Raw genomic sequence first — 144,179 nt, forward strand, 5'->3', positions numbered from 1 at the left:
GATATTGAATTGTTGTTATTGACTTTTTAAATCCACAGTTTTCTTTATGGACCTCTGAGGATTTTCTTCTTTTTCTACCTTAATAAAAAAAGCACCGAGCAGCATCGCTCTCCTCCTTCAAGATTTCTCTGCTACGTCTTTATCCGTGGACATCTGTGCCAGTTAGTATAAAAGACGCAGCTGGATGCAGAGAATATACTATCTTCCACTCTAAAAAGGGAAGGGTCCCACCTGATTAAGAAGGGCAGGGGAAAGACTTTGGCAGGCCAATGGGAGAGGTCAAGGATAGACCAGCCAGTTTCACTCCCCCACCACATCATTTTTGTATGACAGCACCACCCTAAGGTTGAAGTTCACTGAGACTTTTCATGAACAGAGCGCTTAACGTCAAACACAAGATTAAAGCGGGGGTGTCGCATCTTGGCAGGACCAAATGAAAATATCAACTGCTAAGCCCCCCTCTGAAAAGCCAGGGGACAGGTATCTAATATTAGAGAGTAAGCCTAGTTAGCAAAGGCGGCCTGCTGCTTTCCACGTTCTCAGTGGTGGTCAAAAGGCCAGGCTGGCTTTGGAATTGCTTTATTGGTGAAATATATTACAGTAGAGGCCTGCAGAACTACCTTATTAAGAAGGCAGAGAAGAGATGCCCTTGTGACATATAGCAGGAACTGAGGACATTTCCATATTACTGAATAAAATACAATCTTAGATTTGATTTTATTTGCTGCGCACCAAAAGTCAAACCAATAAAGAATTTGCATGTTCAAACATTAACTATGTAATTCATAATTTAGAAATAATACAAAAAAAAGAAAATAGTCCATATTAATGAAAGAAGGTTTGAAACTTCAAAATAAGAGTTTAAAAAAAAGTCAAGCTTACTGTGCGATTTTATTTCACTATCCAAAATACATTTGAAATGAATGATCCTGCAAGAGCTCACAGCATATTTAAGATTTCAGAAAGAAGCCATTTTGTAGTTCACAAATGACTTGTTTTCTTCCCTCGCAGTGTAGCAACAGAAGCTGGTGCTTCAGCTCTTTAAGTGGCTTGGAAGCATAAAAGAGGCTTATCTGCCCCTCTCATTTCTTGAGCCACATAATCAGATGACCTGAAAAGAGCTAAAGAGAAACAAAGACAGTCAACACGTCTGTCTATCTATCTATCTATCTATCTATCTATCTATCTATCTATCTATGGTAAACCTGGTATGGTAAACATATTTCATGATGTCAGAGACTTTAACTCTGAATTTGTGTTGGACTTTGAGCAGACAAATTGTTCTAAAGAAATACAACTGGAGGGAGCAGAATTCGCTGCTCACATTTGAAATAATAAGAGGCAAAGTTCATGACCCGAGTTCAGCAAACTCGGAGTGCAGACATAAATTAATACACAGGAGTCTGACCGCGTAGTAACTTTGTGAGTGTAATATCTGCTGGATTTCACACTGCATTTTTCACATAAAAAAATAAAGTTTTCTTTTTTTGAGAAATTAGCAGTTTGTTGCGTTGTAATTATGTTTAAATAAAGAAAAAAATATTGGAAACAATAAAAAACTAAAATAATTTGAAATAAAAGAAAACAATAACGATAATAATAAAATAATTTTTGAGAAATTTAGAGAAAAGAAATTCCACCTCTTACTCCACTTCTTTTTAGTTTGACATTGCAGGTAAATAAAATGCATAAAGACATTTTTTCCATATGATCCTTGGCAATGGCTAGTTTTTTTCCTGTAACGTAGCACTATTTATAATCAGAAACTCTAGTAAGACATGAAGCTGATCTCGAAGGCTTTTCTATAATCCCTCCCCTGGAAGTGGTCTTTATTGGAAGGCTAGTTTGTGATGGGCTCACCCAGTAGCACAATGTTGCAGTGGGATACAGCATTCAGCTTAAGCCAACTTATCAACTACATTCAAAGCACATCCATTGAGCTATGTGGGGAGACTTTTTGCAGATCTATTAAAAATACTCTTATCTGTATTTAGCATATGCTGTGTATGTCAGTGCTGGCAGCTTTAGACGGATTTACACTCAAAACACCTCAAGCTATTCTTGAGCTGAAACTACTGATAACATTCTGAAACTTCTGCAGACAAGCAGGTTTTACAAATAGATAAATGCATTCAACATACTGTTATTTCCTTTACTTATTGTCATTTTTTTGTTGCACAGTGACTGTTTTTAAACACCAGTTTTGCCCTTTTTTCTCCAGTGTTTTTTCCACCCCTTTTAAAAATTATTTCCACCTGCATATAAATAATAACATGATTTTAATATTTAGCTGAAGGAATTTGTTCGCAGCAGAGAATAAAAAGCCACACTGAAAGATTTGATCCCACCACACTTGTGTTAAATAACATCTCAAAATGCTGCCACAACATGCAAGACAATTTTTGTAAGGTTGCATTTTTTTACTGTTGAAGAGGGAGAATTATAATTCTTTATTACATTTTATTTTATTCTCTTTTATTTTTTCTTTATTTTTTAAATGAAATAAAAAAAAATAGTTTCCTGGGTATAAAACAAACATTCAAACAGGACAGCCGGTATAAAAGGATTGTTGTTGCTAGTTAACAAGAACTTTTGGAATCCAGCAGCAAATAATGTGGAAATAATCCACGCGTGAGGCTTTCAGTGCGTTTCAGTGGGAAGTCCTTCAGAGGAAACGCTGGGGCTGCAGAAAGCCTCACAGTCTTTCTCTCTCTTTCAGCTTTCTCCCTTTGCAACAGACAAGCCCTATTTGTACTGCAGAGTAATTACTATTAGACTGAGGCAAGCTCATATTTACTTTAACTAAAATGTAATTAAGGCAAGATTTGTGAAAATTTTAAAAATACACAAATTGATTTGAGGCTTTCTAGTGTTTTATGAGGCGTTTTAAAAGGAGACTGAATTTCCATGCTGCAAAAAAAATCAAGAGTTTATATATTCACAATATTGGCATGACTTAACTTAACATGTCCTGCTACTTTTCCAGGATATTTGTTGCTGTTCTAAAATTTGTTACGCTTAAAATATTTACTTATCTATATTTTTTCAATTGCAAGCAAACCTTTATTTAACTCTGCTCTCTGGGCCGTAGAGGTTTGGCCTTTGAAGCGATTGAGAAAGAGCACCGTTATTCATGCTGCATTCACTGCCGAGAACTGAGACTCTAAAAACAGCAGTATCCTCTCATACCTGTTGAGAACACTTTCATCCTTAATGGGCTCATTAGCCACATTGTTAATTGAGTGCTATTCAGGGCAACATCAAAGCTAATAATAATTGTTTACTTACTTCCCTTACTTTGCCAAAATGGACCCAACTATGGCATAATGCTGCTCTCTTACAAGGTATATGTCTATAAAGGGAGCTATGTTTCTGAATGAGCTGAAATACAACACTCATCACTGAAAGTCTCACTTCACACTTCACACACTCACAGTTCTGCTTTATTTGAGGATTTGAAGAAGTGCACTGCTGCATGAATGAAAAACTCTCCCTAAAAAACTCAGTGAGAAATAAACTAAAAATTTAAAAATCACATTTTTTAAATATTTGAAACCAGAACACTTTTAAAATAAATATAAAAAAAAAATTAGCTACCTAGTTATAAGTAAATACAAAATAAATATAATAATAATATAATGAGTTATGTTAATGTTTGTAAAAACTAAATAAATACACAAATATACATAATCTAAAAAATACAACACAAATAATTATAATAATAAAAATAATAATAATGCACATGTAAAAACATTTATATTTATATGTAAAGACATATATTTTATCTCCTCAGTTCTTGTCCTGTAAGTTTTCTCCTCCCACACGCTGCTGCCACATTAGTGGATAATGGGATCCGAAAATGGAAGCTAACTCATTGGAATTAAATTTATCAGCATGTGCTCAGAGGTAATAAGCTGTCAGTTATAAAATGAAGATTTGTATTTAGATATATGATAGGAAGAAAAATGAATAGGCAAAATAAATGAAGCTGCTTTACAACTAAATTACTTATTTGGAGCCAACAGACCACGAAGAGAATCATGATGATGACAATGATTATTGCAGATAATATTTTCCCTATGGAGGTGAAGATAGCAAATATGAAATAATTATGTAACGCGGGTCCACAAAGAGTTAACAGGAGGGAATATTTGCAGAAATGTTTTGATAGAAGGGACCAAACCATGAGGCATTATCAAACATTGTAATGTAGAAAATCTAATTAGGACTGAAAGGGGGGTGTTACTCCAAGATGCACTGATCAAAACCAGACAACTGACACATGAGGCAGTAATGTTTCTATACAGAAATATTAAAAAACTCATCTCCTCTAATTTTAAACATAGTGAATTAAGTCCTTGCAGTGCTAATCGTGTAAATTGTGTAATAAAAACTATGTATAAAACTTATAAGTTTTGTTTACAATCATCTGCCATCTGAATCACTCCAGCTTTAAATGCAGTTAACAGCAGAGTGGAGAAGCTGGGTATCCGTTTCAAAACTGAAAATTTCATCATAGCAGGGATTTCTATTTTTAAAAAGGCTGAGCTGATGAAAGCTGGTCTAAGTTACACCCAAGCTTGGGGCTAAGGCAGCTGAATTTCAATTGATTAGGTACCCATGCATGATGAAAGTTTTTAAAAATGACACCACAGTCAAAACATTTCAAAGGAAACAATCCCTGCTGTATGCCAGGATACTGCAAATGTGCCAGAAACCACATGAGAGAATTAGATAAGAGGAAAGTGAATATAACTGGTTAAATCAGAAGCAAATTCAAACACACATTAAATCTAACAACATATGACAGTAACTGTCTTATTAGTGCTTATTTTCTTCTGGTTGCTCCAATAACTAATTTGTAGTTTGTCTATTATGTCATTTTGTTATTTAGAAGTGATTTGATGGCTGTGAATTGTTATTATATTCTTGTTTTTGTGTCTTAATGAGACTTCTTGAACACTCTGGATGAGATTCATGTGTTGTTGATGATTCAAAAATAAAAATGGATATACTTAAAGCTATAGGACTAAAAGTGTTCACTATTTTGACAACTGCAACACCTTTTTTGTGTGTAGCAACGGTGCACAGATGATATAATCGGAAAGCTGTTGTAGGTTTTAATATATATCACTTATCGAGAGAGAAAGAGATGATAGATATGTTCTTTCATCTGAGCAGGTTGGTGTAAACAAGCAAAGAAAGGTGTATTAAAAAATGCTGTGTCTATAGGGCTCATGTCTGACGCCTGTCAAATCATTAAAAAGGAGAGGTACTGTTATCAAATGCTTGGGATCAGCAATAGTGGTGGCACATCACTGAGATGAGGTATGTCTTCCATGGGGGCAACTTGAGGGCCTTTTGTGAATTTATAGAGTACGATAAAATCAGCTTCATATTTCTCTACGAAATCGGCTGATGAAAGCAGCCTGAGAGAGAATTACATGGCAAGAGTTTTGTCACCAGACCCATAGGCTTTATAGGCTGGGAATTGAAAAAGGTAATGAGAAAAGCCATGCTGCCGGTTGGCTGTGTTTAATAAGTCATCATGCCTCTATCTATTGTTAGTCGCACAGACCCCACCAAGATTGTGTTTTCACCATACTTAATACTCTGCAGCCAGCAGGCATTTCAGTGGATATAATATATCCAGCACAGTGGAGCAGGCTAGCAGCTTATAGCACAGACACCATTACACAGAGTCGTGTGATAACAGTGAGCAAAGAACAAAGTCTAAAAAATGAGACTGTTCTCCAGTTGCCTCGCTTCTTGAAGTATATGTGATTGCAATTAAGATAGATGGCTTTACCTAAAAAAAAAAAGGAGCCAATTCTGGGACATGGCAATTATGTGCCGAACTTACAAGTAAAACTGTCCCTCCCTGCACGTTGCACACTGCAAGTATGCGTCTGTGCAAACACACAGCATTCAGGCTGCAGTCGACAGTCAGATAAAGAGTGACGTAAATGCAGCCGTCTTTAGTATACTGAGGATGATACTTGGCAGATGTATTTTTCTTCTTTCTTTAAAAAACTGGTTCATCTCATAATTCATCAAACAAATTCCTGCCATCCCCCCGTGATCACTTTATTCTTCTCACAGATTTTCAGTCTCTGAGTAAACTCGGCGCATAGTAGAAATAAAAAAAATTTTTTTTTAAAAAAAGCAGCCTGAAGGAAAATGAATTTAAATGTGAGTTGATGATGAATGGTTGAACTGATTTTCTGGCAAGAATTAAAGCTTTGCAATGACACTTGACACACATTTGATGAAAGGGAGAGTAAAACTAAAAGAAAGAAAGAAAAAAGAAAATGACTACTTTTTACAGTTTGTGTAATTACTGTATGACACATGTATAATGGGCCATATTCTCCATTTTGACAGCACACTTCAGAGCTATCTTTTGTCTTTATGTCATTGCCTCTGGGCGTGCATGAAAACAACACTATTACTACACTCAAACCTGGCCAGACTGTTTGTTGTACATTTGTACACTTCCATCTACTTACATGAGCAGATCTGTTTTAAAAGACATGCTTGTCACATACTCTGATCAACAAGAGTCAGTCAGAGGGATTTCTGAGCCGTGAGGACTTTTTAACATGGAAATTGGCTTTGAACCCCATCTGCACAGGTCGGCACATCTTTGGGCAAAGCTCTGCTACTGCTGACAGGGAAAATGAACCATCAATTCTTTATAATGTGGCCTGATTATTATCCTACTTACCCCCCACAAATTCAAACTTAGCGTATTTCTGCACCCTTTAAAATCTGTAAACTCACAGAGAGGAATATATATATATATAGAGAGAGAGATATGTAATAAAATGATAGCCAAATAGAAGCAGCACCAACATAGCAATTACAAAGTAAACAAACCACTTTTAGAGCAGTGCATTGTGGTTCAAAACACACTACAACACATCACACAATGTAGAAATATATGAGAAAGCATGCTTTCAGACTGATAGTAAAACTAAGTCTACAAACAAATCTTCATGTTAAAGGAGGACATTTAAATCTTTAAATGAATGAAAGTGACTAACAAATAAGTCAAAAACAAGATAAAACTTTAAGTTGGGTTTGAGGTTCCCTTATTCCCTTATCGAACAATAAATATCTGAATTAACATCAAATTCTGGTACCATGAAATGATTAAAAAATACATCCTACCTCTGTTGAAATGTTGATTTCAGACCCCAAAACAAAAACAAAATAAAGATTTTTTATATTACAGTCTTAACAAGTGGAATGGGACACATGATACAAACCAGAGCAAAGTTTGAATGTGTGAAGTGTGTTCAGCAACTTCGGGAAGGGATCTGTCAACGTCCAATCTGGGATGTCTTTATTTGACACGATTGGTTTTGTTAGGTTTCTTGAGTCAGTCCAGCCCGCTGGTGTCCCTTTCACCCCTAAAAGCAGCTGGGCCCTGACCCTTGCAGCGCGGGCCCTCAAAGCTGAGCTCTTTTCAGCTCAGGCGTATAGGGAACCTCCCTGTTCCCTCCCACCAGCAACATCCCATTCAGCTGCAGAGATAACTTTATTCATCTTGTGCATCATTGTATCCAGTTGAATGCAGAAACTATGCAGACACTTGAGTGAATTGAACTAGCGTGCGTGCATGTGTTAAGCACAGGAAAGAAGGGGAGGTGTTATGTCTTAATTTCTTCGTTTTGACAGAAATGCATGCGTGGCTTCACTTTGAAAAACCACCTCCAGCCTTCTCGTTTCACTATGAGTACTTGCAGTTTAGAAGTATCAAATTTAAGGAAGACGGTGTTGTGATTACATGTTGGAGCTCAAAACATTGCAATCATAGCAGGCATGTTCAGTATATTTTGACAATTAAACCAATGACTGGTGTTAATTTACATGAAAGTGCTAAACAGCTATTTTTTTTATTGTTCTGTAAACTCTCTGCTCTCCCATTTCTGATTTAGTGATGGGCAGCTGGTGGAGACAGTTGAGCTTATTTTCACCTGCCTAACACCAAAACAGCACTAGGACCACCCTGCTCTTCTCTCATCATTCATATTCAAGCCAGGGCCTCTTGACAAGTCTGCTGATCTCACTCAATGTTTTGTGATTTGGACAATACGTTTTCACTGTGTGGGCAAAAATGCTGAGGCCATCACACTTCTTGAGGCCAGACTTGTGAGACTCAACTGAGGCAGAAGTTCTGAATTATTCGTCCTCTGTGAGCGTTTTGCTTGTCAGTGGATCTGCCTGATCTCAGAAAAGTCTAATGCTGCAATCAAATAGAGAATGGGGTTTCTATATGAATGATCAAGGTACTATTTTATATGAAGTTTATACTTAAGTAGGAAAAGTTGTGTGAATGCACATTAAAATCTTTGTCAAACAACCCAACTTCAATGTACGTTGCACCCTGAGCTTTTTCTTTTTAATATGAATGAGTTTGAGATATTTGATCTCATTCTGAAGCTATTTATTTTTGAAGTGTCGAAGAAAAGTTAGCATTCAACAAATAAAAAGTTCAGTATAAAGTCATATTTGGTGTATTAGTAGACCTACTGAAAACAAGACATAGTCCTTTAACTGTTTAATCACACATGTGATTTAATGACATTTTAAAATCAACAAAATAATAGGAAGATAGCATCACAACTGATATAAACGTTAAATACTTCAACTTATCCTTTACCCTTTTAAAATGTGGTTTTCTGCTCCATGAAGCGCAATGATGCTCAAAAATATGATTCTTCATAAAGAGCGAGAATATTTGTGCTGAGGCCATTGGTAAAAATCCTTTTGGGGATTTCGATATCTAAAAGAGAGAGGTTTATACATTAGCGCTGTAGTTGCAAAACACTGTTGATATTCAAATGATTATTGTGCAAAATCTGGGATAAGCTTCTGTGTGAGAGCTCTTCTAAGTGCCTACAACTATTGCTAATTCCCCTCGCCATTGTGGGCTGAACAAAGGCCTTAATCCCATTTCACTTTTGCAGAAGGCTGGGGCTATTTTCCCTCTCATAAACCAACAACACTCCCCCTAGCCAGAGCTGAGAGGTTCTGAGAAAGGGGCCAGTGTGTGTATACTTCAAGGCTTTTTTGTCCAACTTGGCTAGTGCTCTGCATAAACTTTTAAGTGGTCCCAGTAGGCCTCAAACACCTTTTGGCAGAAAAAATAAGCTACCACAAACTGTAAAAAGGAAACCAAACACTCTCTTAACCTGGACAATACAAAAGAAAATATATGAAGTCTTTTATAACTCAGATTGGGTCTGGACTGCAAAGAGTTAACGTGTTTTTTTTCTTTTCTTCATGCGCTAGTAGAGGAACTTTCATTCTTCTGAAAGCAGCTCTCTTTCTCTGCATTGTAAATCCTTTAATACATTATTTATAGCATGGTGGTCCACTATCAAAGCAAGTGAAGTAGGACAGGATTCAGTTCTTGTACTTTGTAGTTTAGCGTTAGCTTGCAGTGGAAAATAAAACCACTTCTCTGACTTTGACATAATATTTTCCTTTGTTATTCAGCCCACTTCATTTCTACCTTTCAAATTTATGGTTTAATTAAAACAAGCAACAGTTTCAGGGATCTGGTCCATTCAAGTATAATTACATCACAGAGTCCTAACTGCAAATGTGAATACCGTCAAGAAATACAATTATTTTTTACTTTTTTAAGAATAATTTTAATGCACTTAAAGATTATTTCATATCTGCTTCAATGATAAGTAGAGATCTAATATGTTATAAACCCAGGGATTATGTTAAGGATGATTATTATATTAAAAAATGGCATATATATATGTTTTAATTTTGTATGAGTACAAGTCCAATAGGAGTTTATATAGAAATGGTACGGCTCCCTGCAACAGACAGCAACGGCACAAGCCCAGTGGTTTAGTGAGTAAGTGATGGCTTTATTCAGCTGCTGTGTCATGCAGTGCATGTGAACCAGCATGTAGACCAGCATGTGGCCTATGTTGGCTCATGTTAGGTGTGTAGTTAGAGGGTCTACTTGCACTTAAAAAGGAGGGGCACTGCAAATACAAATCAGCCAGGAATTTTCTTCAACAGCCAGACAAACCATCCTCCTTTAATCTTAATCAATTAGACACCCATGAATTGCAAACAAATCACAAACCTGTCAGTGTACACAATACAGTGTAAAGAATCTGCAAATTGCATGCAGTGTAGACAAGCTGCACCCCTTCCTACAAAGCTGCTGGGTTGAGTCCTCTAAAAAGCTCCACATCACCCAGATCATATTTGTACCATTGACTTACAGTGTAATAAAGAGGATCTCTATGCTAAGATGCCCACTGGAATCCAGAACTGTTAGCTTAATATCCACTGGGATCCACTGAGGTGAGTGTAGCCTTTCACATACAATACTCAGTCGTTGAAAAGTGATATGTCTTTGCTTGATGTTAATGGTTTGTAACATCCCAAGATAGTAAAATTTATCTCTGGCAAACTTGGCACTAATGATATTTCCCTTGTTCAAGTTGACGGAGACAAAAGCTATAGTTTAAGTATTATTGAATTTTTTCACATGCATACAGGGAGTCATGTATCAAATTCCACCAACTCTTATCTGTACAGAAGACCACCTGAGGCTTTTAGGGGGATGGGGATTACTTGCCTTACCTGTTTTCCAGTAACTGGCTTTAAGCTGAACATGAACGAAACAATGCTTCAAAGTTTTGAAATCAGAAATTCATTTGTTAAATAGAATTGTTATACAAATTATAAACAAAACACAATTTATAGTAGTGATACACAACGTAGAAACCATTGCTAATAATCTCATTAATAATTTGTATACCATTGCATTTATTGGCCTTGAGCGGTAGGGGTGTGATGATGTTAATGAAAAATGGCGATATTTTTTAAAAAAAAGAAGAAAGAAGTAGTGAATCATGTTAATAATACACATGATAATATCATCTAAATAATCCAGCGCCTCTTAATTAGTTTCCATTTCTCTTCGTCAATGGTATCAGTATTACCAGCGTTACAGTTGAATGTAATTGATTAGCCAAGAAAAGAGACAAAACATACAATAAAAACTCATGGAAGATCAATCTGAGTGGAGCGGCGTTTAGTTCAGTTGGTAGAGTAGCCACACGTGGGGCGGTAAATCCAAAAACTTTAAACTTTAATCATTAGTAGTAGATGTTAGATTCATGTTCCGTGCTGCTTAAAATATAAACTCCGAAAACTTTTACAGAGGATTAGGGTTAGAGTCCTGGTGGCTGCATATGGGAAACAATGGAAAGAATGATGGTATTGCTTTAAAAACCCAATGGTGTGATAATAAGAAAAAGGGGTTTGAATTATGTGTTTTTGTTAACTAACATTAACCATATGTTTTTTTTGTTTGCCATGACCATTGTCTTTCAATAACCTAAACCAAGCAGCTTTAGTTGCCTAAACCTAACCAAACCTTATCCATACTGTATTTGTCATGAGCAGATCTTGTAGAAACAATCATTTGACAAACTTTGGCAGTGAACGCTCAAAAATGTTGTCATAGAACGTAATCTGGGTTTTTGAGGAATCGGCCAATATCAGCGGTCTGTCTGGTGAGTGGGTTGTGTAAAAATGATCTTTGCAACCAACATGTTGTGAGTTTCCCCACAGAAAATGTCCTGGCAGTGGAATCTGGCAGTCAAATCATCTACAGGGTGTCCTGATTCAGTTTACTTACATCCATTCAGTTGAATACTGCCTGTTGCTGCAAAATCAAACCAACTCTGCAAACTCATTCATCTGGCTTTGAATGTAGCGATCACAGAACCCTCGGCAGAAGATACTGAAAAAACACTGTGTAAGCATTTGGTCAAATTGTAGCGAAAACCTGCTTTGCTACTTCTGGTGACATAATTATAGTTTTTTTTTTTATCAAGTTTTCTAAGTTTCAAAGTTGTTTTTTTGGCATCTGTCCTAAATGTCAGAAATGATAAAATATAGTCTTTAATGTTTCCTATTCCACATCACAGCTTTCTAGAAAGATGTATTAACTGAAGGTAGAAAAGTTTGTATTATCTGAAGGAAATACCACTTTGGTCAGAACAACTACTTGTTTTTGTCATTTAATTGAATCTGTGATCATTGTTGTACTTCTCTGATACAACCGTAATTACTATGAACTTGTAAACAACTGTTTCTCTTTTGAGTAGTGTGTTTGGACAAAATAACAAATAGCATTTCAGGGGGGAAGTAGTAATAAAAAGCCCTACAATACCAGAGTTACTGATGCTTGTTTATCTATGTAATCATATCATGTCATTCAGGGTTAATGACATATCATTAGTAGACTGAAAGAGACTGATTTGCTTTGTTTTACTATCTTTATTCTCATAAACTTCCACAAAAGTTGTATGAAAATATAAACTGTTAATAATTGTATATGATTATTTTCTCTAATATTATGGCATATTGTGTGGAAATAAATGTTTGTGTGTTTGCTGAAACTCACACAACCAAGCTGTTAGTACTGTACTCTGGAACATTACCTGGTTATCTGCTTGTATGTATTGTATATTTTTGTATGTAGAGGTTATTACCAGTTTTTTGAGACAGTTGTGACACAGAATGACCAACACTGAATTTGGACTGCCGACATCAAGGACACACAACTGTCATATTATGTTAACAGTTTATACATCACCTAATGAATTGTGTAACTACACAATGATAAACTAATGATGACTTGACGTCAAAATATGTAATCTGCTAATATAAAATTAATTTGGAAAATGTGTACATGTTCATGTTTGTGCAAGACTGCTGTGATAGCTAAACTGAAAACTGAAGGATTCACTCCAGAACGTAGTTTGGGTTGAGAATGGCGAATGCTTCATAACAATGACGCTAATAGACCTTTTTACTACAACATCTTCATTTTTTAAATTAAAGAATAACTTAATACCAGGCTGAAAAACTGTTTCACTGCCCTCTCTGGCTGAAAGTTTCAAGTCTTTTGCATCTCTGATGACATTAAATGGTGATGTCACGGTACACTGACACATCATTAGTCTTGCAGGTAACTGTTGATAAAGCAAAGTATTGGACAAATGATAATTTTGACTTAATAATGGCACAAGATCAGGAGATCACCAAAGTCTGGACAGAATTTCATGGTAATCCATCTTTACTGTAGTCTGGACCCAAATAGGAGACTTACAAATTGGCTAACATTGTCATCACTAGAACCGTGCTGCTATGATGGCTGAAACAGTACTGTTTGTGTCCACAAGGCCTCATTTGGACTATTTGCTGGCACGTGATAGCAAATGGTGGTGATTATTTAGGCTACCATATATTTGACAGAACAAACATGCTCGATGTACACCATTATATTGTTTAACAGGAAGAAATTCAGAGGAAACTGCACAAGCAAAATCGTACAAGTTCCTATAAGCTTCTGCAATCCTTTTTGCTGTGTGTTAACTGTACGTGTTAGACTGGTATTTTTTCTATGGTTGTTTGTGGTTTAATAAAAACTTTTTAACCTGACAACCAATCTATATTTTTAGTACACTGCAGCAGACAATAGTTGTATCTATTTTTAAGTGTAGTGCTAATCAGCCTTATCTTTTGTTCTATTGTTCAGTTTGTATAATTGGATGATTTACATATTTACATATTTTAATGTTTGTTTTTTTTAATGCAGTTTTTATTTGTTCTGTTTTTGATGACATAAAAAGTTCTGGAGCAAAATTAATTTCTGATATCAATTATGGATGGTTGCCTTTTAATATTTTTCTGTTAACACAAACTCATGAGTGGGCTAGTTTTGCCCTATTTTGCTTTCTGTAAAGTATTAAACAAACAACACCAATATGTGCCATGATACATTAACATAGCATATTGAAAACTTTATGCAACACTCTCAAACAGCCCACACAACATGGGCTGACACAGTCACTTGTGATTGGTGGAAGTTACTCCTGCTCTAGTTATAAACCCATTAAAATGCTTTTAACTTGTGAAAGCAACAAACACCCACCAATGTGAGGGTAAATATTGGCAGGTTAAATTAATGAAGTATAATTTGGACTGGACAAATGTTCAGTTGGTCGCTCTTTCTTTTGGCTACTAGAATCATATGTGTTTCTGGTACATAGTTATGTATTTGCTAACTATATTATTATGACAAATGGCATCTCGAGTTTAGTCTCACAGCTGTCATCAGCTACATCTGCAGCAGCAGCAACAGCTAGCTACTTTCAGAAAGCCAACTCTGAAAAACCCATTTTCCAAAGGTAATGACTAACTTCTGAAGAAAGTCAAACATCTTACAAGACCCAGATGCTTTTATCCGTACTTGGTGGAGACCAAAACAGAGCAAAGCTAAGAGGAGATCAAATATCGGATATATCTAATCTCTACTGTAAGTAGGCAAACGTTTACTATTGCATACGACAAAACTCTATCCTAGAGAATGATTTGCATTTGTCTGGTCAGCAACACATGTGAGTTCTGCATGGTTCTTTTCAATCTTTCTGTCATATATTTAGGAACTTCTGACCAGGAACTCTGCCTAAACCTCAAGAACATGTTTGTGCATGTCATTAGAAGAAAAACAACCTTTGGCTTTGATGAAGCAAAAGCCTGTGCTCATCATCCATGGACAACAAGAGTTTCTGTTTTGAGAGACAGATGAGTAGAACCTGAATAATGCTTTAGTTCAACATGAGAGAGAGAGTAAGTGAACCATACTTGTCCCTTTTGTGCCTGTTTGCAGTGCACTCTTTGGTGCACTTTCATTTTGACCCCGAAATTCTGTTTGCCATCTGTATTTATTAACTATTAATTAATTTCCATCATCATCAAGGCAATACTGCACATCTAACTGAACTCTACATAACTAGACTATTCATGCAAACAGAAATAAATCTACAGATACAAAAATATGTGCAGATATGATCCTGTGCTGTCATGATCTCTGCAAAATATTACTGAATATTACAGTTTCTTTTGCAGGACTACTAATAATTTCCATTATATAATGTGTTTAGGGATTACAGCAGAAGCCTGAAAAAAATCTTTGCCTTTGCATTGTATAAAAATGCATATATCTCTCAAATAGTACCATACAAAAGAACCACTTAGCCCCAGTAGCTTATTTGTCTTATTAAGGTCTTAACTGGTGTGATAAGTTGTAACATCTAGGTGTTCATTAAATAAAATCTCTTATCAGGTGTTCACTTGTGGAGGAATTAAGTGGTAGTTTGGTAAAGAACATTTTCACCTCAGAGTTTAATTAATATTAAAGAAGTGGCAAAACAATAGCCCCACTGCATTTGAAATCTTAACCCCAGGTGCCCTCATTTGGAGTGCCTAGCATATCTCCATGCTGCACCAGTCTAATCTATGGCATGTCAGCGTGACCAGGTGAAAAGTGGCGTTAATTCTATATTGGAGCTGGGCATGTGTTGAGAGCAGCAGAGACAGGTAGAGCATGCCATGGGAGTCAGCGTGTGACCTGACAGGGATTGGCAGGCAGGGTGTTAATTGGATAGGTGCGCCAGCCCATTTGTGTTGGCCATCCCATCGCAGAAGACATTGTACCAAGTTCTTGACTCCCAAGACAAGCTGCTGTGCTCTTCTTAGACATGCTCTGAATATAGCCAGCGAAATTATTTGTTTCCCAACAGCCACGTGACTTTCCCCAGACACAAAGACAGGGGGATGGGAAAGACAATGCATCATAAGGTAGAGCCTCTCTGTGCTAAAATGGAGGTTATTTGGTCTGGTAACAATTCTGTGACTATCCGCACAATTAATTCTATACGGTATAAACAAGAAAAAATTATATATGAAATTATTTGTAGCAGCTGGACACAAGTTTGTTTATAAGTTAGGACATAAAGTTGTTTTATTAGTCTTGAAAGATGTTTGCGAGGTGCTGATTTGTGATTAGTTGGTTAATAAATGTAATTGCGCTGTCTATAATTAGATTCACTCAAGTCTTACACAGAAGACTGGCTGCTCTGCGATTATGATTGGAAAGTTGTTGACTATTTAATCGACATTATAATGTTTAAAAAAAACAATACTTGCAATACGTGCTTCACTAATGGCACAAGTAATTTTGTTAAATTGCAACTGAGTAAACTGGTTTAGAGTTACTTTCCTTCATATTCACTCTGCTGGGTTTTATTTTGTGATGATTCATGCCTATAAATGAGGGAGGATTTCTGTGACTATTTATGGCAACATATAGCTGAAGAGAGCAAACAAGCAGCTGAGCTGAGCTACAAAAGTTGTGTCAGTGTCAAATGTTTTATAATGACTAGTAATTTTCTTTTGAAGCTGAAGTTGCAGGGCTGGTTACCTGACCTTACTAACTAGCTTGCTGATCTAGCTGTTTGCATTGCACTGTAAAACTACAGGTGAATGCATGATGTCAAGAGATTCCCAAACAACTTTCATAGCTGGTGTAACAATATAATTTTAATTCACAATGGCATATGTTGCTTAGAAGAATCAGATATCAAAATGATCGTTTAAGTCTATTTTCCCATCTAACTGAGTAAAGTGATGAAAACATGAGATGAAAAATGTTTGATCCTCAATTTTGCTTTGCACACTGACTGACTACAAACACTTTCCTCTCTCCGCTGTCTGGTGTGCAAACAGTAGTAAAGGATTGCATTTGTTAACCATGAAAGATACTGACTGATATTTCTACAGTACTATGAAAACAAGTGTATTGAAATTAACAAAAGAAATGTTTGTTAAATTGAATTTAAGCATTTAAATTAGTACATTTTAATATTTTGCAAAGCTAGCATGGCTTTTTATAAACACTGTGCATAGAGTGTCATTAAAAGTAACAACTATCGAGTCTTAGTCAAATGTTAAAGATATTCTTGTCCCCCAAAAGAGTGCTTGTACAACAGTTTTAGAAATGTTGTCATGAATTAACGTGTCAATGAATTGATGAAGCCAGGAAGCACATCAGGCTCTTATGGACGATGTAAAGAATTTTTGGATACCATGTTTAACCTTGACGCATGTTTTTTTTTTACAAATAGCCTAAACACCCGATGACCCAATTGTTAACTTACAAGATATTGAAGAAGTATGACTTAGAGAGGCATTAACTACTGAAAAAGGAGTAAATTATGGCTCTGCAAAATGAAAAATGGGTAAAGAATGTTGTCCATTTTTAATAACAGAAAACTATAACTCTGCATTGCAGTTTTGCTTTGTGAGTACAGATGCACAATTGCACACTGCTATGCAACATGAACCAGTGATGCCTGCTTTTATTTGAATATGAATGCTCTTCTAATACAGCAAAGGGTACACACAACCTTCAATTTAACCTTAGCCATTGTGTTCGATGCAGACTAGCCTTTCTATTGTTAAAGATGCTGCATCTTATTTTTTTAATAAGCAAAAGGATTAAATTAAACCCCATGCAATCCAAATGGAATGGGGATTTTTGGACGCATTCATACAAAATGTGTCTGGAAAAGATAATTCCACTTAATGGAGGCATTTAAAGAAGTTGGCTGATGCCACCGCTGCAACTTGGATTATATCATGCTTTTTTTTTTTTTACTGCTGTCACAATTATCTTAAAAAAAAGGGGGGAAACTTAACATCAACATGGATGTTTACCACAGCTTCTACATTAATGATTAGATTATTTTGAAAGATGCACTACTAAGAGTTTCTACATTGTGAGAGGTATCAAACAAGACACATTAAAACCAGCAGTTATTACTATTGTAACTATTGTTATTATTATCGTTGTTATTTTTTGTTATATTCTTTGTCTTTTAATCTTCTTCCCATTTCCATTTCCTGTCGCCATATAGATTTCCCTCAGCCAGAGTTAGGGGCTGGTCTGAGCTGTCAGATTTGCGGTGTGATATCTCAATTAAGCAAAATAGGAAAATCTATTGTTTATGGGGGTGTGAGAGGGTATTTCCAAGCCGCAGGCTTTAAAATGGGAACAAGAATGTGTTCGGTCAGCCTGAACAGCGCAGGAGGATTTTGGGGAGGACTCCTCCTTTGTGACACATGCAGCATAGACATAATGAATTATATTATAATTACAAAGCACAGTCTGTAGAAGTGGACAATATAGATATTTGGCCAGGGGGTGGAGTGTGCTGCTCCATAGAGACTGGGCCACTCCAGACTGCATTTCTATTCAGATCACTTTAACTTAGACAAATCTCAATATGAATGAATGGGGCTTTGTTCGGAAAATAAAAACATTTGAACAAGGACGCTTCATCTTCTCATACGCTGGGGGCACACAAGAAATTTTACATGTCTGAAAAAGACATTGAGCTGCCATAATTTTACTTTTAACTTTATAAATACATTTTTAGTGAGTACTTGTAGTGAGACATAAAATACAAGCACGTACAAATACTCAACTATTCAATAGATAAATGCTTGTAGGTAGGAATATGTTACACCAGAGAACATTGATTTGTCTGGAGGAGCGTAGTGTGTGTAGTGATGGTGGAGGTATATTGTGGAGAGATTGGGCAAAGCAGAGCGAGCAGAGAAGCAGAGGGGAGTGAAGCTGGCAGTGACTGAGAAGATGAGGATTTGACGGCAAGGTGACAAAGAGTTCAAACAAAATGAGGCTTGTAGATTAGCAGCACTCCCCTCGGTGACAGGTGTCATCTCTTGGGGCAGTCTGTCACTCTGCCTGCTGCCACTCTTTATATAATATGAGGGGAGAGAGAGAGAGAGAGAGAGAGAGAGAGAGAGAGAGAGAGACGGAGATAGAGGAGGAGAGGCAGCACCACTTGCACCTCACAAGGCACGGCCTAGTGTGCACTACCTGCCAGTAACAAAGATTAAAGTCTACAGTAAGTGGCAGAGGGAGAGCTGGGTGAACAAAAGACGAGCTAATGTTTATTTACCTTGCAAGTGATTTTGCTTTAATGATTTCATCAATACTAGAAACTTCCCAATCAAAGTCAATGTAAAATCACTTAGTCAGGGACATTATCTTATAATAGAGAATCACTAAGGTCCATAATTACTCTTTGACATTGCAGTATGAGGGTATGCTCTATTGCTTTATATCTTTAAACTATGTCCTATTAATCAATCACTTCCATATTCATATTCCAGGATTTTTTTTAATATAATTTTTGCTTCAATGTGCTGAAATGCCTTCATATGTCAGTTATTTAATTAGCTCAATTATCTGAAAACAGATATTAACGTCTGGCTACTCAAGCCATAATTTGTTTCTCAATTAAATTTACACAATATATAAAATATTATCATATATATCAATATCAAGATTTACATACACAGTCATATAAGATGTAATTCGCCACTCCCAAAATCTAAAAATACAGCTGCGTCTAAATTATCCTCCCCAACCAGAAAATCAGCTTATAAATACAAAGAGGTTAAGGCCAATACTTAGCAGTAAACATTTACTACCACCCAGGAGAGGCAACACGGGGAGAGAGAGCAAAACAGAGAGAGAGCGAGGAGCGAGAGAGTATTGTTCTTTTGAAAAGAGTCGGTGAGTTTTGCCCAGACCCTTAACAAGTCTGTGATACAGGAAGGTATTAACTAAAGCTCGGAGGGAGCCAGCTCACATCATCCTGGTGACATGCAGACTGAGACCTGCTGCTCTCTGCCCAGGACTCCAGCCATCTGCTCCACAGATTGCACTGAAACACACACAGCAAGCGCTGTTGCCACCCCTCTGGGTGAGAGAGTCACCAGAGGGTCAGCTACTTCTTCAGGACTTTCTCCCTTATACGTTTTGACTGCTCTTACTTGCTCATGTTGATTGAGGTCACCAAGCAACCCAACTAATAATCTCATAATCAGCGTTGAGTGACAAACTGAATGTGCAGTATGTCTAATAGGCAGCGAGCGAGGGAAAGTGCACAAAGAGAAGGCACGAGAAAAGAAGAGAAAAGCACGAGAAGTATTCTGATGTTTGTTTCTGACAGATGAGGGATGCCCCCTATTGACTTTGTCAGGGAAGCTAGAAACAGGGGTAGAGAGAGGAAAACCCGAGAGCAACGGTGACTGCAAAATGTGAAGAAAATAACCAGAGTGCCAGCAGTCTCACTTACAACCACAATAGTAGGAAACGGGTTCCTGAGATTATATGGACAAAAGAGAGACTCGGCCTGAAAATTCAGATAGCCAATATATATTAAGGTTTTAAAATATTCATTGCACAGGTTGGAAGGGATAGAAGGTTATGTGAGTATTTGGCGCCCTCACGAATGGAAAATTCTCTCTGAATAACAATCAGGTTGTATAGAATCAGACGTATAATGAAGACGGAGATGAGTGGTAGCTGGTTTAAGCTTCAAAAGACAATTTTCTGTAGCCCGGAAAAGAATCAACTATAAATGTAATAAGCTCAATATTTTAAGTTAGACACAAAATACATTTTTAAAAATTGTGTTGAATAATGTTTAAAGTTCAACATGAGAGAGAGTAAGTGAACCATACTTGTCCCTTTTGTGCCTGTTTGCAGTGTACTCTATTTGGTGCACTTTTATTTTGCCATCTGTATTTATTAACTATTAACCAAATTTAACATCTAACAGATGTTATGCAAGCTACACTATACGACAGTGGTGTCAAATATGAAACTGCACTACCACATAGGGCACTAAACAGTTAACTGTTACTACCATGTTTTAATTTCTTTAAAGTGGTTGATTCTTTTTCTTCTAAAAATATTCTGCTTAAATGAATTTCCTGTTAAAAATGATTTTGCACACTTGCAGCATGACGGCATCTGCGTCCTGCGCATTGAAAAACAAGTCATATGCAGCACAGTGTGTCTCTTGGTCTGTGATCCAGTGTCCGTGAACGAGTGTCCGTTGGGGAAATCGACCACCCTGGGCACAGTTGTGTTGGAGTGAGTAATGAGGCAGGCTTTCCACGATGGCTGATAGAGGCTCCCATTAACAGCCATGCTTCAGGGTATTCTCTGTCTCTGTGTTGTGGAATGGAAATGAGATCTGATAGAACCATGTATAATTTGTTGTCACATCAAAGTGACACTTATTAGCTTCATTTCCTTATCATTGTTACATCTACAGTACCTCTGGGTAAATATTTCAGTAGAGCAGGCTGCTGCTAGCATGCTTTTGTTATGTGCCTCTAAGTATATCAGTACTCAGGATAACTTTCATTGATTGTAGTTCTGTAACAACTGCTTAGAAAAATGTGCCTTCTATTGACGTGCTTTCAAATTGGATACAATGAACGCGTTTTAACCCACAAATAGATTTCCCGAAAGCGTACATATACCGCTACTGTTGAGTCTTAAGGAATATTTTGCTGTCATTTCCCTTATTCCTCCGTGTGTCATTTCTTTTCATCACCGTGGCTGATAATCTTATTAGTAATATCGTCCCGCAGTATGTAAAAGTTTCTGGAGCTACGCTGGAAATATTTTATTCATCAGTCGTCATTCTCACATAGACACACATGTTTGCTCATGCACAAAGATGTGCAAGCAAACACACACACACACACTTTTTTTTTTCCATTAATCTCACAGCTATCCTGAAGTGGATTATTTTGAATTTATCCAACAGCCCTCTTCATATCTTTGTGACTTTGAATTGGGATATTGCAGGATGGACCACTATCAGAGCAGAATTATTTTTCCCTCAACTCCAACAGAGAACTGAGCATTGAAGGGGTATATTTTACCATTGCATCTATAGATGTGCAGCATTATAACTCATGAGTGGCACCTCATTTCACACAGCCTAATGGCTTGACACTGAGAGCACACTGGGGATCCAGGCAAGGGAGCTTCCCTTCATTTTTGTGGTCTAAGTTTTATGAGATACAAGGATTAGGGTTGATTGAAAGTCACAGTCAGCTGCTGCACAGCCCTGTAGTGTGTAAAAGGTTTTACATTAAACTTCCCTCATTGATGACTTAATTCTATTAATGATACACAGGCAGGGTATGTTATATTATTTTATGTTTTCACAAATTTTGCAGGCTCAATTTGCTGTGCTGAATAAAAACCTGACAAGTCAAAGATAAGTTCAGATGTGGGTCTTTATACTTCTCCCCCCTCATCCCAAAAAAAAAAAAAAAAAAAACCCAGACTGCAGCAGCCATGTGATATTTAACTGATTTAGATAGAGAGAAGCAGACACTGAGGCACAGTCTACTCTACAGTGAACTTATCTTACCCGCCTGGATGTGACAGACAGTGTAGCCCTCCAGCTTAGTTGTCATACACTGGCGACCAGTCAGTGCTCGTCAGGTTGCATGATTGTATAATTGTGTTGTGACACCTTGAACCCGCCGGTGGTATATAACCATGTTAATTTCCTGATAGCACACAGTGGGCCGTTGGAATCAGAGTTATGATGGGTGTAATTTGTGCCTCCAACGGCAGAGTGAAAGGAGCGGGTCATCAGCAGGATAAATACAAATTAAAATTGATGCAGGTCTCATTTCTGCTTGACCAGTTTGTGTTGGGAGGCTGCAGAAAGCTAGGAATGGTGCACTTGCCATTTGTGCCATTTGGTCTTCCATTTCAATTCAGAGCCTGAAGGCAAAAACTCAAAATCAAATGTACCTGCCGAAAGATGTGCCGCAGTACCACAGGCTTGATAATAAAGCTCGGAAGGTTGGAAATGCGGCTGCTTTTATAGTTCACAAACTCAAGTTATGCCTCTATTAAGATGTTTCTCATATAAAGTTTGTAACCTCTAATTTCATGTCAAAGCTGTCCCCAAAAATAAATAATATTAAAAGGAAAGGAGAAAATAAGAGTGGAGCAGACGTGCAGAGGTAGATTTTTGATATTTTTCCAATATCAGTAGGAAGATTGAACATTGGACACTTTAAATGAAAAGCTAGTCATTTGTGAAACAATGTTTGAGTGACAGCTTCATTTTGATTTTTGTATTAGCTGTTTGTTGCTGTCTCGGGGTGTATGTGTGCCTGAGTGTGTACTGGTGTGCATGTGTGTGTGTTATACGTCCAACAGAGCCAAAGAGGCATCCTCCTGAACTCCTGTCACTGCTTCTCTGACTGGGAGTTCAAGAGCTCTTCATTACAGCCTCTGCGCATCTGAGGGAAAGAGAAACAATGCTTAGAGCCCAATGCACATAACCTTTCCATTCAATCAGCAGTTCAAACTGTCTCCCACTACTGAAAATCATTCTCTATCCAGCTAGTCAAGTGCACCACTGAGTCAAAAAGCCTCCTATCAAACGTGGCTAAAAATATCTTCCAACAGACAGAAAACTAAATGATAATTTCAGAGAATAAATACTTTGACTGAAACTTTGATTGAAAATGGTAATGACAACATTTAAACTGGTGCCTATGCATTACCCTTCACTGTCTGTGTAATATGTATATTTTACAAAAATAAGCGGTAAAACTAGCCTGACAGCACAATGCCGACGTCAAACAAAGGCTCTTCAGTAATGTTTTATACAAATCCACTGATATAATAATTATACTATCCCCAGTCTTTAGTGGAGGTTGATTGTTCTTGCTGTGAGCTAACACACTTAATTGTAGTATGCAAATGAGAGCAATTACAAAGCTTTTAGGTGAAGAGATGACAGCTGAGGTTGGTTTTATTGGAGGCCTCACCCAGTTGTCATGGAAACCACATAGAATAACGCAACTGTCAAACGGATATAATCTCATGATATGTCCAAAAATTGCCTCCGCTCTACTTTTTTGTTACCACGAACCAATCCATATGAAAAAAGAAGACTCTTTGATTACTGAGCAAATTGTCAATTTGTGTTTGTGCGAAACAAAAGGAGGGTTCGTTTGAGAGAACGAAATGTTGGAATGGATTCAATTTCCAAAACGAAAGCTTCATAAGAATGTAAAATGCGCTCGTGCACACACAGTCCGAAATGCTTTGAGCTTTTTGTAGTGTCAACAATTAGACACATGTATCACAATGGAATTTATGACAATTATTTGAGGTAATATCGTTTTTATAGCAACTCATTCAACACTCATGTCATGTTATTACTGTGAAGTATATGGCTCAAATAAACAGGCATCCTTTTTTAAATTTGATTTATTGATACAGCATATGATATATAGAGTACTAATATTTGACAATTAGGAAATCATTCTCAGATTTATCGTCTGTCTACACTCAAACAGAATTGGGTTTATTTAGGTGAGTGCTTATTGTCAGTGGAATACAGTCACCTTTTCAGTCAGCTGATCACGTCACCACCCTAATGATGGCGTTGATGACTGTCATTGTCTACAACATGACACTGGACTCTACCTTTCCAATTAAAATCATCACTGCTATTTTTCGCAATGCATCATTTTGTTAAAAAAAATTCTCCATATTGCTTTGTGGTGAATTTGCGCAAATATTTAAATGATATATTATTTGGTACAATTTTTTTTATCAGTGCAAAATTAGACATTCATAGTTCCATCTTTGTTTATCATAAATTACAGCAAATGGCACAATCAATGCCGCTGGCACGCAAAACAAGAAGTTGCGGTTTAAATTTGGTCAAATTTTCTATAACAATCTATATTACAATTACTCTTGTGCAGGCTTTCATGAATTAAATATGAGTTGTGTCTGAGAATGAGATGTTATAGAGGTAAATGACAAGAGGCAGCCTGTAATTGAGGTGGTGGCAACATGGGCCTACTGAACTAATCCCTGACTCGGTCATGTGATGGGCTGTTCACCAATGGCACGAGTTCTTTTCACCACAAAGCCAGGGCAGCTGGGAAAATTGATTTCTCATCTGAGCTGTATTTGATAGCTTTTGAAATCAAAAATTGAAATTAACTAACCTACGCCCCATCATTACAAAAGAGCAAATTAAACTGTGCAACAGCGGCTCCTCCGAGCTCTAGAAGCCTGCGAAGGAGACAAATGTAAAGATGCGAGCTTCTCGGCCCGTGACTCTCTCTCTCTCACACTCAATGCCCAGAATAATATTAAAAACAACAAATCAACTGTATTATTGTCTTCTAATGACATATAAAATCACTGAACTACAGCTGTTAAAAAAAAGAGAATCTATAGCACAGTTGCCTGATGTGAGTGATAGTAATTATCTTTTATTCAAATAATAGATTTTGTTATGTGTTTTGCTTTGTGCATAACATCTTATTTAAATTATATTTTCTGCAAATATTATAATTTTCATTTTTATAATTTAGAAGACAAAATAACACAATATTTAATCAAAAGCACTGTATAAATAATCAATAGATAGAGTAAATGTTTTGAGTGCAATAACTAAACTATAAGTTCAGTTGATTAGGCAGCTTCTCCAAATGCACATTGGTCTGAGTCCTGGTAAATAACAAAGTGATTAAATATAGATTTTCAAATAAATTTTGAAGTTATATTTAGTTACACTGGGAATGAATTTAACAAGTACTGCACGACTGTCTGCCGAGCTTGGAACAACTATGAGTGACTAATTTACTATTCATTATTAGAACAATGCAAACACCAATTTAACAAGCATTTAGGAGTAAAACCTCTTTGTTAGAGTGAGTAAAAGTGGATAAGACGTGAAGCGAAACAAGGTGGCTGGTTGCGTTGACAAACGACATGCAGAAACAGATGTTCCTGCAGGTGGACATGAAGATCAATAGGCGGTGGAGAGCAGCTAGATAGTTACCTGAGCTGCTGGAACTTGTAGCAGATGTTAAACAGACTGATGCCCTGGAAGGCTGATCAATGGACAGGAGGCAGATGGAGGAGAACATGGAGGAGTGCTGGGAGGCGCTGTTAGCAGAGAGAAACATAAAATAATGGGAGTCACATTTGATATGCAGATGGGCGCCTGTCCACAATGTTAACCCATCAACACAAAAATAATAGGCTTCAACTTTGGGGAAACTTAAACTTCAGCCAAAACTCCACTCCCTTCACCCTGTTCTGTGTCATGCTAATTACTGGTGAATTTACCTCGTCAAATTCAGGATCCTGTAAAGCTGATTATTTGTCCTGTATCATAATTCTAAACAGGCAGGTTAGGGCACTGTGATGACCATTATCAGATGTGAGAGAGAAAAAAAAGAGATTCAGCAGTTTTTCTGGGCTAGAAACTTCCCTAATTAGCAGTGGTAAGAGTTAGTGTCAGGCTGTGATCTAACAGACTATCACCTTTACCTCCCATTAGTGAATTAAATACACACTGAAAATCCCAAAGCATCTCTTGGCCCTCACTACTGGGTATAACTAGTGCATTATCAATCTTATTTTACGAGCACATATGACATATGGAAGGATTTTTTGCAGTGTCGTAGTGGAAAATACTTCTCAGGTATTTTACAAATATAATAACCAAGAAACAGAATTTAAAATACTCATTTGACAGCTCGAGCAAAACACATAAATTCCATTTAGTGTACGACACAATGTTTATCATGCAGCGAGAAAATTATGTTCTTTAAAATCAACCTTGGTTTGCAGTTAGTAGCAGGTGCAACGTCTGTCTCCGTTCTTTCCCCAAATACTGTACACCTGCATGAGCACACACACAAGCTTGCACGCATACACACACACACACACACACAGATCTTCTGACATCCGGCGTCCCAGTGGCCTTGCTGTCCGAGAAGCAACTTGAACTAGGCGATAACCTGATAGACTTTATCTTGTCTTCCCTGGGTCTCAGTGAAGCCTGAAGAAGACACTTCAACTGCACAGCATCCCCCCCGAGTCCTAACCTTCCCCTCATCTCTCCTCGTCGGCATCGGTGCCTGAGAGCTGTCAGCGGCCTGTTGCTTATTGATGTTTCTGCATGTTTTATGTCTTTCTGAGATATGACGGCCCTGACACAGTGCTGATTTCAATCAGCTTGCCACATACCGCAGAGAGTGACAGCTGGGGAAAGTAAGAAGGACAAAAAAAAAAAAAAGAAAAAGAAAAAAAGAATTGGTTGGGATGTCATTGGCTCAGATCAGCTCCGGCCTTGTCTCTGACCGGGGATTCTCCTCCCTTCTAATGAAAATGTTTCATTCACATCTCACATCTCATGCCTCCCTCGCTGATGAATTCAATAGAAGAAAAAAGAGAAACGAATGGTGAGGGAAAGAAATTCAGCTTTTGTCAGATTGGGGAGGCAAGAAGAGAGGATGACCCCTGAGCCAAAGGTTTTGACACTGCATCAATCCCTTTAGGGGTGAGGCCTGCTGGACCAGCTCTGGCTGAAGATTACTTCAGCACATCTGAGGGATGGCTGCTCTATCTATTTCACACATTCTATGCAGAGGAGAGCCTTGTATGCTTTGGATCCTGAGCTGCCCAGTAAATTAGGTCTGAGATCATTCCATGGAATGAGGGGAGCTATCCAGGGCAATTCAACCCCAAACCATTGACAGAGAGCTTACCGAATCCCTGAAAAAAAAAAAAGAGACACATCTAGTCCCCTTTTCTCTTTATGATACAAACTAGAATGTACCGTGGGTAATCCCAATAAGGCTCTTTACTTGCAAATTCAAGTATATGCACACATGTACCGATAAGACGCTCCCACGAAGCTTTCTCACATACGTGTTATTGACAAGCATATCATCCATTCAGCTCTCTGCGCTTTTGTCCCAATCTGAAGTAATATCTTTGACTTATTAGGTGGTGTGATGCTAAATATGATATGGTGAGTGATAATTGTAAATTCTCATTAACATTTCAGGCTGCTGGGGATGTGAGAAAACCTCTGGGTCATACATATTGTACCGTTTTATATTGCTATGTTACCCAGAATAACGTATATATATCTAAAAAAAAAAAGGATGATAAAATATGTATGTTACATTTTTCGTATTGTTAAATTATTCTATTTGTTCACTAACAGCACTTCTTGATATATACATGTTTAATATTGAGTTGAATATAGAGTTTTCCTCGTCTCTATTTTCTGTACTGTTATCTCCGACTTTAACTTAATCTGAATTGGACTTTAATGTAAAAAACAAAATCTCCAAGATCTCATAGTCTTTTCAAACTTGTGTTTGTCTGAATCTGATAAAGCTCAATTTATTCACTTCTGTTTTCATTGAGAAATATCAAATTAATAGCTCTAGTCGGGGTACTTTACTTTGAGTGCGCAGTCATATTTCACTTTCAGTTTTTTTTTTTTTATGGAACACAATTACTGCGGCCATAATGAGATTCAAAACAAAGACTAAATTAGCTGTCATTAAATTATTTCAATTTCCTTACCCTAATAGAAGACTGTGACAGGTGTCATAGTTGCCGTTATGTTTGGCTTCGCAACATGTTATAATGGATAATTGATCCATCAAAAAACATCAAGCCAAAGCAATAACTGGCTTGAGACTAGCGTACTGAACATGCAGAAAATCGAATTTAACCCCATGTTGACTAAGACACTCCCTTGCTCTGTCGATCAAGCATGTCTCTCTTTGACAGCTCTGTTCGCATGTTGTTAAATAATCTAAAGGGAAAAAAGAAACATGAAAGAAAAAGCAGTCTCAGAGGAACTGTCACAGAGAAAGGAAAATGCCATGGGGGGCGAGGAATGCCTTCAGTCGCACAGCTTTTCACATTTTAATTTCAGTCTGCGGGACTGACTCATGGTAGCGCCTGAGTGAGTGGGTCCTGGGAGTCAGGGCTCGCGCTGACCCCTGAGCATAGACAAGCCCAGAGAGATGTCAGCTGAGAGCTCCTGAGGATCACCAGGCTGCCAAGCGCTTTGAAAGCTGCTGCCAATTCAGCCTAAGTTTCAGCTGAATGGTCGCCACAGAGAAGGGGAGCGACAGCAATAAAAACAGGTTGCAAAAGGAAGAGAATTTGCTTTCAAAATGTATTTGGCCTTTGACCTTGCATCCAACCCCATGGCCTCTGTCTTTGAAGCTGAGCATATTTTTTGAGAGACATTGAAAGAGGGGAGGGTTTTAGGGGTGGACTTGGGGCCTGTCAGTATAAACATATTAATAATCTGACAGCTTCATCTGCTTTTGAGGGCTAGACTTGACAGCTTCACAATGGCCTGCGCTGTAGTCCTTCTCGTACATGTCTAGCTTTCCTGTCTGAACAACACAGAGAGTTTATTAAGACATCACACTCCTGTGAAGTATTGATTTTACACCAGTCTCTGTCACTTACTGTATTAGCCCAAGCAAGGGCTCCAAAATAAACTATGACAGCTGCTTGTATCCTGCTGAATATGTTTGAGAGAACTGCTCAGTTCAGGTAAATTTGCTTTTTATTTTGTTGTACATCTTTAATGTAATATCGCCTGACCAAATTCCATGATCAAACATGAACACACATCAGAAAAATGCTTTGATTTTTTCTTTTTTTTTTTTAAAGAGAAAATTCAAAAATATTTGACAGCGACAAATAAAAGGAGAAACGAAGTAGAGAGGAGATTGTTGCAATTAAGTTTCTGCAGCTCAGGAAAAGGAGCGAATGCTATCTTGAACAAAGGAGGGGGATGTGCATCTGCCTGTGGAAATGCGCCCCGCCTCTCAGACAGTGGGTCTGTCCATGGAGAGACAGAGGGAGAGAGGGGTCAGAGGGAGCACAGGTAATTGAGGTGTCCCCTCCCCTCCCGTTTTTTCCAGGGCTTCTCACCCCATCCTTTCACCCCCCACCCTATCCACACAGCGGGCACAATTACGCTCCCCATCACCCCACCAGCTGGCCCCCGTGATCCCACACTTCTTACTAAACGCGACTCCATCGGCCCCTTCCCTCTTAACCTCTCAGCACCCGCTCTGGGGGAATGGTAAGGCTGCACACAAAACTGGGGAAAAAGAACTCAGACAGTTCTACTACTTTTAACACTTTGCAAAAAAATAAAAAATAAAATAAAATAAAATTATATTTATAAATGAAGAAGTTGAGCTATATATGCAGTTTGTATTGAGGATTAAACTGGGCTTATGGCAGGGGTACTGAGGCATTTCTGAGTGGGACATACAGCCACTCTGAAGAATAATTTAACTGCAATAGAACGACTCTATTAAATTTAGGCTGTAGATTAGTTATAGTAAAATATTGCCATACAAGGTAACAAGACACTGCCAATGTTGTGATAATTAATTTTACACTTTAAATGAGAAGAAATCTGACACATTTAGAAATATTTGAAGAAAACTGATAAATTCTACTTTCAATGAGAAATAGCTTGTCCAACATCTAGCCTGCTGACAATTTAAATCAAACTGTAATAGCCATCAACATGTATGTTAATTGAGTGGCTTGAAATAGATTTCAACACCCGAGTGTCAGTCTCATCATATTTCTCAAACACGCTCCGAGTGTCTCTTGATAGACAGTGTTTTCACTCCATCCCTTCACATTAATGAGTGGGAAGGCTCTCCTGTGCGTTATTACCTGAAATAATACCATATGGTAAAATGTAAACAACATCTGCATATTCATGTCATAACTTCATCTGTTTAATTAGTTCCAGCAAAGCAGTTTACCCTCTGAGGCCCTTCCTGTCAGAGCAGTGATGGTAGAGCCGTGCCCTGCTGTCGGTCCTGACAGTCCTCCATTGTTCAGTTGACGCTCCTGCCCTGTCTGTTTAATGCCAGGTGCATCTTTACAGGCCACGGATCAGGTGAAGTGAGTTACGGAGCTTCTTTCACACTGATGCCAAACCTGACACATCCCTCTTTAGCAAGGAGACCTACCAATTATTTGAGGATATTCTGTTATATGTAAACACGGCTTGGTTAGAAGCCAAACTTTCACCGAATGACACCATCTCTGACATGCACCAGCCACTGTAAGCATACAGACATCAATATGTGTGATGAGACGCATCTGTTTTCACTCTAGATTGTCATGAAATAACGTGACACTCATCTCAGGTCAGTCATATGTGTAAAATAATACCAGATAGTGTTTATTTTTCTATTTTAAAAGCTGGCCAAGACTAGACTGATTCAACAGCTCATTGCCATGAAATATAATTCATAGTATCCTACGCTTCATAAATAGGTGGTCTTCGATACGTAACACTGCTTCACAATATTTTTTATGTATGTTTCATTTGGCAGTCACCATTTCTCTATATTATGAAAACAATGCTAGTACTGCCAGAAAATTCACGTTATTTTTAAATGTTGTTATTCACTTTGCTTTCTTTTTATTTTGGACATTTGCGATGAAAAGTCCCACAAACAAAGAAACAATAAAGAATAACAGGGCACTGTCGTATGAGAAGCTTGAGTGGGCATTCTCTAATTAAATTCTCCTTCATGAGGCACTCGTTTGTGCACAAGCATTAATACTTTTGACCCCTTGTAGCCTGAGCACTAACATGCCTGAGGAAGGGAAAAGAGGAGGGAAATGAAAGAGAAAAACATGAAGGAATATCTTATTAGAGGAGTCAGGCATGTTTTGGCCCTCGTTTCTTGATGGCTGCTCTTGGTGTCGCGACCTACTGGCGTCTAGCTAATACGACAGTGTACGCCATGCCATTGTTCTCAATCAATAACTAATTATCAAAGTACTGGCTCCGACTTGTATTGTCCTCTTTGCTTGGAGCCCCTTGTTGTGGACTGAAAGACAGAAAGGGGAAAGAAAGGGGAAAGGAGGGTGGCTTTTGGCTGCACAGTGATGATGCCGCCACAACATCCTCGCAAGCCTTTCAAGATACACTGTGCTGTCAGTTTGAATTAGCATCCCCTACTAATTGATATGAATTAGAACAGAAGAATTATTGTTGCTGCAGAATGTCATAACGATATCCTCAAAGTAATCATGGGAGACAAAAAGAGAACAGCACAAAACACACAAGCAGACCAAATAAGAAAAGGCAAATTAAGCCGACTCCTGCTAGGGACTTTGCAAACGAGGCTTCAGACAATGGGGAAAGAAAATTAGACTGCTACCAATCTGTATGTTTCATTATTTCAATCTTGTTTGCAAGTATGAACCATGATTTTAACTAAGCAGAAAGCATTCCTTTTCCAAAGAAAAGTTGTTTTATCTGTCAGCCATATCTTAACCATCAACAGGTTCAAACGCAGCACTCTAATCACTGACACAATGTCCTTTTATCACCTTGTCATTGTTAGTTGGTTTTTACAAATGAGCTGACTGAAATAGAGGAACCCAGTAATTCGTAGTTGGCAACACAGGGTGGATTGTGTGCTGGTGCCTGCCTGTCTCTGCACTTCCTAATGGAGTGGCGAGTCCTGTCATCCCACGTGGCAGCACAGTTCACTTCTCCGCAGTCCTGTTGGTGCCACTGGCACCAGGACACTGGGCCAAAGCCCCAAGGAGCCCGGGGGGTGGCTGGTGCCCCAGTGGCAGGCAGGGGTCAGCCTAGTAAAAGTGCTGCCCTCAGGACAGCGAGTCTAATCCCACAGCAAGAGCATGGCAGCTGGAGCGGCCCATCCGTTCAGCCTGTGTAATGATATCACTTGCACTGGATCTGATGTCTGACCTCATTACCAGAGTTTAATTGCGTTGCTAACAGAGTTTCAGTTCTTCTCTTCTCTGGCCTCTTTCTGTTTTTTGACAGCTCTCCAAAAGAATTTTTTACTCCCAAAATTAAATTAATTTTCTATACCTGTTGTCATGTTTACCATATGGTTATTCAAATTAAAAATAATACTGAGTCTTTATAAAACAGTAAGATTTTTCTTGAAATTGTAATCAGATAAATAATGTAAAATTATTAGGGCTGAGTATTATTAATTCATTTTAATATTTTGTGACACCTCCAGGAATTTAAGGTTAAAATCTATACTAATCTAATATCTTATATACTAATCGAAATACTATATGAGTTACACAGATACAACGTGCAAAAAGAAAAACAGCAATGTTTTTGTAAAAAATGACAGGTGGTTTTTGATGGGGGAATAATTTTAAATAGAAAGCAGTTCATTAACACCTTTTAAATATACCTGGTCCTTATCGCTTTGTGCTTATTACAAATGAGTGTGAAAAAGCGTCATTACATATGTAAGTGACAATGGTGTTGTTCACACTTTAAATTAGGTAAAGGTTTTTTTTAATTTATTATTATTATTGTTATTATTATTATTATCCATTGCACAGTTATAAGCAATGATTTCAATGTAACAACTTTACATTTAGAAGTTTTATATTAGGCTTTCACTCATCACATTCATGCAAAGCTACATGTTCTGGATAACCACAAAGGACTGGGCATTACATCTCAGGGGAAATATTTCTTTTCTATTTGTGCAGCCTGTTTTGATGCTTTGAATCCAGAAAAGCTGCCCCCTGCCCCAACTTGTTGTGAGACGTGCGACCTGAGAGCCAGCCATAACCTGCCCTCCACCATGCAGGAAATAACTCTCTTTCATGCCAGGATACCACATGAAATATGAATAATGAAAACAGACATAGTTGTGGTGTAAATAGGAAGCATGACTGGGGCTTGGTGCTGCTGAGAGCGTCTCTGTTGCCTTGCTATCACCAGCTCTCTCCCTCCCACACAGCTCAAGAGGTAGTGTCATCTTAGTTTCCTGCTCGGCGCCCAAGCTTCAGCCCTCTATAACCCACACACCCTTAGGACGCTACCAGTGGGTCGTGGGGTACGGGCCACCACTGTTAATGGGGTTGCTCTTTGAAAACATCACAACACAAGTAAACAGGGCACTCCATTGTGTATTAAGTGCAGTAAAACTTTGAGTAAAAGTATCATGGTGGGTAAAGGTTACAGGCAGAAGGTATTTGAGTGTGTGTGCAAACAGCAGTCTGTGTACAGGTGCTGTGCTGTATTGAAAATGCCTCATTACCACCCTTCCCGTTTTCTCCGGCTCATATAGTGTAGCAATGTGCCCTTGAAAACAGACCCCAATTAATTCTTTGCATTGTGCATGTGGATAGATTTTCCAATATTCTCATCATGAAAGAGCAATTATAATTCCATGATTCATATGCACACTCCATTTGAAGCAGCTATCCGCGCCCATTGTCAGTTGTCAGAGTAGAGGATAAACCATGAAAAGGCCTAATCCTGCAATGGGCAGCAGGCTTTAATGAGCAGACTGTCTCAGGCAGAGCCATGTGATACCCTGGCTGGGGCCAGACCAGTGCAACGTGGAGGTCAGCTCCTAATGGAGGGCTCCATGGCTTCCCCTCTGGAGAAGGGAGGAGCCCACTTACTTTGACCTGTTAAGTCAAGTTGCTCTCCTCTGACCCTCCAAAAGATGCCTGGATGTGGGAGATTGTCAGAAAAGCTACAGCACAAACAGCCGTGCTGCCTGCAGGCAACGGGGTTCACTAGAAATGAAAGAAAGAAAAAAAAGAAAACGGCAGCTCAGAACAAGAGACTGGAGCCTGTGAAAGATGTAAATTCAAAGCAAAAGCAGCAGAACTTTAACCTATGGGCTATTATGCAGCAAGTGAAACAGAGCTGCCGCTTGGAATTAGGGGACAATAGGGAGTTCAGGCCAGGGGCATTTAACCAATGGAAATCTAGTGTATCAGATCCCAATCTTAATGACATCAGTGACCGAAGCTTTGCAGAAACTCTGATCTCTGGTGGCATAAAGAAAGGGTCGTGGCCAGAGGGGATTAGCAAAATATATGGAAAAAATGAAAAAAAAAAGAGAAATATATATATAAAAAAGAAAGGATAATGAAAAGAGGTTATGAGAAACCAGGTTGAATATTATTGCTGGACTTCACTGAGATGCAGAGGGGAGGAAAAAGCTGTACAAATAGTCATGGGATTGCAAAGTCAATAATACGTGCAATCTTCACAGACAGAAAGCTATAATCAACAAAAATCCATATTGAGGGTGAATGCCAGAGTTTTTCAAAATGTCAGTGGAGTGTGTTTGCAGAAGGGCAGGAATGACAGATGAAGAGCAGGGAGGTGAGTGGCAGAGACACGAGGACAGGCGGACTATGTGCTGATGAGGTCCTGGACACAGAGACCAGGCAAAGTGCAGCGCCAGGCCAGGAGAGCACTCTGCCTCAGCCTGCTCCCTACAGAAAAGCCAAGAGGAGTCAGCAGTGCTACTGCGAACTAATGGGAACCGTCCACTTAAAATTCATAGGTTAACAAGACAGTAGGCAGCCTGGATTGCAAAATTGTAGCAAGAGTTATTTGCGGAGACACTTTAAATCGACAATCTTAGCAATGATAAAAATACTTTTTCCTTCCTGGTACGATGATAAAATACAATGCTTTGTACTACCAGGAAAAACAGAACAACTGAGAAATGGGTGATTGTGGACAAAGTGAGGTTTTTGTGAATCTAAGCACTTAAGTTGAGTCATTTTAGGGATATAGATATTTTCCATTTTCAACTCTGACAGAAATGCAGTGAAATGGAGGGGCCATTTTTTTCTTTTCGATTTCTGTCTCGTAAATCCTTTTCAAACGCAATTCCTATTCTTCTTTTGAGGTCTTTTAAGTCATTATAAATGTTTTCTCTCTCCCTCTCTCTCTGTCTATCTCACTCTCCCTCTCCCTAGCTTTAGTCTTCTTGAATAAAATAAGTGCAGATTTGCTGGAAATCAGTGGCTTTTGTGTGTGGCTGCAGGAGCATGGTGAAATGTTTGGACACTAATACCCATTCATTTCGGTAGCGCCATAAATAAAAGCTGCCAGCTATGCGGCTGCCGTGAAGTGGTATTCTTTGGTGCCCAGCAGGATGTCCTGTTCACATTAGCACAGCAGGGAAAACTGGCCGGAACAGCCAGACAACTAAATCAAGACATTGTCAACTTCTGACAAAATTGCTATAGGGGGGGAACCGGTTTTAAGAGGGACTGTGCATGTCTGGTTGTGTGCATGTTGCAGTGTGTATATGTGTGCGTTTGTAAGACGCAGAGTGAAACAGAGAGGGAGAACAAGCGAATGAGAGAACAAGAGAGGCGTGGGATAGATATATCTTTTCAAAATGCAGTATATTCTGAAAAATAATTCCTAACAGAGCAAAACCATGGGGCTGACATGAATGAGGAAATGTTGCTAGAATGGAGACAACAATGCTTTGATAAAGAAATAAAACGTAAGCCTTCATAAACGCTCATCTCCTGTTTTCCTCAATCCATGCAAAAATGCTTCTAAGGATCAATTTTCCAATGTGTTTTGTGTGTATTGTGCAAACTTTAAAACCGTGATATGATAGAACAGCACAGAAAAAATGCACCTGCACTGTGTTCTGAGTTTGTCATTGAGCTGGAATCCAGGCACTGGATTTTGACTTGTTTTTGGATGACAGGACTCTGGCCTCCAGTCATTATGAGCCACCTGATAAACAACTGAACAGAAGTCTCCTGTCTGTACATATAAACATTACTAATCCCCCCAAACCAAAAAGGAAAAAAAGATCAGAGGTCAATCTTGGAGCATCTGTGCTAAACTTACATAGGTTAGGGCAAATAGCTCACATGTGACAGAATGTCATAAAGCATACTCCTTTAAACACAGTCCAACCCCTGGGCTAGATTTGCAGGTGGTCGATTGCCTGGTCTTCATAGAGGTTAGCTCTTAGGGAGTGCTAAAAGCTGCAGGTCTGAAAGTGAGTCCTATCATCAGAGGAGGCCTTAGTGCCAACAAGACCCAGATAATGACAACTCTGACCTCAGTTAAGTACATAACACAGCAAGAGCTCTTGGATGTGCTGCCCAGAACAATGTACGGGGAATAGAGAAATGCTGCGCCAGGGCCACAGCTGGGACATACCATGCCAGTGGGCTTGCCATTTTGATTAGGGGTAAGTAAGCCTTTTAACTTAGTTAGATTGAAAAGAAAAAAAGGCTGGGTGGAGTTTCTTTTCATATCTTTTCGCCTTATAAAGCCTACTTGACAACACAGTGGTTCAACGCTTCCCTACAATGGGGAAATTAACCATTGCGGTGCATGTCAGAGGCCTAATGCGTATTGCAGATTATATGTGGAGGAAAATAATGAAATGAGGTTTGGCAGTGCCACCGTGAGGTTAGGGCTGGATTTCGTGTATCTCGAGGCATCCTGGAGCCCATCCAGACGGCCCCGCTTTTGGAGTTCTGTGAACTGGAGATGAGAGGAGTGCTCCCTCTTTCTGCAGGCTCTAAGTTGGAGTCTTTGCTGTAGGGTTCAGTGGACCATGAGAAAACACCAGTGAATCCGTCACCATCACCCCTCCTGGGACAAAGCTGGCTGGTCACTTCTGAAGCTCCAGTGACCCAAGGCTTGAACCCTGCTGCTCTCCATTCCCTGCCCTACGCAGCCACTGGGAATCTATGACCTCAAGTTCATCGAGAATCACACACTTGCATGGCAGCTTCAAAAGCAATGGCTGGCTCTGTCTTGTTTTTAAACTGTGTTGTGCCCTCCCCTGGCTCTAAGCAAATTAACAAAATATTGATAAGCGCACTATCCCTGCTTAAGAATTATTAATTTAGGTCACCAAGACATTATGGAAACAAAGCTCTGTTTTTTAAAAATATTTGAGTCTCCACATCAAAAAACATATCATGAAAATATGAGAATAGTTATTATTTTGTAATAGCTTTCTTACTGCATCCAAGCCCAGATGGCTCTTAATTGGTTGGCAAAGGGAGCAAAAGGTCTTTTTTTTTGAGGCGTGAGTGTGTGATTGTTGCTGCTGAATTGCTGCTGTGAAAGGCTGGCTGCATGATGTGGAGATGGAACAGTGTGAGAACAGGTCACACAATGGAGCCACCAGCCTTGCACGCGGGGGGATGTTGGGGGTATGTGGTGCGTGACTGTTGGAGGGGGAATCGAACAACAGCTTAAGACAGAAAGGTGGAGATATGTAAGGGAAGGTGGTCATACAGAAAATCTACCAAGATTCATTATCATCGTCATTAAGACATTTGTAAATCAATGACAGTTGTCTCATGTAGCACAATGCTGCTCACGCACAGTATTTATATTCAAAATTTCCAGTATGAACTAAAAAACTTTTAAAATTCAGTTTAACTGACACTCTGTTTGTGTTGGGTACCAAAACTAACATTTATTAACAACAGTATTATAGTAGTTTTTATGCTACAATGATTTCCACTAGCCATTTACGTTATTTACATTACTGCCTGCAAAGATATGATCTATATTATATATATACTGTATATAATATAATATAAATATATTTTCAGTAAATAACCTTTTTTTTGGTTGACCACTTAACCAAATAATTCCAACACTGTAAAACAGACGGATTATCCACAAATTGGAATATACAAAACATCAATATTTCAGCCCGAAAGGTTTGGCACTGTGCCAGTTTACTCTATAGTAATTATACCACATCAGATATGAACTAGGTTAAACTAGGATAGTATCACATGGTGATCGCAAGTGAAAAGCCATATCATATCATATTACAATCTTCAGTTTAAGAACATTTTGAATTCCTAGTCAATTCTAACAATACCAGACAAGAAGTTGTGGATTAAAGAACTGTTGTGCCAAAAACATTTCAAATGTTGACCCCAAAACTCTGTGTATTCAATTACTTTGCGTATTGTTATCCTTACACTGCATTTACTCTAGTTTCTGTAAGTCAGTAAAAGTTGCATACTTTTAATGAGTTGTGTATTTTTTTTTTTTACAACAAATGCTGTACTTTGCTACATTTCAAATAGCAATCATTACAGCATAAGAACAAAAGTGGCATTGAAAAGTCACCATAAACCATGTGCGAATGGAACAAAGGAAATGTGTTAAATCAGCGGCTGCAGCAGAGAAGAAGCTGCTGGTGTGTCTGCGGTCACAGGAGAGCAGAGCTCCATGTCCAGATAGGAAATACACTGTACTCAGCTGACATGCTGGAAAAAATGTTGAATGTTAACGTTCACTTGACAAGTGGTCAGGATGGTATGAGGGGTGTGTTTCCACCAGGGCGGGGCCTAGCAGTGTGTGAGCAGTACAAAAAATGCACAATAATGCAATAACATTAAGGGTGATGTCATTTTAGCTTATGGTTAGCATCATTGCATCTTGGCATATGTTTAAAGAAAAATACATGTACCTTAACTAATTTAATGCACCACCCAACAAGCATGTTAAGTGACCCAAATTGAACACACCTACAAAGTTGCGTGACCAACAGGTGCATGTCAGTTCTGGCTAAATGTTAAACTACTCCCTGTTCCTATTGTGATATAAGGAACTTTTAGCTTCAATGAGGTGCATGAGCACTCATTCAGTTTAAAATGTTTTTTAAAAAAACTGTTGAATGAGAGGTTGAACAGATGGGCAGGCTGTGGAGGAATTTGTGATGCATGCGACTCAGAACGCAAGTTCAGACAGGTGAGTGCAACGACAAACTCACTGATGGGTGTGTTCTCCAATGAGTGACAATGTCAACAACTACGGCATTGCCTAGTAATATAGCATTGTGTAAAAACAACTTAGCGGTCTCTTTGCTTATATGCTTTGCTTAACATATGAGTTTGAATTGTCAATACAATTTTGTGGTGTCTGTCTTGGTGATGCTTTAGTCTATTGTTAGTATTCTACAAGAAGTATTTACGTGGTTGTGAATTTCTAACTGATAAACAGTTGTATGCACGTGCTGCAAAGTGCTCATGAATAGAGAAGGAATTTATTGTTGGTTTGGACACTGGGCTTATTATTGGTGTGATGTTTTTTTCACTAGTGTATACGTTGTCATTTAATGCAATTTATTTTGTGTCTAAGGTGTTTAACTCAATTGTTTTATCATATTCCATTAACATCATCATATACACACACTTTTCTAAATACATTTTAACTGATCTAGTTTTTACTTTAATCTTTAATTTTACTTATCCTAGTACTCTTTTCATCCCTGTGTATGCCATATAGTATACTCAAAGAACCTTATTTCAACACACTACTGCCTCCCACAGCTGCATTATTACACATGCGTTTGTGGGTAAAATAAATTTAACCAAGCCATCTTTGCTTAATAAAAACACTGCTATGTCTGCCAGTATCTGGGAGAGGAGATAAAACCATGAAAAATGAAGACCTAACACTTGTGCAACACCTTCTAACAGGATGTCTTCATGAGCAAGGGGCAAAATTAAGCTGTGTCAAAATGGCAGGCCATGGGAGAGGTTGCGGTAGACATCAAATCAACAGAAGTCCAATACAGGATCCCATTATCAATGACACTATATGGGTGCCCCCAGCCAAAAGTCCCCTGCACTGCAGAAGTTAAGGTGTTGCTTGATTCATTAGTGCCTGTGTCTGAGCCGAGGTGATGGCTCCCTCATTGTCCTGAGAGGGGTGACAACTGGAATGTCTTTTCTTCCTGTCAACACTATGTCACTTTAATTTCTTTTTCTGACGCCCAGTCTTGACACCTGGAAAGGTTTGACCGAGTATGGTAGCAAGGGATCATAGGAGAGTCCTATTTAAAGGGAGTGGTTGACACTGTTGACATTTCACTCTCCTTCTTCCTTGCAGACTCACCTTTTCTTGTAAGAATGGAAAAACGCATTGCATTAAAAAGGTAGATAAGTTGTTCATTGTTTGAAAGACCAGATAATGATCAGTCATAACTCAGATGTTCTCTAAAAATTTGGCCAGACACTGACACTATCATCTGCATGTTTGAAACTGATCACAGATGGCCAGGGGAGGGATTCTAGATATTAAAATATCTTGCAATAATTTAAATTAAAGATGCAATCTCACTCACAGTATTATTAACACAACTCAGAAGAAGACTTATTCGGGCAATTCCATTGATTAAACTGTACTGATCTCAAATACTGTTACAAAAATGAATGTAGTGCACATTTTTGTCAAGGATTTGTGTTGAAGTATTTACAGTATGAAGTCACCCATAATACAGCGTTAGAATATAATAGCTGTCAATGGATGCACATTGCTAATAATGTAATGTGCCCCTCCCTAAGGGAGCTGATCTCCTCATCTGGGTCATGGTGAGTATTAAAAGGGTTAAGGGTGCACAGTAAATTTATTGTGGGTCTTCCAGCACCAATGGGCCAGAGCACTAATGGATGACCTTGGGGTTTGGCTGTTCCAGACTTGAGGAGATCATGTCTCACCACCTCCCTACCACCAGGATGACCCCAGCCCTCTCTGCCCCTGGCCTCAACCTTTAACTCACTGATCTTTGACCAAATTATTAAGCAGACACCTGCTTTCCGGTGTACGGTCAGAGTGAGGGGAGGAGTCACTCTGGGTACTCTAATTTGATGTAGATGTGTGCTGCGACAGTATCCATCTCGCTAAGGATAAACCCATCTGTTAGGCTTCCCAGCAGTATGACTTTCACTGACGCCTGCATGCAGTGCTATCATTTTACTGTTTATACTGGTGTAAAATAACTTTAGAATTTAATTAGCCTTGATAATCTATTTTAAATACGACATTATTATTTGAAATCATACAAATACTATTGATTTATGGCCACATTATCACCACACAATGCAGCATATAATTTATAAGGACAGGTCCCTGAGTGAGGGGACAAGTATTTGTAGGAGATAAACTTAGGCCCTGCAGCACTTGGCTCCAGTGAAATTATGTCCTGTTTCATGTGTTATTTGTACAATGTAGCATTCAGGTACAGTTCTCCAGGGCTACAATATCCAGTGTGGTGTCCAACAGCAGTTAACAGTTTTTCTTTTAACAAATGAGCAGCTCAATCCTACTCATTTTTCATTTATGTATTTCAGCCTCAAAGCTCATTAATATAAAAGGTGTGATAGTCACTTTAATATATCATTTGTACATTGGGGTAATAAAGACAGACAAAGAAAAACAGACTTTACTTTCATTTAAACTGTTCCTTTTCTCTATGGCTAACACATCCACACAATCACATATTCATACCACACAAATGCACTCACTAACCCTGAAAGTGGAGGTGGGACAGAGAATTTTGCAATTCTGGCAACTATGAAATATAGTCCTCCGTCAAGGGCACTAAGGTAGCGCGACCAGCCCCAAAGACTGCTACCGACCTCAGGGACTAGTATGTGTCAAACTTGAGGAGAAAAAAAGGAAAGTGAGAAAGAAAAAAAAATGCTGCCATTAAGGTATAGCTAGGAAATGACACTGACCTAGGTCTGCCATCTTGCATTGTCCCACCATCTGCACAAATGTGAACTTTGCCTTTAAATCGTGGCTTCTCAATTAACATGTCCAGCTGGGTGGAGAATTTCGTCAGCTCCCTAATATCATTACTGCCACACCAGACTGTGATATAAATATTAAAAAAGTGCCCAGAGCTCTTTGCTTGCTATGTGACTGCTTCTGCCTCCTGGGTTATAATGAAGTGCACCTACATAGCAGGCTAACTGTAGAAAGTGTGGTCTTATTAGGGCTCCTGCAGACAGTAAGACAGAAAGGATAAATGTCTACGGTCATCTCTCTTTGTGAGTTCTTATTCTCTTCTACTTATGTGGGATCTTAGACACAAGGCAGCACCTACATAGCAAAACAACACATTCTCCAATGCTCTGTGATGGCAGAGGCTCAAGCCTCTTTCAGATATTCTAGTGGTCTCAGACAAAGAGGGTTTAGAAAGCATCAAGTCTTCTTCCAAAATGCAAGCTGTGTGGTCTTTGTGATAGCCCCATTACAGCATGAAGGACTCTTACTTTAGGCTGTATGTCTGTGTATGTCTGTCTGTGTTTGCTTGTATGGATAACTGTACTTTCCAGGAAAGGAGATCTTAAGAGGAAGTCTTTGAATGTAGGACATTGGCGCTGTAGCGGTTAATCTCCCCCCACGGCTTTACAGCCGGCTGTGGATTTAGGAGTTGGCATCATAACTGACCAGTGCTGTTTGATTAGATAACAGGGGATCTACTGCAGGCATCAATGGTCCACCGTGCTGAAATGAAACAGTTTGCTCTCCGCCCATTCTGCTTAGAACACGATGGGGGTGATTCTTCAACAGTCTGATGCCACAAGCTGCCAAGCAGTGTCCACCACAGCGATACTACGATCATGGTGATAACTACGGACAGCACAGGCTTGTACCAGATGTTGGGAATTAGCTGTCCCTTTGGCTGTCATGGGTTGTGCCCTGCAGCTCTCCTTGAGACTCACTGTGCAGGATTGCAGGTGTTGATGAGATGCCAAAAAGGCCATGGGAGGGTACTTAGGAAAAGAAATGGTAACTACACAGTTGCAACATACACTGCATTGCACTGACCATGTTTTTGGCTTTTAAGACAGTCCCAGCGTAGCCAAAGATGCAGACTGATGGCTCATTATGCTTGGTGAACATGTTGACCAGATGAATACCCTTTTGTCTACATTTGATAATAAGAAAAGTTGAGCTCCACATGGATAAGGACTCTGAGGGGACAGACTGAGGAGCAGGAGGCTCCACATTTGCTGCAAATCTTGTGTATAAACTCCAAATTAAATTCAAGCCATTATTTGCCATTTCTATTTCTATCATGCAGCAATGCCACAAATAAACCCTAAACACATAACATATCCGCTGTATGCTATATGTTCATTGGTGTACTCCAATTGCTATTGTGAATGAATTTGTTGTTGTAGATTACAGCAAAGCTTCTTTCTTTGGCACAGGATTTCTCTTCAATTTCAGTAGCTGAACAAAACTGTATCCTGGTATTCTGACATGGTCTATAATTTAGAAATTGAAATTACCCCCCCAGAGTTTGAACGTCAGTTGGCTTAGAAACAATATCACTGTTTTAAGCACTACAGTGTAATAAATCAAATTATACTAAGTTTTACATACTGAAAAGGAATCGTACTGAATGATTTCACATGTTACCCAGTGTTTCATACAAGTTCTCTGAAGGCTTGTATGGCAGCAGGAGGACTGACTGGTTAAGCTCAGCCCTGTGGTAGAGGCCCTTTGTCCCCTAAAACGAAATATACTCTGAGTGCATGGGGGTGGATGTCACTTCAGATACAGATGCATTTGGGGTCTGCATGGGGGAAAATAATGTGCAACAATGATATCTTTGATCATTGCTAGAACTCCCCAACACAGGAACTGTGTCGAGTGTGGTTATCATCAACCCATTTCTATTCCCCCAGCACAAATCATTTCATGGCTCCTTCATCCCATGTGCCAGAACTGGGTTTCAAAAGCAATTTCAGCTGAAAAATAAGGTGCTTTTCTTCAATTTTCAAGCCATTTGTATCAGGGTTAGTGTTGTTTACCTAGGTAGTACACTGGTATTTACATACCTCTTTAAAGAAAAAAATGGCCTGGTATGATTTATGGACTGCAGCAAGAGCGCAATTTTCTATGTCGTACACCTAATCTGAGAGGGTATGGAGAAAGGTCACATTGACCATACAAATACCATGGCCCTTCCACAGAGAGTGGGTGGATATTCATTGTCTTTTAAAAAAAAATGTCAGTTATGGTCTGATTTATGATATGCAGAGCACACCAGGCTCGACAACACCTTTGGTTTCAGCCTTATTTTTGGGTCGATGAAATGGAGAGAATAAGAAAAAAGAATCATTTATCTTAAACTACTGTCTTTGATAAAACCATGGACATACAATGCATATACTGTAGGTAGCAATCATGTTATAAATTTTCTTTTGTATTTGTTTATTCGTTTTTTTCTATCACAATAAAAAGAACAATATCAAAAGCAGCAAATGACTTGTGTCATAATTAAAAAGAACAAATAGGGACAGTGAGAACAGAGAGAGAGAGAGAGATGCTGTCAGGTGTTAGGATCAATGCCATGTTTCAGAGTTGTAACCTTTAGCCTCCCCCTTGACTTGTGTGATATGATACCATGACTCTGATAGAGATGGCAAATACATTTTCACGTACTTAGTGAACACGATACCACTATGAAGCCTTCTTTCTTCCCTTTAATTTCCCAAACACATCTTTCCTCCATGGTGTCTGGCATGAATTTGATCTGCACGACAGGAAAGGATAAACCATGTTCAATCCCTCTTATGATTTATTAAAATATCATTGCTTACAAAGACGGCATCCTGCCTTGGGTGATGTTTATTGCCCACACATAGTTAACTATCAATGAGAATCCTTTAATTTATTATCCATTAAAACCTGACATTGTCAGTGTATGTTCATTAATATTAATACCAACTCTGTCTTCCATGGTATAGCCGTGTGGCAAGGACGCTTGTTTCCGCTGGAGAGAATAAAGGGAAGAATCGCAAAAAGGTCAGCCAATTCACAGAACTGCTGAAACACTAAGCAAAATAATAAAGGGCATCACAATCAAGATATCATCCTGGGACAATCCAATGAGTTGAAATGACAGCACCCAAAACAATTGTGAGGCTGACACGATGTATGCTTTATTTCAGGTGAGTTACATTTCAAGCGGCTACAATTACTCGATGAGAAAAGCTCAACTGTTGTACGTGTGTTTGGGGTTTTCTTTGTCAGGTTGAACTATTCATATCAAAAAAGGTTGGGTGAGATCAAATGTGGGCTTCTTTTGTTTCGGAAATAAATTAAGAAACACTGCCTGCCTAAGAGGCAACATTTCTGTTCTGCATGCGTTTGTGGTTTTGTAGTTTTGCTCTGGTACCAGGACACATTTGACTAGGAAGAAATGGATCCATATAATATAAAAAGGAAAAGTGTAGAGTATCACTTTTGAGATTCTGTTTCATGTTCAGCATTACACGCTCATTATTTACAGTGTGCTCACTCCTTCCATGGATGGACCAATTTATGGGGAAGCAGAGGATCAAGTTCAGTCCTAATGACAACCCCTCACTGACCTCTCCAGAGAAAACAAATGGAGCCCCAAGGTGATGTTTCAATATCACTAACTACTTGGGTGTCCTAGGGAAAGGAACAGATGTAGCCCTGAGGATGAGGAAGGGGTGAGGTGCAGGTCAAGGTCACCATACGCCAAGGTTAGGGTCAGATAAGCACGGCTGGCTCGGGGTCTTCACATGCCCACGGGCCATAAAAGGGAGGCGTGGACTGAGATTCAAGAGCTATGGATCAAGTGTTATTCCACTGAGGGCCTGAGGGGCGGGTGAGGGCAGGGGCACTGAGGTTCAGCACTGTCATATGCCTGGGTTATACAGTTGGTCTCATTGCTTGCTTTGGGCTGTTGCTGGTAGAGCACTTGCTAAATAACTAATGTGTTTATCAGAGAAGAAAGTGACAAATCATCCACACTAATGCAAATGTATGGTGTGAAACTATGTAATAACTATTCAGCTTGTTGTAAAATTAGCTGCTACTTCTGTTTGATAATTTGATGCAGTTATAGGCAAATATACTTTACATATAAGGTTAAAATTCTCTTAAATCTCCTTAGTTCATAATTAAGTAGTAGGATTTCAAAGAGAAAACGCAACAAAAGCCTGACGCCATTTCTGCTCAACAATGCAAATTCATATGTATATATACTATGTTACAGCCACAAGAAATTATCTCTAATTGGAAAAATCTAAATGAATTACTTCAGGTTATTTGTTAAGACTATGAAATGTCAGACTATGCCATTAGTTGCTGTGGGAGATCCCATGGTATTTGGAGAGGAATAAATTGGCTCTAGCACATTTATTTTTTACTTAATTAATAAGATAACCTAAGTGATTTATTTGATTCCCCAGACTGTATGGCACAATAATAACCTACAGTACGAGGTAAATTTGCTAAATGTGTTCAACTAGAGAAGGACAACAGGAACAGAGTGAGACTGCAATTACTGTCATATTCATGGGGAGGAGGATGCTAATAGGGAGATTTTCTGCTCCAGATCAAATCAAATGTAAATGTATCCTGGTGGGTTGTGCTTCCTTTAATTAGAAGGTGCAAGTAGTTTGATAAACTCTTAAAGATTGTGGTTCCTCTGGTTGTCAGCTCATTACATGTCTGCTCACACTGCTGCAGCACTATGCAGTGCATAAAGCTTTTCCATATATTATACTACACTGTATTATATACTGTGCAGTGTGCAGTTATAATGAGTGAAACATCCTCGTAGAGAATATAAAGACATCCAATGTCTCTATTCATCAATTATGACTCAAATAAGAATTCATAAGTAATGAAGAGTGTTGATCCTCTATTCATTTATTATTCATTTTTCAGGTGAAAAACAAAGGCTGACCCCTCATATAATGAGGACATTAAGAAGGTTCTACACAGACTGAAACAAACAAAATCAATTAGGATCTTCCAAATCTTCTGAAAAAGTATCTATTCATGGAAAACATCTTTTAAACTGAATTATAATTTATTGTTTATAAATATATGACACTCCTCTCTTCACCGCCAATAAACTGGACTGTATATGTATAAGGTATGCTTGAAACCCCCCCCTTCCCTTCCCTCCCCAAACTTTCACAGTATCTCGTTATGAGGGAAAAGTTCTCTCATTATAAGTAGAAAGTGTATGTCGCCAAAGCAAGAAGGGTTACTGACTTTAACAAGTACATTTTCTCAATATAATAAGATGCTTTTTTTTTTAAACTTAATCCATTGTTAAAAGAATAGCATTTCAAAAATTACACTGATGGTTGAAGGTTATACCAGATGAACATGCTGTCCGACGAGCAATAAAGCAACATCCTGAATACCGCCACCGAAAAGAGAAGGCAAAGGAGCTGCAGAGTCGACATAATGCATATTATATATTGTCTGTATAAAAAAGTATTTTCTATCACTTAACAAGATTTCAATTTGCCTGATTTTTTTTGTTGTTGTTCTGAAAGGAATTTACACATCTCCAGGTCACACACATACTCAAACTCATCCATTTCTGTGATGTTGTGATGCCTGTACATTCTTTTGCTATCACAATCAAACTGTATTATTACAACTTTTATCATCGCAGCAAGATATTTATGTAGTTATAATACATTTTTTATGTTGTTAAATAATGCAATACGTTATATAGAAAATCCATGTCAAGTATCGATATAGCAAATATGACATCAAAGTATTGTGCATTGAATACAAGGTGAATTAATTCATCATTTTAATTGATCACCGTTTATTTAATACTATGGTGCATGCATCGACTATAATACTAAAGCATCCTCATATATGTCAAATACAAGTTGGTACCAAGTTAATCATTTCTCACCGATGATGTGCTGTGTCGTGTCATTCTCTCACGCACCTTCGTTACTATAGCTGTTGTTTTAATGAGATCTTAAGAAAAGCTGTTGACAGTGAGTATATTAACATTATTAACAGCACGCATGTCAACTGACTGTTGTCATAAAATGCGATAAGCTAAGTTAGTCAACATATAGCTAGCGTAACAGTGAGAGGGCTCAAATAAGACATAAGGAACAGATAAGACCACGGACCGAGAGAGCGGGGGAGAGAGAGGGAGAGAGAGAGAGATGACTCCCAGAAGGTCACTCCTTTTTTGTAGTCAATAATTGACATTTAAACACACGTTTCAAACGTCACTGATAAAATTACGCGAGATAATGGAGAGCGAGCTGCTTACACTGGCATGCAATTATAACCATAATGAGATGCAAAAATGCAAATGTCTTTGTGCATGCTCCAGCCTCCTTTTGTGGGGTGCCGCGGCGTCTGTGGTGGATGATAGATGCCACGCTGGTGGTGGTAGACAGAATGGTGACATGTGGGAGAGGGAGCAAGCAGAGAACAGAACTGGGGCAAATATGCCACACACCCTCACAAAAGTAAATCCCATAACTGCCTTAGCTAATGCTTCCCTGAATGCACTCCAAATCTATATAGTTAATTAATTGCTACAGATATTCTTTTTCAATTAATGTGGAAATACATGAGTTACAGTCTGTTTATAGCTGTTTCGAAATAGAAAGATATTTAACGTATCAACACTGCTTAAGATACAGGAAGAATATCATCTTCACGCCCACAAATACACTTTTTTTCTGATGAAAGTGAAGTTTAAAACGTGTTAGTCTAAGAGAAAATCAGCCTGTCTTGTCAAAATATACAGTTTCTTGTGTATAAAAGAAGACACTGACATTTTAACATACTTTATATTTAGCAGCATTAATTTAAATCGCTGACGTCAATGTTTGAACTGGTTATTTGTATTGATCTTAAATTTCAAGTTTCAAATGCAGCAGCTGAAAACATCCTACACTCTGCATGCCACAAATACATGGCACAAAGCCTTGGCTGATATTTGTCTTTGAATAACATTAAAATAATGTAAGTACACATTCCTATAGGCTGATTCCGTCTTTTTTAGGTTCAACCTTTCCAGACCTGTCGCCCACCCCACTACCTCTGAAGGCTGATAAGAATGGCACACAAAACATGCTAGCAGTCATGCTGTTTGTTAGAAGCAATTAATTTCTCCGAGGCCTTCATTCCATTCAGGGTAAGCTTTTGTGCTCTAAATCCTACTATTCTGAGCTTCTCTTGTGCTACGTAGGAGGGTATGAGAGAGTGGAGGATCGGAAAAGAGAGGGAGAGCCCGAGACAGAAGCTTTGGATGACAGATTATCTTGGGCCAGTTAAGCATGTAATTGCTCAAATGAGTTAAAATCCCTTCAAATATCTGTCTCTGCACCTCATCACACCACTTCATACATTCAAATATTTGACAATTGACAAAGATAAACCTAAAAGGGGTCTTCAATAGCCAGCTGCTAAGACTTTTTTTCAGCTTCAAAAGGGAAAAAAAAAAAAACTGCTGTCATGCTGGTCTTCAAATTGTGACTTTTCCAAAACTTGAGCTACTCTGGGTTGCTTACCACTGCAAAACAGTGGAAGCACCTTTGAAGACCTTCTATTACCTTACTTTAACAATCAATGGTGGTACAACATACCTAACATTAAAGATCAAGCAGCAGAATGTGTTACATGTCGAGACAGAGGATTGTTGTACAGAGTAACAGACACAGCAGTCCACAGATTCAGATCTGGAGAATGCATGTCTTCCTCTTGCCAAGCCTTTTTTCACATAGCCACTGTTGCTCCAGACTAAGGCTGATGGATCTATGCCTTGGAGGGAGAAGCTGCTGCATGCCAGACTTGTGAGGGTCACTGAATGGACTTTTCTCTGTGCTTTCATTTATTTATTTATTTTATTTAATCAGTAGTCTAACGGCTGCTTTACAGAGATTTTCCCCACTGCGTCATATCAAAGACTGATATTATATTTTGTATGGCGTTTAGTTGAAATTTGACAGTATTAGCATGCAATGGTGCTTTTTTTTTTGTATATTATGAATAAATGTGTTTTCTCTATTTCATGTAATCAGCTTTTATAAAAGCACATTATTGTTTTTGTGTGCGTGATGGAAAAGTAAATGTGATGAACATGATGGGCTGGAGAAAGATGGAGACTTTTTGCCAGGTGTATTTGGCCCTTGCCAAATGCCACCCTCAGAGCAGAGAGGGTGTCCTGCATTGCTTCCCTGAATGAATGCTAATGAGGGCGTGTGTGTATGTCTGAATGTTATTCACACCACATCAAACTGGGCCTGCAAAGAGGTGCAAAACTGGGGCTGGCAGCCTCCCAAACCAAAACAACCTGGAAGAATGTCAGACATTACATGTGCATAGCACACAGTACATGCATGGATTAATGTAGAGAAAAAAATTATATGGCCTATATTAAGAGTGACTCAGCTGTCAGAAAAAGGTGGAGCTGTCTCCTGGTAAACCGCTGATGTTTATGTGAACAGAAAATGCTTAGCTTGTTTATTTTTAGAGCACCACAAGCAATAAGCACGAATGTGGTAATAATATTCCGTTTGGTGGCTTTAATAAACGGCTAGACGTGTTGCTATTTTTTGGATACTCGTCAAAGAAAATAGGGCTTGCCTTTTTGGGTAGAAAGCGACTACATTCTTATTTACATAATTTGACACAAATTTGCAGAAATTACGCCGTGAGATGACACCCTGCTGTGATGGGTTTCCAATATTTAGAGCACATCTTTGAATTCTGTTCAATTTAATGGCACAGTCTTGGACAACACTTGGTCAAAGAAATTTGATTAAAAAGAGTTATGACTGAGATTATAATGATAAAGCATGCTTACAGATACGCATTCAACACAGAGTTTAAACCAAACTTTAACCAGCTTTGACCATGCACAAAGCAGCGCATCACAAGACAGATTCACAAACCAATTACAATCATTTAGGACGGTCTACTTTGCTAAGGTGAGACATTCTCTGGATTGGCTTCACATTCACTGACAGCTGATGGGCAGACAAGGTCACTGGATGTACAAGCTCTCATTTAAAACATAGACATGAGAGCAGAACAGGGGTTAGTTGGGTCTATCAGAGCTGTCAATCAATTAATGACAATTATTGAGCAAGGACGCCCGTGGGAGGTGAGAGAGGGAATGAGAATGACCATGGGGGAACGACATGGGGAACGGGACGAATTATGGAGATTGGAAAATAATAACCAAAACTGAATGATATTACCAGCCCACACATGCAGATGACTTACTTCCCTGCATGTGTAAAGTATGTCAAATGAATACCATGACAGAGTTTGCACCTTGTTTTACTAATCGAACCACCAAAGACATTTAATAACTTATTAGAATTCCCAGAAAATACGACTGAGTACATTATGAGAGGTGTCAAATGAGCCATAAATTGTTTCATTAGGAAAAATGTGGTTAGAAAACATGGCAGTTTTCACCACACATATAGAAACTTAGAAAACACTACTATAAATATGGAATAACTCAGAATTGACACCCCACAGTGTCCCACACTGAGAAGGTGCTAGTGCTTCTGTTGTGCTCATATAAACGAACACAGGACAGAGTCATGCTCAGTCTAAACTGGGAGAGAAGAGGGAGAGAGAAAAAGGAGGGAGGGAAAGCGTTTTGAAATTCTCCAGCTGGCAGGCTTTAATTTTCCACCATTCTAATTAAAATGCAAATTAAATTTATAATTAGCAACCACAGTATCCGAGAAACCACCTTGTGTGTAGCCCAAACATATGGGGCAACCAGCGGTGGGCAGCACTGTCTCTAGGAGACAACAGAGGTGGGTGGCAGGACTGGGGAGTGTTTGTGGAGGACAGAGCTACTGATCACGGGCTGGGCTGGTGACACGGGAGCAGCGCTGTGCTTTAACCTGCTCCTCTCAGCCGGGAGCCCTCTAAGCTCTCCAGGCGCGGTGAAGAAGGGGGCCACAGTTCAGTTTACTCTGCTGTCACTGCCCATGTCACAGGTCATTGCATGTGTCACCTCAGCTAGGCACAAGTGCGACAACCAGCATTGCCGGGGTCAGCTCCTCCAGATCGAAAGGTTTCTGACCAAAATTAACCTTTGCTGACTCTCAGATAATTAATTTTTCATTGATGGCAATTCTTTGTACACACAACAGACCAACATTTCTGTACCCAGTGCCTTTTAACCACTGCTACTTCACATGGTGTATTTTTTTTTGTGTGTGTTTTTTTTCTACATGAACAGCAAACAAGTTGTACAAGGTTGCAAAGAAATAAACCAGATTTAGAAACAGCCACTGTTTCAGTTTGCTTTGATATTACTGATGATGAACCCCTTTGGGACAATAATCAGTCAAGTCAAATAATGACAGGCACAAACTGTATTCTACTATCTTTTGTTGTCCAGCACAAGTTAAAGCCAGGTCACTGTGGGTCAGAGAAACGCTTTCTCCGAGGTGCCTGACTTTTCCACTGACACTGCTGAAACAGCACCATCAATCATCCATCAGTTGTCACAGCCTGAAGCTAAGGTCAGAAGAAATCCATGTCAAAAGAAAAGGCCACATCTTACCATGCGCTTTCGCTCAGCTGGACAGTCTGCTGGTGACACTGTGTCAAGAGACTGCTATCCAACTCTATAGTCCTTCTCTATGACTGACTTAACCGATGAGAAGGTCTCATACGACCTCTTCAACACCCCGATCCCCTTGTCACCTGAGTTCGACCACCAACTTCCATTATGCAGTAAAGTGTCTCGGCTACAAGACGGACTTATCTGGGAAGCTGTCAGGTGAGTTAACTCGCAAAGCTTTGGATAGACAATTGGACATGGCCCTGTGTCACGACTGACACTGTTACCGCTTACATGCTGCTCCCTAAGTGACACATGTTGCTGTGTAGAGTCAAGCATTAACACACTGTCATCTGTAATCACATGCAGAAAGAGCCTTTTATAGATACAGTGTTGACATCAACTTAAAAAAAAAGTTTTTGTATTAAAGGAATACAAACAGACCTTTCATTTGCAGGGTTTTCAGGCTATTACTCCTCATAGGCCAGAGTCAAACTTGCGTTGAGTTGATAATCAGAACACTGGATAAGCTTTTTACTTAACCACATTGTTGGGATGTGACATCTTCCTGTGTGTCTGACTGGGCTGACAAGTTAGACACAAAGAAACCTTTCTGTGAAGATATCCTAACTGCAGTGGTGGACAAAAAAGTCAAAATGATATATGGCTTAACCAAATTGACAGTCACTGTCGGACAAAACCCAGTTTCTAAATATAATCCTCTATTGTTTTCTCCGCTCTAAGAAATGTTCATGCTAGCTGTTTGGTTGAGCCACCTGTTGCCTTGTTAATCATGCTGCGAAGATACTCATAAATCATAACATTCTTCAATTAATCAAGCTGTCAGCTTCAAGGTGAGAGGTCATGCATGGAGGAGACAGAGGTCATCGGTGTGGTGTGAAAGGGTCGTGGTTGTGTGGCATCTCTTATTCTTGGGAAGTGTCAGTAGAGGAGCCAATGGAACAAAGGAGAAATCAAAGTCCAAGGGACACGAGAAAGGGGGCTTGGGGAGGCGACCAGGCACCCACACCAGAGCCAGAGAAAAGAACCAGGGTGCAAAGCATAAAGCCAGTCAAATTGACCTGTCATTACATCAAGAGAGCCATGCCAAGCCGCTACATTATCACACTCACCATACCCTTTTAGATGACAGAGTTCTCGCAACTTACCAGGTTCCTGCAGCACTTCATTTGCATAATTAACAAGTCATTCATGTGTCATTCATTTGACTTCTATTCATGTAGGAGACTTCAGATTAAATAGCATGCACTGTATCTGGTAATTTCAACTGAGTGTCAAATGATTATTACTCTAAAAACACAAATTAGTCCATAACTAATGTATCTCGCCATTTCAGGATAAAAGATAAAGACACATACACAATCATTAGCACAAAACATTGCATTGTGTGTACACTGTGGGTCTGACAAGCATTTCTTTTTTCTTTTTTTTTTTTGGAAGTGTTTCAGGTTGACACAGATATGGGAATGCTGGTTCAACAATGGTGGCTTAACTGGAGCAGCCAGTGGACTTCCAAAATGCCCACTGGTAGAACTGGCACTTTCTTTGCTTCGCTGAAATTGTTGGCTCAGTACAATAGAGAGAGAGAGACGGATTGATCTACTGGAACCCAGTACAGGAGATCCCTTTCTTAAGAAAATTCTTCATACTTCAGCTATCAAAACTAAAAGTGCTCAATGGCTCCTGGATAGTTTTATTTTAAAATACTGAACAATTCGGTTGTTCTTATTAGCGCTGATGCATTAATCAAAGCCCTATTTCAATGCTGTACCTGGTTGAAGTAGAGCTAATTTAAAATAATTCTCAAAGTAATCTGTAAAGTAATCATCATTTTTAAGTTAATTTTATGTTTTACATATCAAATCTTAGGCTGTAAAGTAACTGGTAACTACAGCTGTGAGATAAATGGAGTTGTAAAAAGTATAACATTTTCGTCTGTAATGGAGTACAAAGGGCAAAACTGTACCTCAACTTTGACTCAGATTCAATAGCGAAAATGTACTTAGTTACTTTCCACTACTGAAGATAATGTCTTACCCTTTTTATTATTATTTTTTGACAGGACAGAGAGTTAATATCAAGTGGCAGATAGTGTGAGCTGGATTCAAACCTATAAAACGGTTTGTGTACATCATTTACACCAATTATTTGTTCCCTACTTGCTATAGACTCCTGTAGTCAACTGTGGTATTTCTTTTACATTATTGTTATATTTGTAGGCCATTATTGCAAAAGCTCAGACAAATATGAGGCACAGTAGATAAAGGTTTGAGGTCTACAAATAAGCAAATTGTTATATAGTAGTTCAGTTTATGGGTTCTCTCATTTTCCAAGTGTAGTATGGTCAGAAACAGAAGCCTATGTACTAAATGTGAACTACTTCTATTCAAACTATGAAAAAAACTAGCAGAATAAACTCTGCAGCTCATGAAGGTGAATGAACATCATAAATTTCTTCCGACTGTGGAAATTATTCTTAACATTACTTTCTTGCAATTTGCCCCATTCATTTCAATAAAAAGCATGCCATTTGGAGATACATGCCAATCTTTTCTTGTGCTACACATCTTAAAAGCAAAGTACAAGTACTTTAACCCAACACCCTTTAGCACATGAGGTCACACATTGCTGATAATTACAACATCTGTAATTTCCTATCTTAATGTGCTATACATCAAGGTTGAACTTTACCGAGCTTGACGTGTCAATCTGTTCTATGTATTTCTCTTTGCATTAGTGAATTTGAATGACATTTAAGTGTCACGGATGTTGTTACCAGCCTGTCACTGCCCACTCATCCACCACCTTAGAATTTGCAAGTGATTTTAGTCATTGATTATTAAGTGTTTGGAAGACTAATGTAAGTGTATCCGGGCATATTTAAAACATCTTTAATGAGTCCATGTTACCACTTAAGTCAATCACTGCTCTTTTGTTTAAATGGAAAAAAAATGTGCCAAGATTTGAGGGAGCCACAGTGTCCACATACCAGGGCACACTTATGATTAATTATGCATAAATGTGAGTGCACTGCTTTTTTACTTAAAAACACACGGTTTTAAATGTTTCAGATCAGCATAGGTTTGTAATTGTAGAGAGAAAAAAACAATGATTATGTAGCGTTTTATACATTTAAACCATGTAGGGCATTTATGCACCATTGCCAATAGTGCCTTTTAACAGTTTGATTAAATGCTTTAATCAATCACAATCCCAGCCTGTTTATTAATCACTTTATCAAGCAGTTGATGCATTGCTGCTTTTAATGGACTCCATTTATTTTGATTTCTCCTCTCTTCATCTTATCGAAAGGGGCTCTCCCAATCTGGACAGATAAAAAGTGGGATGCGGGAATGGCTGGCTGTAGTGGCGAGAGCTCAGACAAGCCAGTCCCTTAACTTCATTACAATCACTCTGCTCAGACTTAACCAATTTATTAGTGGCAATATGTGCCCTGAGCGATGGCTAGGTAAACCACATAGCTTAGCTCAGATAAACAGGCACCCATTCATTTGTCTCCTCACCTGACACCATGGTGATGTATGATCCTAATAAGATTAATATCCCCTGGATTTATTCCCTCTCAGTCCCCGCGGGCATCTTTTAATGTTACTCCTCAATGATCTAAGACTATTTCTGAAGTTCTATGTTGTAGAAATAAGAGTAGAAATATAGCAATTTGGATAAATACTTAAACCCAAGCAGGATATAACACTTCAGATAGAAATGTTGGCGCTAACAACCATTTACTGCACAGACAACGCAGCCTATTCTTACACTTGAACTATGAATGAACATTCTTGCCTCCCGGTGGAGGGTCTGAAAACAAATTTCTAAAACAGAAGCTTCTCTCACAATTGCATTTCAAGTTTCTGTTGTATTGAATCACGCATTATAGTAGTCATTGAACCTGTCATGTTCTGGTCAGAAATGACCACAATTAGCAAACAATCCATCTCCTTTTAAGCCCCCTCCCAGCCAACCCCGCCATCACCCATCCACCACAGCCTCTAGTTTGGATTCACGCACGGACTTTCTGTCTCATCCATATTTCCCCCCCATCTGTCCTTCAGCTTCTCCTCTTCTCTCCATTGTGCGCTAAAAAGCTATTGTCTGCATCATCCGAAACTCTGTTCGCTGTTACGAGGCAGCGGTGAAAAACATGAGTGCACAGGTTTGGAACACTGAATAGAAAATTGTACTTAAGTGGTCTTCTCTTGCCCATCACCTCTACCCTCTACCCTCATCCACATGAGAAGGGCTGTTGGGGTGGGCTGGAAGGGGAAGCCAGCAGGGCAATAGCAAACTTGAAAGCAGCCAACATTTGCAGCACTCTTGAAAAACAAGCATTTCACACCTGAAGCCTTTCATGCAGGGCCTCGAGGCATCCCCTTCAAGGCATTTAATTGGCTATTGCTTCAGAGCTCGTTCAACGTGCCCATTATGGTGAGGCGACAAGCAGCCAAGTATGTCGAATGAAAAGGGTCCTTCTCCCAGATGGGCCTAGTGGTATTAAAAACTGCCCGATCACTTCTTGCTGTTGACTGGCAGAGGTAATTCAGATGTATGCACATCTACAAATACTTGCAATGAAAAGAGTGAACTGGAAAAGACTCTTTCAAATACAGTACACTGTCACAAAGATTATAAGATGCAAAGATCATGTTGTGATACGTATACATATATGTACACAAAATATAAAAGCAAAGCAAAGACGACATAGCACCACCTTCTACAACAGATATCTGCTCTAATAAATGACACTCAACTTCAGTGGTCCTGTTTATCAATGATGACATTTGGACAAGCTGTGAAACATTTCCTTGGTTATTGTCAACTGGTGAAAACATAAAAATACCCTGCAGCATGCCTCCACACATCAGACACTTTGATCACTTACAGTTTTTGAAATGAAGACATTTGTGGCTCCCCTAAACATATATTTCATGCTTTAATCTCAGCCCTGGGACGAAAAGGCTCTAGGATATGATGTTCCACTTTTGTTTGGCAGTTCTACCTTAAAGATATGGTCTTTTCCCTTCTCCATGCCATCTGCCATCTGAAGTTTCACCCATATCAGCCTGAGGCATTGGCAATGTTTTTGAGGGCACCCTGACTCCCCATGGATGGACAGCCTTGGGGGAACCAGATAAAGTAGGTGTTTAGTCTCTGGGCTGCTGATGAGGAAGGGATTGGCTTTGAGCTGGGTTGGGACTCATGGGAAATCTGGCGTGCAAACTAATTACGTTGTGCTGCCAAACTGCCTGTGATTACAAAATGGAGAGGCGGTGAAGGTGGAGCTTAGACTTTATCAATTGCCCTACCATTTCTTTTTAAAGAAAACAGCTAAAGCTAATGAGATTATTTAACGAGATGTTCTTTTTGTTTACTTGTTGTCTTAATTTTATAACAATTGTGAGAGACAGACGGATGGATAGATGGATTACAAATAAATTTAAAAAATCTCATAAGAAAAAAAAAGAAAGACCTATGTAATAATCCAGTAAATTGTGTTACCTGAAAAATCTTAATTCTCAGGATGGTTCAATAACAGCAAATATCTAATTACTTCTGCCATGTTTCCCCACCTGCCTGTCACACTTTTGGAGAAAGCCACTTAAAAACAGGTTAGTTCACAAATGATCTGCTATATTTGTATTAACGCCTCAGCTGGTGGCACAGACAGCCCCTGACGAAACGCACCAGACAAATCATTAAAAGGTACAATGGGCTAGTAGTTCACTTCCCTCAACATGGACTAAATCAAATTTCAGGCTCAAAATCTGAATATCTGTACAAAAAAAAAAACAACAAAAACTTGATTAATACTTTTAACACTACAACGTGTTATAACTGATTGAAGTCTAGCTTACATTCAAAAAATATTTGTCTGTTTCTTACTAAATGAATGATCTCATTCTAGATTAATTGCCAAGTACAGTAGTATTACACATTTTATTCTATCCTTGAGCATTTGTAGTGCTAATAGAAATAATTTAATGTCTTTATAGTCTTTATGTAGCACTGAATGTATGTGTCAACAACACTTTTTTTTCCATCATTATGAGGAAAGTGAGGAAATAGTAAAAAAAAAAGAAAAGAGAAAAAGGTGTCTAAGGGCGCCAATTGTGCAGATCCTTGATGATGTGTTAAGAATCTTACAGCTAAAGAAACCTCTCCATTTTCAAAAACCCCTGTGTTGTCACGGCGCAGGTGGAAGGTTGCAATAAAGCAGAGCAAGGATGCTTATAATGGGAGATAAATCTTCTATGTTGCCTCCATTATTTTTATTACATTATGTTTCATTACATATGAATGTGCTTAGCAGATGTCTCAAAGCATTGTGACTTACATAACTTATATTCGAGCTCATAACCCATTTATACAGTGGAGCATGTCACCAACTCAGATGAGGAACATTTGTCAAGGATGGAATGACAGCACACAATGAAGCAATATCATCCTTTAAAATAACTTCATTTATTCGTTCTCCCTCGCTCATTCGCTCGCTCTTTTTCGCTCTCTGATAGAGGACTCAGCGTCTTGTGGGTTAAAAGAAAGGAACTGATTTTATAAGGGAACTGTAGGCACAGTCATGGATCTAATCATCATGGGGGGATGCAGGTAACATCAGTCAGTGACATGGAGCAACATGATATCAGACACAGAATAGATCACTGTCTGTGTGGTATACATAGCACCACTCTTCCTGAGACCTCATCCTTCAAAGGGGCAAACTGGTTGTGGTTAGGGAACTGAACTTGGTACAAGAGGGCTGCAGGTTCAATATCTCCAGTCAGACACTGAGCAAGATACTTAACCTGAGCTGCCTCAATGAACATCCCAACTAATAAATAGATGGCATATAAAATGTCAGCGCTGGCAGAAAGAAGCACTGCAACAATAATAATAATACACAGCTAGGACTCTGCATCTCACAACATTTGCAATCTATTTATATAAATGCAGCATTAGAAGATATTTCCTTAAACGTATGCACAGCATATAATGCATTACAACTGATAATGAATATTTACTCTTATTTACGTCGTCCAATTTGTTTTACGCCGTATCATTACTCTTAATATGATTTATTCATCCTTTGTTACGACGACTGTTCAGTTGTTAGAAATTGGTTTGGCATTATTTTGTCAGATTTTCTGATATCTGTCTTCTTTTATTCTTGGAAGCACTTTGAGCTGCGTTTATGTATGAAAAGAGAACTATACATAAATGACATTATTACCTGTTGTTGTTATTATCAAGTTAACTACCTGCATGACAGTTAAACCCTTGAGTAAGGTATAGTCTCTTTTCTGTACCTTGGCTCTCAAGTTTCTGTCCAATGTTCACAGAGCAAGGGGAAAAAAAATCAATAAACCAACAGGACAGCTAGTCTCGGAGGATTTCACTTTGGATTAAGAATAGAGGGAAAAAAGAACAGAATGCAATACTGAGATTGCATTATGACATTATTATCAAAATCCTCATTGATTACTGATGTGTAAAAATAAAAAGGTAATCCTACAAGTAGTAATTGAAACGAAATCCAGCAGCTCACTGTTCGACTGGGAATGATAGCCAATGACATGACATTAAGCAACGTGAGACAAGGGGCAGTGGTTTAAGTGATCTGGCAGGCGGTACGATGCCCTCCTGTCAGGATCGATCAGTCCTGCTGAAATTTAGAGCAACACTCTAAATTGGTCTTAATGGTGTGTTTCATCCTCCAGTCTCCTCCACACATTGACAGGGAGCCAGTGTCCTTCATCACGCCGGGTTCCTGCCCTCCCTTTCAATCTGGGCATACCACTGATCTCTGCTCTCCAAGGAGAGGGAGCAAATCGGGCCAGGGGCACCCACGGCATCGAGTGGCTTACATCCCACCTCGGATAGTCAGGGAGGTTTCCCCTTTTAAGGCGTTAAAATAGCCTGTAAAACAAGCTTCAAGCCCCTACTGTGTGCCAAGAAATTTTCTGATCTGATCAAATTCACTCCTTGACTGTATGAATTAGCAAATGGCGTGGAAGAGCATACATAGAGTCACCAATATGAACTAAATGTGTATACAGCTGTGGCTCCTGCCTCGATCTTTAACGGAGAAGAGCCATACGGGCCACAAAAAGAAAAAAGGAGAAAGAAAAAAAAGCCCCCTATGCCCCTTTCCCACTCTGTTGGAAAGTAATCTGCTTACATCATTAGGCTAAGCTTGCTGAAACAAATTACCAGATGTTGTGTTCCTTTTTCTCCCGTCTTTTTGTCAGCATTAAAATACTCTCCGCCATCTTTCCTCACTAGCGCCCCCTCCTCTCCAACACCTCTACACAATAAGACCATTTGCAAATAAAAACAATCAGAAAAAGAAAAGTCCCTCCCGCTATTCACAACCCCTATCTGGTCCTTCCATTTTTGGGGCGATCCAGTCATGTAGCGGCTAATAACCTGAACAGAGAAGAAGAGAATACCCAGGGAAAAAAAGAAGAAGAATGAACTGAAGCAATTGAGGTCCCCCACCCGTGGTTGCACTTGGTAGGGATTTTTGAGGGTCTAGTTTAGCTTATCACATTATAACCCATTTAGAGATAAAGACATGTCCCAGTGCTTATTATAACTCTGTAGCATGCTGAGCATGCAAACACATATTTCAATCAGCCTCTCTTTTAGATATTTCTAAGAGCAGATGTAACATTAACTCCAAAGTCAATAGAGAAGAATTAGGGAATGTGTGCAATGTCCTTGAAACAATTTTAAACTATTATATTGATATTGACACCAATGACACATTATTTCTTCCAAATAACAATAAATAAATAAAGTAGGTTTTGTAAATTATTCTATATTTTGTCTATTCTAAAAATCTAACAATTCTTTAACCAATTAATAAATGACCAAAATGGCCATAATTCAGAACATATTGTTCGTACTGATTATGTAAATAAAAATAATCATAATAGTAGTTTTTTTGTTTAATTATTTATGTTTTATTTTGTGGAAGATATTATTATTATTATTACTATTATTATTACTATTATTACTATTATTATTATTATTATTATTATTATTATTATTATTATTATTATATTATTTTTATACATTTAATAAAGTCACCATTATTATTATTTTATGTATTCTGTTGAGATTTTCATTTTGTATTTCTTTGTATTGCGTCAAATCTTTCTCGTGGGTATGAAAGAATTGCACTGCAACAAACATGTGTATATTTATAACTCTTAAATTAAATGCAAGCTCGTGATTGAATCTAAACGTCTTCCTTTTCAGTGTGGTGGCAATGGTGGTAAACTGGAGGATTCAGTCTTAACAATACAACCTGGCCCTACACTGTATGGGACGGTGTGCAACAAAGCCGAAATACTGCCCGCCTGGCCCTGACCTTATTTCCTTGACACATAAAAGAATACATAAACAGATATATTCTTTAAAATCAAATTGCTTGTGTATTTACCTCTTATCAACCGACTGGCAGCAATTGTGATTCATAGCAGTCATTTAAGTGATAATGCACTCATTCACTACACTAACAAACATATACCTCCTGGTTATCTGTGCGTCAGCGTCGTTGCAATGCTAGTCGCCAAACAGGAGGCAGAAAACTCAAGATGGTGTTGATTGATAAATTGACAGGTTAATTTTCAGATGGATAATGAGAGTAAGACCCTGAAAGATGGTAGGGAGAAGTCTCTGGCCCTTTGCTCTACCTTGGATGCAGTGCCATCTATCTATTACTGGCAGAACCGCAACTAGGAGCAGGTACACTCAGGCCCTGCCAAATGTTTGTACCATCTAGGTTAAATGAGGTCTCAAGCTTTATATCAGTGTATCCTTATTATATTCCTTCAGAACACATTAACCATACAGCATGACAGAAATTAGACCATCAATTTGCATGGCTTGTAGATCTTCTAAAATAAAACTACAATGTATTAGACTTCAGGAAACATTTAAACATCTGATTCTGAATAAAAATATCATCTAGAATAAATTTTTACATTATCAACAAATAACTTATCAGTCTTCATTTTAAAGTCAAAATCTATTTTAAGTTTTATGTTCCTAAACTTTGGTGTGCTTTAACAAAAAGAGCAACTTTTCCATATATTTATAGTTGATCAATTCTAGGACTTATTTTTTGTTTTTTTGACATATGTTAGACAATACCATAGATTATGATTTTGGACAATGCTGTCATTTTCTATGGTTGCAATTAGCAAAGCTGCATGTGGAAAAAAAAAGAAAAACACTAGACAATCCAACCTTGGAGCTTAATTAGAGGGCAAACTGTTAGAACGGTAGAGAAGGTTTAACTAGAGGTTAGAAAGGTTTCTATATCTTACACACATTTCTACTGCTTGTCACTGCAATGTGCCAAGTCTGCAAGCACTCTAATTAAGTCCCCATCTCAGTTACTCTATAGCTATTCCCCATGAATCAGCATACAATGTAATGCTAATCAAATGCCACTATTTTAGACAAACCTAATGCCCATTATTTCTATCCTTCTATCTATTAGTGAATTTGTGTGCATCTTTATTTAATAAGGCAGATACATGTGGAAGTGATGTGACATTGTGAGTTCGGGAAAATCATTCAGCAACATGTCAGGATGACAATGACAAGAGAACATTTTCTGAATATGAATTTAAAGAAAAACTGTATAAAAACTTCAAGTCCTTGACTACTAAACTAGTTTAGTTAACTTCAAATAAATTGTTACTGTGGTGACTGAATGCAATTACTTTTCTATATTGTAGTACAACAGGACAGAATGATGACCCAATTTAATTTTTTTTTCCATTGGCTCTTGTACTGAGGCTTCAGAGACCCTGGTCTCTTTTGGATATGCCTCGATTGAATTTTCTGGCAACTCATTCTCTTTGCTGTCTACCAGTAGTGAGGCAGTGGGATGGGGAAATATTATAAAATGTATCATTTATCTAATAATTAATCTGAAAACATAATAACTCCTTTATACCGAATTTGACAAATTGTACAATTTTGTGTATTATCATCAGTGTTATGTTACACTACAATTTTTTTTGTTTTGTTTTTGTTGTTGTTTTTTCGTCAAATGTGACGTTCCTCTTTTTTATTTTACCCCCAAAAAGTTTAATAATCTGTCCAGCCTTGAAAATAACATGCGAGGAGGAACAATTTACATGTAACACAATAACAAAGTCTCGCTCTCTGTGTAAGTACTTCAGTGAAGCAGGAGCGGCTCTGTTTAGTACAATGTTTGATGATATGACCATGATCATGAAAGAGGACAACACTCTGGGTTGCCATGGATGCAAAATGGGGGGGTAAAACCTACAACTTTGTTTCTGAAAGCTAAACTATATTTGGCAGATACAACCATAACATTAAATTTTCCTCTTGACAATAATAATAATAATAATTGCAACAATAACAATATTAATAGTAGTAAGTAAAGGGTCCAAATTCAGTGCTCATATATTCAAACATAAAAACAGGCAACTGCTAGACCATTTTCAAAAGTTGCAAGCATGTAATAAAATATAGTGTAATATATAATGTAAATTAAAGTATGTAATTAAAGTATGAAAAGACCCAAACAATCTGCAGAACAATTTAAAATTCTGGTATGCACAACTACAATACTACCCCACAACCATTTTCTTATGGTGTGTTTTGTTCCGTACTGATGAAATCGAAAGCAGTTGTGATGAGAAGAATTATGGTTTAGGTCTCTCATTGTATTGCTGTAAATGCTGTTGATTACCAATAACCACATGGTCACAACGAGGGGTGCCTCACTCCTCCCATTCGTTTGAACAGTGTTCTGAGCTCTGACAGACACCACAAGAACGAAAGGAAGGGTGCAGAGGACAAATCTTGGGGGATTCACCCCATCTGAGGCTCCAAAGCACCCAACAGCTTGATCCTGTGTCACTCCAAGGGCATGGCTTGGCTCTCCCTTGATTTGCCTTTGAAATCTAAACGTTTAATTGTGGTCAATGAAAAGGGTTCAAGCAAATGAATGGTTGAAGAATATGAGCGGAGGGAGGGGCTATTTCGGAGTGTCAGGCTGTAAAATGAGTATACATAAAAAGCAGGAGAGAGAAGAAAAAAAAAATCAAGAGGGAATAATGAAATTAGGGATGGGGCAAGAGAGAAAGAGAAAGCATGGGCTGGAGAACTTGAAGCACTGACCCCTATCGTCCATGGTGAAAAGCAAGAGATTAGAAAGTGTTTCATGCTAATTTCCATGGAGATTTCTGTAATTTCTCAAAAATTACTTCTTCCCGCTTTGATTTGTCCATACTGCCTGGCCCCCTGCTAGTGTTGTCGGGGTGGTCTGCTCTATCATGCCTGTGCTCTCATGGGCCCCTCGATGGCCCCTCGCTGCGGCCAGCCGTCGTGAGATTACTGAAGCGGCGCTGACGTCTCTATCAGCTCGCGCCACCGTCATGCCCTCTCCCAACCCCCCACCATCACCCGATCTCTTTCCCTGAGCCCAGCTTCCTTTCTGCCCACCCACCCACCAACCGCCCTCAGTGCAAACTCTCACAGATCTGTCAGATGATGGCTTCATTGGTTAGCGCTGCTCCCTGCAAACTCGTACCCGTCTTTTTTGCACTCCCTCATCCCGTCCTCTCATCCCTCCTAGAAATCTGCACCACAAGAAAAATCTCTACCCCCCCCTTCCCATTGTAGACTGTTTCACCTTTTGCTTTCCCTCAGCCTTCTCTCTCTCTGCCTCATCTTGGTTTGTGCTTCTGCCTGCCACATCAAAGGAGAACCAGGGGTCACAGAGCCACAGGCATGGAATATAAATGCAGCCAACTGCGTGGCAGTATGGGAAATCAATCCTCTAAAGATAGCTCCATACACTTCATGAACCCATCATCAGTCTCTGATACATATAGTAATATATAGGGATTTTCGAGGCCTTTTGTGCATTGTGTAAAGTATGTTTAGTTTCAAAAGTACTAAGCTGCTGTTTGCCATCATTTATTTTTCTCAACAACTTATTTTTTTAACAGATTTTACAATATACAGTAAAAGAACATTTATGTACATGATGTATATGAATGAATTCCAAGATAAATATATTATTTATAAACATCATCATAATGTTTAAAAATTCTGATATACTGTTAAAAAGACTAATGCTGATTCTACGTATATTTCCTCAACACAAGCGTGAGTCCCGCCTTCTGAGGAACAGCGTGTGTGTTTGTGTGAGGGTAGATAGTGAAGAGAATCCGCAAGAAAAAAAATGTTGGAGAATAACACTGCAGCAGAAATATGTAAACAACCTTTAGTTGGAGGTCCAAGAGTCACGCCAGTATACACAGGTGATGCTTTCTCCAATGTGCCATAAATTTTACTCAACTTTGTCTCAAGCACCTGTGAAGCAGTTAGGCTGATGGTGGTAAGAAATATCTGGCTGAATGACAAAAAACAGACATGACAAGGAGCAGCAGCAAAGCCATTGTTATGAATTCTATAAGTCTTGAGGGATGAATGGGAAAACTAGTGTGATTGCCAGACACCGAGGTCTGCGGCGGGGTTCGATGGCTCCGTGTGGGGGCGACTGGCTCTGGTTGCTTAGCATTAGTATTAGATAAACACTCTGTCGGAAGATGTCAACGTCTCCATTAATGCCAGAGCTGCCACACAGGCTGTGCTTGAGTGACACAGTGTTTTGTGGAGTGTGACAGGGGTTGTAAATGCTAACTCTCTCTGGCTGCATCTCCGAGCCTGATGGAGCCAAACCCTGGCGACACCTAGGAGCGCAGAGGCACTACACTCTGACACTATGAAGATGATACATCTCGCCCTGGACTTGAAGACAGCACAGCATTTACTACTGTAAATGAATTTAATTCAGACTCATTAAAATTAACTGTCCATGAAATGTTAAATTCAGCCTGTAATTACTATTATTTTTAAACAATTTGAAAGTTTATTCAGTGTTGTATTTACTTTATTTATTTGAATTTAATAAACACTGACATTGAGACATATTATGAGGCATAAGAAGAAGAGAAAAAGGCTTAAATATCTTTGTTCACTTATCACTCTGTACCAACCACGAGCAGATTAGCCTCATCTAGAAGTGTGGCTACCCCAAAAGGCTTTTCCACGGTCTTTACAAACCACAATATGGAAGCTGTGTGTTCAGCACAAGTATAATGCACTTAAAGCCTGCCACAAGTACACATATCCAGCCACACAATGAGCAGGATATGGGTTTTTCCATGCTTTCACAAAGTAGTGAGAGGCGTTTTCCAGTCAGTAATTATGCAGACAGGAGTATTCCAGTCAAAAATATTATCTGATCATTATTATTATTTTTTTTTTAAGATTGAAAATTTACGCAGAGTATGTTTATCTTCAGATTGTTGAATTAGGAGAGCCATACGCTTATCACCTGATAAATGTAATACAAAAACATCCACAACTACGTGCATAAATAGGAATAACGTGACCTTAGAAGAATGATTGCGCTACAATGGGGATAGAAAGTGCTCATTCAGAGACCATTTTAAACCGTATTTATTAGCGACCACGGCTATAACAGAAGATGATGTGTGTCAAGAAAAAGAGTGGTAGCAGAACAATATGAACCAAACTCTAGTTAAGTTCACAGTATATTTCATCTTTTTCTCCAATACATTTTGCAGCCGGAAAGGTTGAAATTTATCAGTCTGAGAAAACAGCATGGAGAATTAAACTGCCTTGAGCTCAATAATACTGGCCATCTAGGAGCTGCTGAGTTGTTCTGTAGGCTGGAGGGCTGGACAGTGTAGTGTACTCTTCCCCCTAATGCCCTGTCCATTGATCTTTCCCGTAACTACAGCTCCCCACAGAAACCCACACAATCTGTGCAGAGGAGTGCTCCTAGGCACCCCCCACTTCAAAGGTGCATATTTACTCTTAGAAAATTTAGAGAAAGTGCAGCTGTGGATGCATCCTCCAACCTCAATCAATGACAGGGCTGGTCCTCCTGACCCCCCCCTGCTGGCTAATAAAGTGCTTCTTAGGCTTGGTGGTTTCCCTGGAAGCCTTATGGGGTTGGTTCAAACTAGCACTTAGGTTTGTTTCCATTGTCTCTTCTCGAAAATTGATTTTTAGAGAAATACTTATCTTGTTGCTCAACAAAGTTCCAGAGTGAATTACTATGGACAGTTTTATTTTGTCCCTGTTTTTTTTTTTTTGTAATTATTTTTTTTGTCACACTTACTGAACGTGAAATACACAACAAAGAAGTAAATCACAGACCTCTGGACAGCCCAGCTGAATCACACAATGCTCTGAATACAAAGTTTTTTTACAGTAATTGACGCCTTTTCATGTTAGCAGAAAACTTTTATTTTAGCTATAACCCCAAGCTAGGAGAATAAATACCTGACTGAGTATTTTTAACCCACAGTCTGGGTGATTAAGAAACAAAACTGAACAATGGTTGATTTAGATGACACTTTGAAAAAAAAAATCCTGTATTGTTTGTTTAATCCTCCGTGTGTATCCTGTCACACTACTCTCCAGTAATGCTGCAGCACCCTGAAAAATAATCTTCGAATAAAATAGCTTCATTTTCAAATTACAAAAAAAAAAAAGAAAATAAATTGTTACAATCTCTTTAATTAGCATTTTTAAAAGAATCTACATATGCATTATGTCTACTTAACATGTCCTGTTTTCCTGTCTTTGACAAAAAATATTTCATGCTGGGATGCACATTATCATAATTGTCATTCCCAATCTTCAAAAACAAATGTGTATTAAGACAGTAGCTAAAATAGGCCTTCTGCTGAAAATCAGACAATCAAAATCTTTTGTAATTAAGCACAGCGATATTCTAATTACCGATAATTCAAGCTACTCCATGCTGCTTCCTGTCTCCCCTCTGCAACAATTAGAAAAGTATATGTCAGCTGTGATTCTTCCTTTATTTCACTTAAAAGTGGCACAGTGGGGGATTTACTCAAAAACAATGACATTTATAACTCTTCTCTGGAAGAACTGCATTCATTCTTTGCTTAGCAGGAAGTTGTAAGTGACTAGAGTAAAGGTCTAAAGGTATTTGCATATCTGCACGACAATGTAAAAACTTTCAAGTAGAATGGAGCATTCATTGTGCACAAATTATAATTGTTACAGAAAGAAAAGTAAAACTTTCACTTAAATATTCTTTCTCGCTCTACGGTCACATTTATGACTGCACCTGGATGTACATAATTTTGCATGATGAGCTACAGCAGCCTGAAAACTAGTGACCTTGTGACTACATTTTCTGACATTCATCATTTGATCATCACTCTGGAGGTGAGTTCCTGCCTAACCAGGCTTTCCCTTACAGCGTTGATTGCATTCTTCAAGTCTGCCACAATAGTGTTAGCTCTGAAAACAGCGGAAAGAAACTTGTCTCAATGTCATTAATCCTAACTTGTTTGGACTCCTCACGTTGACTCTCCCACACATCTTCTTTTCTTTCTCTCTCAGCACATACTATTGCACTCACTCTCTCTGCCTCGCTAACATGTTGACAGCAGTTTGTTAGTAGGTATCAGTTTTCAGTGAGCAGGCTGAGAGGGAGCGAGGGATGTGGTAATCATCTCTATCTCCGGCTGCTTGGCAGCGTTCCCCTCGGCATGCTGGCAGACACTTGCCATTGAGCAGCTGTCAGGCAGAAAGGGTGTGGGATGTGGGCTCAAGCTACACAGGTCACGGTCATTTCTTTCCAAAAGCCACTGAAGCTAAAACCTTAAGTGGCATTTGAGCTACCTGCACTGTCAGTTCTGACACTCACAACACTAACAAGGAGACCACCGGTAGAGAGTCAAACTCGATTATGCCTCCCTGGTGGATTTCCTTAATATAGCTTAGCTACTGCCAGGCTTGTTTTTCTAACAGTTAGGAAGCACATGCTTTCAACATTATGAGAGCGGTTCTGCAGATGTGCAAAGTAAAATGTAGTACTTTATCTATTGAGTGCAAAAGACATATTTTACCATTATCATTCATTAATATAACACTGTAAGCAAATACAATCTTTAAATAACTACTGTCCAATGAGAAAGTCAGTTGATACATTTTAAATCAATTTCATAAACTGCCAGTAAAATGTGGTTTATATTGTGAAAGGGGAGCTAATTATGCCGATATTTCTGAACTGTTTACTGCCCGACCATCCGAGACACAGGTGAGACGTATTAAGCTTCATTCAAGAAAAGAGCTAAGAGCTGTTAAACGGTGAGTGGATGTTATTCCTTTTGTGTAGTAGTAATTCTGGTCGAGCACAGTGATGCTATATTGAGCTCATCGTACACAATCCTGCAAAGCATTAATTGTTTTTGTTGTTTTAAATAAATCTGTATGTAAACTGTATTTGTCGTAAAAAAAGAAAAAATACAAAAAGAAAAGTGGTGTGCTGATTCATTGCCGGGTGAAAACAGAGTAAAACAAAAAATGATTTTCACTTCAAAAATCAATGTAGTTTCTCAAAGATGAACTTTGCGTGCCATTGTTTTTCTCACATGCCTGAAAAACAGTCGTGCCCTTCATCTTAACGATTATTCTGCATTAATTCAGGGCTGCCTTTAGTTCACAAACCAGAGGCCCTTAGTTTATGCTGAATTATTTGGAAACATAACTAATCAGCAAAATAACAAAACAAAAACCATCAAGTTCCACAGAAAGGTTAAAACTTTAAACAAAACTGTATGGAAAAGTAGTCTGACTTCCAGGGCTGCAAACTGAATTGTGCTTGATAAGTTGCAGGCTCTCACAACCTGGACTTGTGATCTTTATAGTGATACCCTCAAGTTCATAGCAACAAATACACTCAATCACTCAGGGAGATCCTAAGTCTCTCTGTTGGCCAATTACTGCTTTTAAAAAGCCTGGGGCACCCAGGAAACTTTGACTCCTGGAAATAAAGACCAATCTGAGAGAGAAACATTGCAGCTATTAAAATCTTTATAATTCCGTAAATCACAAGTGATTTGTTTTGCCCCATGGCTTGTTCCGATACATCCTTGCTGCTATTGCAAAGGGCATGGGGTGACTACAATTGAGGAGTGCAAGCTTATTTTTACAACTAAGCTTGGAAAAAAGGGATGCCTTTTTTCTTTTCTTTTTTTTTTTTGAGTGCAGAAGGCAAAGATCTCCTCTGTGTCATAATTGCCTGAAGTTAGAGAGTAAAGGCTCTGGACTCCTGATGTTAGTGTGGGCCTTTCATCAGGGGGGTTGGAGTCAGAGATGCTTTAAAAGATCAAGCCCCCTGGAGGATCAGACTCTGTTTTTATTTATGTAATAAAGGCATTTTAAAAGAGAGAAAAATGATCATCACTTATCAGTTGTTGGATGGGATGTTTCCCGGACTTGTGCTGTCATTGTTGGGGTTTGCTGTTTTTGTTGATGGTGAGGTTCCCATTATTCGAGGCAGATTTACATTTTCTCAATTATTTCATTTTTGAACTTCAATATTAAGTATGCTATACTGATTAATTTTGAGGATGGATGCCAAAATTAGCATGCTTATTTAAACAAAGTGGAAGCCAAAAGTGGTAGAGAGGATCATGCAATTATGAGTAAAATCACTCCAATTAAACACTGCCATGTTAACTTTTAGAGAGCACACACTCCACATAATATAATTACAAATTGGGATGAAAAACGGAAAAGAAAACAGCAACATTATAGAATGAAGCATTTGCAGTTGATGGATTCTCAAAAAGCTGAGAGGCTGCTCAGGGTTAAGAATGGCACTCTTCTGCTGCCGCAACGCTTTCCCTCCCAACTGCCACACTCCCCATTCAGTAGCACAAGGCCCTCTGGTACTAGACAAGGGCCCTGGCTGAGGACGCTTTGATACTTCAGTCTCTAATCACCAGAGTATCCTTATAGCGCCTTGCTGATGGACGAATGGGTCATAGGAAGGATGTCCCAACCATAAATCAGACTACAGGGGTGACAGCACACAAAATAGGTGAATTGTCCTTGGGTTCGCGATGCTGGCGGCATCCCTTGTGTCACCGAGTCGCACCACCCTTTTTATTATTTGGGAGCGAGTCAAACGGATGCCCTACCAGCCATTCTGGCCTCCTCCTCCCCCCCTTGTGTTTTTCCCCTAGTCTTCGAGCCTGGACCCTGCTATGAACTGTTTCCAGAGTCAGTTACTGGTGTAATTGAAAGTGCTTTGTCATCGCTTTCAGCCAAATACTGATGGATGTGAAGTTGAATGAGGTTTGGGTTTTAGTTATACGAGTGAGCCTGTGTGAGATTTATCACCAGAGGCTTAAGAGGCTACAAGGGACCATTAAAGCACCACCGCCTTCTACATCACAGTGAACTGTTCATTATTATTCATTAAAACAGAAGGCCTTTAATATGTCTAGTTTCCCATGTGAAAAAGAAAAAAAATTGTACATACATATTTTGATGACTGTTGAAAAAATGAGAAAATGGATCAGTTGCTGAGGTTTTACAGCAAACAGTCCTCATGCAATTAAATATGAATTTGAAAAGTGTAGGCAACACATAAAAAATAACCTGGGCTACAAATTCATAAGGAATGACAAGAAAGAATAAATACAATTGCACTTTTTTAAAGTTTCAGCAAAATCAAAAGCTCCGGTAAGCCTCTTTTTATGTCTTCACAGGCAATTCTTATTGTTTTTTCCAGCTTTGCACTGAAAAATACATAAATATTTGAGGACTGTCATTTAAACATATATCCTTAATGTAAACTAAACTCACTAGTGGTTTTCATATTCATATTTTCACAATTAGTTTCATCTATGGAAAACCTATGAAGCCATTTAATTTCCATTCTGGATCGACATCCACATGCAAAGCGTGGGAGGTGTGCTAGTTCTCATTGTCTCCCACTTATTATAGGCTGCCCCCAGCTGCCTGGGCTGTGAGGGCCCGGATCCTGGCTCACGTCCAGCTCGGCTCTGATCTGGGCCTCTTTGTGATTTGAGGAGTATAGAGCTTTGCTGGGCTGCTGTCCTAGAGCCATGTTGGAATGCAAGAGCAGTGGTGGAGGTGCAGAGGGAAGTGACCTCACTGTGTGATGCGAGCAAGAGTACGGGGCAAGAGTTACACACTGAGGTTGGTTGGATTATAAATAAAGTAGCGTGTGGTTTCTGTGCTGTAGCCGGGAAATAGGAAAAGGTGAATACCAATGCTCACAGCACAGTTGTAAATGGTGCCCTATCCTAACACTGGTTCAAGGCTGCCAAGATAGGACCGCCAAATAAAGTAGATTTAATAGAAAAATATCTCCCAATTTCTTTATGTGCTTAAGAATTTGCTGCTGCGTTGTGTATTTATGAGTTTTCTAAACATTTTATTGTCAGTGTATTGACCGCTATGATAAATATGTGCCTTCTCATTAAATAATACTCTATTTCTGGAGGTTGGAGCGAAGGGAAGTCGATACTTTTCCCTGGAATTTGTGCTCTCTCTTTTTTCGATTTAGAAAAATGTGTAGAAGCAGAAGAATCAACCACAGCTTATTTTTTTTCTCCATGAAAATGTAAAAAGCAATCTTTAACATTAACTTCAAACACAAATAAAAAGAATATTTCTGCCAGCTATTTCTGATGATAAAATTCCAGAATGTGCTGACATTGTGCAAGACCCAATCATAGGGACTGCTGACTGCGTTCTGAGGGATACTTGTGACTGACCTGTCTGAGCCTCGTGTGCATGCGGGTCGTCTTGTGGTGCGCTGGAGGAGCAGGAGGGGAACAAAAGACCAAGACCCTGCCACAGGCACAAATACCTGGGAGGAGAGACAAAGGCTACTTCATTTCAACAGGAAGCACAGTGTCCAGGATAAACATTGCTTACCTAGATGCACCATCAGTGTCTTCCAGGACATCCAGAACAAAATGTGCATGGAGTCACAATCTTACTGCTCTTATAGTTTTGTGCTTGTTTTGGCACCGTAAGTACAAGTTGGTTTGAATTACGCTGAAGACTTAGCATATAAATGTTTGTCAGCCCTAATTGAAACGTTCATACATACTACATTTTCTATATTAAGCATTTCAAAGTGTGGATGAATCTCACATGAAGAAATCAATAGATGTGCTGTTGCCTATGGGAAAATTAGCATGGTAAATGAACATTAACTTGCAGATGGTTGGGTATGGGGCATCGCTGTGGCTCCTAACAAACAATTGATTAACTTGTAAATTCCCATTGCCCAGCTGTTATTCAGTCTGTTTACCATAAATAAAAGAGGGGGAGTAGAGAAAGGATCCAGATGCTTTGAGTGCTGCAGAAAGGCAATCTGTCATTGTTCTCAACTAACACTGATGGATGCTGCTTTAAATGGGGATTGGTTTTAGTTAAACATGACAAAGTGAGGGATGACACGCCATTGGTCACAAAGGTCTGGAGGTCCAGCAACGCCTCAGCAGTTGCTTTTTTCAGCCAAGACAACCTCTTGTTCATGTATCAGCTGCCAATAAAGGGAAGAGGTTGTTGGGGCAGGCTGTCAGGTTTGTTTGTTTTGCTGTGTGTTTATGTTGAAGTTGAGAAATGGGAAAATGGACAAAACTTTACACACAAGCTAGATCAAAAACATTTACAATATTTGGAAAACAGTCTGATCCTGCTGGCTCACTTTTTAAGTATAAAAAATCTTGACTTGATTCTTTAGTCAAAGTTGCTGAGTACAATGAGAGTAGAATTACTTAGTTATAAAAGTTTATGTTGGCAGAGAACCAACCCAAAAGTTTTTACATCAGGTTAAAACCACAAGTGCTAAAATCTACGTTTAGACATGCAGCATGAACTAAAAATTGAAAAGACCTGATAGTTTTGAGGATATGGCTGTCAGTGGACAGGAACATAGGAGGAAAAATCCAGTCTCAACCAGACTTCAGTGTGATGTCAGATTGTGAATGGTCCAGTAAACCCTGCTTCTCACCGACCCAAAAATAACTAAGGGTGATGTAAAATGCATATGGGCCTCTCTTCCAGCTGCAGAAGATCACATACATGTTCTCAGTAAAGGATGACATCAGAGATCTTGGAAAGAACAAGACAAGCCTTTCTTTGGACTGGAGACTTCAGGCTGTTGGCCCCAGCAGTGATCCAGTTTCCCAGATGCAGCGGGGGAGGGGGAGATCTACATAGCACCACTGAGGGACAGTTTAAGTAAAGACTTCTGCAAAACTCATCATTCACTGTCAAATATGGTTGAGGTAAAAATCTTCCCTAAAACATATACTCCTTTCATCTTCTATCATTGACCGTTTACTTTTCCGCACATAAAACAGCTATCCCATAAACTTGCAAAAAGAGGGGCAAGACTTTAAGATTTTATTTTAAAACCAGTCAGTAGGAGTCACACAGAAACATACATAACCAACCCCCCCCCACACAGGCACATACGATTATACAGAGGGTCTTTGGAAGAAGTACGAACTAGCAAAAACGTTGAAAACATTTGGTGTCTTTCTTAATTAAATAGAAGCACTCCAAATTTTAACAAACTCAACAAAACTTTGCTGGACATTTTTTAAAAGTAGAAATGTTTTCTGTTACACTAAACAATTATTTAGCTCACAATACTTTGTGCTGGTAAATTATGAAATTTAAGTCATCCAAAAAGTCCAACAAACTCCAAGTGATGATTATTAAAACAAACATTTAGACATCTTGTGCTGATGAAATATTCACACAAAACCCATCCGTAAGTTAAAAAAATTATAGTGATGCAATTTGAAGTGCAACAGGATGCAATATATTGTGTCTCATTGCATCACATTTTGATGCTGAATGTTGGTGCTGACTGTAAATCAGGTAACTCTCCAATGTAAAAAATAAGAATACTACAAGTAGGGATACAGTTTAATTATCATCTGAGGAAAAATCCCAGTTTCGCAATTATAAATCATTTATTTCACAAGACTACAGATTTTTAAAATCACAAGCATTTTTTGTTTGTTTGTTTTGCAGTTGTAGTAAAAATGAAAGAAGAGAGAATGAGAGAAAAGTGTTACGTAATTGGTTGTTTTGGTGAGTGTTAAATGTATAACTACTACAATGCTGCTTTTCCTGTTTTGTAGTCGTTGGTTTACATTGCACTGAAATCCCAACTTCTAACTCACCCCTACTTTGATAGACTGATTTGTAAGTGACCTTTAAACAGAATTGGCAGGAAAACTCTTACAATCTACCAACAGAGGTTAATATTTTACACATAGAAAAGTCCTACAGTTTAGTTCACATTTAACAGCACTTAACATTGTCACTCATGTCATTAATGGTGTATTTATTAATGGAAGCTGCATACAAATACAATTCCTTTTTGGTAATAATGACAAACTACAGTCAGATCTCACAATAAATGATTAATTGATTGATAGAGATCAGGATACCCTATGGGAGTAACACTGTCTATTCTACCTGAGCTGATGGTAACATCACAGACAAACAAGCACAACTCCTGTTCAGGATTTACTTACTCAATATTTTGTGAGTAGTGATGTATGACGTATGAATTAAAAAAAAGTCAATTAAAGTTAGTCACTACACATTATGCTGAAATGGAAAATAAAAAAGACAACATTCTTTTTTTGTTGTTGTCAGTTGCTTAGCAACAGTGAGTTCAACATCCCACATCAAAAAAAAAAAAAAATTCAAAGCTACATCTGAAAATGTCGTAATGAGATTTAATCAGAACCTGATTTCAAAGTCATATTTATGCATAGCTTCCAAGCCTACAGTAACACAGATTCTTCCCATACAAAACTCCCTCACCTTTTCTTGAAGGATGCACCATTTCACACAGCGAAGACCATGTAATGAATAAGGTCATTGTTTAGACCCTCAGTTAGAAACTACATTGATCACAAAATGAGATTCCATCATCTGAAGAGCAACTGAGTGATCAAGTTTGCACGCATTTCCTGTAAACCTCAAAACAGCATTTTCCATTGTCGAGAAAAAACAAACATCCTTCTGAGTTTTTTTTTCCATTTAGGAAAAAATGAGCTCAATAAGTCACAAAAAGTGATGGAGGGATGAATTAGGGATAATTTACTGTATATGAGCACAGAGATGAAGTTACTTTGAATCTGGACACATGCTTTAAGTAACTTATTGTCTGCATGTCATAAAGTTAGCTTGAAGTTTGGCATTCACCAGGAGGTGTTTTACCTCTAAATTCCACCGGGCACAGATGTGACGTGTTCCATGTGCGTCACAGCCTCTGAACTCAATCGTAGCCCTTCTCGGCTGTTCTACCTTTGACGGATGCCATGAGAAGCCTGCATCAATTTGCACAGAGCAGATCAAGCTTGCCGGAAGTAAGATACAGAAACGGCATAGAGAATCTGGTCGAGTTTCTAAATAAAACACCCTTTGTAGACAGACAAAAGGGAAACAATTGAACCATTTAGCACATTTACATATTAAGCAGCATATTTAGAAGCACATAAGCATAAGTAAAAGTAAAATGACCAAATCTGAGCAAGTTAACAAAGTCTGGCAGGCAAAACACGCCGCTTCTGAAACGCTCCCATTGGATTTTAAGTCACATAGAGAATGGACCAAAACAGCATCACAGCCGCACCATGACAAAGATGTGCCCAGTGGGGTTTTGTCGTTACTGTCAGTAGCTCCATGTTGGTAGAACCAAATTGTCTCAATAGAGGGTTACTATAGAGATGCCTGTGTTTGACCTTCTGAAACATCTTGTGGCTAAAATCCCCAGTGGAACACGACATGCAGCTCGTGGCTATTGAGCTGAAGAACAGATTTACTTTTTTATTAGGTCTAATTGACTGTGCAGGACTGGTAGGTATTTTAATTACTGTAGTAAGGTACTGTACTAGTAGAGGAACTTCAGCATTTGACTTGATTTTAAATAATGCAGAATAAATTCTGTGTTACAGTACTGCTACTGTTCCTTGACAAATCATCAGCCTGGTATTTTAAGACAACTGTCTTAAGTACTTAGTTGGTAATATAGACAGACCAATGCACAATCCTCCTCTTCTCAGACCCCTCTAATGGCCTCACCTCTGCAAACCAGAGATAATAATAACACACAGAAATCACAGATCAGAGTCATAGAACCTTGCTAGATTTGGTCAAAGAGCCATCTTGAGTCATGGCAGCAGCAGATATATTGGGTTTGCAAAGTGCAAACAACTCAATACTTTAATACTGAACACCAGCTAAACATTTTGAGTTTGCTGACCTTCCCTGGTTTCCATGCTGAAGTTATGTCAACGTGTACTACAGAATATGTCACTGTGACATCACTGTTGGCACACTTCTGTCCATACCCAACAGCAGTGCAGCTGGATGTGGTCAGAGATGCAAGAGCTCTGAAACCTTCAACCAGAAAGGGCAGTCAAACATTGATTCAATATAGAGTCATTACTGATTATTCAGTACAAAGCAACATTAGCATCATTTGTTTTGGGCACCTGATGACTTTAACTCTGACAGTAACTTCATGTACCCCTGATCTTAGAAAAAGAAAAAAAGGTGCTTCACTTTGTTCGGAGAACGTAGTAAGTAAAAGCTGATTCAATGAAGATAGTGTCAATATAAAAATGTGAAAATTGTTACGATGAAGTCATTAAAATCATTTCATATGATAACTGATACTCTGTTTTGGGTACAATATATGATTTGAAATGACATTTTAATCTAGTGGCGTTAGATGAGCTCATGAGCTTTAAACATGGAACATGGTTCCTCCTCTGGGGAGCCTAACATTGTCCAACAAATAGCCAATTCTACTCACAGTGTATCTATTCATTTTTTTTTCCAGCAGACCAGACTGTAGTTGTTGTGTATTCTGATGAATCACCATTTTGTGGTGATTAGAGCAAATATTATCAGCAGATACTGGCCTCTTGCAGATAGATATCTGTATAATGTTTTCACTGTATGTGTCAGCATGAAAACTGTTTTTTTTTCCCCCCAGTATATTATGCACAAAAAAATAGTTGTGGTTATATATTAGAGGTTTTTCCAGCAGAGTGAACTGTGGTTTGTACAATACTGTGGCAAGCAGCACGGAGTAAAAGAAGTAATGTCAGGTACAAATGGTTAAGATGTGTATATTAAACTTAACTTAAAAAAATATATATATTTAACTTCAATATTCTGTAATATGGGGTGCCCACTTTAGTAGTGTGAGCCCATGTATGAAGGCTTCAATCTGCAACAACCCAGGTACGATTCTAGCCTGTTTCCTTCTCTTTCTCTCCCCTGGATTTCCTGTTTCTCTCTCCAGCTGTCTAATTAATTCTTTAAAAATACAATAAAAAAAAAAAAACTTCACATCAGGCACAATCTACACAAAAAAAAATCTATTTTCATTTAAGCTCAAAAATTCACTATAGTGACTGCATTTATGTGATGCAATATATTATGAATATCATCACACTCCAATAAATTACAGAAACACAAAAATATAACTTCTCTTTGAGGACATTTCCTGTCACAGTCTGGGTTTTAACTGTGGAGAATGAATACGATTCCAGTCATCAATGAGACAGAATGTCAGATCAGCATGTTTTTTGTGATGTTGCTGTTAGTTCTCTAATGTGAGTCCATGCGGCCAGACTGCTCACAGACTTGGCCGCTGGCTGAAGCCAATTGTCTGAGTTAGGCAGCAGAACAGAAGACTCCCCACTTGGAAAAAGGAGGAGAAAACAGTGGAGGAGTTTTTAGCAGTCAGCCCTCAGACAGGAAGACTCTAGAGGAAACACCAGAAAGCCATTAACTAACCACAGTATTATGGTGATCTATTTGCTGGAATGGGCTACAGACAGCTAATGAACAAGCCTTTACCCCCCCCCCCCCCCCTCACTCTCTCTCACAACCCACTACCCATCACACACACATTGCATACACACACAGACACACACACACACAGAGGCAATGCTGAAAGAGCTCTTGCTTGTACAAAACAGCATGACAGATCAATGCCTGATTCCTAAATCAAGGGAAAAGGTTATTCTCTGTCTCACTGGGATTCCACTTACTATCCCCCTATATCTAAGACACTCCCATACCCATTTAAACCAAACAAGTCCAAGTCCAACCCCCCAAAACAACACACACATCTCCTAATTAGGAGCGAGGCGGTGGGGCTTTTTTTTGTGTGTCTGTGGTTATGCTTGCAATGTTAGTGTCTGGAGTGTGAAAACAGATCTGATGGACTGGTGCCCTCAGCTCTCCCTGATCAGGCTCCAGCAGGTATCCCCCATGATTGACAGCTCACAGGTCATCCGCCCATCTCTCAGTCTGTTAGAGGGTGGGCGGTAAAGAGATTTGGAATGCCTGGGACCCTGATTGCTTTATTGCTCGCCTGTCAGAACCATTGTACAGCTCTGTATTATTAGGGCTCGCCATCTCTCACCGTCTGGAAGGTGTCGCGTCTCAGCTCTGCATAAAGAATCACCAATCCATTCAAAATCCTCTCTTTCTTTTGGCTGAAAGAAAGAAAGCACAGATTTTTCCACAGAATCTCCTGTATTGGTTTGTCAGATAATGCAACACAAGTGTCTCCAGGGAATGGTTTGGATGGAGCTGCTTTACACTCCAATGCAAAAGATTTGAGATCCCATTTGGAAATAATTAATCACAGCCATACCAACAATAGTCTATAACATTATAGAGGAATTACTCTGATGTTCCTGATTATCTCTCTAATCATGTTAAATTCTTTATTAATGTGGTGTTCATACCTTTAAAACATACAACACCTTCTTTATTTTACATTTTTTTATTATCTGTGGTGTTCTAGTGTGGTATATAATGCATAACTATGCAAATATTTCTAAATGATGGTGACTTAAACATTAAAAATATATTATGTGTTTTAACAACCTGCTAGTTAAAGTACTGTGCTTTATTTAGGTAGCATTTTGGTGACAGTGTCCACCTAAGATGAAATGATGAGCCAATTTGTCAATCAGCAAATTTACAAGCCACTGTTTTGATAATGGTTTAAGTGATTTTCCTGTTTTATATCATTTTAATTGGATTATTTATAATTGGACTATTGGATAGAAATGTCAAATTGGGCGTTCAAAAATTAACTCTTCATCAGAAAATATAGTACACAGGTACAGTATAGTCTAAAATCCCCCGTATTGTTTTGACATGAACGGGTAATACAGACAAAGGTAATTTTAAAATATCTAGTGAGATAATGTTGTGAAAAGTGCGTCATTCTCTATACTTCATTCCCGCTGGAACAAAGAGCCTCCTCCAAAGATACAATGGCCCAGTAAACAATATCTCTACACAAATCCCTGGCTGATTTTCTTCCGTGTTATTCCCCGAGCCGAGATGACAGACTGGCAGGTTGTTGAAGGTCATCAGAGCAGTACCTCCTGGTCCCCTGGAGCCTAGGTGATGGCCAAGCCACATCCCCAAGTGCTCTTGCTGCTCCGGGCCACAGCAGAGACAAGCCCACTGGGGTGCCACGTTTTCTGTCTCCATGGAGATGAGGCGACAGGCTGGCCACGGCTCAGGCTCACACCTTTATGGTCAGCGACTTGGCGTCTCTGAGGAGTCCTCCCTGTCTAACAGCAGTTGCACACAAGTTGTGATCACCCCCACTCCCACCCCAAAACCATTCACTCTCTCTTTTTGTTGTCTTCTTTAAAGCTAGTGCAAGCACAACGCCGCCAACAGTCCAACCCTCCTTGCCCTGGCAGTGCTACCCTTGTGAGGCCTGCTGGGAATAGTGGTGAGATGTTAGATTAGACCTTTAAGTCTGGGCAGGACCTAAGAGGGGATGCAACGCAAAGGGACTGCCCACTCTGTCTGTGGCTCATGCTCCATTATGGTTTTTATCTAGGGGTGTGAACGTATCATTCCCAAATTCCCAAAGTCTCCCTTTAAGATCCCCTCAGTTGGCTGCTGAAGAAAAATGGCTTCACTGGCTCAGTTCAGTATCCCTGTTGATCTATGTTATCATGTCTCATTAGACCAATGATGTTTGACAGATAGTTGACTCAGATGCATACTTTCAAATGTGTACATCACTGACAAGCAGCTTTCATGTTAGTGATCATATTGATTTTTAAAGCGTTATCGCTCCTCATTGTGTATGTGTGTCCTAATCTGAGAAATGAATGATAACCTCTTCATCACTCTACCCCCTGAGTGTTCTTACTGGAAGCCATATTGATTTTGTTAGTCTGAGAGTCCTTGCATTGCCTGGCCTTTACCTCAGGGACAAATCTAATTGTTTATCTCTGGACAGACTTCTGCCTTTACTCCCTTCTGTCTCATTATGTGCCAAGATTTGTCAAGTCAAGTCTCTCCACACTCTCAAATCTCGCTTTACAACATGTCGTTCGGCAGAACACTACAGATGGCTTACTTATCAACAGACCCTCCCACATGGAATGTTACAAACATGACAGCACAACACACTTGCAAAAATATACACAAACTGACATACAATGTAATCACACTCTGGAGACACGATTACACATACTGACACACAAAACATGAGTCACTTTTTTTAAGAAACACTGATTTCATATCTTTGTGTGTGCCTTCTTGAAATAAATGATTGTCTGAGATCTACAATGCACTACACAACAATTAACATTACAACAGTTTCTACTCTAATTCAGACAATGCTGGTATTTTTCCTTATTTTTCTAACACTATTCACAACGAATCCTCACTAATTCAAATGCAACTGGTATTTAACTAAGCTGGATCAAGTCAATAGATAAGTTTGACTCACAATATTTCACTAGTTCAACAACAAACACTGTAGTTTGCAAATTAGGTTGTTTTCATGTAAAGTAGTGTAGATACAGTGCATTTTGTCAGAAAACCTAAACAACCAAGGCTACTTTATACATAGCTGCCATCCTTATTTTGATCAGTATATTCATCATTTTTCAATACAAACCCAGTCTATGACGAGACAACTGAGTCTAAATGAGTGGCAAAGCTTTCTGAACTACAGACATACAATAAATGGATGCAAGTCCATGACTGGACATACTGGAGACAACTAGATGTGTTATAATAATGACAATAATCTACCAACACAATCAAAAATACAAATATAAAGTGACCGAACAGAAGAAAATGTCTTGCAAACATATATTTGATCAACATTTCCAAGTAGCATATCAGATTTATTTATGTCACTAAATAAATGTATTCATTTATCTCTTTAGGTTCAAAGTCCCATCATCATTTGTTATTTTCAGGGTTCTAATGAGTCTAGCTGGTTTTAAAGCTCCTCAAATCAGCAGATTATTAGCTTCTTTGGAACTATAAAGCTGCAGGATATTGTCATTCAAATCAGATGTGGGTTCAAATTTAAAGTTGAGAAATTGTCTTGAATAACTTAATATTGTGACAAATTTATTTTTTTTTAATTCAGCAACCACTCTTTTTTTTTCTTATCATTTTGCCCTCTCACCAGCTCTTCCAACTCTTTCAGGCCATTGGAAGCCCTTGGTCAGGTTTTATCACTGAGTTAACTCCAACGAAGTAGGCCAGATCGATAAGCACATTCTCAGAAAGGAGCCAGAGCACAGAGAGTTAGAGGCGCGGGGGAGAGAGGCGCGAGAGGCAGGGAGCAATCAGAGAGCTATGGATGTGTGTGCCTTCAGGAGTGGATCGATGCACTGACAGGAGCCCTGCTTTGTTCTCGCACAGTGCTCAGATGTTAGGCGTGCTTAACATGATTGCTTAAAGGTTTTTGTTTGCCTACTTGTGTTTTTGTTTGTCATTTTGCTCTACTTATAGTATATGCTGCTGTCCCTTTTGTCAGTAAGTTAGATAAGTGAGTAGGTTGGCTATCTTTGGTCTCATTGTTTCTTACACAGGTTTTTTTTCTTTTTTTTGTATATAAAATCTGTAGGAGTTTTAACTAGCATTTGACTCTTTAAAAATCTGACAAATTTATGGGCATGGATAATAGCCAAGTCCACAACTAAGGGCAACAAAACCAGAAAATAAAAAGAAAAACTAGACAGAATAACCAATTTCTTTAAAAATGATGATTAACAATACCCTAAAGCATACTTTTGAACCTTAAAAAAAAAAAAAAAAAAAAAAAATCAAGTGTCGAGGCAAGCACTACGAAAGACTTTGGTGTCCTTCACTCTTTAAATATGAGGACTGTTTGCTTTAGACCGCTTTAGATGTCTTTGACATCCTTTGTCATTTCTCTAGTTCCAAGGAATTTTTCATTATTACAAAAACCACATTCTTTATCCTCACACCACATGGCCACCCAAACCGAGTTAAGCACTTTGCCTCACTAAATACTCAGCCAAGAATTACTTCGAACAAGAACTTGGGTGTGCCTGCCTCCTCACAGAAAGGTGTTAACCGCAAAGGACAAGTAGGTGTCAATAGATCTGCTCTCAGCGCCTATGGGACGTTAAGACACATGAGCTCTTTTCCAAGGCTTAATAAGATAGCACAGATGCGCCCTTGTCTGAGCACAGCCATGTGTCTCATTGTACTTTGGCCTCCCAACCCTGCCACTGCAAGACCTCTATTGCATTGGCTGCATGAGAGGGTCTCATTAGGACAGACAAACGAAAACCGGGGTCAAGGTATATAAAGGTAGCCACAGCTAAAGAGCATGCCTCTAAGATGAGTTGGGAGCTCCACCACGTCTTAGGGCCACCCCTGCAGACCTCTGGCCCTCCCCATTATGACCTCCAATATCTACCATTATTTGATGAAGCAGAGCTTGATAATTATTTTGCGTGGTTGAAGAAGGGGGCACAGTGTGAAAAGAGTGTCTCACTCTAAGGGAAAGGATAGTAGGGGATGACAGAAAAAAAAGAAAGAAAAAAAACTAACAAAAAAAAAGATCAAAAGCAGGCCTTTCGCTTTTCATGCCTCAGAGGCTCTAAAGAGGATAAGGAACAATTGGGCCCTGGGTATCCTGTCCTCTCTGGCAATTAGACTCAGCTGATGAAGTGAAAGGGATGAATGGCAGGGTTCAAGGCCTTCTCTAGGATTCACACAACAGGGTGTGTTTTTACCTTCTTCTCCTTTATCTTCATCTCCCTTTAGAGTGGCAGAAATGCAGCTGAAATATTTCCAGATGAAGACAATGTGATTCAAGGTGCCAAATCTTAAGCATGGGGGCTGATGAGATTGAAGAGGTGTGAGAGGAGCTAAGGGGCACGAACAGACTTGCATGCAATCATATGTGCACACTTTTACCAAAACAGTGCACAAAGAGATGTGACATTTTTATATTTAGACAAGAATGCTAATGCTAAGTTTTAATTATGTATCTATCCCAACTTTTACAAGTTGCACTGCAGGTAGTGTATGGTGTAGTGTAATAGAATGAAGCAGATGCACCTGACATATGGACAATTGTTCATCCAGATAGTGCTTAATGTGTTCAGAAACTTACCTGATTGGTCAGATTTGTTTTACCAGTTTACCATTCTCAATGCACTTTACAGCTATTCAGTTTAGACAAAGAGCATGATCATCAATAAAACAATATAACATATGTCTATTTAAGTAATAGACAAAATATAGTCAAAATAATATAAAAGATAAGGTGTCTTATACACATTTTATACAACTTCTATAGCATTTACTATTACTGAGACACAATCGATCATCCAATTGAGATAAAAAGTAAAGCGTAAATGTAGAAAAAAATGATTTATAAAGTGAAAAAATAAAAACAATTAAGCAGCTCAACTGAAAAGTTTTAAGTGTTGGTATGCATCTATTATGCAACATTTAAAGCCCATCAAGCTTCTATTGAAATTTGATCTCTTCATATTTGCACTTTGTTTAATCGTTGTATAATATGCATGTGCTGTTTCACCCTTTCAAAATGTATGCCCTCCTTGCCAATGGATCTTGACAGCGATACATACATTATTTATTAAACTGTAGCATTAACACTTAACATTAAACTTCAATCCAAGTTCTCTAATAAAGCTTGAATCTGACACACAAAGTAAGCTACATTTTCAAAGCTGAATAACTGAAATAAAAGGTAAATAAATAGTGGGCATCCTTTATTAAGATGCTACATAGAGGACGCTACAAGCAGTCATGCCACACCCCTAGTGATAGTAGAAACATCACACTTCATATGGTATACACTTTCAAGTGCAATATTTTCCATAAAACTGGACCCAACCCCAAAATGATGCTGGAAATGTAAACAATTTATTTAATAAAATATTTTACTTTTACAGTGAATTACTGCAGCAGAGTAGAGGTGCTCTAATATGAAATGTATAAACTTACACAACACTTGTCGTACATTTCACAGGACATTTCTTACAGTGCCCATACCAGTAAATGGGCCCCCAAGCCTTGAATGATACTGCCACACCGCACTAAAACCTTAAGATGATTAGTGATATTCTTAAAACCTAGCCCACTGGTAATGTGTTTAAAGAAGCGATACGGCTTTTCCAAGCTTTGAGTTCAAAGTCTGAGAAGCATGGGGTCAGAATGCCAATGGGCTAAACAAAGAGTAGCCAAAATGGGCTTTGGGGGATTTGAAACTTAGGCCCCTGAACTCCTTTGATCAAAACAGAGCTACAGCCATAGAAATACTAAGTATCAAGTGCCTGGGACTGTGTCGCTGCCAAAGAATGGTGAGTTTGGCATGTAGAGAAACTATATGCTCAATATAGTAGGAAGTTAAGGAGTATGAAATTCTGTTTTAATACTTGGGGTTCCAACCAATGACAAACATCCAGGAAAATTATGGGTGGTTTGACCAAACTGGTTCTCTTGATGGGGCCAGATGGCCAATGGCTGCCAATTCTAACTTTAACATTCCTAAACTCACATTATAGATAGATTGGCATTTCTAACTTTTATAAATGTCAATCTATCTGTTGTCTAAATAGCAATGTCTCTTTATTCTAAGACAGAAAAGACACAGATTGTTATTGTAGCCTATAAAGTAGTTGTTTAGATGTTTCAATTGAATTCAATTTTAGCTAAAGGTTTGGAGAATCCCTTATTAAATTCTGTTTTAATGGCATATACAGGTGGCAAATATGTTGCTCTTCACCATCTGTTTTACGGATGTTATGTGCTAACTCTGGAAATATTCAACTGGCTAATTAGTTTTACTTTGACTCTCAGGGAGTGTCGTGTTTTAGTCAGTGCGCTTGATGAAACAAACAAGAATAAAATAGGATTCAAACACAAACTTGAACAGATTTTCCCATCTTGAGCAGCCCTGAGCAATTAAGTAAGCATGTTTTCATCTTATTCTAATAATAAATGTATCAAGTCTAAGACAATCCAACTGTGTTCAAAGTTATTATTACCAAATTGACATTAAGGATAACAATATAACCTGACCAAATTTACAGTGCGATTAATAAATGTTTTTCCTTAATGTCAAGACACCTGAAGTCGTTAAATGAAAATGGGCAAATAATCTAAAATCATAATCAATCAAAAACTCAATTATGCGTGTTTATTATCATGCTGTCAGTTACAGCGAAACACCTCTAGGCTGCTACATCAACAACTGATTAGTGCTGAAGACAGCCATAATGACAAATAGAACATATGATGGAGAAGACGATTAAACTGAGAGAATTTCAATTAGCCTGTGTGAGGTCTTTGAATATTTCCTCATGGCACTGGCAGTTAGCTCATATTTAAACAGTTATCACCATGTTTCCAGTCCACATTAAAATTATTAAAAGGGTGCATGGTGAGTCATACAGTATGACTGGTGTAACACGACAACAATAACACACTGGAGGCATGTTGGACTGTCTACAACTACAACTGAAGTCATTATATGGCATAACATGTAGTGCATGCTTGGGAAAGAAGAGTAACATGCATAGTTTTAAAACAATGAGTGTGTCATTCATTTGTTAAAGTGAACAGAATGAGAGTCTGGATGAAAAATGAATACATGCCTTCCTCTATACTACTACACTCTATCTGTCCTGTTGACTATGTAGCCATTAAGCATCTTCAGCTCTAGAACAATACAGCATATCAGAGTATCAAGTTGTATGGGGCCAAAATGCAATATGATACAATATGTTTTGTTGCCCATAGGAGGAAAGGCAATCTAATCAGAAAATAGTGATAATTATCAATCATAACTTCCTAGAACCCAAGGTGGTTTCATAAGATGTCTTGTTTAGTCCGACAAAAAGTCGAAAACCCAAAGAGATTCAATTTACCATAAACTAAGACAAGAAAAAGCAGCAAAATCTCATATTTGTGAAGATTAAAATGCCAAATTTGTGGAATTCTTTGGCTGAAAACTGACAAAAACAATTTATCCATTAAATTTCTGTTGATTAATTAATTGACTTCCTGAAGCTCAAGACACAGCATTAAATTTCATTCAATATCACTGAGTATGACACTGATTAGATACTGTAAGCAGATTTAGTATAAGTATGTATAAGAATATTAGAATGACAAAATATATATCATTTAAAGATTGTGAAATACCATCAAAACCTAAGTCAGGTTCCTGTCGAGCAGCCCTGGACATTACATGACTTTCCCTGTACAAATCTTCATTGAGTCTCTTTCTGCTCTGACCTAACCAAAGCCAAATCAGAAAAGCAGAATCACAATAAACTGACATATTTAAAGTTATGTTTTATAGTTTTCCTGTCCTGAGGTCTAGAGCCTAACTGATATATTGGCATGCTGATTTATCAGCTGATATTGACCTATTATAGATATATTGTATTGACATGTGATATGTTCTATGTGTGTGTTTTTTTATGTATCGTTATTTATAATTATTAAATTCCCAGTGAAGTTTACTGTTTCAGTGCACTGATGTCCTGCCTCCATTACATATCTTTGTCACATGTGTTTGATAACCACGTTTTAGGGATCATCAGAATTTTTTACTCACTAATATCAGTATTGGCCCAAAAAACTCCAGTATCAGGCTCTGCTGAGGTCACCCCCCCTACTGCCTGTAAGTAAACCGATCATTTTATGTATGGAGGACATTCATAATCAACAAAAACTCATTCAATTATTTTGTCTATTACCACTGGCAGACCCTTCCTGATGACATGAAAAGATAAAAAATATAATGGTCATCTTGTTTTAATTGTTAAAATTGTCCCTTTTTTCTTCTTTTTTTTTTAAAAAAAAAAGGTGACAGGGCCATTACTCCAAAGTCACCACTTATCAGCAGTATCACTGAGGATTAATGGTTTCACTTGTGCTAGTAAGAAATGTTTAAGTTGTCCTGATTATCAGTGCAAGAAAAAGAATAATGGTTATTTGTCATTGTGTTAAGCAGTGCTAGAGACTTATCTAACAAAACACTCAGTTAAAGACCACATTAACCATTTCTGGTGAGAGTGAATGGGTTGGAATGTGCACAGCTACTGTCTTAAATGAATACTTGCCTTGTTGTGTCAAACCAATTCATAGTTTATCATATCAGAAGCCATGATATTATGCCATTATGCTGAAATGAAGGTCTAAAAAAAGAATGGGTAAATGTAATGTGTTACATAGCTTATATCCCTCAGACCTTCAATGTAATATTCTTTATATTATTCACAGTTTGGTGCATTATTCAGACAGGTTTAAATGACAATGACATAAGCGTACTGTTAAAGATAAACCAACCAAAGAGCGGAAAAAACGTTGAACGATGAATCCAAAATGTTTCAGTAAATATTAAACACATCAATGATCTCACGACTTAACGTTTACTAAATTGAAGAAAATATAGTAAATTTAAAGATTAGGATTTTAAATTCAGATTCAGACTTATAGATTGTTTGCAGCAACAGCAATTACCACCACCAAGAGCTGCCATACTACCCATTTAACACGTTTGTCTCATGAAAGCCTCTTTTCTTTTTTTTTTCCAGCGGTACAGTCCCTGAAGCCTTTGTACTGGTTGTGCAGGCTTGTTCCTGCTCCAGTAATCTCCTACATTATTTTCCTTGTCTGTCACCTTTATAGTATCTATTAGCCACTCTCTACTATCTGTTTGTGGGGCATTTTCTCTTCCTTTTCCCCATGAATGTTTTATATATTGGAGGGAGAATGATTGTTCTTTGCAATGAGGCCAGCGCGTGGCCTCAGTAAGACAAATTGCTCCAGAACGTCTAAATGGCAGTCAATGATAACTCATTGTAAGGAGAGTAAGTGACTTCCAATGGAGTGGATAGGGGACAGAGAATAATGGCAGAGCACAGGTGAAAAATAGATGTTTGGCTCGGTGTAATTACTCCATTAGGGGGCTCTCTGTTAATCTACCAAACCACAGCAAGTGTTTTTACAGCAATGAGGAGGTGACGGGCGAAAAATGCCTGCAACTGGACAGAGAGCAGCCCCGCTACCTCCCCAATCACAACACACACTATGAAGTGTTTACTAATGGACAAATGTACTCTCAGACTGTGCTCTCTGCAGCATCACACGAGCTACTCCAGTTACAAGTAAGTGTGGTGATAGATGTATTGACGAAGTTCATCACTGAGCTGACATATTAATTACCTGCAATATGGTCCCATGCGTTCAGAGTGCTTTAACCTCCTCTGTCTCAATTGTGTACTGGGAGATGGATCAGCTGTGGGCCTGTTAAACATGAAAATCTAGGTTAGAACAAAAAAAAAGGGGACAAAAGAAAAAACCCACCCGCTGGAAATCAACACCCCCCATTCTGCTGATTTCCAGACAAACATAATGATAACAATTTTTTGACCATTTGGTGTCTGCTGCTTCTGCCCGTGGCAATCTAGACAAAAGAAGCCTGGGAAAAAAAAAAAAAAGCTCCAATATGGTCTTAAGAGTTTATTCTGACCACACAATCTGTTTTCTTAAGTCAACTTTTAAAACACTGCTATGAGCAGTGCCCACAGCTTTATCACTGAAGCTCAGATTGACCTTGTGTTCACCTTTATACTATTTCCCATCTGTTTAGGTTCCACCCTAGAATCCATCCCAGTTGGCTGAAGGCCCACTTTGCATTGGGCTTTCTCAGTGGAACCCTGAACAAAACCCTGTAGGAGCAAAAGACTCTCTGTTCGGCCTATTTCAGAGAAATTTCAGCTTGCATCTCAGAATGTCTTTTTCAAAACCCGACAAGCCTACTTGGACTTTTCAGGCTGTACCCCCCCTCGTGTGCAACAATAAAAAGAAACCCAGAAAGTGTAAGAGATTTACCCTTCTTTTCACCTAACTTGAATCAGTACAGTCCTCCAGCATATGGCAGAGTTAACAAGTGAGGTCAGGATAATGTGGTCAGTGCTGCAGCTTTAAAAAAGGTAAAGCGTGACCAACATATAGTGAGGCTTATAAGAAAAACATCCACCAATATAAACAAAGAAAGTGATCACATTTGCAGAAAATTAGTTTTTGTTTCTTTAAATGCCGATACTTTTGCATTTAACTTACATTAGAGTTAAGGCTGTACACATTTATCTACATCCTTGGTTATAGCTCTGCTGATACAAATCCTCACAGCAGCTCATTAGAGGGGTAAACTGACCTTCAACTAGATTACAAAAAAAAAAAAAAGCTATCAGCAGGCAGGTGTACATGGCTAAAAACACACACAAAGGCACCAATAGGGGGGAATACAAGGCGTCCAGCTGGACAATTTTCACTGCCCCAAAAGCTACAGGTTGCGGTAAGGGGACTTCAAATGCTAAGGACAGTGAGAGGTGCCATTATCACTCAGTGCTGAAAACGAGCACGGTGACCCGATTAAAGCGAGAATTTCTGGGTCACGGTCTTGTTTTTCAATGCTTAATTTGTCTATCGATAGTGACACGGTCCGTGGCTTGCACCTACCTGTAATATTATCTTACTAAAAGTCGTGGTTCAGACAGGGGCCCTTGTCACTGTAACCCAACACGGTGTGAGTGAGCGGATTGGCCTGCAGCGTGTTGCAGGGAGGAAGCTCCGGCCGGCCAGCCGCCTGCCTGTGAAAGTTGCGGGCTGCGGCGCCGCTCAGTGGACGCTCCGGTTTCTGGAGCTCCTTGTCTTCACTTTGTGGCTCTTCAGGCACGGCAGACTTCCGAGCATGCATGCGGGAAAAATATCAACTCTTTTCTTTTAAAGTTTCCAGAATGTTCATGATAACATTTATTTGGGAGGGTTGGGAAGTTTGATTGTTAAGTTTGCACAAAATAAAAAAAAAAGTATGTTATTATCTAAACTAGTAGCATATATATATATAGATAAATATATATATTATAGTATATATATATATATATATATATATATAATATAATATATATATAAAACGATACATATATATATGGACAGATAAATTCTCCACGTTTTATCATTGACCTCTGCATGGGGACTAACTTACGTTAAAACTACTGTTAATCTACTTCTGTGTGATGCTGATGGCAAAACTTTTATTTTCTTCCTTTTATTCATTTCTTTTTTCCAGATAATTGAGCGTGTTGTGCTGAGAGTTTGGTCCAGTGTGTTTGAGGGTTTTATCTGTTTATTTGTCTCGTTATCACATGTAAACGAGGAGCAGATGAGTGCGAGTCTTTCATACCCTCACATACCAACACACTGCAGATTTTTCAAAGCTTTGGTCCATAAAGCCTGCTCCATATTTTGTGAATATTAATAATAATAATATTGTATGATTACAATTTATAAAAATTGGACCTACGTGCATGCACCATCTGTCTTTCTTATTCTCTCTCTCTCTCTCTGAACCTAACATACATCAAATCCAAGCACTACTTTTGTCTTAAGTCGCTCTAAGATTGCCATTGAATAAACTGGAATACTATGGACTTACACACTATACTTCACCTGAGCTGAAAGTGGTTAGCTTGTGCTGGTGGCCTTTGGTGTACAGGAACAGACAAGTTCATAGTGTCTGTGGTCCAGCCTTCTCAGGACTTCCTTTGCATCAAACGCATTACCCTTCATCTCATGCTAATGTAGTACAAAAAAAGATATCTAGCTTTAAAGACATGGCAGTCAGTTAAAAAAAAAAAGGCTGTGCTTAGTGTTTGAAGCCATAAATGTGACAGAAGACTTCAAGAGGAAGACCCAAGACTGGCAGCCTAAAGATGAGTGAGAGGCGGACAGGCAACATGTTTTTTTCCCCATCCAGAGGGATATTCTGTGGCCAAGCTTGATTATTAGAGATGAAGGACAGGCTGAGAGGATGTGGGATTGTTAAATCCTTGAACCCCCCGCTCCATAACATTCTTCTGCACGCCATCTCTGTGCATTTATGGTGCACCCTTTATTTTCCTCCCTTTTCTTTTTAAGGCTGAATGAAATCCAGATTCCCTGACAATATGCAAAAAGCAGAAGAGAAATATGGAAATATAATTTGGCACTCTATACAGTGTCCAAACTCGGGTATTCTGAAATAATACTATAATATATTTTTTTTGTATAGATCCCCAAACCAAATCATCAGACCTTTTACAATATGATTGAATTTCAATTATTGGACAGAATTCATAAGCTCATCCTGCTAATAACTACTACACTGTATACGTAGACAGCACTTCAACTGTCTATGGTGTTATGAAAAACCCTGGCTCTGGATTCAAAACCTCTGCTCCCCTTGCTATGAGAGGCTGTGCTTCATTTGATGCCCTGTCCATTATTGCCAGCATATTTGAAAAGTGCTAAGCCTTGAAACGAGTCCCATATTATTTCAGGCCGGACTGAATATTTCACGGCAGGAGGCAGAAAATGAGACCTTCCCTCAAGAGACTGCCTGCAGTGCATTCTACTTGGTGCAGCAATCGGAAGGTCTCATACTGTGCAAAACACACTTGAACAAACAATTATATATTTATCTGCCACACTTGTGAGATTTTTCTTTCTTTGTGTCCGTATGTGTGTGTGTGTGTGTGTGTGTGTGTGTGTGTGTGTGTGTGTGTGTGTGTGTGTGTGTGTGTGTGTGTGTGTGTGTGTGTGTGTGTGGATGTGCAGGAAAATGGGGAAAAAATGTGAAATTGAAGGATACTGTAAATATGGAGAGTCCTCTAGTTTTGTGCTTGCTAAGATTGGTATCAGCACACACATCAGGGTACAGTGAGTAATCAGCGACCCATAAAATAAGGTGTTTTATCACCACCTTAGGAGCAAGAACACATTCCAGGGAAACTGGAGATCCCTTTGAGTTACACCCAGAGTAAAACAGCAGCAGGCTAAAAACAGAAAGCTAACCAGATTGATTCTTGAATCACCCGTGCCTGCTTGAAATAGGATCCTGGTCTTGTGAGATTAGCCACCGACATTGTCTGTGTTCTGGTGCATGATTCCATAAATGTGTAACAGAGTAGACGGTGGACTCAGTTGTCTGGTAACAATGCTGTCTTTTGACTGATTCTGTTGAAGTAGCTTCTGAAATGCTCGCAGGCATAGCATCCATGAGTTCAAGAGTGGCAGGACAAGGAAAGTTCCTGAGAAAGCTCTCACTTGTAGACTAGAAAAATGAACTCTGAGTAAGGAACATATGTAGGTGTGTTATAGTTAAGTTAAGTCACCCACTCAAACTGCCCTTTGCATATTTGTACATCATTATAGTTTTTATCAGAGTTGGAGTGTTATTCTGTTCTGTTCAAGCAACACTAATATTATCTATACAAATATGCATTATGGTGAAAAAGGCAATCTCTGTGCAGATGATGATGAATTCTTTTATCTAACAGAATGTATTTTTTCCTCATTGACATTTGATTTTTATTATCAAACAAAAAATGGCCAACTATTACAATTTAAAGTTGACATATAAAATACGGTCCAATTTTATTTCATAATATTGAACAAGCTACTCAATTTGCACCTAAAAGTAGATTTTGCTTCAGCAAAAAAGTCAAACAACAAAGCTCTGCTTAATCATTGAAACTTCAGCTGGCAGTGACCTTTGGGAAGGATCCATATCTCTGTTCCTGGAAGAAATGATGTGGATGGCAAGCAGTTGTGTCCTTTGTGTTTTGTGAAGATATTGAGTGTTTGAAGTGTTAACACTGACACTAAGCCTTTGGGGCGAGCAGGCGAAGGAAACATGTCACACAATAGGATGGGACTTGGATCTTTGCTTCCCCTTTTCTGACCTCTGACCATTATTGGTTTTCAGGGTTGCTGCAGCCCCGGCTCCTTAGGGGCGGTGTCTGCCTTGATCATATCATCACAATGTGCAGAAATAGAGGAGTATTACTTAGCTAATAATTGGATCCTTGAATAAAATATTCTGATGCCGTTCTTACAATAAGTGCCATTTTATCTTTTATTCCTCTTGTTTAGAGTGTTTACATGAATCATAAATCATAGATGCTGTTGTAATGCGAGGCTTTGAAATGTGTTATCTCATGTAAATGAGATACCGTCAACAAAATCCTGCGTGAATGCTATATAATTTACAAAACTTTTGTGAGAATATAAAATTACAATTCCTATCCTCATTTCAAGGCTTCTTTACCCAGTTTGTTTATCCTCATGGTGACTTCAAGAGTCTTGGCCACCTATTAGGCATTTGCTGTCATGGAAATGACCTTTGTTAATGAATCTTTGAATTTTGGTTGACAGTGTTTTTGTGTGATCTCTCCATATAATATGCCTCCAGTAGCTTGGCTGACATAATCCATTGAGGCCACACACAAAACAGTGTGCCATCTGCACCTGGAGCATGGCTATCAGCTCTGTGCCCCCCCACCCCACACACACACACACTGCCTTTGCTTGAGCTTTCTCCTGCCTGTGTGCAGCCTGACCCTGCTCTTCCCGTTCCAGGCTACAGAAGCAAAACCAAAGGCAGCTTTCAAGGGGGACTGTCTGCTCAAATCAAGTCAGAGGCCTTTTTAGAATCGGTTCAGAGATCATAGCAAGTAGAAGTCAGGGAAGAGGATGACCCTCTCCTCGAGGCTTGATCGGATCTTGGCCCAGTCAAACCCAGCAGGGCTCAGTCTCTGGACAGCTTCGTCTCTGCAGGCTTTGACTCTGTGATAGTGCGAATGAAAGAGGGCACCAAGAGAGCAGCAGTTCTGATGTGTCAGGCTCAATGTCCTGGCAGTCTTGCAGAGCAAAGTGGGCAAAGCAAAGGACACAGCCAGCAGGCATGGGGCCAGAACAAGACCCCTATATTGTGTGACATGTCATCTAATGGCTGTCCTTTTGTTTTAAATTTATGCATCTGAGACAAGTTGAGGCCAGTGACATAGGTCACAATGTATAAAAAAAATAACCAAATGTAAGCAGGCTATTTAATAGCAGAAATCAACATAATGTTATTTGTTTTAATGCTTAATAAGTCTAAAGTTGTTTAATTTTCTATTGTTAGACTCTATAAACACAATTGCCTTCCCTTATTAGTATCTATTAGCATCTGTTGATCTTTTATAAACATCTGTTATCTCCATCAGTAATTAGAATTAGGTTTATTTATTCAACCTCTACCTAAGACCAGGTATTCAATAACACTTTCTTATGTGAGAAAAGTAATTTTACGATAGGAAAACAATGTCAGATGTCAGAAAACATTTGAATTCGGTTTACTGTAAACATGACTACTGATTGGGAAAGAACAAGCTAGCTGGGTCTTGTTGACACACAGGATTATTCGCCCTGTATTTCTGACCCTTCTCTACTTGACTTGGGCTCCCCTCACTCCCACCTCCACAGATCTCAGCATTCATTAAGATTACGTATTTACTTTAAGCCCGCCGCCTCTTTGCATAATGGCAAGCAGGTTCCCCGGCTGGCACAGTGTGTTTCAAGTGCTCGGTGAGGATAGGACTGAATTTTAAACACGATGTGTCTTGCCTCGAAGTTGACCTTGCACAAAAAGCCCAGTGATCTCATTCTTCGCTTCAGTAGAAAGCTGCTGATTCTCTCTGTTAGAGTGTTGCTCCTGTAAGAAAGGAGCCCTGTACGGCCTGCATATCACTGCAGGCTACTTCTACAGGCTCCTTCCACTCTCTCTTTTCACCAGAACGGGAGGGCAGGGAAAATGGCTCAATTCATAATGCTTTGATATGGAAATCTGGGTTAATTTCCCTCTCCAAAGGGAGTAATTTACCAATAGAGAAAATAATCCAGCTAAATGCAGGAAAGGAAAGCAACTATTTTAAACTTCAGCATGGTGTGACTTATCACTGATAGCAAACTTGATAAAGCTATCATTTACATTTGGAGCCTGTTGATCATGTATCTTTGTTTAATATTGCATAGTGTTGGAATTCACGGTTCCTTGTGTCAACCACAGTAATTTCACACAAGTTGGCAACAGTAAGTGGATATCCCCAAGCTCCCACTGGATGTAACTTTATCTCAGACTTACTTAGGACCAGCCAACCTTCAGGTCAGCAGAGGTCACAGAAGTAGCTTCTATACATTGAGGCCACATTGCTCTGTCCACTCACATGGATCATAATGATAGCCTTGAGCCTTGGCATGGCATTTGGCAGCTTTACTTGGCAGAACTATCCATCAGAGCAAAGAGGACAAGCAGTGTGTGAGATAAAAGTTAGTAATTGTTTTAAAATACCTTCACAAAAAATATAGTACTTAAATGTTATGTCGAGAGTCCATATAGAGTTGCCAAAGCCCAGTGTAAAGCAGTTAGGATTAGACTTTTATGAAGAGCTCTTCAAGTGCTTATCATCGTGCTGTTGCCATTTCATCCATGGCTTTATGTGACTGAAAGCATTTATTACAGTGACACCCAACAGTTACTTTGATACTGTGCCTGTCAGTCTTAGGCATTGCCAAGCTGTCCTATGCGACTTGAGGTTATGAAGGTTAATATTGCCTAGTGCTCAAAATTCAAATGATGACAGGATGGGTTCATTGATGAATGACTGATAGCTGACCCCATATTTCACTTGTCATTTTGTCCACTAAAGCTTTCTCTGACAAGGTTTGTCATAAGAGGTTTGCAGCTTAACCCTCAGTTGTCTCTGTCTTTCCTCGCACGGCTGATGACTCAGTTCCTTATGACGACTCATCGTCAAATCTGATTAAAAATGGATTTGTTCTGCAATCATTGCTCGTAAACTCAGCATCTTAATTTAAGTGCATGTCTGTGCTCTTGCTATTTATAAATGTGTCTGTTTATATCATACAGTATGTGTATGTACATACTTAATATGCAACACTAAATGTCAATAAAAAACAATCTTGTATTCATATTCATATTCTTGTATTCAAAAATGAATCTTGTATTCATTGTTTCTGAGGACATTTCACATACTGCAGTGAAGTAAGTAAAGTCTAAATCTATACTTCATTTGGCCACATAGAATTATGCTATATTATAAATGTATATAAATAAAATATAAATTAAATGTTTACGTGTTTAAATCGAAAGTCTCACCAAACAGTGCTCAAGGATACAAATGTAAAAGAATGAACACCTTTTCATTTCAACAGGCATAAATGCAGTATTATTGTTTTGTTTTCTAAAGAAAAAATAATAATTCTATCAACAATAGGTGACTTGCATATTGAAAGGGGCTGTTTGCAGTGAACCCACTGTGAACCAGCAGTCCTGCTTTTTCCCTCAGCTTCATGATGCTCTGTAGTGTCTTTCAGATAATTGTTTTGGTTTAACAGCCCACAACTTTATGGTTCTGATACACCCTCGCAGCATTCATGGCAGCGTTTTCAGATGCAGCAGACAGCTGCTCAGAAAATATCCACTGCTGACTACCTGCCTAAGACCAGCTAAGCGACTAGCTAAGCTATTTTCTTTTCTTCAAATTTGCTTTGAAAATTATTAAAATCATATTATTAAGCACCTTAAAAAACATCAATCTATAAAAAGCAAAGCCACTTGTAAGGTCTGGTGGTGTAATGTAACCTTTAGAGACAGACACTACTAGGCTACATTACATGTATTACCTCTATACTGTCAGATTCTGTATTGCTAGATGGCTTTCATATCATAACCTCATTTGGCCCTGGTTGGCCTACAATATGTCATTGCTTTGTTGAGGTCTTGATACCCACATCTTGCCCCTGGGTTTGTGCTCTTTCAGATTTGTAGCTGGAGGACATATTGGGGCAACCTTACAGTGATGAGGGCAATATGTCAGCAGTCAAAGGCACTTCAAGTCATAGCATCGCTGGACACAAATAATGAGTTGCATTAACTGTAGTTCAGTAGTCAAAGAGTCAAGGGCCGAAGGGGAAAATATATTCTCTAATCTCTAATCTAACCTTACATGAATCACATTTAATGTGATATTTGAGTACATAGAAGTTTGGGGTCAATGCTGTGTAGATTTTTGAAAGATTCTAGAAAATATGTAAATATGAATAACATGTATGTAGAACCACTGAATACACATGGAGCAGATATCACTGATGCTTGCCTTGGTGTATCCTTAAATGAGTCAAATGAACCTAGAAAATTACCAATAATGACAGTGAATCTGGTATTTTTTAATGGTAGTGTTGTGATCTTTTACATGTTAATGTCTTTGTCACTGGAAAGCTAATTTAGCAAACTATTACATTTATTCTGTACCAGTGCTTTGGGATGCAAAATATATGGTGCATATCATGCTTATTTATTGTAAATAATTCATATTGTTTCATCATGCAGCTTGACTCTGCCATGTCTTTATTACTTCTTATTTATGGGGAGAAAATGCCCCATAATTTGTTGTTTTTCACTTTTGGCCCAACAAATATCCCTCCTTTTCATTGATGCTCTTGACTACAGCACATTGCCATTTATAATTTCAAGCAAAACATCACTACTATCCCAACCTTCCACATCTCCTTCACTTGATGGAGCCTGCTGGAGCAGGCAGGATACCCCTGTTAGGTCTCCCTCCTGCATAGCCTCAGCACCACTGCACCATACAGCCATTAACCACCATTACCGGGCAGGGCCATTTCATGGTCAAAGAGCATTTTAGTGTTAGCTCTCCCTGGGGCGATGGAAGCAGCCAAGTGAGTTTCAATACTCAACTACATACGCTATGTTTTACATTTTCCCCTTTTCCAGCTTATTTTTTCCCTTAACATCTCCCTGTTGTGCACTTTGACTCAGTAAGTGTGACTCAGCGTAACTCAACTATACATGATAGATGGCATCTATGTACAGTCTCTGTACAATCAATAAAGACAGTGCAACACATACTTAATGCATTTTACAGTAATACCATGACATAATGTTGAGAGCATTCAGAGAATGCAACTCTACCACCAAAGAAAGGCTTGAAGACCTTACTGTATTTATAAAATGACTGACAGACATTATGTGATAGCCAAATGCATGCTAATGTTGTGAAACAACAGTTATCTATTGTACAGTAACTGTAGTTTTATGATTATTGGCCACTAATGGGGCTCTATAGACTTACTCCTCTTTGCATCACAGCACTTTAAAATGGTTATGCTCTGACTATCAGTATGAACCTTTTCAACCCTGTCCAACTATTTATCCACTAAGTATTCAGCAATGGGTGGAAAGGAAGGGCAAATCACTGTGATAACAGAGCCGGGAGGTTAGTAGCTAACTGTCAGGTTCAGGTTCCCCATGGCTCATTTAAAATGGTAACAAAAAGCATTCTGAGATGCCAAAGCCCCTATCACACCCAGCTTAACAACCATTAATGGATTAAGTACAACTGTAATGGCAGGACGGCTATGTAATGAGGTGGCAGTATAGCCCTGCAATGAACTCTAACCTCACCTATTAGCCACAAAGGTTAGGCAGAGAGCAAGCCTCACCACCTCAAAGTCATAGTAATGGTTCTTTTTTTGGAACACACGCCAAGTTGTGAGCTTGGATGCTGATCTTATCCACTTTATTTTCCTTGTACCTGATATACCATATCATACAGTTTTATATGGTCGCACTCATCGGTGCGGTGCTAACACACCACTGTGCAATGACAGTTAGGGATGCACTTACATTTCTGAAAGTAGCTCCTAGGACAATCCCCTGGGGCCATCGCACTGATGACCGGACTCTTCAGATCTAAGTGGTTGTGCCGAGGGTTTGCCACATGTAGAGTTTTTCAACTGAGCTAGCAAAGAGTTTAAACATCAGAGGAAGATATGTATCTGCTGAGCTCTCTCTTCCTCAAGGATTCAATGGGGTAGCAGACACTGATGTTTCTCTCTGGAGACAGTAGAGCTACCCAGGAGATCTTTTTTGTCCATATGCTCCAAGGTAGTCATGGAGCCAAACACTCCTGACTCCTATTGTGGCTAGACACATGACATAGCCTTGGGACATTGTTATTCCCTTAGAGAGTTTGTTCATCCACTCTTTTATGATTCAGATTCCCTTGCTAACAGAGTCAGGGACAAAATGGGGAGCAAATGGATCCTTGGTATACACGTGGTGTACTACGTCACTCTTCCTCTCTAAAGATTTCTATAAAACCATGAGACAGGAGCAGTAATCCAAACTGGTCTGGCTATCCCTGCTCAGTTGATGCTGAGGGGCAATGGATGAATCACTCCAGGCGACAATGTCAACGCACAGGAGCTAGGGCAATGGCAGACTATATCATGTAAGACGCTCCTTTTAAAAAGGCGAGGCCAGAAAGACCCTTCTTCAGCAGTGAAACAAACTTGACTTCACCTCTATTGAACAACATCAAACATGTATCATCAAAAAATAGCTGCGATGGGTATAGTGCAAGACACATTACCACTTGTCCTTTCTGTCAGCAGCAGCTTACTCTGCACCAGGGCACTTGAATCATCCTGTCAGCAGACCAAAGCAGTGCAAAATCATAACTAGAGTTCATGTGTAGTTGTGTAGTGACCTATAGAACCACAGAGAATTATTGTTTTTGGCTAATCTGTTTTGGGTGCTGGTGATGCCATATTTAAGCTTAAATGTGCAAGCTGTTTTTTCTCTCTCTTTCTCTGCTTTTTATAATGCTGAATACAAAATGCATTAGCAATCATTTTGCTTAGTAAAGGGATGTACACCACATTCTATAATCCTATTGTCATAATTTTGTATGGAAGAAATTAAGTGATTATTATGAAATAGCAATTAATTGATCAAATACACATCTAAAAGCATCTAATCTTACTCTGAGTGTATATTTACTCTTCCTTGTGACAGCACACAGGACCGAGTGCTGTCAGTGCAGGCACTGACAATCCCCTTGAGTAAAGACTCAAACATCTGGAATTCTTCAGAAATGAAGTAATCAAAGTTGACGTCAAGCTGGTCTATAAAGTTTGTTACAGAGATCGAGCAATCTGGTTCAACATCAGTATGAAGTGTAAAGAAACATTTTTATTAACGAATAGCAGTGACTCGTGGTATAAACTCATGTAGAGCAGTGGAACATAGCACACAGCTGTTGCCAGCAGACCCCACTTATAAGTTTTGTGCACGGACTGTCGCTGCCATCTGGCTATTACCAGTGGAGGTGAGGTGATCTAAAATGCACACATTAAGGCTCAACAAGTTCAGGATCAAACTGGTTCTAACTACCTACTGACCTATCCTTGACATCCAAAGGCATATTCTCATTTTCCAGGACACAGAAATCTTGAATTTAATAGAGTTCAACTTACAGTGATGTTTTAGGTTATCATTTTACAGACAGTAAATGGGGAGAAGGGGTTTAAGACCAGAATAGCAGGTACAGCTTGATTCCCTTGTGCTTTAAAAGCAACCTGCTGATTGACGTTGGCAGAAGATAGCAATGCCACTGGGTGATTCTTGGAATGAGAGCGAGAGACACCACCCACTGTCAAGTTGTACGCTAGCTCAATAGTCCACCGAACACTGACAGTCACCACAGCTGTACATTTTACGCTACCTGAAGCCCAATAATTAGCATTTCTTTTTGAGCAATGAAAAAAAAAATCAAACAGAACTCTCATGCACTCTCAGACTTGCATAAGCACACGCGCACACAGACACACCGCATACACATAGTTTACTGCACTCAGCACATTCATAGAATTTCCTGTTAATTTATTTGTTTTTTTGTAAGCTGGAGCTCGGGATGAAATTAATTGTGCAGGTTTTGTATTAATTTGTGTCAGTGTTACACTTGTCAGCTTGAATTTGACAAGAGGAGCCATATTCTTGTTGTACAGTAGGAATCCAAACATGCTGGTTCTGCCTCATGCTGCTGGCGGATGACACTCAGGGAGAGATCATTCTTGCTCAGTAGGCAGTTTCCTCTCAGTTGAACTAGCCAGCTGTTAGTTTATCAAAACTTGACTGTTTGACATATGTTGTATCCATGTTGTAGAAAATCACTCCAATAACAAATTAGTTTTCCCCAAACTGTATGCGCCTTTGGAATGTACTGTGTTTCACTTGTGCATCCATGGATATTTGTTTAAGTACTAAAGGGGATTATTATCATTTTTTGAAATTCATCTTCTGTTTTCAGTTAAAACTACTTCTGCTAGTAGAAAAACATATTTATGTACATTTTCATTATTTCACTCATGTATAAAATGACATGATGTAGGGCTATTGCTGGAGGAAAAGCCTGGATGTGTTGTGTATTTTGTCCTAGAGGCAGACATAGCAGGACGAATCAGCAGGCCTCAGGACAAATCTCCCTGTCACCAGAGATGGAGAGCCTGGCCAACTGTGTTGACTGATTGTTAGCATTAGTGGCTGTGAGTGTGATTAATATGCCTGCCCCTCACATAGCACTCTGGAAAAAGAGAGGTGTAGCTTAAAACTGAACAGGGGTGGCCACATTTCACGCTTTTAAAAAAGATAATGCATAACCTGAGCGTGGCCAGCTGTATATGGCTGGATGGATGGCTCCAAGAGACCAGGTGCTGTTGCATTAATTCCTCCACCCTAAATCAGAGGGAGGATGTGCTGGCCTAATGAGCTTGTTGTGTGGGATGCTGTGAGTGCTGCTGAGACGCTGTGAGAACACACTGTGCTCCAGCCTAGTGAATTTGAGACTGCCATAATTGCTGCATTGTGATGGTGATTTTCTTCTTCCGCATCTAAAGCAGCCCCTTAGCATCTGCTTGTTTGCCTGGGCCTCCTGTCTGCGGCGGTCATAGCACTCCCTCTGCTTCCACACACTGGGCCTGTAGCACTCACCAAACATTTGGGCTCTAATTTGAGAAGATTAGGTCCCCATGCTGATAAGTCAAACATTGCATCACAGCCTCTCTGCTGTGATATGAAAGGGTGTCACTATGCTCTGGCACTGCTGACAAAAGGATGTGCACGTTTGCGGCATGAGTGCCAGCATGCAATCCTGATTATTTTAAGAGTTGGTGCCTCAGCAGAAAGGTTAATGTTTTAATTAAATATATATATATATATATATATATATATATATATATATTCTTGGACCAATGCCTTACAACGAGCTTTAACAGGCGCCCACATTCCTGTCTTTCTCCTATTAAGTTTTGCAATAAGTATGACATTGCTTAGAGTACCAACCCAAATATATACCAGGCCCAGCCAGTCTCACATTCAGCGGTAGACGTGACATGATAAAATGCCACCTTCAGTTTTCCATTTTGGTACGTGTGTGAAGGCCATAAGATGGCTAAGCGATTAACCGCGCTGCTCACTCAACATCTGTAAGAGGTTCATCTGTGCAGCAGAGATCCATGGCTTGGGCACTCCCTCTGTGCCCCTATGGAAAAAGAGGCCTGCCAGAATGAGGAATGATGGCCAAGGCCCTGATTATTAGGATTAATTGTCTTTTAGTCATGCAGCAGAGCAGGAGTGCCAGGGTAAGGCAAGGTGGAAATAATGAGGGGTGCTTTTCTTTATAAGCACCCTTCACAAAACAGTTGCTACAAGAAGCTTCACTCTATCAACACTATTTAGATTAGTGATAAGCATGAAGTCATAATAACATGTGAAATGCTTTTGAATGGAGGATAGTTTATAAAATGCACTGACAAACCATTGTTTTTAATAAAACGCTGCATTGGTAATAATAATATTGGTGCTGTGTGGCTTATGAAAACACACCTGCCAGGTCAAGGGTGTCTTACATCATTTGCTTTTTGTTCATTTTGGCCCTATAAATCTTTAGTATTGATCTCCACACAGCTCTACACAACCTCCCCATATGCGCCTGTTGTTTTACTAAAAACTTGCTTGATTTACTTTATATTTTCACATTAAAAGTTATAAGTTTGTGCCAAGTTTAAGCCTCTGTTGAAAGCACCCGAAGCATTTGTAGACTTTTTAGGCCTGACAAAGTGGTTATATAAAGACATTTCTTAAGCAAGACTTTGGTATGTTTTGAGCAAATAGTCATATTTTTTTCAGAGTACCAAAACTGACACAACAGACAGCTTCACCTAATTAAAAATTTTTCATGCTTGGCTCAATATCCCGAGACTCTCTGGATATCTCGGGGTGCTCTTAAGTCTAGAGATATAAAGCTGCAGTATTTCCTGTGTTTCCCCTGAAACAGACAGAGCACTAAAGTTCCTGCACATCCTCAAAGTGAGCAAGAACTGATTTCCACTAAAGTTGCAAATAGATGCCTTTCCACCGACAAAACATCTAAACACCTGTCACTTTCTGGCGCATTCATTCATCATTATTAGATAATAAGGGGGGAATAGCCCCTGAAAACCTCTATTACCTTTATGTACTCGGCAGAAGTGTGCCACAGATAACAGATGAGGCTGGACTTTGTGTAAAATTAAATTACTTTTTTCATATTGGGCACAATTAATGGGTTTTAGAAGCAGCGAAGCTCAGAGCATTTAGGGATGTGTCCTATCAATTCGTCCTGGGGATTAACCTATCTACTTTGCATTGGCCTCTGACTAAATGCAAGCAATGCTAATCTGTGCTCAACCAGACAAGCCCCCTTCAATAACTTTCAAAAACTTCTGCATTGATGATGGAATATCTGTCAGCTGGTTGTCATTAATTTTGTACATGATTAAGTGTGCATTTACGACACTTGTCAAGTGGAAGTTGTGAGCTGTCGCTGGTTTGAGCACAGGCAGCATTCTTTTTGTGTGACCCTCTTTTGTTTTGTTTATTGCCTCATGTAGCAAAACCGTGGCTGGTCATTGAAATTATAAAGTCAAAAATCATAACTGACTGCATGATCTGTCATTGATAATTCTCATATTCCATATTATTTGTTATTATTTAGCATCACTGTAACTGCCACTACATCGGCCTCTTCTCAGATGGTTTATATTTCACCTCCTGAAAATACTTGGATTCTGCATTTCCAACTGAGAAAGTACATTTTCTGCTTTAGTACAGTCAGAGTGGTACTGTTTTGTGTTTGAATGCACCACTGGGTCACCACTGGCTTTCCTGTGGCCTTGACTGTGACAAAACAGCAGCTGAATAAAAGTCATAGGAGAAATGCCTTTGATTGTGGAATACCCTTCCAAATCTTACATAGCCTTAGGTAAAAACATGGAACAACAACGCAGAGGTACAGTACAGCACAATGGAAGCGCTCAACATGAACTAATCAGTGTTTTGGGAATATATAAGTCTCTTTGACTTTCAAAGCAGTCAAGGGAGAGAAAGAGTTTCCAAGTTGTTTGTCATCTAAACAAATCTTCCCTGCAGCATTTCTTCAAACTTCCAATAATAGTGACTGGTTCAAATGCCAAATTATGCTTTGCTCTGACATATTGCCCACACCATGTGGTGTATGTGTGTGTGTTTATATGCGCTTCTGTATATGTCTGTGTGTGTGCGTGCCAGTATGTGTGTCACAATGATTGTGTGTGTTCGAGACTGTGCGTGTGTGTGCCCGCTGTTTGTATGCATTACTGTACGTGTTAGTGGAGGTGGCTGGTGGCGGTGTACCAACTAGTCACGGACCTGGAGGATTAGATTTACCATTTCAAAGATGCCTGTGTTTCTAAAGTTTACACACATACATGCACACACACACACACTCATACAATCACCCACCCACACACTGCTTCCCCAGCTTGTCAACGTGCAACGTGGGCTGTGGAGGCTTGTGCGAACAGATGGGAGGAACCAGCATAAAATAAAGTTAAACTAGAACAGAATGACTATGCAAGTGGCGTGGCCGCCCTTTGTTTGCTAGGAAGGTGATCCTCAGCAGCTGGGGATGATGGAACGCATGATTAAAATTACCAGAGGGAATGATTAATATCTCCTTAAAGCACACACTTCCAGCATATCAATCATCTCATTACACTGGAAAAGTTAATTGTGTGAGGGGAGGGTTGGGGCCCCTGAACCATGAAAAAGTAGCCCACCCCTCGACATGTTTACTTACACAACAGAACAGACCCAATAACTCCATGTGTTCTGTTCTGTGTTTTGAGAGTTTCAACTGTTTCCACAGAAACAGGCCCTACTCAGCAGGGGACACTGTACTTAACAGTAACTGGATTTTCTACTCACTGACAAAACTTTGTCTGTTGAGTAACAACTGAGAGGTGTAGGCTGATACATGAGTGGTTACAGAGCTATAAAAAAGGCTAGCATTTGGTGTTAAACAAGGCAAAATGCACTTTTTGGGGGGTGGGGGTAGAGAAATGTGCATTAAGAAAGTGCAGCAGGTTCTGCAGTACATCACCATATGCAGCTTTCACCCCTGTGCACGCTTATGTTAATAATACTCATGAAAAGGGTTGAAGGCCATATATTAGTGGAACATTTGGTTATATTCCGGATGTCATTAATGGCAAGGTTATAAACTGAGAGGCTGTTTAATTGAATTGAGATGAATTTCCTGGTAGCCTTGATTTCCTGTAAGATTTGTATAATTAAAGGACATTGGCTTTCACTTTCATGAGGCCAAACAGAAACAACGTGATGTCATTGAAGTCCTGCCTGCATGCATGTGTTCATGCACACAAACATTATGTACAGTACATGTGTAGCTGATGATTATTTAAGTGCTAAACCATGACGAAAATAGGGGGGAAAAAATGAAATAAAGTGGCGTACAGGGGAAGATGAAGGGAGGTAGGGGTCCCTGTGCCTATGGTGGCCCGGATTGCCCTTGCCTTGCCTTCCTTTCCCCTAGCTGCCAGTGTGTCCTACTCTTTGCCCTCTCTGCTCCGTTGCGCTCGCTCCTGTCCCCCCTCCCACCTCTCCCTGCGTGCCTACGCTGCCTGAGCCAGCTGCTCCCACTTCATCTTCAGCAGCGTCACCAGGCGGGGTATTAATCATGTTTTTCGAGGGGGACACTCTGCTATTTATCTCTCTGACACTTCCAGCATTCAGAGGCCCGTTGCTGGGCACAGCCCATTGAGTAGTAAGATTACACATTACTTCGCTCCATTGCTTCTCCCTGCCCTCTCCATTGACTAGCTGTTCAACGGTGGCATCAAGCTTGCACGATCGGACATAATTTATGCCCTACATGTACAAAAAACACTATTCTGTTTCTCTGTTTTCACCCACTATACTTCAATTTGGCTAATGTGCAGCATGTATACATGTAACAGCAATCATCTATTGGTTCTCTATAAACAGCATGTGATGGAGGTGATGTGTAACAATGCTGCAATTTAAGGTGAAACACGTTCTGACAGGACTTTGCAAAATTCACATGCTAAATGCTCCATGTGCCATTAACTTCAAGTGTAAAATGTGACTAAATACTAATGATTAAGACTTTTTCCTGTTAATAAGACTTGATAACATTTTTAATATGTGTGATATTTTACTCACAGTGGCTAGAAATAGTCCGCAGTGAGAATTACTAATATTCCTGTATATCATAACGAAGGTGTCTCCTTTCAGCAGCACTCACACGGTATTCGGTTTTCAAAGAGACAGTCAGTAGAAATGGTTGCATCTGTGAAATCCAATTACACGTGTTGACCCTTTACTTTTTCACTTACACTCCATATTGAGGCACTTTTATAACAACTCCCGAGGAGCTTGTGCCATAGATTCAAATCTCCATCCAATCCTTTTCCAAGCTTTTGAGTAGGCGATGAATTGCAGGAATAAATGCACCACCATTCTCCTGATATTTGGTTCAGTTTCAGTTTGTTAAATGTATGAGGATCCTCAGGCTAAAGCAATCTACTACCTCTTCCCGTTGGAAGTTTCTCAAACAACTGAATTATACTGAGGATGAAAAAGGTGTCTTAGAGAAACAGGAAGCAGTTATATTGGCTGATGGCCAGTCTAATGGGCTGATGGGAATGCTGAATGAATGAGTGATTCTCCAGGGATCCCCTCAGCTTTTGGTAGAGTTCTGAATTGAGAGTGTCAACTAACTCCTCCTCTGCTGAAAATGGAGGGTAAGAGTGCATTGAAATCCTGCCAAATAGTAAATCAAATATGTGTTCAAAAAGGAAGTGAACATTTTTAGAACAATAGAGTTAAGTACACCCTCAACCCCCACCCTGTCCTCTGCCTGTCTCTCTCTAGCTTTGCCTTTACTCAGTTTTTTTCCCTCTACCATTCTTTCATACACAACATCAATAGGCAGCATACAAACAGTAAGTTAGGATTATATTAAGTCTTGAGGATGTGATGACATATTTACCATATTAATAGGTGCTATTGCTGAATACTAGCTTGTACTAAAGGGGTATTGAAAAGACGTTTCTGGGTCTTGCAATCTCTTCCCCTTGTATGCTTTCCTTTACATAATGTTCAGATAAGGAAGGGGCTTTGAAACACCTCCACTGATTTACAACCTGACTCCTGTTTTAATAATAGTGGGAGGAATCTGACCCTAATCCTACTGTCCACTAGATAATGTAAACTAGGTCATCTGGAAGAGAGCTGCGATCTGGCATAGACAATGTATATTTCTTCATGTTTAGAGAGGTTTCAAGATGGTGCACAGGCCTCTCCAAATTCAAACAGCCAAATTCTGTCATCGTGTGAGCTTGCTAGTTCAGTCGCTGAAACTATCTTGCCATGGAGAGAGAAGACGAGAGGTGTAAACTGCTGGCTTTAGTTCGAGGGTCCAGCAAAATTTTGTGCAAAAATAAATCCTCTTCAGTGGGATCACTGCAATCAGAGGATTTTCTTGCCAAGATGAAGTCAATTTGCATAAGGTTCAACTTTTCACACAAATTCACAGTGTTTACTAATTGCATGGTGCCTTGACAGTGCTTATTTGAGGGAATGGAGAGCCAGATAATCCAAAATGGAGAATATTAGCAGTGTCTCACTATCACTATAACAGTTTTACATAAATCTCCTCTGCAAGATTAAAACTTCCCTACAAAAGAGATGTGTTTCCTTGAATTTACCGTGTTAACAAACATTCAGATCAGAGTCAGCGACTGCAAATATTCACTGTTCACCACACTTCCAATATTTTATGAGGATGAGTGAATTAAACTTACTGTATATTTATTTTAATCTTTTGATTTAGTGAGGTTCCTTTATTCAGTTTGAGCATTACAACTACATTCACTTTTAGTCTGAAACTGGTTATAAGCAAACAATATTTAATTAATCTTAGCAAATATAAAAAATAAAGTGAGCCTGATCCCTGCCCTTATGCCAACACAGTTATATATCCTTACTTCTTCTAGTGGAAATTCTAATGTCCAGTTTACACCGTTTGTTGTTTAAATCAGCTTTACTTTTTTATGGTTTGTCTGTGGTTCCTTTTTTTTACCTGGTCTAAAAATGCAGGACTTCCAAAGGGCCCCTCACTGAAGTGAAAAATTAAAAACATTCAAAGTCTGAAACGTGAAGCCCACTCATACACCACAGATGTTTTATACAAGTGGAACCGTCGCCCTCTTCATGTCCCTGCTGCTTAAAGTCCAAGCTTCTGCTAATATGAGACAGGAAATGGCAGCAACAAGGCTTAATGGCTAATGTCTACCTATTCTGCCTGTAAGTGGTTCTCCACAGAGCTATAAGGCGTGGGTGTTAGTGTTGGGAGGAGAGGGGTGCTCTTGCTTGAGGTGTGCAGTAGGGTGCAGAACGACTTAATAAAGTGATGCTATATGACACCTAAAGGCTAAATATAGCTAACAACTGAAGACAGGGGTAGTCAGATTTGCACAGGTCTTTATATGTCTGTGAGAGGGAGTGTGTGTGTATATCCTTTGTATCCAAGTGCCAGTGTTTGGTTTCCACTTGCCTGGTATTGTGGTTGTACCTGTCATGTATTAATATAAGGCAAGGGTTTGAGAATGTTAAGCATCAGTCAGCATGTCACTGGTTCTGAGACTGTTGGCTTCTGTATAGACGATGGCTCTCAGATGAAAGCCCTGGACTCTCCTCAAAAACCTTGGAAATGGAGCAAGGTATAGAGCTAGCAGTGATAACAAGAATTTGGCTTCAAACAGGGAGGACATCAAATACCTCTGTGTATGTGTGTGTCAGTGTCCACTGGGTGTGTGTTTTTGTGCATGTAGGTGTGTATAAAGATGCCTGTGTCTCTATACGTGTTGTACATTTTTGGGTTTTTTTCCACAATTACAATATGTTTGAATCTGAGTGCACATGCGTGTGTGTGCGTGCATGTGTGTGTGTGTGTGTGTGTGTGTGTGTGTATGTGTGTTTTCCAGCAAAACCCTCCCGTTTCAGCTCTAATGACACAGTATGTTGTGGCTGAGGCCACAGGATTTGGACATATGTTCACCTTTCTTTTGATGAACAGAAATTGAGACCAGAAGAAAGGGGACAACATTTGGACCAGGGATTCACCAAAGGGAATAAGATGAAAAGAGAGAGACTAGATGGCTAGTGAAACCCTGTCATGACCAGGAGAGTGGCCCATTCATCTGCTCTAATTCAGGGCATTAGTGCCTCACAGGATCAACATTGTCAAGGCTACAAACAAGAATTGTTATAGACTTCATAGACTTGCTGTAGATTCTTTCATGTGTCTCACAGCATTCTCTTATGTGGTAAATTTCATAACAGTGTGTGATAGTAGGGTCATTATGATCGCATCAAAGTGAAGTGCAACACTTTCAAGAAACAACATATAAAAAAAATAGTTGCTGTGAATGTGCCCAGTGCATATATGCTGTGACCTTAAGAGTAATAGAAGTAATAATAAAATGTTAGCATGATTAATCACCTTCTGTGCCACTGATTCCTAGTGGACCGCTGATATTCTATCTTCAAATTTTGTATTGATTCTGATCAGACTGTGTAAAGTTGTGGCATGACCTTTCTTTACAATTCCCCTGCTTGGGTCTCTCTCAGCATCTGTGTCTCTCAGCACTAGAAAGGCTCATTAATGGTTTTGCAGGTGCCTTTATTGCTATGTCCCATCTTTGGATCTATGATTGATTGTTGGCATCGAGTGAAATTGGAAATGCTCTTTGCTGTGATTGTTTTGTTAAACACCTGCACAATATTTATTACAAAGGTCAGATCGCCTTGGTTCTCTCATCTAAGAATATATGATCCCAATCTACCTCAGAAACAGTTTCATTTAGACATACCTTTATACTTGGCTGCCACTACCGTGTTGAACTGCAGCATTCAGCTTTAGAAATGGTATCTTTTATTTGATTTTTTTTTTCAGCAGTGGTGATATTCAGATGTCTGTCTCTATCGTAGCTCAATGCCATTTCACTTTGTAATAAGCACACTTTTAATTAAGCTGTCATATTTGATATTTTGCATATCCTTTTTAATAACTGCGCTGTTTGATTATTTGTCTCTCACACTCACATCTGTATGGTTGGGATCAATAGCTGATTATCAGAGACGCAAAATGTGTGTCAAAGCTTATAAAGCCTCCAGCTGAAGCTTAAAACACGTGAAGCTCTGTGAACAAATTATCTTTTCCACATTTCCACAGTCAGACCATGCACCAGAGATTTACAATGTGACTGTCAGTATTGTCTTCAATCAGAAGATTTGTAATAATGTACTGTACACACATATGTGTCTCATTTGATCTATCTATCTATCTAGCTATACTAAATCATATAAAAACAATAAGTGCATTCAAGTTTAAATTTAAAACAAAAGTAAAACATCTGCCACAGATTTGAAGAAACTGATGAAATAATTTTTTACATGATAGTACAAAAGTCTATAATGAATTGAATTATTAAAAGTACATCTGCTGCAGTAATCAGTCTAATTGAAGTGCTGTATGCTTAATGAGTTGCTCATTAACAGCTCAGAAATAAAGTGCCCAGACCACTTTAAATTTTGTATTTTCATATTTAGCTAGTGTCTGTTTACCTTAATTACATTGAAATGAGTTTTAAAATATGCATCTTTATCAGCTCGCATGTTTGCACCATTACATCTCATTTACAATGTATTAATCAAATCAAGGAGAAGATTACCATAGTCAGTATGATGGCCCTCTGGTCTCTTATTTTAAATACAGTAAATGTGTTATTGACATAATTTGCAGGAAACACTGGTTAATTTCTTTTTCAGGTGTTGTGAAATGACAAACCTGTCCTGAACATACATTACAGGCTACTAATTTGAACTTCACACTTGAAATAGGATTTCTAAGCCAGCAATGTGTATGCAAAAGTAGGAAAATCATTGATCCTTTAATGCTGTCCCAAAGGGTCCACTGGTGGGGTAAAATAAAGAAGCCCTTAAACTCTGCAATTGCCAATAATGAGCCATCATTACTCAAATTACAGCAAGCACTGATTGGGTTTAAAGTAATGAAGAAAACAACATGATCAATCATCATCAAGGCCTGGTGTCGTCATGTCAGAGCACGGGCCTTGTGCTGTGACTGGCAGGGCAGAGCTTCATCTATAGGGGCCAGGACTGGGCCATGTCCTTGGGGCAGCCATCCATCCACCAACATCAACATCTCAGAATCAGCAGCACCTGAAGCGTTCACTTTGATTTTTAAAATACTGCCTTTGACCGGCAACTGATGATAAAATTAGAACTACATCAACCAGATGATGGGACAGATGTTTTTATCAAAAGGTAATTGTTGGTACTGTATATGATTATGATGGTGTATATCCAATTCAGGCTTATTATCCATGGGCACTGCTGTCCAGATGCTGACTTTTGTGTGTCTTTTGGCAGTCATTTCCACCAGAGTTGAAATTTGTAAAGAGCTGAATATAATAGTTACTTTTCATAATCTCCACCCTGGACGGCTTGTCAAGCACCCACACGCTCTATTATCATTTTAATACCCTGCTTGGACTTATTTCACCAGGGTGCTGACAGAATGGTTTCTGAAAGTAAGTCGTCTTATGGAAGGGAAAATTATTTTCCTCTGGTTCATCAAAGATAGCTCAATTTAGATAAGAAGGAGCAAATCTAAGTCGTATTATGAGTTATATGTAAATAGGAAAGACATGCAGCACAGAGGAGCATTATTTGTCTAATGAGAATATTTCTGTTATTGTTTTACATGGTAATCTTATTGACCAAATTAAATGTCAGAAAATTCCGTTCAACATATCATAGCTTTGTAGTAGGTCCACAATATAGTATGCTGTGTATTTTGATTCTCTATGTGCACTCTATAAACTCATCTTCTCCTACTTATTCGCCATTCAACAGTTCAACCAGCCTGCCTGCCCTCAATCTAAAGCAGGAGATGCAAGAGGTACAAAGCAAAGTTTTATTGCTGATCCAATCCCTGTTTAGATTCAGCGTGCATGAAAGCTCCTAAAGTTGCCTACCATCAATAATGAGGTCTCATTTACACAAATTACTCTGAACGCTGATTAGGTATTATCTAACAGCAAGGGCCACCTCGATCAATCATCATCAGCCTGTGGAGCGTCAATGGACATCGAAAGGTTAACCCAGATCTTGGAGGCCCTGCCGGAGTCAGCAGAATCAGAGTGGGAGGCCTCTATGCTGTCGATTGAGCAGCCAGACAATTAGGTAATGATTAAAATAGCGGCACCTGGGACTCAATAAGAAAATGAGCCATCCTGGCATAATTTGAGAATGATTTGTTTACCAATCCATATAGCTGTAGACGAAAGTCACTGAAGTGCAATGTATTAAATGTACTAAGTCCTTTCTCTGCTACTGCAAACTTTCTTAAGTAGTGTAAAGACTACCATGCTGTTTAATAGTAAAAGTGTGGAGTAAAAAAGGTACACAATATGTGTACTTACTGTATATGCTGGAGGTGTTTATGTTTGTACTATTTTTCATCCACATAGTAGTGGAAACCATCACCCATGGGAGACAATCATAGCATCCTAAACCAAATAATCCTTTATCCTGACTACTCACCCTCTATTCAGCATAGGAAATCATCATGTAGTGATGTCAAAAGGAAAACATGTATGTAAGAGAAGACATGCTACTCTTATCACCTTTTTCACAGAGGAGGACATGTACACATGTTGCAGTATGAAAAGCCCAGGCGTAAATAATCAGTTTCAGGATCGTGGTGTTGTGCATACTGGGCCGGTTTCACATAGCTATATTAGGACATTTGAATAGTAGAGCCAAACATAATGTTATGTCCATTTGCAAAATTATTATTTTTGATCACTGTTGAATATTTGTTATTATAAATTTTGTTCTTTTCGGAAACAAACCTGCAAGGCAAATCTAACATTGAACTTTCCTACATTATTCAAGATGCTTGAGTCAATGTCATTATTAGGAAACCGGACTGTATCTGGCTTCCTAATAATGTATCTTCTAGCAATGTATAATGCATTTACATTTAGTTACTACTTCAATGATAAAACACATTTAATATGAAATTGTGGAAAGATATTGTCTAGCACACTGGAACAAGTAGAGAATACTTTTTATGTAATGTCACTCATACCAGATGAGAAGATCACACTGGCAAAACTAAACTTCTGTTTAATGCGGTGCCTTGTTTGATGTGAACATCTTAAAGAGATTTGAAGAACATTGCTAAAAATTTTTTGTTAATTTCAAAAGTCAAGATAAAGTATTATTTATAGCAATGGGCTCATTCAATACCTGTATATTGCTTCAAGTGATTTTAGAAAGAAAATGTGGTATTTCAATTCATAGTTTTCAAAGAAATATAATGAAAATGACAAAGTGCAAATTTCCTTGACGTGTGAGATGAAAATTAAAAAGATGAAGAAAAGCTCTCAGACTGTGAACAGAAAGATGATGGGGAGACAAATATGTGCTTGACACCACGTATGGATCAGCTGCTTGTCATCTAAGAATGCATTAAAATGTCAGATGTTAGACTTTCAACACTGTAAATTAACATTCCCTGCATGAAAGATTATTCAGACACAAAATGACCCATACACAGGCTACAGATGTAATTCCTTGCTCCTTTGTGGGCTTCAGAGCATTACAGTATCCTCTTAGGCCATTTAGACCTCACTGGTGCACTTCAGCTGAGCATAATAATTCAATAGTTTGCCAGTATCAGCTTTGTGGTAAGTTATCTGCCACTGCATGTGAAAATAACACCCTGAAGACACAAGTGAAACTTTTTATATTCTGTATGTATGACAGGCAGGAGGACAAAATGACACCCAGGGGGGAGACATCATATCTGTGGCTGATGTTCTACATCATAGTACAATTCATTCCTCACAAATTCAGACTGTAAATACAGTAGAGTGATACATATTCGTGTGCGTTTATCCTAATAAAAGTTGTTTTATATTTAGACTCCATGTGCAGGTGTTTAATGATCACTCCTTTTGACAGAGGAGGGTTTCAGGAGAAGAACAGCTATGTCAACTATACTGCAGCTTTCTGATTTGAATAATGAAATTAAATCACATCTCTGTCTTTGTTCCCCATTGTTTGACTAGTAGTTAGTTCAGGACAGAATGTGATGATAATAATTTGAATCATTTGACCTCTAATTTTAGAAAGTATTTGTATTGCATTTCCTAGGAACAGATGGCATTAGAGAGTAAATTATCAAAGGAGTGGCACTTTAATCAGCAAAAACACCATTAAGCTTTTTATATTATTCACTTATTATATCGTATTATTTCTAAAAAAGAATATGAAGCTATGGTATAGATATTTGGATTTCTATCTTTGACTGCAAATATTCTGGGTATCATTGGATATATTACAATGTTATCTAGGCAAGTAGGATTCGCTGCTAGTATATTCTAGTAGCAGAGTATCAAAACACAAAGTCAAAATCTAATACCACACTATTCATTACATACTTCTTATTCAGCACCACTTGGAAGCTACCTCAAGTCAAATATTTGCTCTTTGGAAAAACCTTGTTACCCAAATCAGTCGGTGGCCCTCAGTATACATTCAAGCCATAAGGAGAGAGTGTCAGAGCATGCTGTGTGCATCCAGTAATACAAATGAACTTCTTCAGATAGGTCTGACACTTACAGCAGTGAACAAACAGTGTAGCCTCTTTATGTAATGGGTAGCAGTGGGGCACAGCAAAGAAATGATGAGATATGAAGGGCCATTGCCTCTGGATAGAGGCGAGTGCTATTGGGCCGGCAGGATTAAAACCTGTCCCCCACAGCCAAGTCACATGCATTCCCTGCTCTCCGCCAAACAAGTAGGGTTACAAGTACTATTACACTCACCTTTCAGAGGGGGTTTTGGATAGAGAGATCATTAAATTAACCGCAGGGCACTGCATTTGTGACCAAAAGTACATAAGCCACTCAAGGGTGGTGGCCTACACTCTGTGTTTCTTAAGATGCACGTATAGCTGTCCTCAGAGGGCCGATATGACACTGAGGTGAGTCTGGGTCTGTAATGGTGTTAGCCTTTTGGTCATTATGTGCTTCTCACAGTAGATCTTCATTATTGAGGCTATTTTTCACCAAATTCACTTAGTTGAACATTATATTTTTGTGACCCAGTTCAATATCTGGTACTTCACATTGACTTGACTGGGAGCTCTCTCTTCTCAGAGGATGGTGAAAGGTAGTGAACGAGTGCCTCAAAGAATTTTTCAGCCATCAGTCTACAGCCTTTCAAAGAAGAGGTGATTGACAACATCCTATCAGTGTAAGTGTGCAGTGTATTATCATAGTTGTCCATCCTGTCTAACAGGAGAGGATGTCCCTGTCTTCAGACGATGCTTTTCATGAAGTGGTTCTGCCCGATCGTTGTCAATAAATAAATCTGATAATTGTCAGTGCAGACAGCTGTTTGTGACAGCTTTGTTGTCTTGACTCACTGCATCCTGTCATTCTCACAGAGGGAAAAGTGAGTTTTATATACTCTGACTGCCATCCGGGGAGCGAAGACATTTGCACATGAATCAATTGTCAGCATCACTGTACTCTGACAACTCAGTGACAGCTCAAATACACTGAGAATGGTGTTGTGCACATTTCTCTCAGTAGCATCCAAAGTTTGTGGAGATATTTTTCCCAGTCATGTGATTCTAGGAATCTGGAATATCAAGGTTATATCTATCATTATAAAAACAGAAGTGCAGAAATCTTCAGAATTATGGACGCGAGCAGAACAGGAAAGTAGATGAAACATCTTCTTCTTTTTTCTTTTTTTTTTTAAATATCTCCTCTTTCAACAGCTACTTGAAAGTGAGCCTCTCCGATTATGATTGTGGCTCTTGTTGCTCAAGATAACTGCTTGACATTTGCTAAATCAGTCAGTGTCAGTCTTGCATACTCAATTTCCCTCCACTTGAAAGCTCTCTCCAACTTTGGCATTTTGCAATGTTCTGTCACTCAACCAGAATTTGCTATGGGTATCGATAAACAAGAAGTCTGACAGCACAGCAAAGAAAAAGCTGTTTTTTATTTGCAGAAATAACTCACAGTGTCTTCCATCAGACCATCTGGACTTAAAATGATTGGTGCAGCAAAAGCAATTTGTAACATGCATCAACATATAGTATTTAGGATTCGTCTTGCAATAGTGTGTTTGACCGTGGTGATAATACAGTGATTCGACTTCAAGGACAGCCAATTGTAGAAATCCTTTTTTTGCCTTTGGGTAACATTGTTATCTAGATTACCTTACAATGTAGATATGAATTCAGCATCTTAATAAAGGACACAACATATCTGAATGATGACAGATTGGACATGCTATGCTGCAGGGATTGAACTGATGAACCTTCTTTCGCAGGATGAAATATTTTACCTGCTTGCCCGGTAGCAGAAATAAAAGCAGAGAATTATTGTTGCTACGGTTAGGCGCATGTGTTGTAATGCTGTTGGCCTACAGTAGGCATCACAACCTATGGGTTAATAAATTTTGCTAAATTAAGATGACCTTCTGTCAACAGCGAGCCACTTACCCTGGTAGGCCATGGCACATTGATCCGTGTTGGTGAGAGAAACCCTCTCCGGTTGCACTTCATCCTGGACATCCCTTAAATGTTTTGCCAGTGTCAGTGCACTTTGAGTGCTCCGGGTGAAAAGATAATCACTGCGATCAGTGTTCTTTAAGGCTTGACCAGCCACAATAATCTGTTCACATCAACGATTGTGCACTCACTTGTGCCTAATGGCTCTTAAGTTCCCTGCCCTTCAGCTCCCCTGCACCCTCGGACTAGCAGCCTGCAAGCTCCGGGGTTGATCAATTAAAACGACTGGAACATTTAAAGGGCTGTCAATAAACAGTCCCCTATGACTCAACACTACCTGTTGAAGGGTGTGGATTTGGCTCATGTGCAGGGTCAGGTTCTTCCAGTCAATGCACTTTAATGTCATAAGCATAACAAATTATTAGCCAGCATTAATAAACCACATTTGTACTGTAGTCAGGGATCGGTTACATTTTAAAATGTCATGGTGGTGTTAAATTTTGTATGTATATTTGTGTGAAATTATGCATATGTAAAGTATATATACATACATTTAAGTAATTTAAACATGTTATCCAAGAATAAATAATTGTCAATAATAAAGTCTGCTTTATATTGTCAATTATAAATATAACTAAAGATCTCCTAAAGGTCACTCAGTCATAATCTGGAAGTCCAAATTGAGAAAACAGAACAAGACATTCTCGGTTCCTCGAGTATATATGTAGTATAGTTAAATACAATGCTATAGTGATACAATATGTACCTAATGAGTTATGTATATTTTCATACATATGGTACAAGAGATTCATCACTAAATGAATAGTGTAAAATATGAAACATCTAAAAATAACAGTTACATTAAGAGGGGTAAAAAAAGAGAAATGTTGCATTTGCATGGGGAGCGTAAGCTGTAGTCACCTCTCTGTTGTTACACAGTAGAGAGATTGAAGTTGATGCTATAAATGGGCCGGGTAACTCCCTTAAGGGAGCCTCAGTTGACATGTGTTACTAAATCTTATGGAGATGCCATCTGCCACTGTGTTAACTGCTGGGAATGCTGACCTCTGCAGACACTGAAGTCATCCAAAACTGATCAGATCCTGAGAGGCAGATTCACCGACTTATGGTTTTAAACAGGTTGACAGTCTGTTCTTTTGTTTCTTTTCTTTTTTTATTTGAGAAGAATTCATTTTCCTGTAGACACAAAGGGAAAAGGTGTGAAACGTAATACTACTCCCCGTATGTCTCTGTGAATGCATGAAAAGTCGTTCTTTCTAAAAAGCTGAAGTTATTTGCAAGAAAAAACTGGAAGAATTGTCAACTTACTTACATTGCACTATGTTTATTTTTCTCAGTGGCCCAAAGTAGAAAAGTTGGATTGAGTACGGTGATCAAGTCCAGACTGTGTAACTGACACTACGGAGCTGGTTGTGGGTGGATACACTTGCCTGGAGCGTGGGGCCATGACATTGACGTACCAGGCTCTCTGTCCTTAGCAGTGAGTGACAGGAGGAGGCAGCTCGTTGATGCCTTTTCACGTGGGAATCACAGCTTGCAGCAATATTGAAACAAAAACGTCTGCAAGACTTTGTGGGAAAATTCAATTGTGAGTTTTTTGGTCCCTTAATGTTTCTCTTAAAGTAAACTGCTGTGCAAAGTTTATTAGCTCAGATAACATTTTTTTGTCCAAAGAAATGAACAGCTGTGTTTTCAGTCCTGCCCACAAGGTCACTCAATAGACACTAACTAAAAATAACTCCTTCTAAAATTTCTTGTTGCAACAATTGTTGTAGTTTCAGATGAAGGGATGATACTTATTGCACGTATAGTTATTTGTTATCAAAGACTTTTCACCAGGGAGATTATTTTACTAATGAAGCTAATCTAATGAGTGGATTCTTAATTTATTCTGTCAATCGGATAGGAGAGAAACAGCACATTAGTGTTGACATCTGGCTAAAAGGAAAGCTTCAAAGTATGTTCTTCTTGGAAGTGTTTGACAGTGAAGCCATCAGTTGTGTCAAAGTATCTGCTTTGCTGTCTTGAACCGTTGTGCAGCGCTAATCAGTTTGTGAGCATTTGGAACTTCTCCTGACTACTGAGCCATACAATCTGCACACCTCAAAGACACCTTTCCTATGGAACAGCGGGGGGCTGCTCGCTTTACAGTTTGTAAGTTCTTCACTGAATCTTGTGTAGAAGTTTGCCGGCTTATTACTCAAAGGGGGGTCTTCACTGTTTTCCTTGCATGTCCCATGGGTGTCTTTTCCAGCTGTAATGAGGCCTCCTGGACCAGAAAGCTCTCTTTAAAACAGGGAGTAATGAGTCCTTGTTGGCAGAGAGAATGGGGATTTGCACTACTCAGTGGAAAGGGAAGGTCACTGAGAGGAGTTTTATTTTGGGAAACTGTCTTGTTTCTGAACCAAACAAAGCTTAAAGGGAAACACTACAAAGTCCTAGTGCAGGAACTGACTATCATGGTCTAAAGGCAATTCAACACCTTCGAAGTTCCAACATAGATTTGACAGCTTATGTCCTATATCCTCGCCCTGATGGCAAGAATTATTAGAGCTGTCGAATATCATTTTGCTATAGAATTTTAATAAAGAGCCATACCTTTTTGAAATGCATGCATTTCACTGCATGCATTTAGATATATTCAAGTGACCGATTAATGAAAGCCAAGGGCAAATGCTGAATTCTGGCGTAAGTTCAATCAAACATGAAATGAAAGTGAACATTTCAGTCATGTCAAATAGGGTTTCATCATGTTATTGTTGAGCTTTTCAAGGTCACAACCATGATGAGCTTTTACCTCTATGTATCATGTAATTAAAGTTATATAATTTGCTCTTGCAACATGTTATTCTAGAATATAAGCTTCAAATAACAAACTATGCTTATTTTTGTTTCATAGCTTTACTTTATAGGCAAGGTCATGTGGACCAAGAAGAACCTAAAGATAAATAGTACTGACCTTTACTTCTGTCAAGAATTCTAAGCAGTTACATGAAGAATAGGTAAAATTTTTACTGATTCAACAATACATGCCAACTTTAACCTGAAAATAGGTTCTCGCCCTACATTGCCCTACAGTAGAAAAGACTGAGTGCAGCACCTGCTAGGCTGAGGTTGGGTGGATAGGACAGGCAGTTTGTGACTGCCTAACGTCATCCCTCTGCACTAGTAATAGCAGTCGCACAGTCTGCCACCATGACACATCCAAGCATAATTGGCCCTGACAAGAGGGCAAATCATCAACATAGGCCTGATAAGCATTACAGCCAAATGACAGCGTACAGAAGTGTATTAGCAACAGTGTGACATATCACATTACCACTGTGAATACAATAAAGGAGATACTAAACACTATGGCAGCTTCAGTGACCATCCATTTCTTCTTTCTTCTGGAGGGGGCCATTATGTCCCATTTGCTGTAGCTAATTTGTTGCACACAACTGTCACCTTAGACAAAGTAGATTTAAAAGGTATTATGCATACGGTGATAGTGTAGATATACAGTCAATTTATGGAAGGGTTTAAACTATTTGTATTGACACAAGCTCCTTGTTAGCTTATTGTGTGACAGGTTAAATGTTGGCGCTTGTAATCAATGTTTGTGCTACGCTTTGAGGGATAGTGTGTAGATGTAATATGTTTGCATAGGTGATCCTTAGTTACACATCTTTTTTTACAAGACGTGGTAAATCTACAATAAAACATGAGTTGTCTACCACAAGGTATAAAAAATGCTTATGTGCGAAAGTGAAATAAGTTTGTATGACTTGTACTCTTTGACAACCTTTATTTACTCTGATTGGAGCTTTTATGACAGACTTGGGAGGCTGATTTCTGACATGCAGACAGTGGAAAATCCATTTCCCTTAATTGTTTTACCACTTGTATTAAAGGCAGTGCCATGTGTAACAGGAGCCTTCAGATACTGGGACAGGTCTTGAACCTGATAACTTGTACATGTTTTATAGCTGTTACATTATAAATTATTTCCACAGACTGAGGCCTTGAGGGATCATATTCTCTCAGCTTCAGTTACTGGTAACATCTTTTAATGATATTAACAAATTTGCAGCTCTAGTGTTTCAGCTTTATCTGGGAAATCTTAAACGGCTCCATGGTAAATACTTGGTTATGATATTATCAGGCACAGCCCATTGTGTGCTGGGTGGATCATATGGCTATTAAAAGTGGGCCAGCAGTGGTAATAACTAAGCTCATAAAGGCCCGTGTTGCTGCCTAACAGCCTGTCTGCATTTCCTGTTGTAACAGTGAGATACTGGCTGGAAAAGCAGGAAAGAACAGACATTTTAATGGTTGCAAAAGCTGCTTTTTACGGTTTATTTTTCATGGCTCTATGGTGCTTTGTTAAACCTCTCATTAACCTTGTTTTTAACTTCCTCTGCCATATTTGATACACTATTGTATTTCTGCTCAGCTTCAATAGTGCCATTACTAATGAGGCCCTCAGAAAAGTGTGTGCCCAAATAAATGTGTTTTAGGGTTCACTCTCTTTTAGCCTTTTGTAATGTTCAATTAGCCTCACACTCTTTGTACGTATAGATTCCTTTGGCAAATTGGGTCCATTCGTTATTGGCTGTACATTTACCTTGCCACGTCTTCTCATTAGTTCCATGTGGGCTATTATGTTTCCAGAACAGTTGCCAATAAACTGAGGTGTTACTATCAGAGGATAAACAGTCCAATATAGCATGGCATTTATTCAGGCATATGATTACACATCATGCTGTTAAACTTATGTTGTGTATGTTCTGTCATTGAGTAATAAAAATATTAGTGGAAGCAGGAGCATGGAAGCAAAAAGCTTACTAGAACGATAAAGAGTGGAAAATTAGAGAAAGTCTTTTCAAAATTTATGACATTGAAATCCAGAAAAAAATATAAAATTATTTCATTCTTATCTCTTTTATATCTGATACAGTAAGAAATGTGCATGAAATAATGAGCTGCCAGATAACATCCTAAAGAGCCGTGAAAACGTACTTTACCTCTGTGGTCACACAAGACATGACAACTTTTAATCTCAGCATGGAACTATGCCAAAGCCCATTTTATCCCAAAGACAGGGAAAGGGATTTGCCTCCACTAATGGAGTTCAAAGATTGCAGCATGTCAGATAAGGAGTCATGGGAAGTGAGTGACAGCACTAGGTATGAAGTGAGGAAGGGTACGTATGCTTATGTGAGTGCTTGTGTGTTGTTTAAAAGGGTTTTTGCTCGATCATTCGTCTGCCACTGTCATTGCTTTTTTTTTTTTTTGCTCTAAATTTTAATAGACTACCCGGCGATGATGTTGGAAATGGTTCACCAAAGCTTCTCCGAATCAGAGTTAGAGGGGCACCGGCAGCATCAGACCCGACAGCTACTTATGGGAGATGACAGTTTGCAAATATCTCAATCTGTGAAAAGGCACTCGGGGTGACAATGAGGAGTCCCGTGAAATTGGAGGAGTCAGCAGCCAGCATTTATTTCATCAGGCTTTTTCCAATGAGGTGCAATTGCCTGACAGCATGAGGTTAGTGGTGGATATGTCATAACACCCACAAACCCATTCTGCATAAATATGTGTTTCTAATGTAAATGTACTCCAAAAAGACAAAAGAATGCCAGGGAGATAAGCTGAGAAACTTTGAGGTAAAATCAGAATCCATGTGCACAATACGTGTTCCTGTGGTCTATGTTATACAATACATTGCAGCCTTTTTTAACTGGAAATGTGTGCTTCTTTGTATCAAGTTTTTTCTGGTAAAAGAGAAGAAGCATGCTATGTGAACTCAAATACAGTTGGCCATATATTTGTTATAAATAATTTACCGTAACCTCTAAATAACCTATACTTGGCTATATTTAGTAACATGTTAAAATAATGTGACTTTTTCAAAAAGGATCAGACATAGAGTGATTACATCACAGTTACTAATCCAATCATTTCAAAAATGCCTCACACACTTTCTTATCAGATAACTTAGCCCCAAATTCCACTGGGTGCGGATGTGATGCATTGTGTGTGCGCAGCAGTTGCCACAGCGGTACACGGCTGTTCTAGTCAATGTTTCAAACCCCACTGGCTCCACTGCAGTCCATTTCAGAACCGGGTCTCCACTGAGCTCCGCAATGAATCTGGTCTATTTTTGACGGACACTGCGTCAATTTACACAGAGCAGCTCGAGCTGGTCGGAAGCCAGACACAGAAACAGCATAGAGGAGCCGGTAGGTTTTCAAAATAAAACACCCTGTGCAAACTGCTGGTTGTAAAAACAGACAGAAGCGAAACAACTTAATTGCGTAGTATATTTACACATGTAGAAGAATATTTGCAAGCCCATGGGGAACCGATCAAGCTGCTGTTTTAGACGAGCTAAGAGTGAGAATGTGTTCGCAGCGAGGTGTGTTGCGAAACAAAACAGTCCCTGAACACAACCAGATGAAAAACAGAATAAAGTTCATGAACAATATGAATTGATGAAGTAAGTACACTTGGCTAGCAAGATGATGTACATCTTGAGCATATTATTTTGTTGGCTCAGTAAGGTGATATTTCTTCAACCTTCTAAGGGACCTAAATCCATATCACGTAATTATTAACTTGCTAGCTATGATGGCAATGAATGCTACCTAAAACGTCAAGTTGGTTACTAAGCTCAGTACATTCCCACCCATAAACCTCTCCGACCCCTTTCTACCCTCTGAATGGTGCAGTTATCAGTACTATTTTCTGGATCAAAGCTGTGTCATAGCCAATGACTTCCATAAGATGCTGAATTAGAGGAGACGGGTGCCAGCAGGTATTTGCCGAGGTGTGTTGCAGCTATACAAACAATATTAAACTAACTGGGAAAATATTTTCAAAAGGAAGTCAATAGTTCACTCAAAAATCAAGAGCAAGGTGGGGATAAAGACACAAGGAGCGAATTGCTTTCAACTGACCTAAATCATTTCCAACACGCTCTTTGCTCATTTTAAACACAGCCATTTGGTACTTTGGATTGCACTCAAGTGACGATCGCAAAAGTAAATATGAACTAAAAGCCACCTTCAAAATGTAATTATGGTAAGCGCAGGCATATGTTGAATCACAGGCCTATGCTATACAATTGTCATTTCAACTAACTCTGACCTTTAAATGAGGTCTGGAACCAACTGATTTCATCAGCAACAGCTGCATTTTTTCATGACTTCTAAAACACTTACATTCCTAAGAGGCTCATATTTCTGTCCACTTGCACAAGTCAAGACCTTTCTCGCTACTTTTAGTTTCAACTGGTATTATGTTGACCTGGATTTTATTGAGCATGGCAGCGTGTCCGAGGCCTGCTGTTTAGACGTCTGATGTCATGGTGGGGTGTTGCGTTCAGGTTAGAAGACTTTCAGCTGTGATTACAAAAAAAGTATGGATATCTTCACAAAAGAGAACTTTAAGATCTGCACCTAATCAGTGTCTGTGAGTGCGACCTATTAAATGTGGACCATCCACATTCATAGACTGAGTTCTCACGGGTCTGTGTTTCCAGATCTTTTGATCTTTACCTACAATATAACATCACAGCACTTAGATGAAGCGAAACATGGCTTTGAGATAATAGTTTCTGGTATGCAGTGCTTCAGAAAACTAATATACACCATAAACAATTCCTAAATAATACATTATTTGGCAAATATTTTCATATTATAAATTTAACTGGAGTACATGTATGTAACTCAGAAGTTAACAAGTAATTTCCAAATTTAACAGTTTATTTTCACCACTTATTTATAAGCGAAAACAAAAGTAGACAGAAATTTTAGTACACCAACTTTAATTAGAGTCCAAACATTTAAGCTGGTTCTATAGCTTTAAAGTCTACTTCATTCTCGACAGTCTACACTGGCATCGGACATTTGTAGGAGAAAACACAAGCATCCCATGCTGACCAACCACAGTTGCCATTGCGGTGTGTCCACATGGTATCTCTGATGTGTTGTTGAATTTTTGACACAGCAACTCATATGTAGGCTATTCCATAATTTTGGAGCCTACGTACATAGCCACCTTAAATATAGTGTGACCCTGTACAATCCGAATCATTTTTAATGGCCAAGCATAAAAGCAATTTGACTCTAGTTTCTTGCTACTCTCAGTGTTACATACAGTTCAAACACAAACAGGGACAACAAAGCTGTTAAACATAGAACTATTATGTACATAGAAGTAGGCACTGGCACTGACTTTTGTACTTTGGTTTTCAATACAATATTGACTGTGAATAGTCTAGCCTTATTATCTCTGCTAACGAGGTTATGTTTTCGGAGATATCTGTTGTTTTGTTGGCATGGTCACAAAAAAAACCTTTCATTAACATTGTGATGTGATTATATATATATATATATGTGTGTGTGTGTGTGTGTGTGTGTGTGTGTGTATTAGTTGTGCTTCTAGGTTTGTGTATGATAGAAAACTATTGGCCTTGACTGAGGTTGAACTCTCACATTGTCATTCTATTCATGTAAAATATTCTTGCCTTAGAGTTTAAAGCAACCATAAGTTATGAAAATGATAAGACAATATAGTACCATATGTATACTACTATAAACATGTCTTTGGGCTTCACACATTTTCCACACGAAGTTAAAAGCAGAGAGAGAGAGACGGGGAATGACATGCGGGAAAGAGCCACAGGTCAGATTCGAACCCTGGGCTTCTGCAGCAAGGACTGAGCCTTAGCACATGGTGACGGCTGCTCTACCAACTGAGCTAACCACCGCCCCACAAGCCCTTATTTTTAATATAGTCATCTCAGATATGCAGTTTAAAGTGAGGTCAAACATGTATCGCTGCACATATTTCCCAGACAGCAGGAAAAAACTGATGTAAAACATACTATTTAGAAGGGGCTGTTTGCGAGGTGATACTTTTTAATTGCTTCAGACAAATTTGTTTAGAGACAAGCATCACATTCAGAACATTAAAGTGGATTTCAACGGATGAGCACGTAAAAGGCATGTCCTTGGGGAGCACTGTGATGTGCTGGTAATGAGTGGAGGTAATGAAAGACTTCACATAGACAGATGTATCCATTTAAAATAGTAATAACTACAGTTAAGATGGCAAAGAGCAAATTACACACAACTTTCACTAAAGCACATGTTTATTCAGACTCTGCAGGGACCTGTCATTTTTACTGAGTCCCTGGGAAGTTAAGGGAGCTCCTGACGACTCTCATTGCCCCTCAAACAAGGTCAAAACAGTGATAGAGCCCACATGACAAGTGCTACTGCGTACAGTACCTCTGAGACCAGGCTTCGCTCACTGCGTTATGCACCATACATCCACTGTTGTGTATGGCAAACAGTTCAAGTGGAAGATAAACTGGAATATTTAATGTCCATGTCTCTTCTGGACATGATTTACTACAATTTTAACACCAACCCATCACAAGGCAAAGTCAGCCTGAGGTATCATATACATAATTTCTGCATTTAATCCATTTAATTCCAACACAAGCCATATACTGTATAAAGATGTTGCTATAAAAGATGACAGACAAAAGATATCCATCTTTTGTCTGTCTGTCTGTATGAAAGTGAACTTGCATCCCAAATGGTCATTTGCGGGCATCCATCTGCAGGCAGAGCATGAGTGACCTAGAGAGGATGCGTGTCCATCCATATGGATGGTGTGTCTGCTGGCTGACAAGGTAAATGACACTTTATAGAGCTGTGTCACTCATCAGGCTGTGTGTATATGCTGGTGTGTAGGTTAGGCCCAAACCCTTCACCTCTTGTCTGTTGTTTCAGGTTTAGGTCAATAGACTCAAATGACAGAGCTGAGCACTTCTTCATTCAGCTCTGATGGAGAGTGGAGAGCAAGTTAAAGATGAGACTGTTGTTTGACAGTGAACTGTTTCTTACCTGAGCAGTCATTTGTGCCATGTAATTCCCCTGGCACTGTGTCACAGAGATGCCTCGTAGACAGCTGTGTGGTTTTCAGGGTCTTTTGTCGTAGAGGCACATGAAGTGATGGATAGTGTACTATTGAATGAAGATGAACCTTTTCCTGCGCATGAGGAGGTGTCTATGTGTTTGTGCACTCAGCAGCGCTGCCTCCGCCTTGTCTTTTCCTGGAGGGTCCAGCCATTTATCCTGATTTAGACTGGAGTGGTAACATCAGTACTTCCCCTTTGTGCTGGACAGAGACTGATATCCAGCCTCTTAAAGCCTTAGTGGCTTTTGCTACAAATCTGTGGTGTAAAACTCTGAAGAATGGTGTTTGTTTAAAACTTCGGAGAATGGAGTGGTATTTGTATTGTGTGTGTGTCTGTGAGGAAGAAAAGGAGAAACTGTGAGGACATGAGTGTCTTTGTTTGTGAAAACTGTTGCCTCTCACAGTCAGCATGCACAGAGCCTCGCCTGTGCCAAAGCAATGCTTCCCACGCAGCTAATGGCGGGGATGTGGAAATGAGAGGCTGGCCAGGGCGATGGAGGCAGGGGATGTGTTAATTGAAAGTTAGGATCACTTTGTGGCCATTACAAGGAAACCTGAGACGTGTTAACGCAACAGAGTTAGGCAGCACCTGCTGTCACTAGCTAATTGTGTTGGGTTTGGTCATGTCTGTCAGGAGCGGGTTCCCATCACGCTCTGCCTCCAGTTACAGCTGTATTACTGCCAGAGTTGACATTACACCAGCAGCCACAGGGGAGCTGGAGCCAACCTGCGACCTCACCGCCATGGCTCAGGCTGATGGATCCTCAAAAGCCAATATAAATCTCAGCCATGTCATTATTTTGCCATTTGGGGGGTTTCTCTGATTTTAATTGCATTTTATTAATCTTTATTACATCCTGGATATATTTTGTATATACTATATAAGTGAAGTGCCCTTTTTAACACATCATATTTTAGTGCTCTGAAATCATTGTATTGACTGACTGAAAGAGCCTGTGGTAGGAAAGGAAAAAAAAAAATGAGCGGTGTGTTTCCAATTCATCCTCACTTACATATGCATCAGTCACAAACCAGGGTGCTGTGCAGATGACTCACTGAGGACACATACTGTGCTTTTGAGGACCTGCTAGGGGCAGCAATGTATAATCTGATTTAGACTAGAGCAACCTCCTATTTATTTTTAATTGTCCCACTTTAGCATTTAAGAGCTATTGATCCCCGGAAAAGCATTAAGTGACAGAATCACTATTACTGTTAGTGCTCCCTGCTTGGGGAAGGCACATCAAAGGACATTTTAATGTCACTGACTTTCTGAGGGAATTTGAAGCCTGGTTTTGAACAGGCCAGCCTATGAACGGAAAGGACACACAATAGACAAACGCAGAAACAAATGTGAGGGCAATTTGCAGCTAATCAAAGAATAGCTGGGGATTGATTTTCTTTTTTCTGGGTGACTGTTTGTACTGGAAGGATTTCATGAAACAACAACATTTAAAAGTCTTGTCGGGTTCTTGTTAAATCCCAAATGTTGATGGTGGCGCTTTATTATTTGTCCTGAGAATGTGGCAGAAACATGATAGATGAAGAAAAACATTGTACCTATAATGCTGCAGCTATTTTTTTTTTTGAGATTTTAAAAATGAGTCAGATCCCTGCTGCTTTATTTTTCCACTATTTGTCTGCAGATATAACACCTGTAATCTACCCAGGGCTCTTTCCTGAACAGTCGCCTTGCATTGCCTCCACTCACAAAATGCGTCCCTTTCAAGTGAGACCTCCCCCCTTCTTCTGCCACCATCCCCAGATGTTTTGATTAGCAGCAACTCGTATGCTGGTCAGATCCCGGGATTAATGATGGATAATTTGCCTAAGGTTGGCACAGCACACCGCCACGCTGCCAGCCTTTGGATGCCATATGGGCAGAAGCAGCTGTTTTCATTACTCTCCCTTGCCCAGATGTGTCAAACAGGATGCCGACTTCAATCCGCAGTCTTGCTGGCACTTGGTGGGGGGTGCTTTCTACTAGCTTGGCAGCTAATTACTTTAATGTAGCCTAGTATGGAGGCCCTGCATGTTTTTTAAAGGCCTTTTACAAACAGCTGAATGCCAGCTGTCACCTCTGTGCACAATGAGGGAAGATGGATAGGTAGTAGCTGAGTGTCTGATGAGGTTGGCCACGGGCACAGACCCAGCCCAGACCAGGGGCAGGGCAGCCTCTGCTCACGAACAATGGGGAAGGTCATCCCAAATACATGCTGGCGAGCCACGTGGCCACAGCACCATAGTGACACCTCTCACTTTACTAAAATCTGCACTTTCAGATCCGACCTTGCCCATGTCGTCCATGTCCCTGCGTTTGCCCTCTCTCCACCCAAAAAGCTACTGCGGAGCTCGTTCAATGAAACGAATGTGAATGTGGTAATCTGAGCTGCGGAGGTACAGTGCCAAGTCACAGCAAAGACCACACACAGGATAAGCTGGCACAGGAGCAGAGAACGGCAAGTGAAAACAGAAAGGAGGACGTTGCCAGAATGTCAGCTGGGTCTTTACATGAGATTGCACACACCATGGAACATGTGTTCAATGTGTCCCATTTCCTGCTGAACAGCTCTGTTTTATTGTTCAGTGATAAATCCTGAGATTTGTCCCAACTGCCACATTTTTCATTGTTCAGACGTTTATTCCACTGCTGTCTTTAAACTGTGTATAATGTGCTTTAAAGTGATTGACAACAGTCAGATAAAATCTTCCTTTTTATTCTGGGACATTGACACATGTCAAACGCCCTGAATAATACAAATAATAGCTCAATGCATTCAGTCAATTTCATCATTACCGCAGCGCAGGGCATCAATAAGTTTTCATTATGTTGAGATGCCATGTCTATATTATCACTTAAACAGTGCCCAGCAGCAAGAGTTGAGCGCTGACATCCTGAAAGGGTCAACAGCGCCTGTCTGTGGCTTTGATATTTCCATCAATACGACTTCATGTTTCCACACCTGTATGTCCTCACTCCTGTAATGATCAACAAGGGGTTGCTATCAGTCAATACAGTATGATAGTTTCTTCCCAGAGCAGGAGATGATGAAAGCATTGTCTTCCTCCTGCGCCTCCAGTCATCAAGGTGCTGTAACGTGTCTAATGACCCCATTTTTTAAAATGTATTTATTTCTTTCCTCATAGTTCAGCAGAGAAAGGTTGAACCCAAACACTTAGAATTTGAGGCATCATCTTATTGACAGGCCTAAGAACATGAGCGATGTGGAGATGGTAACAGCAGTAGCTCTCCCTCGCAGCTCCATCCAACAAAGTCACAGGGGTGTTGTTTTGTTGCTGTTGTTTTTGTTAAGTATTGATCTTAATGTTGCGCTTCATGTTCGGCCTCCATTGGGGAAAAGATGAGTAAAGGGAGCATTTAGTGAATCAAAAGATGTTCTTTTAAGCAAGGGCACTGCATGCTTTCTCCTCCTTTTCCCTTTCTTTGTATTTTGAGTGACATTATGTTCAAATTACTGACAGTGCCTTAGGGAAGGTGATGCCGAACCTTTAATCTGTTTTTATTGTATATACAAGTGCTGCTTTATTTGTGCAATGTAGTTCATAATTCAAAGTGGTGTTTGTTCACCGTGGCTCCTACACTTCTTCATGTAGTGTGCATCCCCTTCACAGTACTTTTATAGTCATGCTCACTTTTGGGTCTTAGCCTCCTCTCCCATAGGAACCTATTATCCTTCTTAACATATGCAAAAGCTTGCTGGATTGTGCATCATACTCACTTAGGGACTTGACACACTCGTATTATGAGGCTCGTACTTCTGTGCGGGAGGCTCAGCACTATTGTAGGGGTGCTTCTCATTTAGAAAGCTCTCCTAACGCTGAGGGCTTTCACAAAGAAAGTCATTAGAAGTTTTGAACAAACATGAAGAGTCATACTTTAGAGAGAAGACATTAATATGTCTTGGTAGTTTTAGCATCTTGAAAATTGTACTGGACTATGTCTATTAGTTCTATTCATGTGTCCATTTTTTTTAAGTTTAGAGATATAAGGTACAACCTTACATTCTTTCTGTCTAATATTGAGAAAACATTTTTGGTATTTCATTCACCTACAGACCATTGCATTCTTTTTAGAGAAGCAAAATGTTCTAAATATTTTTAATTAGATTCGAGGACACAGAAAAACTAGCAGTTTTTCTCATCATCACGTCTGTTCAGAAAAGCATACACTCAATAGAGATGGGGGCACCTCAGCAACACTTTGATTTCAGCTATGAAATTTTAATTTGAAAAAAGAAAGGAGGGAACATATTGCGCTCATTCAAATCTAACTTTGTTCCCTCAGACTGGAAGATTGGATTTTCTTAATTAAATTATCCCCCTTGTTCACATACTCAAGGGGGCCATTGGCTCAAGGCAGTGAGAAAAATGTGTCTGGGTTTTTGGATGCACGGCTGGCATAATGCTGGTTTGTGAAGAGAATGAAATGTTTTGTTCTGGTTAGACTCCTTTTTTCCATTCCATTTGGACTCCTTTTTTCTAACTGGCCGTCCCTGCTTTCTTCTGTGCTCCTCTGTGTTGTGCCAGCATCAGCCCTGAGCCTCTCACCGAGAGAACGCTTTGATGTGTCCCCACTGTGCCGCCGCCCCCCTGTGCCCTGATTGGTGGATAGCAGGCGGGGCTGGCGGGGCAATGTGGGAGTGGATGGGGGATGAAAGCGAGCGGGGCAGCGAGGGGGCACCTGCACACAGAGCCTTGCCTGTGTGTCTGCTTCATCTTCAACTGCTTCCCTTGACCGCAGGCTGAACTCCCGTGTCAGCGACCATCACACGGTCGCTATGACCTCCCTCTCCCTCTCTCTCAATTTATTTCCTTTCTCTCTCCCTCCATATCCTCCTCCTTTCTTTCGCTCCCTTTTGTCTGTCCCTCAATAAATGTGTTATGAGAGAGTAGCAGATGACAGGTGAATATTTGTGTGTGGAGTGTTAAGCAGAATATGAATCAAATGAAATTCCTGCTTTAACCAGACTGATCTAGCAAAGTCGAGGAATGAATTGTCATTTCACAAACCGTAAGGTATAACTTTAATACATCAGTCTTGTGCTGATAATCATGGTCACAAATCAACCAGCAACCAAAATATAGAATTTAAATGTTATCAGTAACGACTCAGTGTGAGGCAGATGAACAATATTCGACTTTATCTGTCAACTGTAAAGCTGCTCTCCTGATTTTCTGTTGTGGGAATTTGATTAACCATAAAACTGTGCATTATGTCATTCCTATTTATGCCATTTAGAGCTGCCAGAAGGTCAAAGCGAAAGGACTTCTTTCTTACTTTTATTGAGATGTCTCAGCAATAAGGGTACTGTTTCAGCACAGCTGTATGCCAAGACAGGCCGGTCAGCAACAATGAACGTCTCTGTGCCATCACATTTCAGACTTTACTGTGTCCAGACAAAAAAAGGGGGTTTGATTCATGGTTGAAATGGGTTTAGCTCATGTTACTGACAACATAGATTTACGTTTTGTTTTGCAAAATGTGTTCATACTGTGCAGGTCCACATTATAATTTGACTGTCAATAGTGGCAAAGTTTTTTTTTAGGCCTAAACTGAGATTATAACAAGATTTAATCACAGAGACATGTGAGACGTGAGGAAATCATTTTGTCATACATAGCATTGTTCTGCCTTGTCTTTGTTTTCTCTCATGTAGTTAAAATATATAAAACTATATACATACATATATGGTTATAGATTCAAACCCAGCCTTTCTGTGTGGAGTTTGCATCTGTGTGGGTTGATAGGGATAGGCGGTCAGTGAAAATGAATTAAAATATATTGTATGTGTATATATATATACACATATATATATATGTAAGAATGCTTCCTGTTTACACCAACACCTTTGACCTAAAATATAACAGCATCCACTTCAACACCTGTGATGATAGTTCACCTCAGGCCATGTCTACGTGTGTGCACGTGGTGTGTATGAATTTGTTTTTCTAAGAGGAAAGGTGTTGATATCTCTTGATTTGCAGGGTTTGTATTTCTTTTCACTAGGCCCAGCTGTGACCCTTCTCCCTTATGCTGTTGATGTGCAGTCATGTCTCCACTCTTAGGGAACACTATATGATTAAGTTCTATCTGCTTTTTAGAGCTTTTTTGGGTGTGCAGAGATCTTAGCTGACCCTGTGTAAATGCAGTTGTTGCAGAGGTGACCTGCTTGTAAATGAGGGTCATGGTTCAGGTGCTAGAGGTCACAAGAGTTGGCCCTCTATGTGCATGAGGGCACCTTAGTGGCTGCCACTGTTTCGACCCCCAAATGCTGAACGTGCATTTGATTGTGTTAGGGCCAATAACGCACGACGCTCCGAGGCAACAGAGAGGTCACCTCTGGGCCCATTGAGATGTGAAAGGTGACAGGCAGCGGGATCTAAGCCAATAGAACTCAAAGAGCATCTGTCAGATGTCTTCGACAGGAGTGTTTGCTCAGCAATCAGATGCATTCTTTTAAAGAGACCCAAGTACTTTGTGGATGGGAAGATAAATTCTTGAATGCCATATGCAATACTATTTGCAAATTATTTGAAGAGTAATAAAATAGCTAAAAACGAATATATCATCTCAAATCAATCTATTGACTTTAGCCTTGTTTTCACTCACCTGGACGTGTGAGAGAAACTCAATGGAATTGTTAAGGAAGTGTAAAAGACTTTAAAGGCTGCCTGTGCTTGAGAATTTCAGAGCAAAGCATCACAACGCACAGCACTTAGGCCAAATCCCAAAGGCCGTGACTGGCGCAGCGTGTCCCACATTAGCTCAACCACAGCTCACTGAAATGGACTCGCCTGAGTGGAATGAAACCCATAAGGCACCATGCACACCACGCCAGCGGCTTTATCAGACAAAGATCAATGGACGGCAGCATTCACTCTGAGCACCCAAGCTGCAAGGACAAATACAGTATCTTGGGGGGTTGTGAGAGTCATTGATAGGCTTAGGCTGTGTATGTGTACGTCTCGCCTCCTTTAATCAGGTTTCCCAACAGCAAACACTGGGCGTCAAGTGATGCGTTTCAGGCAGTGAGGCCTTTCAGGCAGGACAAAAGGTGGGCGAAGCTGTGGGACTCAGGGCCCAGCCCTCTCCTTCGGTGAATGTCTCTCAGTTTTCCAGTGGAGCTCAAAAGGCCTTTGCCCTTCCAGCTGTAAAATCGGCAGACAGGGAGCCTCTAAAATCCCCTACTGCTGTGAATCCACACAAAACTGCAGCATTTACTCTGAAGGAGCTATCCAGGCTTTAGCATAGCCCATATCAGACAGTGGTAGGGACTGAAAATGACATGATTTCCATACTTTTATGTGAGTGACAGTAGCATAAATGTGTTACATGTATATATAATGTTGTATGTAATCTACTGTGTTTCTGTAATAGTGAATAAAAAGATGGAGTAATTGCTAGCCGTGTAGGAAATTAACAAAACTTCAATTGATATGGCCACACCCATATTATACCCACTTTAAGAGAAAAGAACTTTTGAGGTAGTTTTATACAAAGAAGATAAAAGAAGATGCATAAGAAATCTGTCAAATTGAGAAGAAAATGTATGTATTGCATATGATATTTGAGTGTTACAGTTTTGATCGGAAAAAAAACCCTGCTATACATTATATTACACACTATATAATGTCACTACACAACATTTTTATTTAAACAATCAATATTAGATGTTTTTTTGAAATATAATTTTTGTCAAATAAACAAACAAAATAAAAACCCATAGTCCTCTGTTATGTGTCATGCTCCATTTGCCTACTGATAGTGATCCTCATGTTGGAAGTCTCTATACATTAGAGCACTAAGTGAAACTGGAGGTCTGCATTTATCATTATTGCATCACTAAGCTAGTCAAGTGAACTAAAGCCCCTCGGTGGAGAATATCATTTATTTATGAAGTCGCGCGTGACTTAAGAGGATCATAGATCTTATGGAGGATTTTCACTACACACTGTAACATAAAACAACTGATGTGCATTTAAACAAAGTAACAGGTCGTCATTACGAAGCTGTTTATACCAGCTTCAGAATTCCCTCTACTATAAGCCCATGTAAGAGTAAGTAATGCTAACTAAGAACTTTAAGCGATACTCTTGAGAATTATTTTACACTTTAACGGGTCATTGAAACAACATTGAAAGTACAATATTCAAAATTGTACAACAATAATATATTAAGATAGTAGGAGTGCTACAATAAATATCCTGGTCTATAAATCTTTTTCTCCAGATGTTTGGTACACACCCCAACAAATGCGACATCATCATATTTTTAATAGTGTTTTCAGTCAAAATAAAAATTGTATTGCAAAAATGATTTCCACTGATCTTAAATTACATCCAAGGCTTAATATCTGTTAAAATAATCACCATGTGACTTTTTTTTTACAAGACCATGCAGCTCTATTGAAAAGGTATTTTAGGATTTGAGCAAGACTGCTAATGCTAATCACATTTAACAGTCTAGAGGATAAGATATAGGGGTAACATAGAATAAGTCTTTTATATTTACCGATGCTATGGGTCCTCGTCCACAGAGTCCACCATTTTGAACTGCCATGTTTCTACAGTAACCCAGAATGGACAAATTACGCTCTGGCTCTAGATTGGGTCTTTCTAGTTGTTTGCACATTTCACAGCCACTACAGAGGGAGTGAGGTGACGGGCTTACAATTAGCAACTGCTAGATTCGTCCAAAACACTGGCCCTTTAATGTAATGTTTAAATGTTATTAAAGGTTTCTGACCATTTTAAGTGCACAGTTATACATAATTTAAGCACAGTAGAGATGCAGATTTAAGTTTTATTGGACATTTTAATAATTGTCATTGATGATGCTGAATGACAATGATGTTCTTTCACTGATTCTTTGTTTCTGTTCGTCTATGACAATAGTGACCTATTCCTATAATTGACTATCTCAAAGCATCATATTAGCTCTGCGAAAACGTACATGGAAATGTTTGTGCATGTCTTTTGCTACTCCCATATCCATTGTTAGAGAAAACACATGTGAAAGCAGCCTTTTAAAAACTGACACCATGAAAAGAAAATACAGCAAAATGACTACTAATTATAATAGTAGCTGGTCTTCTCTAACCTTTTGCAAATTTATAAAATTGGCTAATGACAAGGTTACGACATAGGCACCAGGACACTTTGAAAGGAGACAATGGAGGAGATGTGCAGTTGACACTGAGCACATCAGTCAGAGCCTGGCCATGTTGTTTACATGATTCATAGGACTTGCTACGCATCACGGCCTGTGGCACTCTGTCAGGAAAAGAGAGAAAGGATTGAAACTTTGGCCCTATTGTTTAACAGCTCCCAAAGACAGAGGACACAGAAATTATTCTGAAGAGCAGGAGGCACACGGTGGAAAATGACCTTTAACTGCACTTCCTTAGCTGAATCTCATCCAATTAGAGCACTGTATATTTTCCCTAATAGCAGCTGATGAGGCAGGGCGTATGAGCGAGCACGCCCGACCGGCGTTGCTATGCAGCGAGATGGCTGCTTAGCACCAGAGGAGCGCTAGGGAATAAGTGAGCAGAGAGCTTTAATTTGATAGGGTTAGAATCCTGCAGGCTCCAGGGTCGTGGGTCACCAGGAGCTTGTCTCACACTGAATATGAAGAAATCAGAAGTAAATTGCTTACATCTGCTGCCAGTGGCTGTGAAGGCTGTGATTGGCTCCCAGAGGTGTGCACTATCTAACGCAGGCAGCGGAAGGGGGCCTTGGTGCAAAGAAGGCTTGTAATTGGAGTAATTCTGCATTAATAGATGTTAAAAATCCTCCAAGCAGCTGGTTTGAAAAGCACTGCCTTCATGAGATGCTGCAGGATCATGGGGGCGTTTTTTTTTTCTCTCTCTCTCTCCCTCTTTCTTCATCTTTCTCTTTAAATGCCTGCACTACATCGCAATCACAACAGCACGGCTGTAAATGCTTTGTCTCCCTGATGAAGGCAGTGATGGTTATGTCAGCCAGGGGACAGAATAAATAAGGTAAACAAAAGTGCCATGTGAAAATTACTATCCATCAACGTTGTCCACAGTCTGGAATGAGAGGAAATAGCTTGTAATATTACTGCCAATGAATAATGTTATATCAGGTCAAAGTTTGAGATGCTCCATATTGCATCCTCCATGTTTCCATCTATAGATTCTATACCAGCTATCTGGTTTGTTTGTCTTGTATTCATTGTGATTACTGCTGTGCTATTTCACCGTGCTACAAATACTGTACATGTTCTCTTGTGAATGTGACAGTCTAGTGGTTCATGCTTCTCATCACAGCCCCTACTTTGGGACTGTGTCCAACAGAAAATGGGACAGGCTGTGAATTATCACAAATGCTCTGGCAAATGACACTTCATTGGAAGGTCTTTGTCACCAATTATGTGTCTATTAAGAAACAGTCAATCAGTCAATGTGCAAATAGCTAACCCTCCAAGGGCTCAGCTATTGACAGGATGCTGTCAATAGTCCATCTGATATGATTTAGCTGTGGAAGAACTATGTGCTCACCACAGAAGCTTGACAGTCCCGCCGACCGTTCGGAGGGTAACTTCTACTCTCGCTAGTTTATTGACCAACAATTATTTTAATGAGCCTTTTTAATGGAAATGTACTATTCACATCGGATTTGTTGAGTGGTTTGCTGTGTGTGTGTGCATGAACCTTTTGATTACAGGGTCTTCAGTACATCGAGTGTAGGTTGTTTTCTTGCTTAGCAAAAGAAAAGTTTCCATTTTGCATCAAGAGCAGCACATTTTTGTGTTATGTAACACAAATGAGCCACTTTCCTCTTGTCTTGTGGCCTCCAGCATATTATGCAGCAGCTACATTTGACTAAACCAAAACGCAAATTGGATGTCTGGCAGACTAATTTGATTTCCCAAAAACCCTGAAACTGAAACCCTGTTAGTTACCTCAAATGATGGACACTAATATTGTGTTTTCAGCATGTAACTTCAGCTCAGCAGACTATCCCATCCCAATCAAAACAGTTGCTTCTCAAATGTTATTACATTATGTTGCCATTTTCAGATAAATGACTGGAAAACGGCTCTGCATCACCATTGATGTCCATGCCCAAACACATTACATTTACTGCCTTACTCTAGTTTCATCGAGTCCCACTGTCTCATTTAAGTAACTTATATACTGGAGATAATGTGCTACAATACCATCGCTGTGGATTAAAAAACCTCTCTTAACTACATACAGCAATGGAAAGGAAGCAGACAGTTTTTTGATGATTTAAAATCAAAATGCAGAATCTGTCAATCTGTTTCCCACTACAGGCAAAAGTAAGTTCATTTTCAGTGTTTACTGCTCAGAGGGCATCATACCGCTCCAAAAGCTGTCAACAGACGTGTATAAATAAGGAAAAAAAAAAAAAAGAACAGGCATCCCTGCTTCATATAGATGCTGGGAGCTGCTGCTTTCAGACACTCTTCCTGTCAAAGACGGACCAGATTGTCAGTAAGCAAATTATAAAATGAATGACAATTCTGTGACATTGCATTTGCCTTAACCAGTCAGCTGGGTACAGTAGCATTCACTCACTTTCTGACACAGCCTGATGGATAATCAAACATAGCAGAATATGGCCACAGGGCACACACGGTGATGCTATGCCTCAAATACAGTTATTCCTTGCCATAAAATGCATGTGATTTGCCTCAGCTATTGCCATTAGGTAGATAAGTGCATCTTTTCAATTTCCCCCAAGCTCACCGGAGACTCTTTATGTTCAGGATGGATCAGACCAGCAGTGAGAGAGCTGAAGACCTGATAGTCCTCAACTATCCACCATAATTACCATGACAGACTCACTTAAGCTTCTCCTCCATCCAGCAGTATTACTGACACGGATAGATCTCAGGATTCTTGTTCTGCATAACGGTCATACACAGCCAGAAAAAGCAAAGGTTACGGCGTCCACAGTTTAGACCTTGTTCTCGTAATGAAAGGTGTCCGAGAAATGTAGGTGGACAGAATTTATTCTACTGGAATGCTGTTTAGACTAGAGAGTGACTGTATGGGGAGACAAACATACTGATGTCTCGTTTCTTTTACTGACTTATTGCACATAAAAGCATTTAATTGAAATTAAACCAAATGATAAATTAACTTCAAAATAAACTTTTCTCCCTCAGGGAATTTCAAAACAAATTCTCTTCTTACATTTTTATTTTTACACCTCAGAGCAGAAGACTCACACATTACTGTGATTCCTTTGATTCCCTTTTTTTCCCTGCACATTTGAATAATATTTCCTCTTTCCTTGTTTCTGATATGATTTGTGGGGGGAAAAAATAAACAGATAATCATTAAAAGCAGAGTAGCCTCATAAATCAGTGGTGGGTGTTCCAGCTGAGGTAGCTCAATAAGCTTTCCCTTAAACATTGGCCCATGGTAATGGGAATATCTGAGGGTCAATCGGGGTTAGGCAGTCTTCCTCAACAGGAAATGAGCTTTTGGTGGGCTGTGTTCCCAAGGTAATGAGCAATGTGTGTGTGTTTAATCTTAGCTAATATTGTTATAATAACTGGATAAATTATTAAAAACAAGCAAATGGTAACATTCTAAAGACCACCAGTGCAACTTGAATTTGTTGCGTTATTTTACAACTTTTACCAGTACAGTGAAGCTTCTTTGGAAAGCATTGTTTTGTGTACTGGGATTTCAGATTGATTTGGTGCATTTACTCCCTAAATGTTGCACAAATATAAACCAAAGGGGGGTTGGGATGTATGACGATACCAAACACTTAGATATAACTTCTGCTTTTTTTGGATTAAAGGTCATTCTGTGATACTTATACAAACTCCAGCTCCTCTAGTAAACTTCCTCATCATATTCCTGTACGCATGTCTTTCCCTCCTTTAATTCTTTGCACATACTGCATTCATTTTACCCCCACAAGTGAGCTGTCAAATCTTTGTTCCTTTCATCTGTTGTAAGGTCATTATTGCCTGGAATCTGCCGTAAAGCAGCAGCGGTGAGGGGGTATGAAATTCATGTACTAATATGCAAATGAATTCATGAACGCTCCATATTGTATAACTGCATGCATCTGGCATGATTGGGCAGTGTGGGACAAATTGTCCTCAGCCAAGGCATTTTGCTACTCAGCAAAAGCTAATGTTGAGGAGTGGAACCGTGTTCACAATTACCATGATAAAGGTGAGCAGGGGAAGAATAAATTGTGAAATTAGGAACTTCTGTGTGCACGGCAAAAAAAGAAAAAGAGAAGAAAAAACAGTCTGCTATATAAATACAATACAGATTTAGTCCTGAAATCACAGAACAAATGCATCAAATAAATACTTTATTCATGTGGAGCTAATTTCACCCCGCCATTTTGATCACGTCATTCCCTCTGGAAAATTGCAATTAAGTTTGGAGAGATAAAACATGCCAACTACTCTGCATTTCAAGGCTTGATTGGCCTATCAGCTAGTCAGTATGCCGCCATGGTTTTCATCACTGTTAATTGATCCTTTCTTTAATTAATCTGGAAAGGAAAGCCCATATCTCTATCCTGTCTGATCGTCCCCTCTGTCTGTCTGTCATAACACAATGAAGGCCCTATCCTACTGCTGGTAACTCTGCCTTAGCCTCTCCCTCTGGCTCTCAGCCAAATGGACTATTTATGGTGCACCTATCTAACGACAAGCCTGCTGCATGGAGTTCAATGGCTGGGTTCATTAACAGTGCTTTACCCGGCTACTTCTAATTTGCATGCAGTGACACCTTGCTTTTAATATGGATGTGAAGGTTAGTGGTAGGCCAAGGCACTTTCTCAACTACCGTTGGTCTAAATATTGTTCTTCCAGCTCCTTGCCCCCCCTGTCACTAAGACCCCCACATTTTCCCTCTGATTCAATCATACCAGCCCTTTTTTTTTCATGCTTTGTTCCTCTGCTGGCATTCGTCATGTATGTTAGCATACATCATGTTAGCATACCCCTCTGCCACATGGAACAAAGCCTTTGATTAACACGTGAAGACTGTGTTTGAGTAAACTGATGGATATACCAGAATATTGTACAGTGGTTAAAAGCTCAAAATTATAATAAGTCATAAAATATTATGAATACATCCGATAGTTTAAATCAGCATTTAAAAAAAGTCCTACTAAATGAAACAGGCATACATAAGAAGAAAGAAACCATCGTAAATGTAAGAAGTATTTTTGGTTTTGCAACTACAAAGGTTTCTATAGGTCTTTGTTTGAGTATCATGGGTGTGGTCTTCACTCAGGAGGATACCTCAAGACTTCTTAAAAAAAAAAGAATAATTTCTTTGTCCATGGAAAAAAGTCTCTGCCCTCTCTTTTGTGTATTTTAACAGTTGGCCTGTGATTCTGACAGCTCTACCTGCTGTAATGGTTGCCTCTAGGAGGTGTGAAACAAGGTCTTAACACTTGGCTTTTCACTATGAATGTGTGGTTCTTTCTGTGCTCACAGTTAAAGTTACAATTGGACCATAAAGCGTTTTTTCCCCAACAGACTGTAAAGAAATGGATGGGAGGCAGCTGAGAAATGAACATGTGAGTATCTGTTTCTGTCTAATTAAATCCGCAGAACAGCCTCAAGCCTTCCTCTGCCAAGACTGGATTCAGAAAACCTGCAGATACTGTAGCTGCCTTCTGTGGTAGAACACTGCCACCTATTGTTCAAAGTCTCTAGCTCTGAAACCTTTGTCTGTCTTCTCTCTTGATTGCTGAAAAGACAAGTTAGCTGGTAACAGATAACTGATGATAGTGACATCAGTCATACGCTGGGATAAAACACTCTTTTAAGATCACATACCTCTTTTGAAGGCTTCTTTATTACTATTTGTACAACACATAGGCTACCCCTAATGGCACAAATCATCTGAGCAGGAGAGTAATGTAACCCCAGCTCTTATGTGTTATCATTGTGAAATGTGTTTTCTTAGTGTGGGATTCTGCAAAGGCCCATTTGTTGTTGTTGATCTTGAGAACAAAGCAAAAGAAGAAGTGGCAGCTGGAGGAGCAATTTTTGTCCATCAAGGGCTATTGAGAGTTCAATTATTTATCTTGTGAAGTGTTCCAAGGATGTGGTCAGCTCATCAGGGTTATAATGCGTGGAGTGAGAGGACATGTGCATGGAGCATAGGGAGGAGGATGTTGTTGTAGTCTGAAAAAAAAGTCAGCTAAAGCTTGTTTCCAGATACGAGCACTCCCACGCTCTCTGCAGCTGATGAGGAAGTCTTTAGAAACGGACATTGTTCGTGTCTCTGCTGGTGAGGAGGACAAAATTGTGAATGTTCAACACAAGACAAACTTTAAACTGCACAATAGCAGACAGATAAAGAGAGAATGAGTTTGTTCCATTTTTTATAATATTCATTTATTGCAAGTGTTCAATGTGAAACAAGGTCAAGCCTGCTGGCCACTTTCCCACTGCAACAGTTTGTCCTTCTAATA

General features: G+C 39.2%; 1 long non-coding RNA gene across 2 annotated transcripts; it reads right to left on the bottom strand.

Annotated features, from left to right (window-relative positions):
- Positions 1-21,962: 21,962 nt before the first annotated feature.
- On the bottom strand, positions 21,963-91,617 carry LOC113744172 (uncharacterized). Of its 2 annotated transcripts, none has more exons than XR_003461319.1 (5): positions 91,435-91,617; positions 90,136-90,216; positions 73,317-73,430; positions 25,638-25,744; positions 21,963-23,064 (listed from the first exon to the last, which is right to left on the bottom strand). It is a non-coding gene; the product is annotated as an uncharacterized LOC113744172 (long non-coding RNA). The 2 variants fall into 2 exon arrangements; XR_003461318.1 differs by having other exon boundaries at positions 21,964-23,064; positions 73,317-73,411; positions 91,435-91,616.
- Positions 91,618-144,179: the final 52,562 nt, after the last annotated feature.

Source organism: Larimichthys crocea, chromosome XXI, assembly GCF_000972845.2.
Source record: "Larimichthys crocea isolate SSNF chromosome XXI, L_crocea_2.0, whole genome shotgun sequence".
Classification (NCBI taxonomy): Eukaryota; Metazoa; Chordata; class Actinopteri; family Sciaenidae; genus Larimichthys; species Larimichthys crocea.